General features: G+C 43.8%; 10 protein-coding genes and 1 long non-coding RNA gene across 16 annotated transcripts; 8 read left to right on the forward strand and 3 right to left on the reverse strand.

Annotated features, from left to right (window-relative positions):
* Nucleotides 1-3,142: 3,142 nt before the first annotated feature.
* On the reverse strand, nucleotides 3,143-4,003 carry LOC143135025 (B-type lectin plumieribetin-like). The gene is made up of 3 exons (XM_076295758.1): nucleotides 3,965-4,003; nucleotides 3,503-3,596; nucleotides 3,143-3,409 (listed from the first exon to the last, which is right to left on the reverse strand). Exons 2-3 carry the CDS (start codon nucleotides 3,590-3,592, stop codon nucleotides 3,143-3,145), a joined length of 357 nt encoding a protein of 118 aa, XP_076151873.1. The 5' UTR covers nucleotides 3,593-3,596; nucleotides 3,965-4,003.
* Nucleotides 4,004-7,792: 3,789 nt separating this feature from the next.
* Nucleotides 7,793-17,282, forward strand: klhl18 (kelch-like family member 18). Its single transcript, XM_076293603.1, has 10 exons — nucleotides 7,793-7,943; nucleotides 9,050-9,180; nucleotides 9,310-9,450; nucleotides 9,563-9,761; nucleotides 12,904-13,064; nucleotides 13,467-13,603; nucleotides 13,732-13,954; nucleotides 14,278-14,382; nucleotides 14,480-14,591; nucleotides 14,755-17,282. The coding sequence occupies exons 1-10, from the start codon at nucleotides 7,809-7,811 to the stop codon at nucleotides 15,139-15,141; spliced, it is 1,731 nt and encodes a 576-aa protein (XP_076149718.1). The 5' UTR covers nucleotides 7,793-7,808; the 3' UTR covers nucleotides 15,142-17,282.
* A 1,728-nt stretch (nucleotides 17,283-19,010) lies between these two features.
* bfsp2 (beaded filament structural protein 2, phakinin) lies at nucleotides 19,011-23,466 on the reverse strand. The gene is made up of 8 exons (XM_076293604.1): nucleotides 21,771-23,466; nucleotides 21,350-21,432; nucleotides 20,902-21,058; nucleotides 20,441-20,602; nucleotides 20,138-20,266; nucleotides 19,674-19,909; nucleotides 19,389-19,474; nucleotides 19,011-19,121 (listed from the first exon to the last, which is right to left on the reverse strand). Exons 1-8 carry the CDS (start codon nucleotides 22,197-22,199, stop codon nucleotides 19,075-19,077), a joined length of 1,329 nt encoding a protein of 442 aa, XP_076149719.1. The 5' UTR covers nucleotides 22,200-23,466; the 3' UTR covers nucleotides 19,011-19,074.
* A 915-nt stretch (nucleotides 23,467-24,381) lies between these two features.
* Nucleotides 24,382-34,122, forward strand: LOC143133750 (leucine zipper transcription factor-like protein 1). Its single transcript, XM_076293605.1, has 11 exons — nucleotides 24,382-24,545; nucleotides 24,671-24,716; nucleotides 25,133-25,257; nucleotides 25,380-25,574; nucleotides 30,489-30,549; nucleotides 31,772-31,843; nucleotides 32,026-32,091; nucleotides 32,290-32,367; nucleotides 32,725-32,901; nucleotides 33,137-33,240; nucleotides 33,392-34,122. The coding sequence occupies exons 2-11, from the start codon at nucleotides 24,714-24,716 to the stop codon at nucleotides 33,405-33,407; spliced, it is 897 nt and encodes a 298-aa protein (XP_076149720.1). The 5' UTR covers nucleotides 24,382-24,545; nucleotides 24,671-24,713; the 3' UTR covers nucleotides 33,408-34,122.
* A 1,110-nt stretch (nucleotides 34,123-35,232) lies between these two features.
* On the forward strand, nucleotides 35,233-40,589 carry LOC143135026 (thread biopolymer filament subunit gamma). The gene is made up of 9 exons (XM_076295759.1): nucleotides 35,233-36,259; nucleotides 36,725-36,785; nucleotides 36,894-36,989; nucleotides 37,113-37,292; nucleotides 37,428-37,553; nucleotides 38,593-38,813; nucleotides 38,989-39,026; nucleotides 40,159-40,200; nucleotides 40,444-40,589. Exons 1-9 carry the CDS (start codon nucleotides 35,613-35,615, stop codon nucleotides 40,494-40,496), a joined length of 1,464 nt encoding a protein of 487 aa, XP_076151874.1. The 5' UTR covers nucleotides 35,233-35,612; the 3' UTR covers nucleotides 40,497-40,589.
* Nucleotides 40,590-44,498: 3,909 nt separating this feature from the next.
* Nucleotides 44,499-46,677, forward strand: ccr9a (chemokine (C-C motif) receptor 9a). 2 transcript variants are annotated; one of them, XM_076293607.1, is made up of 3 exons: nucleotides 44,499-44,606; nucleotides 44,765-44,833; nucleotides 44,968-46,677. In XM_076293607.1, the coding sequence occupies exons 2-3, from the start codon at nucleotides 44,795-44,797 to the stop codon at nucleotides 46,042-46,044; spliced, it is 1,116 nt and encodes a 371-aa protein (XP_076149722.1). In that variant the 5' UTR covers nucleotides 44,499-44,606; nucleotides 44,765-44,794; the 3' UTR covers nucleotides 46,045-46,677. The 2 variants fall into 2 exon arrangements, with proteins under 2 accessions (XP_076149722.1, XP_076149723.1); XM_076293608.1 differs by lacking the exon at nucleotides 44,499-44,606 and having other exon boundaries at nucleotides 44,614-44,833.
* A 6,420-nt stretch (nucleotides 46,678-53,097) lies between these two features.
* LOC143133756 (uncharacterized) lies at nucleotides 53,098-57,209 on the forward strand. Its single transcript, XR_012988543.1, has 4 exons — nucleotides 53,098-53,702; nucleotides 55,936-56,007; nucleotides 56,115-56,191; nucleotides 56,698-57,209. It is a non-coding gene; the product is annotated as an uncharacterized LOC143133756 (long non-coding RNA).
* Nucleotides 57,210-57,897: 688 nt separating this feature from the next.
* Nucleotides 57,898-70,778, reverse strand: prpf4ba (pre-mRNA processing factor 4Ba). 3 transcript variants are annotated; one of them, XR_012988540.1, is made up of 16 exons: nucleotides 70,604-70,778; nucleotides 68,854-70,089; nucleotides 68,382-68,537; nucleotides 68,011-68,166; nucleotides 67,813-67,894; nucleotides 67,336-67,543; nucleotides 67,018-67,091; nucleotides 64,364-64,454; nucleotides 63,940-64,087; nucleotides 63,328-63,465; nucleotides 62,918-63,071; nucleotides 62,535-62,649; nucleotides 62,177-62,328; nucleotides 61,511-61,597; nucleotides 60,283-61,309; nucleotides 57,898-59,662 (listed from the first exon to the last, which is right to left on the reverse strand). XR_012988540.1 is itself a non-coding variant. In XM_076293609.1 (15 exons), exons 1-15 carry the CDS (start codon nucleotides 70,678-70,680, stop codon nucleotides 61,106-61,108), a joined length of 3,078 nt encoding a protein of 1,025 aa, XP_076149724.1. In that variant the 5' UTR covers nucleotides 70,681-70,778; the 3' UTR covers nucleotides 57,898-61,105. The 3 variants fall into 3 exon arrangements, 1 of the variants encoding a protein (XP_076149724.1); XR_012988541.1 differs by having other exon boundaries at nucleotides 57,898-58,131; nucleotides 58,446-61,309; XM_076293609.1 differs by having other exon boundaries at nucleotides 57,898-61,309.
* Nucleotides 70,779-70,893: 115 nt separating this feature from the next.
* Nucleotides 70,894-79,078, forward strand: LOC143133753 (uncharacterized). Of its 3 annotated transcripts, XM_076293611.1 has the most exons (12): nucleotides 70,992-71,091; nucleotides 71,384-71,891; nucleotides 72,249-72,969; nucleotides 73,329-73,428; nucleotides 73,589-73,774; nucleotides 73,933-74,066; nucleotides 74,627-74,750; nucleotides 74,927-76,577; nucleotides 76,785-76,876; nucleotides 76,960-77,074; nucleotides 77,191-77,296; nucleotides 77,621-79,078. In XM_076293611.1, exons 1-8 carry the CDS (start codon nucleotides 71,072-71,074, stop codon nucleotides 75,138-75,140), a joined length of 2,007 nt encoding a protein of 668 aa, XP_076149726.1. In that variant the 5' UTR covers nucleotides 70,992-71,071; the 3' UTR covers nucleotides 75,141-76,577; nucleotides 76,785-76,876; nucleotides 76,960-77,074; nucleotides 77,191-77,296; nucleotides 77,621-79,078. The 3 variants fall into 3 exon arrangements, with proteins under 3 accessions (XP_076149727.1, XP_076149726.1, XP_076149725.1); XM_076293612.1 differs by lacking the exon at nucleotides 70,992-71,091 and adding an exon at nucleotides 70,894-70,980 and having other exon boundaries at nucleotides 74,927-76,876; XM_076293610.1 differs by having other exon boundaries at nucleotides 74,927-76,876.
* A 134-nt stretch (nucleotides 79,079-79,212) lies between these two features.
* opn4.1 (opsin 4.1) lies at nucleotides 79,213-80,791 on the forward strand. Its single transcript, XM_076293613.1, has one exon. The coding sequence runs from the start codon at nucleotides 79,213-79,215 to the stop codon at nucleotides 80,722-80,724; it is 1,512 nt and encodes a 503-aa protein (XP_076149728.1). The 3' UTR covers nucleotides 80,725-80,791.
* Nucleotides 80,792-81,902: 1,111 nt separating this feature from the next.
* On the forward strand, nucleotides 81,903-83,731 carry tmem53 (transmembrane protein 53). The gene is made up of 3 exons (XM_076293614.1): nucleotides 81,903-82,070; nucleotides 82,592-82,695; nucleotides 82,801-83,731. Exons 1-3 carry the CDS (start codon nucleotides 82,016-82,018, stop codon nucleotides 83,497-83,499), a joined length of 858 nt encoding a protein of 285 aa, XP_076149729.1. The 5' UTR covers nucleotides 81,903-82,015; the 3' UTR covers nucleotides 83,500-83,731.
* The last annotated feature ends 58,477 nt before the right edge of the window (nucleotides 83,732-142,208 follow it).

Raw genomic sequence — 142,208 nt, forward strand, 5'->3', positions numbered from 1 at the left:
TTCTGAAATGTAATGTTCTAGTGGCATATGGTCAGTAATATCTTAGATAGACTGAAGTCTGTAAAACTTAGATAGACTGAAGTCTGTAAAAAGAGCCACGGATATTTGACATATCACATTTCATACAACCTCACCTGATGTGCTCCTGTATCTAGCCAATGCCATACACAGGGATGTAGCAAGTGCGGGGCCCTTTGCCCTCGCCAGTCATTATATATAGACCAGTGGTTCTCAAAATGGGGTCCGCAACCCATAGCCAAGGGGTCCGGAAAATAATTTGCTTTAAAATTCATTGCAGATGTAGGCCCCAGCCGTGGCGCAACTGGCTGGGGCACCTGCACCGTACGCCGGCAACCTGGGTTCGATTCCCGCCCCGTGGTCCTTTCCGGATCCCACCCTGACTCTCTCTCCCACTCACTTCCTGTCATTCTCTACTATCCTGTCAATTAAAGGCATAAAAGGTCATAAAAATATACTTTAAAAAAAATAAAATGCAGATGCAACCCTTTTCACACACACACCAAAACAAGCAAATTGCTCCCACCCACATGAACATTTTACTTGAATCACCTCACTCAGGTCACGAAGAACCATTATTCTGCTTAGCTTGGCTTATTTTGCCTGCTTGCTAGCTGATGAACATGGAAAAATCTGTCAGTCCACATCATCAAGTGATGCAAAATCCAAAGCAAAAGCCCAAGTTACACACCTGCCAGAAAACACAAGATGGCAACCCTAGAACCCTAGAACCTGCTGTTCATAACCAACCCCCTGAATCTTTTGACAGAGTTGCTTTACACTGAACCCAAAATGTAAATGCAACAGATTAGCTTTTCATGAGTTTAAGTTGAGTTGAAAAGATGTAAGACTTTTCTCATTCAAGACCTCTTAAAATGAGTCCCTGACTGTTATAAGTCTGCTGTCATAGTACCTGTGCCCAAAAAGACCAAAATTAGCTGCTTGAACGACTACTGATGAGTAGCCTTAACTCCGGTGGTGATGAAAATATTTGAATGCATTATGCACCAACCTGTCCAGGGTAGTGAGCCTAGACCCCTTCCAGTTTGCATACAGGGCAAACAGGTCCATTGAGGATGCTGTGTCCCTACAGCATGTATCCACTCTGTTCTACAGCACCCCAGGTAACTATGCCAAGATTCTTTTTAAAGATCATAGTTCTGCTTTTAACACAATTTTACCCACCAAACCTTTTAAACAACTTCAACAGATGAGTGTGCATGACTCTCTCTGTCATTGGATCCTGGACTTTCTGCTGCATAGGAAACAAGTGGTAAGAGTAAACAGCAAAACCTCCAGGGTCAAATATATCAGCACTGGCGCCCCTCAGGGATGTGTCTTATCCCCCCTGTACTCACTGTACACTAATTGTGTATCACATACAGACTCTGTCAAGATGTATAAATTTGCAGATGACACAACATTGGTAGGGCTTATCTCTAAAGACGATGATGTGGCTTACAGAAACGAGGTCCTCTGGAATGGTGTTCCCACCACAATTTAGAAATAAATGTTTTAAAGACCAAAGAAATGGTAGTGGATTTTCGATAGTGTCCCAGCCCCTGACCATCAACGGGGTAGAGGTGGAACGGGTGGGCAGCTTTAGGTTCTTAGGGACCATAGTCTCAGAGGCTCAGAGCCCAGAGGCTCTTTTTTCTCCGGCAGCTGAAAAATTTTGGGATGGCCTGCAAGGGGATGCTGCAATTCTATCGGGCCACTATTGAGAGTATTCTCTCCTTCTCTATTACTGTCTGGTATGGAAATGCCACTGCTCAGAACAGGCTACAGACAGAATAGTTCACACGGTCGAGAAGATCATGGGTTGCAAACTCACCCCCTTATCAGAAATCTACAAGGCCCACATGCAACGCAAGGGCATGAAAATCCTGCTGGATGCAACTCATCCCGCCAACCACCTCCTTAAGATCCTCCCATCAGGTAGAAGGCTGAGGGCTATTAACACAAAGACCTCCCGCTTTTTAAATAGCACATACTGTAGTGTAATCAGACTTTTAAATAACTCTCCATCCTTGCACCAATACCTCATGGAAGTAGATCAAGCCAACATAGATCTTGGATAGTGTGTTTTTGCTTTTTTTTAGCAATATGTTTTTAATTGTATTCATGCTATATGATACAGTACTATACTGTATATTTCTTTTATTTATTTCCATCATCATTCTGTGTACATTTGCACTTTTGGAAGTGAACTTAAAACCTGAACTTTAAGTAAACTTCCACTAAAATGTCACCTGCCACTTTCGACTCTTGCCTATGTAGGGACGAGCCATGAATGAATGTATCATGTATGTACTATGTCTGATGTCTGATGTCTATGTCTTTGGCTTCTTATTTTTGTTTGGTGTCGTCTTGTCTGTTGTATTGTAGAGCGCACTGCCGCAAATTCCTAACAACTTCTGTTGTATGGCAATTAAAGTATTGAATCTTGAATCTTGGTCAAATTGATATCAGTGAGCATTTCACCTCTACATTCAGCTCATAGGCAACAGCTCTGTTGGACATTCCTGCAGTCAGCATGCCAGTTTCACGTTCCCCCAAACTTGTGAATTCAGTTGTATTATATGATAAAACTATGTTTTAGAGTGGCTTTTTAATGTGACTGTGTAATCATGTATGATTTAGCATCTTTTGATATGGCACACGTCAGGTGCTGGATTATCTTACTAATCACTAACACAGATTTGAATAAAGGTGCACACAATTTAAAAGAAATAAACCTTTTGTGTGCATAATCTTTTACAATTATGGGGAATGGGAGCAAAAACGAAAGCAATTATATTTTTGTTCAGTGTACAATTATTCATTTTGTACAACATTTTATTTTAATACTTTTAATTAAATTTTGTATTAATTTCTTTAAGCTCGTATGGGTGATCATGTTTCACCTGCATAAAGACAATGAGTGTTTTGTATGATGACAATCATAATTTCATGGCCATGGTTTTGTTGTCAGGGAATTGAACAAGAAGTAAACTGAGACAAAATGCATTTTTATTTTGCTCTTTATTCAACTTCAGTTTGTCAACCAACCAACCCTTCGTCATACCACCCCCAGCTAGAGGCAGGGCGGCTGTGCAGTAGAGATGGAGGAATGCCCTTAGCTTCACTTCATCCCCCTGGACTGGGAGGAGTTCCACACCTCTTCACCGTCCTTCTCGATCACCAGGTTGCCATCGTCGTGCAGGTGCATACGACACATCTTAAAGCCATCCGTCCTGTGGGTGCCGGTGTGCCAGATGGCTTTGTCGTCGCGCTTGTACATAACAAAGTTACAGTCGTCCTGCATGCAGAGGCGGTAGGCGTCGCGCTGGCCGGCTGTGTCCGACGACCACATTGGTTTCCAACCAAAGATCACCCAGTTACCATCCTCCTGCATGATGATGAGAAGCAGAACACTTTTTAAGAGGAGCAATAACTTACGCATACACAGGAGTGAAAAATGTGTTGGAGCTGGGCGAAGTACCTGAAAGACTGCCTTGTACTCCCTGTTGTTGGACCAAAGGAAGTCTCCCTTGCGGAGCTCATCATACTTGGACATGTAGTTCCTGCTCATGGTTCTGCCAAAGAAATAAAATATGCCAGTGTAAACAGAAAGCTCAGAACTGCTCTTGTGTATTCAACTTCAATTAGTGTAAAACACAATAAGCCCATGTCATGAGGAAAAATATATTATATTATTAATAATATTTTTAAACTGTTAAAGGGTGGGATGCAGGTCTGGCGAATAATTATAACATGCATGCAGCTCCTCAACCAACTCTTTTTACAGAATTAAAAAAAGTTCTCATATTTCAGCCCTAAGTGTTCATTTTACCACTGTTCACTGCTCTGCAGAATATCTATCTTATAGAGAAAGAGACTGACTACCATCTTGCCTCAAAATGTTTGAAGTTAAAATAACGGCATTCTTCTCATGCATACTCACAGGCTGGGCGTGCTTCAGTGGATCAGACTGACGAGGCAGATGCTGTGGGTGAAGTGATGCTGGTGTGGAGACCTCCCATTTTATAAAGCCTGAGGTGAGGAGGAGGAGGAGGAGGGGGTCCGGTTGTGATGGTAAGAGGTGCGGAAAAGGAACAGAGGAAGCACTGTGTGGTGTTGAGAACAGAAACTTAAAAGATAACACTGTTTCATGTGTGCTGAATGTTTGTGAAATAATTGGATAGAAACCCACTCATGTGGATCTGAAAGGATGGTTTACAGGGAAAATACCAGACATCAAGAAAATAGAGGGCCCTGTGATTGGGTAAAAGGAGTGTCTAAATGTGGACAGTGCCACATGGCCTCATGACTGCAACTAATCTGACAACTCAGCATCTCTCACATAAGGGCTTACGCCCAGATGGAGAAGGCATTCAAGCATTTGAAATTGATTTACATTATGATGAAAAGCACATACTCTAATATGGCTTTGAAACGACCATATGTTGAGCAGTAGTAGCTTTATTAAGTTTGTCTTTAACTTTTCTGCCAGCACGGTGCCTTCAGAAGTCATTTTGGGTAATTGAATGAGCAGATGTGATGAAAAGTTACTGTTTTTATCAATCCCCATCTGGTCAACTATCTCCACAAGCTCGACCTGTGAATAACTAGGCATTTATTTCCAATTAAAAACCTTTGCACAAAAGATTTCTTTTAGAGACAACTAGTATAAACATTTTCAGGGCCAACTTTGCTCGAGATTAAATAAAGGTGCTAATTAAATAAGGCTGGAATGCAGTACTTTAAAATAGCAATGGTTTAAACTAGACACACAAAGAATATGAAATATCAGATTATGCACATGATTTAAGACAGCTATTGACGTTGGGTCAATAAGGTTTGTGATACAGACACACAATGTATAAACTCAATATGAATGATGAACTCTATCTTGCTCTTAGCTCTTACTGTGCTATTGCACAATAACATGCTTTTGTTATATTATATTATTGGCAATCAAGTTTTTTTTATATTATTTGTACAGTAATTATTATTTGTGCACTGGTAATCATTGTTATATGGTGATGACTTTCTACACTATCTCTATATCTCTATACACAGTATACTACTGCTCTTCCCCAACAATCAAACAAAACTGTGGAGATTTTCTTTTTAGGCCTACTAGTATTACTCACATACAAGATGCACATTACTTTTTGGTATTTTATACAGATTTTGGGTAGCTGATCCCCAAAATCACCTTAAATCTTCTGCATCACTGGTTTGTGATAATCTTTTTTTACGATTTCCCTTTTTTATTCTGATCTTCCTGTGCAACATGAGAGCAACAAAACAAATATGTTGCAAAACATTTAAGGTCAGATGAACTCAGGTGCATCTAAAAAAATTTAATACAATGAAAACGTTTATTTTTTTCCATAACTTGTTTCAAGAAGTGAAACTTTCATGTAATCTAGATTCATTACACATGAAGTGAAATATATAAACCTTTTTTGTTTTAATTATTTTAATCTTGATGATAACGTTTACAGCTCATGGAAATCAAAAAGTCAGTATCTCAGAATATTAGAATAAAGACTTTCTAATATAGAAATGATGACCTGAGAAGTGCTCTAATCAGCTAATTAGGTCAAAACACTGGCAGTTAATCTCAGTCTAGACAGGACAATGGACTTTTCCACGATCTCAATTTTTTGCAATGCACCTGTACTACGATGTGAATTATGCAATATAAACATACTGAATTCCAAGGTTATTTCAATGTTCCTCCCTATTCCTACTAATAAAGCAAATATCCCCCCCCCCCCCCCAAACCATACAACAAACCATATTAATTTACTATTAAAGCGATGGTTCGGAGTAATTTCACCCTAGGGTCCTTTGCACCATGACCCTGAGCCAAACACCCCCCCAGAACCATTTTTCCCTTGGTCGAACCCTGGTCGAGTAGCGCTGTCAGAAACTAATGACGTTCTGCAGTCGTGATGGAACCAATCTCGTAAATTACCCCACGAATAATGCCCTGAATGGTACAAAACTTCTGCAGTAGTACAACTATGACCTTTAGTCCAATAACGAGGCATTAGAAAGTTTGTAAGTGCACCAGGAGTTTATTTAAATAACACTTGCCTGATTATTTACTACTATACCGCTACCTCGACGTTTCTTCCGTGATTTGGGAAAAGCCCGTAAAAGTCCTGGCAGGAAGCATGCATAAGGATGTAGATCCAGGAATGCACTAATATTTTGTTCATAGTCCAGTTTGCAACAATTATTAGTTAACACTAAGTTGTAAACACTTTGGAAAAAAATATTTAAAACTGGATATACCAAAAAACGTTGACGTAATCGCTTCCTGCAAGGACTTTTACAGGCTTTTCCCAAATCACGGAAGAAACGTCGACGCAGCGGTATAGTAGCAGATAATCAGGCAAGTCTTATTTAAATAAACTCCTGGTGCACTTACAAACTTTCTAATGCCTCATTATTGGACTAAAGGTCATAGTTGTACTACTGCAGAAGTTTCGCACCATTCAGGGCATTATTAGTGGGGTAATTTACGAGATAAAAGTTGGTTCCATCACGACTGCAGAACGTCATTAGTTTCTGACAGCGCTACTCGACCAGGGCTCGACCAAGGGAAAAAAGGTTCTGGGAGGGTGTTTGGCTCGGGGTCATGGTGCAAAGGACCCTAGGGTGAAATTACTCCGAACCATCGCTTTAAGTTTAGGCTATAGTTAATTGACTTTAAAGCACTATTGCTTGTTTATAAATCAGTAAATGGAGCAGGACCTAAATACCTATCATGCTTCAGCAGTACACACCTTCTCGTCCTCTCAGGTCCCAGGTGAAAAACCTGTTAGTAAAACCTACTGTTAGAACTAAACATGGTGAAGCAGCTTTTAGCTGCTATACGGCTCAGCTCTGGAACCAACTTTCGGATGACATGAAAAAGTCCCCAACTGTAGCCAGTTTTAAATCTAGACTTAAGACCAAACTGTTCTCAGATGCTTTCTGCTAACTGCACTGAGTTACAAATTTTGAATCTGCATTGATAATTATTCTACCTTGTCTTTTATTATTTGCCTTTGTTACTAATTATTCTTTATTTTTAAATTATTTTACCTTGTGTTTTATGTTTTCTTTTTATTATGATCTTTACCTTTTGAACTATTCTTTGACTATATTGCCCTTCTATGCTTTTATTTGTTATTATTGTTTTGTTTTGTTTATGTAAAGCACATTGAATGACCTCTGTGTATGAAATGTGCTATATAAACTTGACTTGACTATAGTGCACTATCTATGTAGTGAAAGTTAGTTTGTTTTATTTCTTTCATTGATCGGGAGATTAGGCTATGGTAGGCCTATGGCGTGTCCTATGACTATGACATTGTAGCCTATCCTGAATACATTAGGCCTAACACGTTACTTTCCCAAACATGGCTGTTGCAGATGTGACCACATTCTATTCAAGTAATCCTCGAACACAAGTCTAATCGTTAATCCTGACAACTCTGCTCGGTCAGTCATGTGACATGTCATACAGAAAGATGGAACATAGAATGACAAGGATTAATGGATTCAACGACGATGCAGTGACCGCTAAGGTTACATCTCTGTAGGTATCACTGATGAACACCTGTAGGCCTACACACGTTCTTCTTGGTAAGAAACTAGACAGTTAAACAAACTGACTGCAGTGCAGAAAGTTCAGCTGCAGCCCGGGACCACAGACTGAGAAGGAAGAGTGACTACGGTGACCCGCGAAGCTCACGCTACCCTATCTTTTTGCGTTTCTATATTTCAGTCTTTCCTTTTCCTCAATGACGATGGGTGACATGACATTCGAAGAACTGGAAGATTTAGTACATTTTTCAGTCCACGATTTACCAGGTCGCGGGTATGCAGTCATGGAAGAAATCCGACGGCAAGGGAAACTCTGTGATGTGACCCTGAAGGTAAAGAAATTCCACCAATGCACACTGTGCAGCTAAATGGCAGCTGGCTAGCTGCTCTAGCTAGCTGAGCTCTTGCTACCACTAGCCATGAGTGCTTGTTGCTTGGAAGAGGTTGAAAGAAAGAGGGAGTGTTGAAATGGCAAGTCAAGTTAGATTTCCCTGTTGGATTAACGTTAAAAACAATGAACGTTGTATGACTTTACTCTTTAAAGAGTCATTGTAATAATATGTCTGACCGAACAATAATTTCACGAGGTTTTGAATGCTTGTTGAGGCAAAGGTTTGATTTTCTGCCATGAAATGTATAGTTCAGGCTAATAGGTAACTAACAATAAATTAACAGGGATCAGTCCTGCCAGCACCCATGAACGTCCATATCAGGAAGAACTAAAAGCGAGGTATAACGTTAAGCAGGTGCCAATGTATTGATCCCTTTTAGCTAACACAGAACACGTTCACTTGGCTAGCCAGCTAGCGTGAGGGACCGAACAATTTTGTCAGAAACAGGATCTCACCATGCTAGTCTGATGGCAGAATTGTTACCTCTGCTCTGCTATCATACATTTTAACTATTATTTTGAGCCATCTCCGTTTTGTCCGAATCGATGAAGGTAGTTGTACTGTTAAGACAAAGTGGATAGGAGACAGCAATGTACCGTGGACAAATGAGTTAAAAACAGTGTCTCATTTCGATATTAAACCAGTGTGACGTCGGCGTTTGTGCCCTTGCCATGCCGGTGTAGTCACTTCTTTGTATTAAGCAGCATTATGATTATCTGCAGATTAAACACTGAGAGCTTGTCTGTTGTGGCCTGCTGTTGCTGTGTCTTTGTTGTTGCTGCGGTTGCATAATCCTCTTCCAGTCCTTCCCTCTCACATACACCCCTGCCCATTTTGCTCCACTGCCCTACAATGTCATGATATGATTTGTTGTTGTGATTAGTTTTCACCTTGACATTACACATTCTGTGCTTACAGTAGCGTGCAGTGCTTATTTTGAAAAGAAGTGAATGGCACACTGGTGAAAGCTGACCTATGTTCTCTTCGTTTTGCGTTAATGTTGTTGACAAAAGTGTAAATAATATCAACTGTAATATTATTTACAGGTTGGTGAACACAAATTCAGCGCTCACAGGATAGTCCTGGCAGCTTCCATTCCATACTTCCACGCCATGTTCACCAATGATATGGTGGAATGTAAACAGGATGAGATTGTCATGCAGGGAATGGATCCTAGGTAGGCCTCCTAATCCTCACATTCCATACATAAATTAATTTTGGACCTGCTTTGCTGATGCAAGTATACCACTGAATTGTGTATCGTGCTCTCCAAGGTTTCTCTTATCTCCTCTGTCTCTCTTCCCAGTGCTCTTGAAGCTCTGATAAATTTTGCTTACAATGGCCATGTGGCAATAGACCAGCAGAACGTCCAGGCCCTCTTAATAGGGGCCAGTTTCCTACAGCTGCAGAATGTCAAGGATGCCTGTTGCTCTTTCCTTCAGGAAAGGTACACAGTATTCCCACAGCTCTTTTTTTATTTTCTGAGCACACAGCGAGGTTTAGGATTATGGTCTTCCTGATGTGGGACTGTGATGATGAGACTGGCTTTTCCTTCGCAGATTGCACCCAAAAAACTGTTTGGGTGTGCGTCAGTTCGCAGAGACCATGATGTGCACCACGCTTTACGACGCTGCCAACAGCTTTGTGCACCAGCACTTTGTGGAGGTGTCCATGTCAGAGGAGTTCCTGGGGCTCCGGCTGGAAGAGGTGCTGGAGCTGGTGGGCTGTGACGAGCTCAATGTCAAAGCAGAGGAGCAGGTCAGTGCCACTGACAGTCTCTCCACTGGCACATACCAGTACAGAGGATCTCATACTCACTACGCAGCAGTATACCAAGCCACTTTGTTTTTATTCAGTAGAATGGCAAGCAGACGTTGTATTGTGTCAAATAAATTGCACATTTATATGTATGCAGCCCTTGCCGCTAAATATAATAATAATAATAATAATAATAATAATAATAATAATAATGGAAAAAACATATGGCATGCTGTCCTGATCTGCAGATCTGACATTCCTGAGCACCGTGAATGATCTAGGGCAGGGGTCACCAAATGGCGGACCGCGGTCCGAGTCCGGACCCTGACGTGATCCTATCCGGACCCGGACCATAATAGACTAATTTAGATTTTCAAGTAAGATTTCAAAGCTGCGCTAAATGTTTCGTTGGTTAGGATAAATGCATTTACTTCAGGAGCTTGGAACCATCATTTCACTTGCTGCTACTCAGCCAGTGAAATCTGTGAATTCTGATAAAGTCGAGCCAGTGAGTAAAGAAGCCTACTATGGGGAAGAGACTCACTGATAGCCTGAAACGAGCGAGGACAGGAGACGAGAAACAATCAGATGGATATCTTAACGATAAGTTATTTTCAAATCATCAATTGCTCAAAGAGGAGAAAGCTACACAGCGAGAACAGAGCTTTATATAACGATACGGGGGCAATACCACGCAAAACTGTCACGTCTGTAACGCTGGATGTGACAGTTTTGCGCGGAATTGCCCTGGACCTCTTCTACATATTCTGAGACAGGCGATTTTTAAAAGCACCAATTTGAAGCACCTCTACTAGACAAAGCATATATTTTGAGCAAGCATAGGGTAGGCTAGGCCTACCCATTCAACAGTGAACTGAGACCACAGAATATTTTACGATTTAAGAAGGCAATATGATTGATCCACCACAATCTAGTTAAGCCTACATGCATTCACTGCCCAACAACGTGATGTTCCTGGTTTCCAGAATTTCGGGTCAACATAAAAAAAATCTCTCTTTCTTCTCATTTCGAATGTTGCCTATAGGCTACTTATTGTATTTCACATTATACATTACATATATATATACAGCGGGGAAAATAAATATTGAACACGTCGACATTTTTTTCATTAAGTATACTTCCAGTGAGGCTATTTGCATGAAATTTTCACCAGACATTAGTATTAACTTAGGTAATCCACACACAAAAAAAATCCAAACATTCATGTTCATAAGTAGAGTTATGAGTAAAAAAGTGTAATGCAACAGGAAAAAAGTATTGAACACGCCTACTGAAATTTGGTAAATACTTTGTGGAAAACCCTTTATTTGTAATGAGAGCTTGAAGGCATTTCCTCTATGACGAAACTAATCAGTCTCAGTATTCAGGTGTGATTTTGGCCCATTCTTTTAAACAGATAGTCTTTTAATATTTAAGATTCCAGGGGTCCCTCTTGTAAATCCTGATCTTTAGGTAACTTCCAAAACTGTTCAATTGGATTTAAGTCAGGGCCTGAATTTCCTTTCTCTGAAACCAATTGAGAGTTTCCTTTGCTGAATGCTTTGGATCATTGTCCTGCTGGAAGGTCTAGCCATGTCTCATCCTCATTGTTCTGGTGGATGGCAAGATTCTCCCAGAAAAAATGGCTCCATTCATCATTTCTTCAACTGTATGAAGTCTGCCAGTACCATGAGATGAAAAACAGCCCCACACCGTGATGCCCCCACCTCCAAACTTCACTGTTGGTATGGTATTTTTAGGGTTATGCACAGTGCCATTTCTCCTCCAAATATGGTATGTAGTATGACATCCAAAGAGTTACTCACCTCTCACGCTCTCACCTGACCAGAATACATTCTCTTAGTATTTAATAGGCTTGTCCAAATGTTGTGTAGCAAACTTTCAATGAGCTTCGACATGTTTTTCTTCAGTAATAGAGTCATGTGGGGTGAGCGTGCATAGAGGCCATGGCGGTGGAGTGCATTACTTATGATTTTCTCTGTAACAATTGAACCTGCTGCCTCCAAGTCTTTCTGGAGTGGTCCTTGGCTCTTAGGCTACACTTCTGACTATCCTTCTGACTTCCTGGTCAGAAATCTTGTGAGGAGATCCTGTGCATGGCCGATTGATGATTCAGTGATGTTCCTTCCACTTGCAGATAATGGCTCCAATACTGCTTACTGGATGATTCTGAAGTTACCTGTATCCAGTTCCATTGATATGTTTTGCAACAATAATGTTGCAAAGGTCTTGGAAGAGCTCTTTGCTTTTACCCATCATGACATGTTTCTTGTGTGACAACTTGGTAACGAAAAACCTTTTTATAGCTCATCAATATGTACTAACCCAGCTTACATTAATTTGCACAGATAGGAGGGATAATTACTCTCTAACTATGTATAGATTCCAGCTTGTTCCTTGCCATTCCTTGCCTTTGTGTACTGTTTTTTCTTAGTGTGTTCAATACTTTTTCCCTGTGCTATTACACTTTTTTTACTCATAACTCTACTTAGGGACATTAATGTTTGGATTTTTTAATATGTGTGGATTACCTAAGTTAATACTAATGTCTGTAGAAAATGTTATGCGAATAGCCTCTCTGGAAGTATACTTACTGAAAAAAATGTTGACGTGTTCAACACTTATTTTCTCCGCTGTATATACACACACATACATAGCCTAAACACGCACGTTAAACATTATGATGCTCCGGACCTTTGCTTGAGGAAATTTTCCGTAACTGGACCTCGCTGAAGATTAATTGAATGCCCCTGATCTAGGGCTTTGGGGAGAGTGGAAGGAGTGATCCCCGGCCACAATACACCCCACCCTTTTTTTTTTTTTTTAAATCAGTCTGGACACAGAATGTGCATCTCAGGGTGGAGAAGGGGACTCAATCAGGTCTTTGCTTTGCCCTAAAGCTGCGTATGAACTCTCAAAGCCCTCTCGCCAGCTGCAATATTCTGCCTGAGCTTTCTCAGGCTTGCGGCCCAGCTCAGAGTGAAGCCCTAGGCAGCCGGTGTAATTTCCTGGATACTAGGGCCATGTGGCTTTAAAGCCTGCAGTGAGTTCAGCAGTGGGCCTCACCCTCTTGCTGACGGCTGAGACTGTGTCTGTGCTGTCGCCTCCCCGTGTCCTTCAGGTGTTCGAGGCAGTACTGGCGTGGGTGCGGCACGACAGGGAGGACAGAGAGGCTTATCTCCCGGAGTTGCTGGCCAGGACGCGCCTGCCCCTGTGCCGGCCCCAGTTCCTGGCCGACCGCGTGCAACAGGATGAACTGGTCCGCTGCTGTCACAAGTGCAGGTACGACTTTTTGTAGAGCTGCGCGTTGTGTATGTGTGTGTATGTATATATAAGGAGAACATGGTCTGTGTACTATCTGGTTTTTTTATTTGTATATTTGACCTAATGGTCACTGCTTTTACGGTCGTCTTAAGAGGTAACCTAAATAACAGTGGTTCATGATGTAATGGCCTTCTAAAGCTTCTCAAATGTGAGGTGGCCATGCTCAAAAATTGGTCAAAAGCAGTATGCTGTCTAGTAGAACATTGCACTTTTTTTTAAAGTGTTTGCACTTTTTTTTTCAGCTGCATTAACAGATGTTAAGCTATGTTGTAGTAAAATTGCTCCTTGAATACAGCTGACTGCTTGCGTCCTGTACATTGTTGGTGGGTTGTGTTCAATGATTTTTCTTTCTCCTGACAGAGACCTAGTAGACGAAGCTAAAGATTACCACCTCATGCCCGAGCGTCGCCCACACCTCCCAGCCTTTAAGACCCGACAGCGATGCTGCACGTCCATCGCTGGGCTCATATATGCAGTGGGAGGGCTCAACAGTGCAGGTGCTGCTCCTGCTGCTCCTCCTTCTTTCATTGCTTCCTTTCGTAACTGGCTCTCCAGATCTTTCTCTCAAAGCTGTAAGTCCTGGCAGCTGAGGCTGTTTGACTCACATATGCTTTTCCACGTTTAGGAGACTCGTTAAATGTGGTCGAGATGTTTGACCCAATCGGAAACTGCTGGGGGCGCTGCCAGCCAATGGCCACAGCCCGAAGTCGAGTTGGAGTAGCCGTTGTAAATGGGCTGCTTTATGCCATTGGTGGATACGACGGCCAGTCACGGCTCAGCACAGTAGAAGTCTACAACCCAGAGACCGACACGTGGAGCCGAGTGTCTAGTATGAATAGTCAACGCAGGTGAGGATTTATGATTGTACGCAAATTCCTATTTGCAACTATGTGCTATTTTTACCATTTGTTTAAAACCAAACAAAGCAGTTCAGTATTTAGAACATTTCCACAACAGCATGAGTTTTCACATTCACACACTTAAAAAGCATACAAAAGTGATGTGAGATGATATGGGTATACATTTTTTTCAGATTTAGAAGTGGGTAATAGTTTCTTACAAGGGTTTTGTAGAAGGGCTAATAGTTATAGAGGTATTCTCATTGATACAGTTACAATTATGTGCTCCTTTGCTCACAAATCAGCTGTCTGTCTTGTTTGTCTGTCTGCAGTGCAATGGGAACAGTTGTGGTAGATGGACACATATATGTTTGTGGAGGCTATGATGGCAAATCCTCGTTAAATTCTGTAGAATGCTATGCACCTGAGAGTGACCGGTGAGTACTGCTACAGTTATTTATATTCCATTTCCTCAAACCGATCATATTTTAACCTATGAAAAATGAAATGGCTATTGCATGATCTTTCCCCCAGGTGGACACTGGTGACTGAGATGAGCGCGAGTCGCAGTGCTGCTGGAGTGACTGTTTTTGATGGGAGGATATTCGTATCCGGTGGCCATGATGGCCTACAGATCTTCAACACGGTCAGTGTCAATGGCACCTCACAGGTTTAGCAGGAACATTTTTCATATTCTTGACATTTTCAAATCTACCAGTGCTCAGACAGAATCAACAAAAGTGCTATTGTCTCTGTGTCAGTTCTGTGTTGAAAGTGCTGACAGTGTACATGCGCCTCTCCTCCACCAGGTGGAGTACTACAACCAGCACACAGCCCTGTGGCACCCTGTGGCGGCCATGATGAACAAACGATGTCGGCACGGTGCGGCGGCCCTGGGCAGCCAGCTCTACGTGGTGGGGGGCTACGACGGCTCCGGCTTCCTGATGGGCGCGGAGGTGTACAGCTCGGTGGCGGACCAGTGGAGCCATCTGGTGCCCATGAACACGCGCCGCAGCCGCGTCTCACTGGTGGCCAACTGCGGCCGGCTCTACGCCGTGGGCGGCTACGACGGCCAGTCCAACCTGAACTCGGTGGAGATGTACGACCCCGAGACCAACCGCTGGACGTTCATGGCACCCATGGTGTGCCACGAGGGCGGGGTGGGGGTCGGCTGTATACCTCTCAAGCCTGCTTAGCCCCGTCAAGTACCAATTCTCACATACAATTTGTATCGTTTTTGTTTTGTTATCATTCATTTTCTTTTTTTTTTTCTAATGGGTGATAGGACTTCCAAAAATGCATTCATGATTCATGTTTTGCATCTTAGGTACTACACTCTCGAGGCTTTACAACTGACGGTATAAGCCTGGCAAACTCACTGAGCCTCAGCCAGGAGAGCCCAGTGGCAACGTCCTGATGGGATCTTTCACAGAACATACACATGTACATGTTTTTAACCAGGACGTGGTACGCTTTCAGTGGGAAAGCATTTCATTATTTGTGTCCCTCCCGAGAGGGTCTCTTTGAAGAGAGAACAGAAGAGAAGAGATGAAAGGAGAAGAGGGAAAAAAGGGCCTATATTTGACTAGACTAAACCAGTGAGAGGGGTTTTGGGAGAGACAGCAGTCTGAGAATGTATATGGTCTAGTGGCTTGACAGTTGTCCACAATATCACGGGCATGTGAATTTGACACATTCGACATTCATAAGACGTGTAGGTGAGAGATCCCGGGCATTCCATAATGATTATCTACAGTGAACATTCAAAGCTGCTTAGCGTAGGCCAACCTGTCCACTGTGCCCTTAGCCAGAAATGGATCCCCACGTACTCTGTTTCAGTGAACACACTGTGTGTGTGTTTTTGTGTGTGTGTGTGTGTGTCAGTGTCAGTGTGTCAGTAAGTGAGTGAGTGAGTGAGTGAATGTGTTTGTTTGTTCGTGTCTACCTATCCTGTATTTGTGTGATTGGGAGAATGGGCGCTTAACTGGAAGCTTAATTGTGTTTTTAATAGGGAAGAGTAAAACCACTGAGGGTTGCTTTCATGCAAATCTATTATTTATTGTTGGGAGATCTGGATCATGTTTCAACGGTGTACAATCACCACAGTGACAGTCATGACAGTGTTCAATAACTTGTGTTATTGATATATCATTGGTGGTCTCATATCAATGCTATGGGACTGACTGCAGAAGTCAACCTATAAGAAAATGAGAAACAGTTGTCACGTCCATTTTACGTGCCATGTTCAAACTGTTGAAATATTTTTGGGGAAATGAGTCCACCACTGATATAAAATATTAATCATGAGTCATTTGCCCTGTTCATTAGTCGTGAAAAAAAAATCTATGACGGCCTTTCCACATCTCCTCTTCCATAGCAAGGGCCAATCCTAAATCCAGTATTGCGACCTGAAAGAAAGGTTTGCATGTCTCAAATGATTTACCTCACATGCGCTTGTTTGTCAGATGGTATGAGGGCTTAACGGATTCACTTGATACCAAAAAGAAGAGGAGTGTGGAGCAAGCCTGATGAGCTATTCTTGAAACATTACTGAACAGGCTGGCAGTGTTTCATATAACTTGTGCTTATAGTTGTGGCTCAAAGCGAGAGTTTTGAGAGCAACTGAATGAATGAAAACTGCTCTGCTTCGTAGATTCATTCCCCATACATTTTCTTTGTATACATTTTCTTGAGAGGAACAGCAACATGAAATTGTGGGATAATGTACTGTGAATTTTGAATACAGATCATTTTTTGCCATCTGTGTTTTTTCTGCTGATATTATTGTAAGATGATATTTTTTTTGTATTAACTTCCAGTCCTGGCGTAGTATTTGTACTACCCTAGGTTTTTGGTACTGGACTATAGATTTTATTTATTATTTGTTGTACTTTTCTTTATATGGTTTTGCACATAATGGTTTGAAAAAAGTAACTCTCTTTCATATTTTAATATTGCTTATAATTATTGCTTTTTCTAATCTTGAGGACTGTCTTGATCAGTGGAGTTGGTGATTCTCACCTTTTATTCCTTCTTTCTTTCTTACATCTGTCATGTTGTCTTAAGCTACCTCTGTTCTGAGATGGGAGGTCATGTTCGGGGAAATTTGCCTGCTAAAATCAAAACCGAAATTCCTCAGCCAGGTTTTACTGACACAATTAAGGCATCTTTCCTTGACGTCTGTTCTTAAATCATGGTGTGTTGAAGGAAAATTAAAATGTCACATTTTGTTCTCGGTTCCTCTACACTCAGATGGACTGTCCGTCATGTACAAAAAGAAAGAAAGAAAATGCCTTGTCAAAAAATAATAAACTAAATAGTTAATGTTTTTTGCCTATATCTTTCTCTGAAGTTGATAGTTTAGTAGATTCACACCTACTTCTAAAGTGCTGAATCAGAGAATTTGGATAATTTGGGATAATTTGGATCCCGCCCTTCAACATAATTATGGCCCTGCCGGCCCACTGTGGGCATATGCAGGTATTTCAAGAGCCGCTTCAGGAGAAACGCTCACATTCATCCCTGACACTACACTGACACCATGAGAGGGGCCTTGCCACTGCCTTTGATGATCGCTTTGGTCTTTATACTTACACAGTGTGCTCAAGTGCACAGGACTGCAAATGGCCAACCCATCATGTCTGAGGTACGTTTTGAGTGGATTTTGCAGCGTTGAAATGACCATGCTGAAAGCAAAGCTATCATTGCAGAGTGTGCTTTTGAGGAACTGTACTTTAACTCTGTTGCTACTCCGTTGATGTTTGAAAAAAAAAATGTATTACAACACAGCTTCTTAGTATAATGCATAAACTTCATGCACTGAGTTTAATAATGTGTGTATGGCTATGCATTCATTTTGAAGATTGATTAAAAAAAGCTTTGTGTGAAGCCGCAAAAGACTTGTATCATGATGCAAGACTGTGGTCACATGCAGTATTTGGTGCACTCATGTTCTTCTATTTCATCTTTATTCAGATGGCTTCTTTAGGGATTGTATCAAAGCTTGAGGAGAGAAGTACTGTCCTGGGTGCAACAGCAAAGGTCAATATTGTCTTATAGTTATTTATGGCAAAAAAGTCACTGTTTGACACTGTAAGAGGTGCTGTTGGACCTGAGCAGCCTGCCTTGGCCTTGATATGGAGTGGTATACTGTTCTGAAACTGGTCCAGTCAAAGTTGACATCACTCTTGTATTCCTTTGTTCCACAGGATTGGAAAACTCCCTTCATGAGCTTTATGTCTCGTAAGAGAAGATCTTCCATCTCCAGAAAGCCATTTTGTGCAGGTTGTTTCTCGGTCATCGGAGATCCAACAACAACGCGTCAGTAACCAAGGACCCTCATTAGTGTTTTGTGGTGGTTTTAGCTGAGGGAAGTGTTCAAACTTAACATGCGCCTTCATATGGTTAATGTCTGTTTTTTTTTTTATGATTTCTCCCTAATTCACCTAAAGACATTTTGAAACACATTCCCCATTCTCCCACTCATATAGTGAAACCAGTGCTGGGCTGTGCTGTTATTAAATTTCACCGCAGTTACCTCACCTGGCAGCCCTGATTCCGCTAGGCCATGTTTTAAGTGATGAGTATAGGCGTGAGGGGTGATTTTACAGCCAGGTGATTACAGCCCCACCATGTCATTAGCCTCTACTATAGAATTATCCTGTTACAGAGCCAACCGCGCTTACGTCACAGCCCTCCTACTGCGTCATGGTGACTGTGAGACACAGCTGGGCTGGTGGGTTGCTCTGTCAAGAAGAAACGGATCCTTTAGGAAATGGGCCCTTCAGCTCCTTCCATCATTATGAAGTTGTAACATAAATATGAACATACTCCTCACAGATTTTCAAATCCAAGGTTTGAGTCAGTCCGGGTCTGCCTAAGTAAAAGACATTACAAAAAAGCCCCAGTTGGGCTCTGAAAGTTTTTTGTAATGAGCATCTGTGAGTGTGATGTAAAAATGTGACGTCAATTAAAAAATGGATTTTCAGAATTTTATTTGGAATTTTCATTCACAATCGGTGGCTTGAAGAGTAGAGCCCTTGCTGGTAGGTGGAGATCAGGTTTGTACTCCTTGCACAGATGTAGGTAAGTAGGGAAGTAGAGAAAGCCACACAACGGGAATCTCAATCTCAGTTCTTTGGGTCTTTGACTGGGGTGCTGCTAGCAACATCTCTCCCTAAAGAGAAAATCATCTCTTTAGTCAGACATTCAGACAGTGATTCAGAAAAGGATTGACAAGCTTAAATATTCAGACTTGACCATTAACACTGAAAGTGATGATCTAGCAGAATCTATATTCTAGACTATACAAGTACTGTATGAAAAACAAATATATTGCTGTATTTGATCATCTAACAAACAAATAGGCCTATAACAAACATGGGTTTGAAATAGGGCAAATGTGGAACATCACAGAATGACTACAGGTACACTGAGAAATTACCATCAGGGCGGGGTTTGCTGGGGGGGTCTGATGATGAAGCTTGGGGAGCGGACCCACCCTCAGGATCAGCATAGCCTCCAAAACACCTTTGGAGCACAGGGACAGAGACATTTATTTGACTCAGTATGAAAAGCTGTTATTTCCACTGTTGAGAAATCCTGATGTTGAAATGCCAAGATGGTCTGAACATCAGGTCATCAGATTGTTGAGTGGAATTTAAATATTTAGGACTGGGATCACAATGCTTGGGGCTAGTTGGAGGTACTGAGGGTATAAACGACTCACATTCCTGGATGGAATCGACTCTCCTCCCCATCAAGAATTCCGTGATAGGTCCCGATCTCCTTCTCTAGTTTTATCTTGTTGCTAAGCAGCGTGTCGTAGTCACGCCGCTGCTGCTCGATGTCGGCCCTCACGTCGCCGAGCTCAGACTCCAGCTTCCCGATGACTGAGCCCAGGTTCTGCAGCTCGATGTCATGCCAGTGCTTGGCATCATTCAGGGAGTTCTCCAGGCCACGTTTCTGAGGGAGCAAACAGCAATCCCCCAAGACTTCAGTCTATGACCTTTCTGTTTACAGATATTCTTTCTGCATAGTTGCTCAGCATCTGGCCAACATCCAGATACCCTTGCCCTGCAATTACTCCTCAGAGCGCAGGTTGGGGAAATGTAATCAGGACCAGATGAGGGCCATATTCCAGGCCCACATTAGGCTGTTTTGAGATAGGAGCAGATAAAGAAGTGTTCATACCAGTGCTCTCATGGACTCAGTCTCAGCCTGCAGGCTCTGGATCTTACAGCCAGCGTCGTTGCACTCTGACTTTAGACCCTCCATCTCTTCCTCCTCCCTGCTCAGCTTGCTGTTTAAGCTGTCAGCCTGCTGCTTGCATTTATACGTGTACAAGGAGACACACACACATGAATACAAATGCATGACCACACATGCAGACATACACAGAAGAAATAGAATAGACAACAGGAAAGCATGAGTAAAGAGAAACTGTTCATAATTCAATATAGTGCCAAAATGGGCTAGAAGTGTAGAAGTGTGAACCTTGCATTCCACGTAAGCATCGGTCTCGGCCCGGTTCTTTTCAATGACCTTCTCCCAGTGGGTGCGGATGTAGCTGAGGATTTGGTCCAGATTGGTTTCTATGGGAGCATCGGGCTCATCCACCTCACGGCCAGCCATCTGATTGTACAACACCCTCACATCCTGCCAAGAGCACGTAAGAGGGGAGACGTCATTCACAGAACTGCTTTGTTGCTGATGAGCTGATGGTCTATTACAAGAGAGTAATCAACATAGTATGCATCATTTTAAGATGAAACTGAAAAAAAAAGAAAGGTTTCTTAGCAGATATTGATGATAGTGGATAGCTGCTGTTGACATATCTTGCCTTATCAGATCTCAAAATCTTCCAAATATACACACAAACTGAAACATGAAATGTGAAAACAAGCATTGGCCCAAAATAGTTTGGCTTGTGTCACTGAATGAGAATTTCAACCCACCTCCTCATGATTCCTGGCTAGATCTCTCATCTCAACCTTCATGCAGTCAATCTGGTTTTCCAGGTCCATCCTTGTCAGATTAGCATCGTCTATCACTTTATAGAGAGAGCCAATCTCCTCTTCCACGGCTTTACGGAAGGGCTGCTCATTTTCATATCTGCCAGGCCACAAAGCAAAACAAAATGTGGAGAGCCTTCCTCTTACATGTCAAGTAACATATCTCAGGAGCAAGATGCTTAGAGCACCAGGTTAGTGGATTGGACAAGAAAACACATAAAGTGTACATTCTTCGATTAGTGTGTAGGACAAGACAAAACATATTCCCCTCCTGTACACCATACTTTGTGATCAGCATCAGCTAAATACATCAGCTGGAAACATGTCAATTGGTAAAGGAAATGTGGATATGCTGCAAAGGCTGGCCCCACTCAACCAGCCCGAGACACACCTGTCTTTGAAGTCTTCGCCATTGGCCTGCACATTTTCGGTCTGAAGCATGAGCCGGGCGTTATCCAGGATGGCCTCGCTGACCTGAGGAGCACCTTTGGAGTGTTAGTGTGGTCATTTCAAAACATGGCTGATTTCCACAACAGCTCGGTGTGAAGGCAAGCAACACCACCACTTTGTGAAATGACATTCCATCTGAAGCACTATACCCACTATATTATGGGTTTTTCATTTAAATGCTTCAACATATGGGATTATAAACATTGTCATAGTATCATTATGGAGTTACAAAACGGATTTGGTGTATGAAGTATCAAACATTGATTTTCTCTGCAGCATATGATGTACCCTGCTTTATCTCTCATTACTATGTTTAGTATCCAATCCCACACTGAACCAGCTGATCCTCTCAGAGCCCCCACCTGCGTAGAGACATCCTCCCAGTCCTCCCGCAGGGTCGCCCAGGTCCCGGCGCTGGACGCCTTGCGGTCCAGGCAGTTCCTGATCTGCTCCTCCAGCTGCTGGTTGAGCTGCTCCAGGGCGCGGACCTTGTCGCGGTACTCCAGCAGGCACCCGTTGAGGGTGTCGAAGCAGGGCTGATGGCCTCGCTCGCCAGGCTGGGGCACCACGGGCACGCTGGTACTCCTCAGGCCCTGGAGGAAGACGCTGCTGATGCCCAGCGCCCGGCGGGAGACGCGCGCGCCCAGGCAGCTGGCGCTGCCAGTAGGGGCCATGCCCACGAACACACCCCGTGGTGCGCTGGTGCTCCCCACAGTCACTCGGCCTATGCCACCCGGCCGCTCGGTGGCTGACTGGCCCAGGAAGGAGGATCGGCGTCTCGGAAGAGGCATTGCTTTTGTGTGGCGGTGGCAGCAACGATGGAGATGGTGGTAGTGGTGGTGATGGCGGCAAGCTACTCACCCATGGACATTGCTTCAACAAAAACCTCTCTGCCCAGCACTCAGCGAAACGGCCTCGCCTCCCAGCACATGCCTCTTTATGGTGCGCTGGGCTTCTGGAAAGCAGAGCTCTTTGTTTGCACCCTGTTGTTTGCGGTGGCATTGTGACAGAGACCCTGTGGCCCTGGCCTTTGTGCATTGAGGCTGCGCTGTTTTCGGCTGCCTCAGCACTGTGGCCTTCTCAGGAAAGCTCTATGAAGCCAGATGGAAACCCAGAACCTGTTGGTGTCCACCCGCCCAGGTATGCACAGCACACACATGGCAGCCAAATGACAGGGCACAATAAGTGTGTGTCTGTGTGTGTGTGTGTGTGTGTGTGTGTGAAAAGTGTCATATCATCATGTCAAAGCAAGAGGAATCTCTATAGCCCTGTGGGTGTAAATGCTAGAATGAGAAAGATAGAAGTGTTTGTGAGGTTGTTCCCACTACATGGGGGGTAGTGACACGTTTGGGTGACACGCTGCATTTCCAAACATGTACTTGGCCATGATCTGGGAGATACAATTCCTGACCCACATACATTATCTGACAGCCAATTATGATATCCATAAACAGAGTTGTATTTACACTTTACTCACGACTAAGGCTGTGAGTCCTTCAGTGGCCATCATAGATACATGCATGCTGATAAAATTGTTGTTATATGTATGTATACACACAATTGTGACATATTCAAATAGTAGGCCTAATTGAATTCTGCATGTTGACAGCTCCATCTGTGTCAGACAGTGTGCGAGACAGGTGTGGGACTGTATCCATGAGACATCAGGCGAGGACTATTTGAACACACCTAACAATAGACATAATGAAGTGATGACATGAAAAGCTTGAAAGGCTATGCACAATACCCTTGATCAGAAGATTATTCCAGAACTTCTCCCTGGAATAACAAGGTGCTGCTAAATTTCAATGATCAATTTAAAGTCTGACCCAGATGTTTAGCCTACTATTTAAAGAAAATACATTAAGTTAGTGATCATAAAGCAAGAATTATCAATGTTTAATTTGATCATTGTTCATAAATCATGACTGCAAAATCATGGTGTAGTAGGCCTATCAACACAGTGGTGTATCTAGGGCCTCGGGTGTATCGCACATCTCCATAGAACTTTTTATTTATTATTTTGATTTCTCCTCCATCTACCCATGTCCTTGATTGCCTAGCCTTTCTGCTCCCCCCCCCCCCCATCCCAAAAAACACACACACTTACATCATCACTGTCATCACCTCACATACATACAGCACACTGTTTGCTACAGTAAGCCTCCTCTACATACTTGCTGCACACTGCCCCCCCCTTCCCTACATACACAGAACATTGTCTTCAGGATCTTCTCCAACAAACATCCTCTACATACTAACAGCACACTGCCCCCACCTACCCACACACACACTACACACACAGTCACTGCTCCACTCCCCTCCCGCCCACACACACATCTTCACTGTCATCACTCACATACATCATACATACAGTACTCTGCTTGCAATAGTAAGTCCCTTCACCATATTTGCAGTACACTGCCCCCCCCCCCCTCCCCTACATTCACAGCACATTATTTCATTAGGAAGCTTCTCCAACACACATCCCCAACATACTTACAGCACACTGCCCCCCCCCCCCCCCCATACACAGCACATTGTGTCATGAGGAAGCTTCTCCAACACACATATTGCACACTGCCCTCTCCCCACATACACAGCACACTATCCCATCTCCCCTGTCATCACCCCAACACACACACCAAGACCCCTGGCAGTTGGGTTAGCCCCTTGAGCCGTGGATCTGCCCAAGGTTTCTTCCTTGGCAAGGGAGTTTTTCCTTGCCCCTGTTGCTCTTGGGTGCTCCTTGTTGGTGACCCCCCCAATCCCAATCCTCCCCCACCTTTCTTATGCAGCCCTTGCCACTTAATCTACTAAACCCCTCTTCTACTGCACTTTTTACCCCCCCCCCCCCATAAATGCACAAATAGGCTGACACCAGACATAATTTCACTGCATTTCTTACTTCCAGTAACTATATGCATGTGACAATAAACTTCCTTGTATCCTTGTATCCAACAGGGGGAGATATCCGACAAGGGAGGATTCACCTACGTTATGGCTACGTCAAGATCAGTTGCATAGCAACTGGTGTTTGCAGGTGGCTTCCCCCTCTGCTTCTGTTAGCCTAGCTTGCCGCTAAGACGTGTTTGGTGGCTAATGGAGCAAGCCAGTTGGCTTACGAATGCTTCAAGGTGTATTTTAATCAATCTTCTGAGCATTTTATACATTCGTGACTGAGATATCCCAACTGTCAATGTGTGTATAAATAACTTAACGTTGCCTCGCATTTTCCCTCTGGTTGTTTGCCTCTGAACAGCCCCTTCTGTGATTCCATTCGTTCTCTCTGGCATTAATCTGACATGGTAAGTCATCTTAGCTGGCTAACGTTAACATGTTTGCCGAAAACATAGCTTCCACAAGCTAGCACAAGTTTGCTCTCAAGAGAAGGACCGAGTTGAATGGTTAAATGGCCAAATAGTGTTGTTCAGAACGAGTCGTTGCTAGTTTCATGCTAGCATGTCATACTTTATTGTGTCAGTCCAAAGTATGCCTGCCCTGTTGATGTACTGTAGAAGCTACCAGTGTGGTTTACATGTGTCAACCGTGGTAGGAGATAAGATCATTTTCAGTTAAATTAATATATCCTTACGTAATCATATTTAGTCTAAATTAACTAACCTTAGTTAGATCTAGTTAAGTAAATCGTAGTAGTGTCCCAGTTGTGAGCTGTGTGTAAATGTAACGTTGGGCCTGATTAATTTGTTGTGTTCATGCACAGGCGGAGCTTGGTTTCAATGAACATCATCAGAATGAAGTTATCAATTACATGCGTTTTGCAAGGTCCAAGAGGGTCCAGAGATTGAAAACTATTGATTCCTGCTTCGAGGACCTTAAAGAAAGCAGGTGACCAATGTGCCAACACTAAGCCTTCATAATAACCAAACACCTTCATATAAATCAAGGATCCTTCCATCTCACTCTGCCCACTTGTGCATGTTTTTGTGTTTGTTTTCTCTGTTTTCCAGGCTGGTGGAGGAGACCTTCACGGCGGATGAGGTGTCAGACATGCTGGAGGGCCTGCAGGCGGTAGTGCGCGGGGAGGTGGAGATGGAGCTCATCAACACGACACACACCAACGTTCTCCTCCTCAGGCAGCTCTTCTCACAGGCCGAGAAGTACTACCTGAAGCTGCAGACCGACGTGTCAGAACTGGAGAACAGGTGGGGCTGGGGCTGGGGCTGGGGCGGTGGGCTGGGGCTGGGGCTGGGGCGGGCGCGGTGGGGGGGAAGAGTTATAAGTGTCTCTTAGAAGTTATAATTGGGAAAAGATATGTCATAGGCATAGGGATGAAAGTCATAGGCATACATCTTGAAAGTTTTGAAGAACTTGTAGGGCAATTCCATGCAAAGGTCATCCTTAACATGGGAAAAAAAAGTTCTGCATGTAAATAGAACTGTTGTTAAAATCTTCATTTAGGTCTATATTTTATTGTTTGTAACTGATCTGATTGAATTTGATGGAGAATTACACTCTTTTTACATCATAAATATGGTGTGCAACCATACAGAAACAAAATTTTTTCACATGGTAATATTATACATATTTAAAAAGTGGATAAATGGACCCAAGGTTCAAACAAATTGTGTCATTTGACAAATTCCAGATTGGCAAGGGAATGGTAGAGTAATGTCTATGCTCAGCTTGCCTTTAAGAGCACAACTCCTTACATTTGTAAGGCTTTTGTTTTTAAGTCAGCAAGTTCCATGGCCATGTCACATCCATAACGTTTTATAGGAAAAGTTTATGCTACACATACAGTGTTGATGCGACAATGTCCATAGTGTCTGTGCAAAGCTGATTTATATCAATGTAAAGTGTGATGACCAAATTGTGCCCCTTTCTTACTTTTAAATCCTTTAATGGTGCGTTATGGATGTGACGTTATGGATGTTACATAATGTGAATTTACAAGACTGGAGACTTTGTTATACCTCAAAGCCGATAAAACGTCTGTTCTAGTGGCATGTCAGTTTCAACGCATTTCACCTTAGTGTTTAGGCCTACAATTGACATTTCAAAGATTATTAGGTTGATCAAAACCACAAGGAGGCCTTGCCTAACTATTAGCAAAACAAACATAATATTAAAATACCTCCAGTGATTAGCCTAGCCATAGCCTATTTTCAAGTGGCCTAATAACGAAAATCTGAGCGATTATCTTCCTGTAACTGTCATACTGTTGTTGTACAGTAACTGAATTATCGTGTTAGCTGGTGAAGATGGCCGACTTTGCAGCTGGAGTTAACATAGCAACCTTCTGTTGCAGATCTGTTCAGCCTGCTGCTCACGTCTGCTTAACACAGTTTCATTTTAAATGTGACGCAATATGCCAGCATTTGAAGTGTCAGGTCCTCTGTAGCTAATACCCACAGAGTAACATTAGTAACGGCAGCAATAAACTAGATGTACCGCATAGCGGTACAAAATAGGACAGCCTCTCAGTCCTGCATATTCTCTTCGCAAAAATAAATCATGCTTGTCAATTTGTCTCCATCTCTTACTCCTGCAACTCATGTGCATGTAAATGAGTGTGTGCATATGTGAGTTTGCTTTTGTTTATAAGAGTGTGTGTGTGTGTGTGTGTCTGTGTGTGCATGTGCGTATGCGTGCCTGTGTTTCCATGCGCACATGCGTATGCGTGCCTGTGTGTGTGCGTTTATGTGTCTGCATTCATGTGGGTGGGTGGGTGTTTGTGTGTGTATGTGCTTGCCTGTCTGTATGTGTGCGACTGTGCGTGCGTGCGTGTGTGTGTGTGCCTGTGTGGGTGTGCGTGTGTGCATGTGCGCGTGCATGTACTTTATGTGTGCAAATCACAAATGAGTGGGTATGGGTTAGGTTGATGTGGGCTCTTGAGACTAACATACCATAAATATTTTGTCATCTTGGGTGCAACGGTTCAGGTAGGGCTAGTTATAGGGCTAGGTATATACATGTTCCCTGGTGTTTCAGTTGATGACGGTAAAAAAATATATGTATATATATTTTATATTTTAAATGACTTATTGTCCTGATTCTTCCTGTGGATCTTAGTGGGCACTGAGGAAGCAATAATTTCATCGCTTTTTTTTCATGATTACTTGTTCAATTGTTTCATATCAAAATTCACTACTTAATTATGTGTTTTATGTAGTTTGTCGAGGACTGGTTCAGACACGTCACATCCATAACGTGAAACCGTCACATCCATAACGCCAGTTTTTCCTACATAATGCATTACAAAAATGACGCATAGTTTCAAAAACACACTTTTTGTGTTCATTCAAGTCTCCTTCATGCTACATATATCATAGTTTCGGCAGTTTCCTTCAAAATTCACAGAGTTTGTAGAATACCTGTAATCTCTCACAAAAGTGTGTCCATTTCATGTCACATCCATAACGCTGATATAATGCCTTGTATTCTTAGGATGAAATTGATTATATGAAATTTGAGTATTTCTCAGTATTCAGAGGACATAGGTTACATTAAAAGTTATGCAAATTAATTCACTGATACTAATTTTGCCCCCACTCTAAGGCATTTTGTTTACCAATATGAGTCCAATTGTCACATCCATAACGCTGGAACTGCCCTGTAGCAGTTTGAAAAGTTTAGCCTATATTATGTGAATTGTACGGAACCCTGGAGGGGTCATTGCAAGATATTTTTTTGTGTATATCCAGAAAACGTGCACTCATTTACTTAGATCTTTTGCAAGTTTGACTAAATAGTGTGTTCATTTTACTAAATTGTGTTCTCATTTTAATTTTTGTAAAAGGAGCACACGATGGGGGGCGCTGTGGCGCAACAGGCTACAGCGCCCGTACCATATACGGGTCCAAGTGCCCACGGGGACCCAGGTTCGGATCCGACCTGCGGTCATTTCCCGATCCCACCCCATCTCTCTCTCCCACTTGCTTCCTGTCTGTCTTCACTGTCCTATCATAATAAAATGCAAAAAAGCCCCAAAAAAATAAAAATAAAATAAAAGAGCACACGATTTACTAAAATGTGTGCATGATTTACTAAATTGAGCGCACAATGTAATTAAATGAGACCACAATTTAGTATAACGAGCACTTTGTAGTAAAGCGTGCACACAATATACTTGTGCACACAATCCAGTAAAATGAGAGGACAATCTAGTAAAATGAGAGGACAATATATATCTCAATATACAAAAATATCTTGTAATGACACCTCCTGGGCAATGACTGGAATTGAGAACAGTTGCTGTAAATTTTGTTTCCAAAGCAGATGAAAGTTCATATTTGGCCACAGCTCCTTCTCTTTTGCTGGTTGTTTACTCGAGTAAAGTGGCTTTGAAAACCACATCCTCCAATTTCCGGTTAGGGCTGTACAGTATGTGAAAATGTTTTGTTCATGGCACTGATGCTACAGAGGTTGATAGTTTTGTGGTATAATTCACAAAATCTCTAGGCATCGGTATGTAGTTGCAAACACCTCATCTGTAGAACTCATCTCACTCTAAAATACTAAACAGGTGTCACTGGTGCTAAGCTGGTAAATTATTCATAGCACAGCTATTTTTTTGTAGCATGTGCTATATGTCTGTAGTTGCAGAGATAGATCTTGTTATATCTTGTTCCCTTTGACTGCATGAATCTGTGCATGTCTTTTTTTATGGAAAATGTTGAGAAGTCAACAAGAATATCTATATTAACTATTTTGGTTGTTTACAGTACATTTGGGAACCTCATAGAGGGAAGTTTGTCCAGACAGTTAATAACTTGTGCAGTATCTGTTGTCTTATCACATTGCAACAGATGCGTGTCTGTAAAAAGCAAAAACTTTTTGTCTTGTGTAACTCGTATAAGTTTAACGATCACTTCTCCTCCACACCCAACACATAGTTCCATACAGATAACTTGTCTTTGTTGTATTGTTTTGTTTGTTTGTTATTGAGTTTCCCTGCCTTCCTACTATGTAAAGCGACCTTGGGTTTGAGAAAGGCGCTATATAAAATAAACTTATTATTATTATTAATATTATTATTAACTCTCCTGGCTAGGCCCAGTTAACGCATGATGCTTATCTGTGGTTTATTACATTTTCAACAGACCTGTGTTAGTGTTTTTCCTGCAAAAAGTACTGTTTGTCTTGTTTAACTCTCCTTACTAGGCCTACGCATTACAAAAAGGGCTTGTGCATTAGACTAACATACTGTATATGACCCCACAGTTCTGGATCTAGTGTTTACATTCCGCCTTAAGCATGTTATTTAACTTCTGCCATTATTTGAACAAAGTTCATAAGTATTGGTGTCTTGGTGACTGATTTTTTCCTCTTTTAGAGTGTTTTTTGGACGATTTGTTTGATAATGTGTAACATGAAACCTCACTTTGTACCTGCACCGCAATCAACTAGTTATATCACAGTTTAAAGAACTGCTGTGTTTTGAGACATGATTGATTAGTAAAGTGCCTGGGAGGATGGTGCAGGTTGTGACGCTGTTGCTAGCCTGTGGGATCTTCTTTTTCAGTCCAGAAGCCATAAACTTATCCTAGACAAGTCTCAGTAGTTCATCATTTAGATTATTTTGTAACATTAGTGTAACATGACTAGGAATGTTTTAGGGCTGCACGATTTGGGGAAAATATCTAATTGGGATTTTTTTTCTGACAGATATTGCTATTGCGATTTGCGATATGATTTTTGAATATCAATTAATTGATTCAGTTTAATATTCCAAATGTCTCTGTAATTTGTGCCACCTCTGATTGGTGACCACGCCCAGTGCACAAGAAGCACAGCATGCCCGACCAACTGTGAATCTTACCAATCAGAATTTCTGTGCCCCTCACACACTGTGCACACCCACCAAACAGAAGTTGCATAGTCAAGAAGGATGAAATGAATATAAAAGTCAGAAATGTGACTAAATTAACTGTGCATGATTATTTGTATCTTTTGCGATTAGGTAATTGCGGTGGTTCATAGTGCGATTTTGATAATTATGCAGCCCTAGAATGTATTTTTGTGTATGATTTCTGTGTGTGATTGCATATTTGCTGAATAGAGGGTGAAATAACTGATTGCATTCATCTGATAACTGGCGAATTCCGTTTCCTCAGAGAGCTCTTGGAGCAAGTGGCCGAGTTTGAGAAGACAGAATTTAAGACAACTAATAAAAAGGTGAACATCAGCTTGCAAGACTTCCCATGTAAAAGTAGATACAAGTACATGATGTACATATGACACATTTAAATGCATTACAATGCAAGAAATGAAATTACAATGTCAGGTGCATAATATATAAAATATTTCAGTAGTCTTTATAGGTGAAACTTTAAAGGTGCTCTAAGCGATGCTGGATAACGTCACTTCTGTTCAAACAAAACAGAGAGCTAGCTTGCTACTTCCTCCCCCTCCCGTGCAATTAAAACTCTCCTAAACGCGCATCTTGTCGGTAGGGTTGCAAAATTCCGGGAATTTTCAAAGTTGGAAACTTTCCATGGGAATTAACGGGAATATATGGGAATTATCAGGAATAAACGGGAATTAATGGGAATAAACTGGGAATTTTTAATATGGCAAGTTAGTCTATAACAGGGAACTTAAATGTAGTGGACAAAACCCCATCTTGAGCATAATATTAGTTAAAACAACCTGATTTAATGCAATTTCAGTCGAATTTCTACCCTGCACATCAGTCAATTACATGCACACAGCAATCAGCATAGGCTAGACATAAAGGAAACCTATGGTGCGTTCATGTGCATGGGAAAAAAAGGTTCCAACCAATCGGATTTTGTTGTTGAGTGGTGTGGTGTTCTTGGGCAGTTCAGTGTTGCTAGTTTAGCACGCTAGTAAATAATAGGCAGAGAATGGGATTCCCGCTAGCAAATACGAACATTCAAATCATATTGCTTATTACGAAACAAAATGTTAATGGTTATATATGAAACAGTTTGAATGAATTACCCAAAATTCCCAGTTAATTCCAGTAAATTCCAATTAATTCCCATAATTTCCTTTAATTCCATTAAAGTTTCCAATTTGGAATATTTCCAAAATTCCCCATCTTAACTTCCCATGGTAAGTTTCCGGAAAGTTTCCGGAAATTTACCGGAACTTTTCCGCCCCTTTGCAACCCTACTTGTCGGTGATGTTTTTGTTGCTGTTTTTGGAGCCTGGGCTGTCCAGAGTGATCACATTTTTTTTACAGTGTATTCAGGACACATGCGGCTAGCGGATGGTGAGGTGATGTTTGCTATAAGTGACAAAAAAACGTTTAGCCTAATGTAGCATCGCTTAGAGCACCTTTAATGTTAACTTTTTTTGTTTTCGGTGAAGTATGATTATTAACACGATTGAGTTATTAACCCATTAATGCCATTTTGCATGCCTGACACAGACAAGCCAAGATGTCAGCAAGCCCAAGCTGGCCCCATTGAATGAAGGGGGTGTATCTGAACTCCTTAACAAGGTGGGGTAAACTGATGGCTATATTATACAGAACTCTTGTTTGTTTTATAGCCTTTAAAATGACTCACCTCTCACATGAGTCAGTTGACTGTATAAATGCATGCTTCATAAAAAAAACAGAGAGCTACATTGCACCACATGTTAACTGCTTGTGTGTGTGTGTGTGTGTTCGTGTGTTCGTAGGAGATTGCCAGACTACAGGAGGAGAATGACAAATTAAAGGCAAGGCTCAAGACCCTGGAATCACAGGTAAATGTGTATTTGAAGTTTGGTAGACTCAGTGGTGTCCCCTATGTTCTGTCTGTTTTTCTGTTCAATTTCCTGTCCTGTTAATGGAAGCTCATGGTTGAGCTTAATTACCAGTCCCAGTGGGTATGATGACGCAGGACTTGGGCTTATTTTAGTCAGCTTCTTCCATTTGGTAACTTGTGAGTGGTGTTTTTCCAGGCCACCAGTGCTCTAGATGAGAAGTCCAAGGTGGAGCAGGCTCTGAAGGACCTCCAGAGGGTCCAGACTGACCAGCAGGTACAGTAGGAAGTGACCTCACACACACAGACATGAACCTGAAAAGATCAGGAGATGTAGTAGTAGAGGCCCCCTCTTTCACACATCCTCTTCACTCAGTTTCTCATAGTGATAGTAATTCTGTTTGTTTTTGCTGCATGGAATACTCATGGTGAGTATGTCAAAATCCAAGTACCACTATATGCTTTTTGCCTGTTAGGCATAGCTTAGTCTGGTATAGTATAGTATAGTATAGTATAGTATAGTATAGGAAAAGTGTAAGAAACTAGACTGAAATGTGAGGTCTTTTTTTTATTCACGTTGTAGTGTTAATTCACCAAAAATGTCTGTCCATCTCTTTGTCTTCTCCCCTCACAGTTCACCCGGCGATCTCAGGAGATCACAGACCTGGAGGGTACAGTGGAAACTCTGAGGGAGGACTTCCAGAAGAGCCTGAGCGCCACCACTGCGTCTCAGAAGGACCTGCAGGACAATCTGGTAGCTGCCAAACATGACCTGCTGCGCGTGCAGGAACAGCTGGCCTTAGCCGAGAAGGTGAAGACCCATCCCTATGTCTTTGGCATGCCCTGTGATACCACGTACCACTATGATTCAAAGATCAGCTCTTGCATTGGACTTAGAAATTTCTCCAAATGAATTGCCTGATTGGATTTTAATAGTTAGCACTTTGTTTGTTTAACAATGTTACTATATGTTCATACCTGGCATCTACTGTATCTCATACTATGAATATCTCATGTATTCATCTTTGTTCATATGTTTAATACAGGAACTAGAGAAGAAGTTCCAGCAGACTGCTGCATATCGCAACATGAAGGAGATCCTGGCCAAAAAGAATGAGCAGATCAAAGAAATCAGGAAGAGGTTACAGAAGTGAGTGGTAGAATTCACTCAATGCTGTGCTAATATTGGCCCAAAGTAACATTGGAGCTGTGTTCAGCCATAGATGAATTTTCTATGTAAGGTTAATAGCTGAGCCAGTTTCCTTGACAGACTTCCTGCCATCTTTTAATTTCCTTGACAGATATGAATCTGAGTGAAGAGAGCCAGTGGAGGCAGTGAAAGAGGAGCAGACGGGCCAAGCGCCGAGAGGTCACTGCAGCAACACTGACGCAGATATTTCACCTCATGACCCAATCACAGATAAATTGGTATTCTGTGTTCAGGGAAGTGGTCTTTCAACAATCATGTGATTTCACCACTGTTTATGTATCATCATGGAAATGACCAGAAAAAACTTTATCTCCCCCAGACTACCTTACAGACTGGAATTTTCTCTATCTGTTTGGACGTAGGTTATGGTGGTTGGAAAGTTCTTTAATCTGGAATGAAGGTTAGTTTAGATGTGTGAGTGGTTATGTGTATGTGTTTGTGGCTATCTCCAACCCTGTCATATGAGATATGAGTGTGGAGCTTACGTCAAGTCTGCCTGATTTGTCCACCACGGCCTAAATTATTTTATATATACTAATGTTTTTGACAATAGAATATACTCTAGTTGCTATAATGTATTTTATTACTATTTTCCCAGTCTGCACAGTGGCTTTTCACCATACTGGCCAGCTGCCGTACCTCTCTGTAATGCACTGTGTCTTCAGCTGTGTGTGTTACATATGTTGCCAGTATTACATAAAAGTTAACTTGCACATACACCTAAATGTGTTGAGAGGTTCACAACAAAACATGATCAGTGTTGTGCTGATCTAGATAATGAAATGTTCTGGTCAATAAATTGTGTAAAATTATGGATAAACATTGATTGTATTGATCCTTTTTTCAGTACTTTATGGATAAGTGACAGTGGTCAGATCTTAGCTATATATCATTTGGCCATGGTGTTGCCACATAAAACAAAACAAAAAAAGGACACCAAAAAGATAACCACCGTAACTAGATGAAATAACTAGCATCTAAAGTCACCATGGAAAATGTCTAATATAAGAGAGGAATTACAGGAGACGCTCATACATACATTGCTCACTCAGGTTGGTTGGCCCTCAGAATCAAATGTTTCAGTTAACAGGAATGACAATTTGGAAGGTTAAGTCCAAAAACTAAAAGCGACAGCTGTGTTTTCACCTATTTGATGTATGACATGTTTGAGTGATCAGGTCTTGGGGGGGAGTCTGTGGGCAGGCCTCCACAGGGTAGGCATTGGCAGGTATGCTTCACCTGCCAGGGAGCTGTACGCACCCAGCATCCCACCTCACCCCACCCCAAGATCTGCTGCTTGTCTCCCCAAGGCTTTCAAGACCAGGCAGTGCCTCCTCATTATATGAACACTCTATGACCTGAGTCTCTGTGATAGTCACTGTGGCTTTATCTAGCTTTGCATACAGGTTATTCTATGTTTTCACACTAATAGAATGAATAGGATGTTTGCCGGTGCTTTTGCCATGGCGCTACATTGGTTATTATCTAATGCTGATGTAACCTACAAGAAAAGACTACGTACCAGGGCCCAAAGTATTGTGAAGGACTCCTCACATCCTGACTATGGACTTTTCAAAAGACTGAGGTCAGGGAAGCGTCTCTGCTGCTAAGACCAGAATAGAGAGACTAAGGAGGAGCTTTTTTCCTCAAGCAATCCGTATCCTGAACACACAAGACTATATAAACTGCACTTACACTTTTTTTACACACTTGCACATGGACTGTACACACACTGCACTTTATACTCTCTCTTGCTATTTATTAAAAATATTTCTTGATCTTTCTTTCTTCACATTTGCACAGAAAAAGCTGAACACCAAACGAAATTTCACTTCATGCTTTACGTTAGTATTGCTATGTATGTGACAAATAAACCTCCTTGTATCCTTGTAACTTTATTAAGGTGATAGTACAAGAATGTAGGGGCAGAACTCCGCATAAGGAGCGCTTTTTAGCGTGGGTACTGCATACCAATCTGAGCTCCAACAAGCTGTCACAATGAGAAGCCCATAAAACTGATAGAGTCGGTGCCCTGGAGGTCAGCCAGGAGGGGCTCCAGGGAAGGCAAGGAGAAAGGGATGGAGCAGGGGTACAGCTAGAGAGGCAGGCAAGCCCCAGCCCATCTCTCTCTCTCTCTCTCCCCCCTCTCCCTCTATCTTTCTCTCTCTATCTCTCTGTGACACACCCTTGTTTCTCTCTCTGTCCTGTCCTTACCCACCTGTCTATATAAGCGGGAGGCTTCAGTCTGTGATCTCGTCTTCAATCCGCTGTGTGCTCTCTTTGTCTCCTGCTGTGATCACAGACTATCAGCCATGACCATGTCTCTGTCCTTATCCTCCTCGCGGCTGTCAGGCCTGGGCTTTGGGGGAGCCGGGGGTGGCCGACTGGGCTTAGGGCTTGGCGGAGGTGCTGGCTTGGGTATGGGGCTGGGTCTCGGAGGAGGCCTGGGTGGGGGAGCTGGGTCTGGGGCAGGATTCGGGATGGGGCTGGGCTTTGGTGGTGGTGCTGGAGCTGGGCTTGCCCTTGGGGGTGGTGGGGGTGGGGGTGGCGCAGGGGTGCTGGTTGCCAGCCCGGCCTTTGCCATGGGCCGCACCATGGCATCGGGAGGCCTCAGTGCCGGCGTTGCCCTGGCCGCTGGGTCCGGTGCCGGCCCCGCCCTGCCTGCTGTGCTTTCCCGGGCGGCCGAGAAGCACACGCTGGCTGGCCTGAATGACCGCTTCTCCTCCTATATGGCCAAGGTGCGGGGGCTGCAGCAGGAGAACGCCGCCCTAGAGGCCAAGCTTTCCCAGCTGACTGGTGGCGCGGACATGTCCCCCGAGTCCTCCGCCGCCTCCACCGTGGAGTACGAGGCCCAGCTGAGCGAGTACCGCAACACGCTGGAGACCCTCTCCCTCGACACCGTCAAGCTGGAGGTTGAGCTGGACAACGTTCGTGGCGCTGCCCATGAACTCAAGGCCAAGTGAGTGAATCTCGCCTCTCCCACTTACTACACAAATTGTGATTTCACTGTGACGACATGCCTCACATTCAAAAGCCTCGTACAAGATACAGAACTTGTGTACTTGGATAGGAGCAACACAAAGGTTTTATTGGATTTATTTGAGCACAAGATTTGATTCATTGCTGATTACAATGAGGTGAGGATTGTGTTAATGTAATAAAAAGTAGCATTTATTGTTACTTAAGGTCCCCTCTGCATAGGAATATTCTTCTTACCTTAGGGCTCCTCTGCATTGTAGCTTGAATTTTATTCCTCATTTTGTAAGTCGCTTTGGATAAAAGCGTCTCCTAAATGAATAAATGTAAATGTAAAAAAGTCTGTTCACCAATTTTTATAGTTGGCTGGCACTAGTAGGAAAAAAGTGTATTGAAATTCAAGAACCCAATGCACCTGATTGTGCATGCTCATCTGTGTTTTGCACAGGTATGATTTTGAACAGGGTGTGAAGTTCCAACTTGAGTCTGACATCGCTTCAATGAAAAAGGTGGGGAGAAAGAACAAGGTCACCCAGGATGAAGTCATTCAAATGAATACACACCTATTGATTTGTTGATTAATTGATTAGTTGAATTCTAATTGACTGTCTCGGCAGGACATTGAAATGGCGTCAGAAATCCGAATTGATTTGGATGCCAAATACAGTAGTCTGAAAAGTGAACAGGAATTCATCTCTAAGACCCAGGAGGAGGTGAGAAGGGTTTCAGCAACACCAGCGATAGATTCAAAGCATTATCTCCCTGTCTCTATCTCTCTCCAATATCGGTGCTTGGGCTTTGTCCTAACTCTGCCTGTCCTTGTGCCTGGTCCTCAGGAGCTGTCTTCTCTGCAGACCAAACTCGGCACAACTGCCATGGACACTTCTGTGTCTATGATCGAGGTGGACACGGTCAAGTCCTTCGACATCGCAACTGCCCTCAACAGCATGAGGATGGAGTACGAGAAGTCCGTACAGCAGCACAGAGAGGAGGCTGACGCCTATTACAAACTCAAGGTAACCCCCCCCCCCTCTCTCTCCCCCATTCATTTTAATGGCTCACTCCCACTTACATTTAAAATGAATGGTGTCTTTCTCTGTGTTGCGACCTGAGTTAAATCTCCATGCCCACTCTGATGATTTGTCCTGTAGATGGAAGAGATCCAGACACAAACGGCCAAGAGTTCAGAAGCCATCTCCTCAGCCAAGGTGGAGATAACATCGGCCAGAAAAGAGCTGCAGGCTCTGAGTCTTGAGCTGCAGAGCCTGGTTTCTGTGGTAAGCACCCTGCCACTACAACACATCAACATGCTGTAAACACTGCTCATTGGCTGGAACTTCATGGAGGTTCATGTGTTGTTTCATGTAATATATGATGTTACCAATCATCCAGACTTATTTTATTGCGCATGGTTTCCTATGTTTGATTTAACCTCTGTAGTCATTAGTTGTAAGAAAATGGCCATTGTGAATAAAATCTATTATTACCGATCACTAGTATTTACCATGGAGGTATTATATATAACTGGGTTGAGTTCAAGACGGACAAAACATTGCAAAGCGTATGATCGACACAAACATTGGTGCGTTGAACACTCTGTTGTTCATGCAAGTGCTCTGAGAGGACCAGTGTTTGCTTTCTTTTCGGAATTTATTCAGGGGCTGATAAAATCGATAACACCCCCCCCCCCCCGAAGTTTACCGGTGGACCCAATGATGATAATATGATCTCAAAATAAAATAAAATTGAAGGAGTTCTTCAGAAAACATTGTGGGCTAGACTAGCATAAGATAAAGACTTTAGGGATTTTAGGGGCTTTTGATAGGATGAAAGCAAAACTAAAAGTCCAGACTAAACTAAACCAGCTCTAGAAACCACTGTCTGTCATGGTGCCACCTGTGTCGAGGACATGCTTGAATCAGCACCAGTTCCCACCGATCAGTTAACAGCTTCACAACAAATCACTGTACCAAGACACAGGAAGTGGTTTTCTATGCACAGAATTCTGCCTCTCTGCTCAAGGGCTGAGAAAAAACTTTCCCCAGAGTAAACCGTCGCACAGTTCCCCTCAGTTCATGTGAATATCAGGGTTAAACAGCTGCACTGGCATAGATACGACTGCACAGATATTGGTCATAAAGTTTCTAATCGACCTGCAACTGTCAGCCCTGTCAGCAGTGTAGAGGTTGATTATACGAGAAGTTGCTTGATGATTCCTGGCATAGTTTGATGATGACATATAATCTTTTTCATCACATTGTACTTTACTGTCCTAATGCTTGTAATCTTCTCTACCTTTGGGCCTGTTTCCTGCAGAACATGTCTCTGGAGCAAAGCATAGCAGAGGCCCAAGCCCAGGTCAGTGTGGGTGTCTCTGAGTCCCAGGCTCAGATCGCTAGCCTCACCGCTGCCATCGAATCAGCAAAGGCAGACCTCCACAAGCAGATCCTGGCCTACCAGGAACTGCTGGATGTCAAGCTAGCCTTGGATGTTGAGATATCAACATACCGCAACTTGCTGGACGGAGACGACTTCAAGTGAGTTTGAAGAAAACAAATAGAGTAAATCTAAAAGGATTACATATTTACAATTCCTTGCCTCTACCAACATTCATATTACCACTATATTTACCCTCGTTATTCATTGTACCGATAATCCTGACTACTGCTGATGGCTTGAATATAAAAAGCTCTCTGTCCATATCTGTTTCAGGTTACCGGAGTTCACTGAAACATCCTATACTTTCACAGGTAAGCATGGCAAAAGGCCCTCTCGTGATAGCGTGCGTAGGAGTGACGTCTCTAATTCACAGGAATGATTAAGAGGTGCAGGCCTCAGAAGGCTAGATTGGTCATGGTGGTTTTAGGGAAATTCCTCAGTCACATGGAGAGGTAACCACATTGCAAATAGAAACAGGCCTCTGTACCACCTACAAACAACTTTGGTTTCAGAGACATGTAGCATCTTTGCTGTCAGATGTAATGTAGGCCCTTGGTAGAGTGAGTTCGGAGTTTATCCATTTTACTCTCCCAGGATCAGGTAAGTAAGTTTACATGCATTTTGGCCAAGAATTTCACAATTACCTCAGAGCCATGTTCTCTGTCTAAGCCAGAGTGTGTGCAGGGAGCACCTGGCTGTGCCACTATGAGGGTATTTATGAGGGGAACCCTGTAGCACTTTAGATCAAGTCTTAGCATGAGGAATCCATCAAACATCAGCAGCTGGTGAGCACTCCTCCAAGCGCTGTTTAAGCGCGTCTCCTCTCTCCCAATCTCTCTCCCAATCTCCTCCCTTTCTGCACTGCCTGGAGGAGCCCACATCCAATGGGGCGGGGGTGGGTGGGAGAGTCCTGTGGTGGCGTCAAGGGTGGAGCCCTGTCTCATCTGCGCTTTCTCGTCTCGCAGAGAGCGCCATGGCCCACACCAGCACCCCTCAGGACTCCCCCATCTCCTCCCCCCCTGCGGAACGGCCCTATAGGGTCACTCTTTCAGGCAAGTGGGACCTTGTTATCAGACAGATGCGGCTCAGGATCAGGCAAGTGGGACCTTGTTATCAGACAGATGCGGCTCAGGATCAGGCAAGTGGGACCTTGTTATCAGACAGATGCGGCTCAGGATCAGGCAAGTGGGACCTTGTTATCAGACAGATGCGGCTCAGGATCAGGCAAGTGGGACCTTGTTATCAGACAGATGCGGCTCAGGATCAGGCAAGTGGGACTTATCAGACAGATGCGGCTCAGGATCAGGCAAGTGGGACTTATCAGACAGATGCGGCTCAGGATCAGGCAAGTGGGACTTATCAGACAGGCGCAGCTCAGGCGGAGCGTGGCGCACATCAGATGCATGTCCCTGATTATCTGCTGTTTGTTTTTTCCTTTTTCAGCTGAAAGTGGCGGCACCATAGAGGTGAAAGAGATCATCACAGGTGAGGCAAACACTTTAGCCTCTTTACCCACAATGCACCAGCATCACACACATACATGACTGAAAAAAAATACCCTTCTGCGTCCTGCATACACACTCCAATTACATATTTTACTAACACACTCCTCCTGGGAGGATCTAGACCGCAGTTCACCCATGCACATATATTTATATCACATTCTTGCATAGGACATGTAGGACTCTTAGAACTAATTTGGTCTCTCCGTGCCCTTTTCATCCACAGAACACGTGGAGACATCGGTCATCTCTGATGCTGACGGATCAGAATCCTCTTGATCCTCCCAGTGATGAGCACATACATACCATGAGTGTGTGATGGCTGTTAAGTCTGTGGATGTCTGTGCTCATCCCACTCTGCACTCTTGTCCAATAAACACTCCATCCTGATGCCCCCCGGTGTGTCTGTGTCTTTCACATGTGATGTGATGTGATGTGATGTGATGTGATGTGTGCTTCAGCTGACAGCAACATGGCACACACGTTTCATGCACGTCTATGTTGTGAAATGTGTTCAAGGTAAGCACTGATGTCACGTTAGATGACACTGTAAATACGTAGCCAATCATTTGTGTCAGTACTCTAAACAAAAACATGGCAGACAAATCTATGGAAATATATTCAAACAGTTCATTTTCGGTGCAGGCCTTTATCTACATCTGGCTGAGAGGTAGTGCTGAGCTATCTCTTAGTCTCAGATTCTAAGATACTGTATTGAAAGCAGAGGAAGAAAACAGGTGCTGCTCTGCCAGTCATGTGGCCATCATTTCCCATGTAAACACATGCCTGGCTTCTTCTTTAAATATGCATCATGCTTCACTAGTCTTGTGTGTCACGCTCACATTGTTTTTGTCTCAAAATGGTGTCACAATGACGTGTGTTTTTTGTATCTTTTTTTATCTTGTGTCTGGTTGCGTGTGAGACAGGGGAAGTTATTGAAACTTCTGTTTTACACACTTGTTTTGATGCTTGTTGTTGAGGAATTTGCCAGTGACAACAACTAACTACAGTAGGTAAGATAGACAATGAAAAACATGGAATGCAACTTAGAAGGACTTGTTAGATTCCACAGACCATTGCACTGCACTGCACTGCACTCTGAGATACTGGAGTCTATCAGGCTATCTGGGCACTTGTGCTGTGATTACTGTGAGTGCACTGTGAGTACAACAGAGATGGGCAGGGGGATGAGTGTATACATGCAGCACTTGTTGCAACTTCCTTAAAATAGCCTCTGTTGTGGTTAGAGCTTGTCATGCAACCCCTTACACTCGCCCCCCCCCCAAGAAAAGTACACCGCACAATGTTCTCAAGCAACTCTATTGGCTGAGAGGCAAAGACCTGCGCAAAAACTCTCGCCTATAGCAGCATCACCTCTTGCTGCTTGTGGTGAGCTTTGGCACGCAAGCACACTGTTTTCAACTGCCACAGCACGCAGGCTCAGGGTGTCCCCGCTTGTTCAGAGCTTTCGATTTTTTTTGCACTGACTCACAAGTATACATTAGACTACATGTGAAACATCAGGACAACCGAGCAAATCACCATAGTGACAACATAATATTGACATGTCTATCTTGTCAGGATACATTTCTACCACAATTCATTTCTAATATATAATTCAAAATACTCCAAATTATTGTAAAAGAAGAACACACTGCAGAGGTGTTTGTTCCCATTGGTGTGTGTGGTGACCACAGACGTGTGTACTGACATGTGCGTTCCACGTGTAGCTGAACACATTTCTTTCTCTCTAGTTTTTTTTTTTGCATGTGGTCTCACATGTGGCTGTGACCCTCTCACTCTGGCTATTTGCCTATGTGTGTGTATTTGTAATGCGAGTGTTTTTATAATGCCTATTTATGATGTGTGTTTAACATACAGTTTAAACAACACTGACAGGATGGACAAACAAGCCAATTATAGTGTTAACCCTCCTGTTGTGTTTGTTTTATGTTTCCTAGTTTTGTGTTTGCGGTCAAAAATGGCCGCTGCATTATAACTTGTTAGAAATCCATAGCAACACACATATTATCATCTAATGTTGTGATAGACCTTTGTATCAACTTGTGTTCTATTGGATATAAGCAGTTTTGTACTTCCATTTGCTATTTATGGCCTCCATTCCTCACTGACCTGAGCTCATGCAAGTCAGAAAGGGGAAGACTCTATTGGGAAAAGGTTCCAGTGGGGGCTGGCAAAAATGATCAAAATGTGTTTTGTGTGTTAAAATGCCCTGTGTTATGAAAATGATCAAAATGTGTTTTGTGTGTTCCAAATGCCCTGTGTTAACAAAGTCAAGGAGCCTCATGGTAGTCATAATAAGTTAACAATATTTTTGAGAGACAAATTGTGAATTTCTACATTTGCCACTGTGCCATGAACTGACTTACTCCTCAGTCTTGATCACAAAGCCTTAGTCTCTTAGCTATGCCCTGTGTTTGGTAAGTATGAAGTGCAGTCATTGGCTGTTATACTCATTTTCATGAACTTTCCATTCACTTGTATAAATTCATCAAATCTAATTAAGCAAATGAAAAAAAGCAAATGACGCTAGGAAAAGCTGATGTGAGTCTAGACTGCTAAAGAAGCATTCCATATTCACTAAGGAAGACACTTGCTATAATATAAGAGCAATTATGCTTTAAAAAAAATTAGCAAATATTTTTTGTAAAACCTCATTTAGAGTTTAGAGTGCATGTATTCAGCATGGAAGGCTGAGATAGGCCTACTGATTTTAAGGTTCGGTGGTCTCACTGGTTGTTTGTTCACCGATGCTCTCCAGTGAAACTGTAACTCCATGTGCAATCACACCACAAAAACAAATGTATCTCAATCTGAAGTTGAGTAGGCTGCCCATACTTCCCTCTTCTCTTGTGTGAAAAACACACAACACAGAAACTACCATTGAAAATGTGGATGGGGATTTTGTATCTGCTGTGGTTTTTAGTGCATGACCTGTTCGAAAGGCCAACGCCAACAGTGATTATCCAGTGAAAGGAAGACTTACAGAGACAACTATAACTGAAAGTTCACAATTATGATCATAAAGAGTATGGTTTTAATTAACAGCTCTTTGACTGTTCAAAGGAAATGCAATTTGGCAGAGATTATTTCCCGCCACTGTACAGCATGGATTTGCAAACACAACTATTGTTCTTTTTTAGGGGAGTCTTAATAGATCTGAATGTAGAATTTATGAATCCCATTTTTAAACGGCTACAACACTATATTTCGATCCTTTCTTTAAAAAACAAAATCTGCTGTAGTCAAGGGAAACAGAATATCCCATTCAAATGAGCCCCTCACATTGGCACACTATGTTGGGTCCAGTGGCGATTGCTGCTCTTTGGAACAGGGGAAGCTCTGATAAAACTGGTCAATTATTAAATTAATATTATTAAGGTGCTATATTGTTCTTTGAGGGCAAAAATTATCCCAAAACCCAGAATAGGCCAAACAGTAGGCTATAGAGTTGGCATGGCATCATGTAGCCTACACCGTTATATAGCGTGCTACTTAACTTAGCCTAAATACTGTAGGCTAACTCCACATTACAGTTTTATTTACAGTATGCTATTTACAAAGACAAATAGAAACCGACTGTATTGCTCCCAAATTATGAGAATTTGAGCTGCAACTTGCCTTGCCTCTCGACTTCACCTGTCAACACTAACGTTAACGCATCCCTTGAACTTGAACCTCTTCCTGTCAGATCGCAACATATGCTGTCAATCAAAAGGAGTCCAGCCTCTATGACGGTTCCTCCAATCATCATACAGAAGCTCGGCGTCCAGGCCATCCCACTGTCCCATTCACTCCCAGAGACGCCGGGCTTCCCTGGAAATGACGATTTTGTGGCGCTTGTCCAATAAACGTGTAGCTTTTCTGCACTGAGATCAGCCCACTCTGTAAGTGCCATTGAAAGTCCAGTGAAGCCGAGCGTCTATGGGTTTTTTGCATGGTTTTTGATGGATTGTGTCGTCACAGCAATGTATTACGGGTGCGAAATCACGATAAATGACCGACAAAACCTTATTGCTGAACAAACTAGCCATGAAGATGAACATGTTTTCAGCATGTTCTAGTTGGAATAGTAGGCTAGAAGCTAATGTAATAGTGTTATTTGATGCGATTTTCTGTGATATTTTAGAGGAGCCTGAGCTTCCCCTGTAGTCTTAGAGCAATCGCCTCTGGTTGGGTCCTAATACTGTTATGAGTTATCAAGCAGTGGCAGTGACAAAAAAACATGACATCATCTTCCACGTCACTGTGGTTACAACAAACCCTTAAAAGCTCTGTTTAACAGACAGTTGCCAGACAGCATTCTGCGGTTCAGTTCTCTCAACGAATCCTGTAGTCTTCACAGACATCCTGCCTGTGCGGTAGTAGGTAAGTTAACGGTCGCTCGACACTGACTTACCTCACATTGACTTTGAATGCTATTGTGCTATTGTTCTGTATCTATGTAGTGAGGAACTGTATTTTTCTGTGTGCAAACAGATATTTTGTTTTAAAATTTTACTGACTGTCATCTGCTATCTTTACAGGAAATAAAGGAAAAAGGAAAGGTGCCAAGAATGGATGATTTTTTAACAACTCCGATGGAAACACCAAAGGTATGCAAAAGACATATGACATGCAGACAAAAATATATTGATATATATAAGTGTTTATACTCATTTTACACTTATTATGTTTTATATATCAAAAATGTGAAAAACTCACAAAATCCTGCATTCTTTTCTAACAGGGTGATGACTACTTAACAATAACAGATGACTACTCAACAGGAACAGATGACTACTCAGACTTCAGCTCCTGTGACAAGAGTTCTGTTAGGGAGTTTCGTAAATACTACGAACCCCCTCTATATGCGGTCATTGTCTTCCTGGGAGTAGTCGGTAACTTGCTGGTGCTCTGGATCTATGTGCATTTCAAGTCCCGCAAGAAGACCATGACAGATGTGTATCTCATGAACCTGGCCATTGCTGACTTGATGTTCCTGATGACTCTACCTCTCTGGGCATCGGATGCACTGCGAGGGTGGACCTTCGGTTCACTACTGTGCAAGATCACGTCGGCCTGCTACAAGATCAACTTCTTCAGCAGCATGCTACTGCTCACCTGCATCAGTGTTGACCGCTACATAGTCATCGTTCAGACCACCAAAGCACAGAACTCCAAGACCACAAGGCTCCTCTGCAGTAAGCTAGTCTGTTTGATTGTCTGGCTGCTCGCCGTGTTCCTGGCTGTACCAGAGTTCATATTTGCTGGCACAAAGGACAACCCGGAGGATCCAAGCTGGAAGTTTTGCACCTTGGTCTACTGGAGCAATGACCACAACCGTACCAAAATAATGGTCCTGGTTCTCCAGATCTTCATGGGCTTTTGCGTGCCTCTGGTGGTAATGTTCTTCTGCTACAGTTGCATCATCCTCACCTTAATGAAGACGCGGAACTTCGAGAAACACAAGGCCCTCCGTGTCATCTTGGCAGTGGTTGCAGTTTTTGTTCTCTCTCAGCTCCCTTACAATGCCATGCTGATAGTGGAAGCCACGCAGGCAGCTAACATCACAATCACAAGCTGTGACGTATCTCAAAACTTTGACATTGCCGCTCAAATCATGAAAGGCCTGGCCTACACTCACTGCTGCCTCAACCCCTTCTTGTACGTCTTCATTGGTGTGCGCTTCCGTAGGGACTTGCTGAAGATAATGCAGTACTATGGATGCGTGTCACCCAAGAGCAAACTCAGCAAGCTCTATGGCACTCCATTCCGGGCCTCCGTCATGTCTGACACAGATACAACCCAGGCTCTTTCGCTGTGACACCATCCACGCAACTATGTCAGTAGAGAACTGATTTCATTGTAAACAGGTCAGACTCAGATGCTCTCGAGCATGGGAAAGAAAGCATTGTCACTGACAGTGTAACTTCATATGTGTTGATAAACGGGAGCTATTGTTTGATAGACAAAGTCTAAGGTCTGTTAGAAGTCTGTCCATACCTACAGGGTGGCAAACTGCATGGAGCACGCCAAATCCTTGGTTAAAAAACAGACATAAGAGTTGTTCTAAAGCTATTATGGTGGTAGTGGACCATCTGATGGATCCATGTGTACTGAGCCCACTTTTGGGTGAACTTGTTCTAAAGAAATGTGATCTGTACATATCTTCAGGCATCTCACATCTCTTTTAGCATTAAGAGTGCTGTGTTACTGTAATTTTGTTGAGGTAGAACCATTCCAGAAACAACTGTTCTCTTTTGAAGGCTTCCTAACGGCCTCACTGCTGTGTGCTCAGTCACAGATATGTAAATATTTTTGTTTATCCGTTTGGAGCTGAAACTGTATTGCTGCTGGTCATGATGTATTTGCTGCGAGTCAAGATGTCTTTGCTGCTGGTCATTTGCTTATGTTTTGAATAAAATCTGTAAACAAATAAACTGATAATACCACCTTGCATTGTTGCTATCTGCAATCATTTGCCTCATAGGCTACCATTTACAGTATTACACATTCCATTATTCAAACTCTTACATAGTATACCTGACAGCAGATGATACATAACACTTTTGTCCCCCCTTCATGACTGATACAAAGCCACTGGAGCCACAGAGAAAGTGAAATATAACCTGTGGTCTGAAAACCGTTGTAAATGACGCATGTCCTCAGAGACCATGTGAGTGTTTTCACCATATAGACGGCACTATATTTTCACTTTCCTTCAGGCACACACTATTGCAATTCATCATTGCACTGTACAAGACTATCTGTTCATATGCATGGCATCTACAGTATGCTAGACCAATACTGACAGTAAGGGGGGAAATGGCTATAGAGGGAACTAGCCTGTCATGTGGGATACAGCTGGTGTAAGATGGTCATGCTGGTGACCAGGATACCAAGCTTGACATTGTTGGTGTAAGGTGGTCATGCTGGTTTGCTAGAATGACCAACATAAGCTGGCATGGCCAGTTAAACCAGCAATGTAAGACCAGCAAAATGGCCAGTAGTACAACAAGCAAAACCAGCTAGACCAGCAAAACTCTTGCGAAAACATACCTTCTATCTATCTATTTATCCCCTTGGGGATCAATAAAGTATCTATCTATCTATCTATCTATCTTCAGGTGGTCAACCATTATGGGGTGGTCAACAAGCAAACCACCTTAAGCTGGTCAGGCAGTTTTTTGGAATGGAACTTATGGAATGGGCAGCTACCGGTCGTGAGGGAGATGATTGCTGAATGTGACAAAAAATGTTATGGGCTTTTACAGTACATGTTTGGATTGACTCAGAGGCAAAAGTACCTTGGAGACGCTTTGGTGAAACCTCATATTATAGGATTTGCTTTTTGCTGGACTTGGTCGAGTCAACCAGAATTTAAGGTTGGGTTGTATAATTGCGCACTCCTTGAATATCTGGAAACAGGCAGGGAAATGCATGGATGTTCAACTCTTCACCAGCGCACAGACACCACTCTGGCACAACGTTAAACTCTTGACAGGTGGCAAGCCATTTCAAAATCAACTGTGGTCCTCTCAAGGCATAAATGTATTCAGTGATCTATATGATGATAATGACCTATGTTCATATCTGAATCTCCAAAACTCATTCAACTTACCTGCTTCGTCATATTTTGTCTTTCTTCAGTTACACTCTGCACTCAGAGTATATGGGGTACAGTGGGACCGACCACCAAGATCCCATCCAATGTTAGAATGGGTTAAACCTTCTAATTGCTTGAAATGCAGAGTCTCTTTTATCTACAATGCCTTATTAGATCATTCTGCCAAATGTCTATCCATAGAGGTATAGGGAACTCTCCACATTCAATCAGGACCTAGACTGGGAGACAATTTGGTTCAATTTATCTCAATGTACCAAAAATGTAGCTCACCAACTGATCCACAACAAAACTATACATAGAGCATATGCAACTCCACACAGAAGATTTCAAATGAAACGGGCTCCTAGCTCTAGCAGGGCAATTCCACAGAAAATTAAATTTACCTTTTGTCACATCCATAACGCCAGTGAAATGCCTTGTCATGTGTATGATGTGAATGATAACACATATTTTTTTTGTATTTTTTTCTTATGTACATTCTGCAGCCAAAAATAGCAAATGCTCAAATTTCATGTAATCATTCACATCATATCATGCCATTACATTTTATTGGCGTTATGGATGTTACAAAAAACGTAACTTTTCATGGAATTGCCCAGCAACATTTGTAATGTCTTACCCGGCACATTTTTAGTGAGTGCTGCTGTAGCAAGGCAGTTCACTGCTCCAGGTTAGTGTGTGCTTTACCTCACTGTGTGCTCTGTGTGTTCACTAATTCACGGATGGGATAAATGCAGAGACCCAATTCCTTGTATATGCAAGTATACTTGGCCAAAAAACCTGATTTACTTTACTTATTTACATTGCAGAGCTATGGACGTTTGTAGTGGAGGAACTGTCAAAACTCAGGAACTGCTTGGCTAAACAAGGGAAAAAGGCCAAGGTATCCACCCTACATAAATGGGAGGCATTAATATGCAGGGTCAAAGATTTCATATACCCCCTGTGCAATGAGTTAGCCTGGAAATATCCAGACTCTTGTACGTACATTTCATTTGTACAGAGAGTCTGGCAGTTCTCGATAGGGAAACGTTTGCAACACTGGCATCGTGACGGGCATTAACTTTAAAATCATTGGTCCAGCCTTACCAATCACATTGATCAGAGATCCCTAACGTTACTTCCTACTACGCCTACACTTTACAAACTGACAATAAACAGCATCAACAGTCAGTAAACAATGCATGTATACCTTTGCTATAAATACATTTCTGCATTTTTCCAACTGCATTTTTTGACGTTTGCAGGCATTGCTATTTCTGTTTATCACAATAAGTTTCGGTTTCGTCTTCACATGACCTCATCGTCATCGTTCTCAGACACGCTGAGTGGACAGGTAAAGATTGGCCGAGAGAAAACCCGCAAATATACCGCAGCAGGGCCGTGGGAAGTGAGTTTTGGTTGGGGGTGCTGTAGTCCGGGGCGGGGGGAGTTAAAAAAAGTTATTGTATTTTATTTAAACGCCTTTCTCTGTTAATGGACAACAGCATACTGGCATTGCATGACACACAGCACAGGCATACATCACTGTCAAGAACATTATGGCTACACTACAGAAAAAATGCGACAAAATGTCGCAAACCACAGATTGATACTAACGCAAACAAAGTAACCGTCTGCTATCTGACGCTACACTAGTAAGGTAACAAAGTTGCTGTAGCCTTGCACCGAAATCGACGGTGAACACGAAAAATATAAAACTGTTGAACACCAACATTAATAAAACGTAATAATTATTGACGCTTCTGACATGGGTGTCAAAACAGGCTAAAGACCCTATCGCACAGCATATTAGACAGAACACATTGACTCAAAACATAACATAGGCCTACACAACGCAATATGCATAGGCTAGCCTACATTAAATTGATCCACATATGACAAATATAGCCTACAACAAATGCTGACATCATAAACGCACAGTGTAGCCTTTAACCTACACTTTCAAAAAGAAGAGAAAGAACGCTCTGAGGAGGCCACTGAAACAGGCACGCAAAGACACAGATGAATAAGTTCATCTACCTCGCTGAAGAGAGCTCTTGTTTGTGGATGGAGCTTAGGGACTGTACGATATTTAGCGGGGGGGGGGAGGGCCGGTCGCCAGACGATCGGGTTAAAAATGTTCTGCCTGGCCCTCCCCCCTGGTCAATTTTTTTTTTCCAGGGGCCTCCCCCCGGCTCAAAAAAAATCTCCTAGGCCCTCCCCCCTACGTGAATCAAATAAAACTGGTCGAAAAATTACGTTTACAAGGTTAAAACGGCCAGCAAATGTCATAAGCACACATACACACACGGGGCTACAAACCAGTGTTGCGCGGGTTTGGTCACAAGCGGCCCACGGTCGCCCGATATTTTAATCAACCCGACCGCAACTCGGACGCGAATATTAATTAGGACAAAATTATACCCGACCCGCGATCCGACCCGCTTATTTACAAAATGTGTGCTTTTGGTTATAGCCTGCATGCAGTAATCCATTTCTGTAAAACAAACTAATTTATTTGCGAAACTTTATGCAGTAGAACTACACGCAGGCATGCAGGACATAGCCTAATGTTTGCGCAGGAGAGAGAATGAGAATAAGAGCGCAAGCACGCACGCAACCACCAAGGATTAGAACACTAGGATAAGATTTGGCCATGGACATACTTCTTTCGAAAATAGAAATGGGGAGGCAAGGTAGGCAAGAGAGATACATTGCTGGTCAAAACGTTAGCGTAAGAACTGGTTTAAAATGCTGATTGAAGCACAAAGCTTTACTAAAGCACACCCACTGTTTAAAGTCACAAACACAACGAACTAAGGTAACTTTTATGCATGCGCGAACCTATACATACCGGTAGATATGGCTGTGTAGTCTGTGTCATAAGATTTATTCCTGCAGGCTGCCCGTTTCAGCTGTCATACTTTTAAATGGCTTCGCAAGAAGTAGGCCTACATAGACCATAACTTGTACTACTGTCATCTTCTTTAAGAACTTTTCCCAATATTTCCCATAGCCTATATCGCTTTTCCTGAAGGGGTATCTTTATTATTTTAACTCGCGTCTTCAGCTTCTTTACTGTTGACTTACTGTATTGATGATTTACTGTATTGATGCTAGCCTTCTCGTGATATTTTAAGTAGGCCTATTTGTAGAAACTATATATTTAATTAATTTTAACTGACCCGCCCGCAAATGACCAGAATATCATTAAAATATTTGGTTTATGACTCATAACCGCGGGTGACCTGCAAGCTTACGAGGGGAGTTGTGGGAGATTCAGGCAGGGTTGCGACTTTTTGGACTCGCCCACTCTGTCAAAAAAACGTGAATCATGTTTTGGCCTAAACCTTTTAAAATATCGAAAACGGATCATTGATCAGGGGAAAAAAATATCATGGATCAGGAAAAAATAATTTTCCTCAGCCCTCCCCCCAGGCCAAAAAAATTCTCCTGGGCCTTCCCCTAAGGCTTAAAAAATTATCTTAGGCCCTCCCCCCCCTGACGACCGGCCCCCCCCCCGTAAATATCGTACAGTCCCTTACTTAATATCCATGCCACCTTTCACCGTGGTGCACCGAGACTCCCCGATAACACTATGCATCATTTTAAGCTGAAGATTGAGGCGGCCCGTGTTCAGCTCCTTGGGAAACTCACGGTAATATTCAGCTAGCCTACTTAATATGGCATATTGTCGTACCATAAAGCTAGCGTCATAGGATATATCCCTCAGGTTTGTTTTGTTAATTTGTTTAGTTTTTGTTTAGATCTCCCAGGTCTAATGTAGGCCTAAACATTTTTTGTGCATAATAGAATAATAGACAGGGGGACGGAGAGCTTCTTTTTTTCTGATCGTGAGTGGTATGACATATAAATACGCGTGCTTTCCTGCAGGGGGTGCTGCCGCACCCCCAGCACCCCTACTTCCCACGGCTATGTACCGCAGACCCAGACGGCGTACTGAAGGGAAATTAAAATTGAGCGGTAGTAGGAGGGCGGAGCCAGGCTAGCAATCAGTTGTTTGTTGTGTGAAGTATATGTTGTTGCTGAGTGCTCTATTTTTTCTCTTTTTCTGTAAAAATCTTTTTTTTTTATCATTTAGCCTTTTTTATCTTTTGGTTTCACCCCTTCTTTTTTACATGAAAAAGAAGACATGTATGCTTTTATATATAATTTATATATTATATATCATATCATAATATTATATATTATTTCATGCACCCCCCCTCCCCCGTGTTTATAACTCAATAAACAGTTAATCACAAATATATATATATATATGGGCTTGACATTGACAATATGGGCATTGACAAAATCCCTAGCTGCACCTTTAAATGGTTGCTGTCTGGTTACACGTACAAAATGTTCAAAGTTCTGGCTGTGGTTATTTTTTTCATGACATAGATGGCATAGGGGTCCCTGCAAACAAGGTTAAACCACACACATTTCAAAACAGGATGAGGTATTCACACCTAACAGAGGCCTCATATCATTCATCAACACAGATGAAATACATTTTAATGTCAACAAGTACCTTAAATAGTCTTGGTCTAAATAGCTTCTGTAACCCTCAAATGAAAAGAAAAACAAGCATCATCTTCATTGAGTGAGTTTGTGAAAATAAGTAAATGAATAGAACATGGTGTTTAAAGCCACCTGAGGTATGTTATAAAGTAGGATGGTTACATATCCAGTATGGTAATGCATGAATCCTATTTAGTGTCAGAAAGTTCAAATCCAGTGTAGGGAATGTCCTACACTGGACTATTTGAACTTTCTGACACTAAATAGGATTCATGCATTATCATACTGGATATGTAACCATCCTACCTCTTTGTAATATATCAGGTGGCTTCAAACACCGTGTTCTATTCTCTAAACCTAACTAACCTTTCATTTAGACCATACTGCCCTGTAACTGACCCCAGGCCCTTGAGTCGTCCCTCGCCCCTGTTACTCATGGGCTCTCTTTGAACGTTTTAACACTGTAAAGCGCCATGAGACATGTGTAGGCTAATGTTTTGGCGCTCTATAAGTTAAATTAAATTTAATTGAAATCAAATGGAAAGAACATTCACCTACGACTTCAACACAACACAAATGGACGCACTTGTTCTAATCACTGAGTGGCAGGCTTGTATGGTTGTTTGGCAGAATATCTATTCCTTCATGCCATAGGCCTAGCCTAGGCTACTTTTCTATGGTCAAAGCACCCTCCAGTGTTAAGTTCCCAAATTGCCGCCATGCCACAAAAGCCGTGGACGAAACCGATGGTAAAGGTTTTTTAGTATCCTACACGCACGCTGCTGTGCTAAATTCTTCTGACAAAACATTCCGCACTTTAAAGAAATTAACTATAGAAATATGACTTTTACATAGCAAATACATTTTGTGAAGCTCCAGCTGCCATATCTGCCGCAGGGAAATGGAAGGCTGTTACCATGGTTTTATGGCGCGCTACTCCCCCTGGACTGTTCATTTGTAGCTTCTGTTGTTTGCAAGCAAATTCTCATTGTGCAGTTGTCGATACAACTGTGGAATAGTTTACGTTCGCTGAGACTTTACGCCTGATTACCCGATTCATTAGAGTAGTTGAACATTTCTTGAATGACGCAGCTGAAACATGAGAGGTTTGATGTTATTAAGCGCGTAATCACGCACGCGAGGGTCTATTGGCAATGCTTTGAAAGATGATCGAGTCTCATTCAGTAGGCTACAGAACAACAAGCATAGACGGCTGCTTTACAACACTGACGTTATTTTATTTGGTTCAGCAGGAGAACAGAACTACTTTCTACCGAATGCATAGATCAGTTTTAACAGGAGACACAGGTGCCCTTCCGCTGCACCTCAATGGATTGCACAAATGTAATGTGAGTGGAAAGATTTATATTGAACAAATAGGTCTAAATTATGTTGACAATAGCCTATATAGACCATGTGATATATATATATATTATTATCATGTTTATATATATATATATATGTTTATATATATATATATATATATATATATATATAATATTATATATATATATTATTATTATTATATATTATTATCATGTTTTTATATATATATATATATATATATATAAACATGATAATAATAACTATATATATATATAGTTATTATTATCATGTTTATAGTTATTATCATGTTTATAGGCCCTACTTAAGATTTTACTGTCGAGATCTTAAAGTGGAAATGAAGCAGTGAGAACTGTGGCCATTTTTTGGTTGCTTTTTCATTTTTGAAGATACATGGATTTTCATTAAACCAGAAATTCAAGTAGTTTCACTGGAAAATGACATGTCAATAACGACTTTCGCCACTAGGGCGCGGCCATGTTTTAAAAATGCAGGCGCTACGTCATCAGAATGGTTAGCGTTTGTTTGGATGTTTTATCCATTAGCGGACGTTCACTTTATTTCAATATGACTACGCAAATTATGTTGATGTTTGTTTTTGTGTTTGTACAAGAACAAGGGCCGCTGTAATGTAGCCTGTAGGCCTATCAGAGACAGTACTTAATTAGATTTAACTTCAGTTGCAATAATGTGTTTGGATGTTCTCACACAAGTTGTGGATTACCGCGACCTGAAAATGCAGTTGCATCGTTGATGAATTGGTGAATAAACTCGGGGGAGCGAACTTCTCATGTGTGAGTAAGAGGTTTCTTTTTGTGATTGAGTAGTATCGATGATTGCATTTGTTTCGCTCAAGTAGTAGTGGAAACTATTTGCAGAGACTTGCGAACCTGGTGAGAACCTGTTGTGGGTTCGCTAGCCTACGTCTGACTTGTGTAGGCTACTCTGTAGTAGCCTAGGTCTGTGATTCTGACAGGCATGGTTTTGTGGGTAGACGTTGTTTATGGACTGTAGGCTAGGCGTCTGAGTTTTTATTTGTTTATGTAAGCTGACATAAAATAACAAGCTGTTCACTTTAAGTAAATAAATGCACGGATGTGCCGCTTGTAGCAACCATAGATTTTAGGGTTCATGCTATGCTAGTTACAGTATGTGCTTGTTATGTTATGCTAGTACGGTATCGCAGCTTCTACCATGATAATACATTGCAGAACAACTGAGTATGGGTGTAAAAATTAGTGTAGTCTCAGGTGATCAGTGTAGTCCCCTAGCCTACCCCCTCCGCACAACCTATCAAGAGTGTGTTAGTTGGTTAACTGCTGTTTATTGGGCGTTCCAGTGTTTCGGCTCGGATGTCCCTCAGCGACCGCATTGCAACCTCCAACGTCTCGCTTTAATGATAGCATTTGGCACGTAGGATTGGACGTGATATATCTGTTATTTTGGATGAGATGTCCCATTTCCTGGCAGCAGACACTCTCCATGTGTGCCATGTCAGTGAACATAGGGAAACAACCCCCACATAAGCACCACCGATTGTTTTCTGTGTGCTCAGATACACCTCTCTCTCGATCATCTATTTTTCCTCCATAGTCAGGCTCTGTGGGGGGCACTAAAACTCCCACTGCTCTTACTGGCTCAAAAGCCTAGGCAATTGGATGCCTGTCCTCATTGGTGGGTCTATCCCATTCATCCATATCCATTTTGTTGAGGCAGTAAGCTAACTGTGAGGCTATGACAGCCGCTGTGTAAACAGCATAGAATGTTGTACCAACCATTCTTGTGATGTCATAATTTTCTGAAAACAAAGATGGCGGCGCACAGCTGAAATTAATGCAACTTGTTTGTGCTTTATTCTGAATAATGGGTCATATTTCTGACTTTATTTGTATTTATGGTATATTTAAATATTTAACTAGTGCTATAGACATCTGTTTTATTTGACTGCTTCATTTCCACTTTAAGTGCAGGCTACCTAACAGGATAGATCAGTTAATCATTCCTTTTTAGAACTACCTGCTACTAATTAACTTTCATGTAGGCTAGGTTGTTAGACTCAGACTACCAGTTTTATTGTCATAGAAGATTGTATCCTACCTAAGTGAACTTGGGTCTTAACAGACTTAACATTTGTTAATGGCTTACAGCTGCTATTTGAATTATTTGTATGGGCTACCCTGTCTGCATTTATTGAGTTTTATTTGGATATTTCTGATTTTTTATTAAACATAATTTTAGGATGACTACATTTCCCAGTTAGTACGTCGCCTTGAGGAACTTGACATCTCAAGAGGAAAACCAAACCATCTGGTAGGACATCTGTGCTGTTGCCAGGATTGAATGATGAAGGAAGATGCATTTCTTTAAAGGTTCAACCATATCTGTAGGGAGTTGTAATAAACACATTTTCATCATAGGCCCAGGTGCACAACTGCAATGGAAGTCTGGAAAGGGAGGACTATCGCTGCAGTAGCAATCTAGAATCGCCCTTGGTGTAAGTGCACATCAACTCCTCTGTCCTGCAGCTTTGCAACTGTGACAGCCCACTCATTCAGGGATCATTTAAATGTGTGGATGAGGCTTGTGGTAATTAATTCCCTGTGTAACATGCATCTGTAACTTTATTGCTGGTTTCATTGTCGAGAGACAACAATAGTTTAGTCCTCTTCTATGTCAATAGTATGCTCTCTGTGTCAAGGCCTTTACATGTGGTGAATAAATCAGAAATGTACACCACCTCTCTGACAGCATCTGATGGCTGCACTGTCTACCTTGCCAGTTTGTAACCTGTATTTGAACTCTGTGCACCTTTCCAAGGCCGTGCAACACAAAACCACTTATTCTGGGGAAATAGTTCTACTGAGCACTTAATTAGTGACCCTCTAATTAAATACATTTTCTCCAGGAGTGATGCTGCGCAGAGGCAGACTAGCTGATTGACTGGTTACATTCCCTCTCTAATTCTAAAAGTGTTTTGTGTTTTTGTTTCAATAAAATCAGTCTAGAAAAGCTCTCCGGCACAAGACCAGGAATGCTGACACAGAGGTTGCGTGATCATCTGAAGCCACAGTTTGTCACTGGTGGGAATCTCCATCAGCAGACACAAGGACAACGGCAGCAGAATGCAGTTGAGAGTGCTGATTTGCTGAGAATCACACCCATCCAGGTCTCAAACAGCCAGTGGGTCAAGACCAGGTGGTGGGTTAAAAGGGAGTGGACGAGCATTTCTGACCTTTGGGGTGCAGACATTAATGAGAGCAGCAGGGAATTGATGGGCTACCACTCAAACGACAGCGACATCTCTGACCAAGAGAAGGGAAACGCATTTTCCCGCTGGGCCAATCCTATTGAGATGGACCTGAGACCTGAGCCCTTTGACAGGGATCCAGACGTCTTGACCAGAGAGGCTGCAGAGGCCCAGCAGGTTTATCCTGAGGTTCTGCCAGGACCCCTGAAGTGGTTGCATATGACTCGGAGCCTGTCGGCCCTCCCTGGCGAGGGGGAAGAGGAGAGAGCATGGCATGGTTTGTACACGCAGGACGCCTCTGTCTCTGCTATCGTCTCACGCTTAATCGAGCTGGAGAGGCTTCAAGCTGCCACAGTGTTGAAAGAACGGGTCAGGACAGGCAGATCACGACCTGCCACGGCTGTCCCCATCACAAGGTGCTGCTCGCGTCAGAGGAAACTGGACCCTTGTGACCCCCGGTCAGCAGTCTCAGGAAGAGGAGAGTGCAGGTCTGCGGTGTCTGTTTTCACAGATATGGCTACTTCAGACAAGGCTTCCATGACCCACAAGATGACGACGTCAGGAGTTCAAACTAAACAGCGGCAGTCAAAGATGGGCTCCAAGCACAAAGCTGGTCCCTCGAACAGGCCTAGTTCATGCTCTGAACTTAGAGCTGAAAAGCTTGTGCCAGGCCTTTCTTCAGGTTCATCAACCTCACCAAAACCAACTTCGCTCAATAAAACCAAACGTTTAAAAGCTACCAAGAAAGAAATATCAAAGAGGGGTCGCACTGGTTTTACAAAAGGACACAAAAGTAAGGTTTAATATATCAATGTAATGATGTGAGATCTGTAAATATTTAAGTGATGGGGGATGTTATTTTTGAAGTCTCCATTGTAGTTAGCAAACAGACATGTAGTTTTAGGGAATTAAGTCAATACAGTGGTTGTGTCTGATTAATTGACAAGACTGGATAAAGGTTACAATCATTCCAATTTATTTTGAAGTTGTAAGACATGATGTACTCCACAGTTTCTATGCATGTTCATGTTTGCACCAAAGAGTTGGGATGTAAGAGTAGACATCAACATTCTTAAAGATGAATAAAACAACACACTCCACAGAGAACAATCACTAGGCGGTAGATGGGAAATCGGGACTTGATGTCTTGTATGGCCAAACAAGGAAATGGAGGAAGATGACTTACCCTGAAAAACACAAATATTTAAGGTCACCAGAGTGATCATACTTGTATCTGTACAGATTGGTCAGTAACAAAGAAGAAAGGCATTACCTCAATGTTGATCACTTGGCATAGATATGCCAATTAATTATTAATAGCTCAAGTGTGGTAATGTCACCATGTAAATCTTTCTCAAGTCAGTACTACATGTAAAATATATATTTACAAATGCACTATAATGTATTATTTCTTAAAAACAGCTGTTCTATTCTTTAAGGGGACAAAAGCAAACTGCAGCCATGTTTAAACTTTAAAAAGTACGCTCTCTAGAACAGAAACCTTTGTCCAGTAGAGGTTCCTTGTGAGACTTCTCTAAGGGGCTGCACCTAAAACAGAGAATACGTAAACCAGCATCTTGCTGCACACTTGAAAGGACAATACAGATTGAAGCATCTGAAAACGCAGCTCATGTGTATGAGGATTTCCCCCGTATTGGCTAGCTGTAAAGAAGTATGAGAGGCACTAGATTAACCCAATCACACGGTTCTACAGACAGATACAAGGTCAAGAACATTAGCCTACATAAAAAACTTGGATACACTTGGATCTCCACAGTCTTTTGTTAAATTAGGAAGTTGCTGCTTCATGCACACCCGTGTAAGATCTACCCAAGCATAACTTCACATAGGTCTCTGCTCCTGCAGTATAGTCTCCTAAAATGTGGCTCAGCAGACATTTTACCCTTTTACAATCACCTCTAAGCCCTCGTAATTGTAAACTATGCAATTGAAAACCATGAAAGTGCCCTACAGGGCTATCTTTCATCTTGACCAGACAGTAAATGTAGCTTATAATCCGTCCCACCCCCTTGTTCAGATGTACATCTTAACATGGCTTTGGCACTCAGCTACACATGCCATTAGAAATGACCTGGGTGAGCAGCCTTGTGGAGGTGTCGTCTCAGTGAAAGCAGAGGCAGGCTCTGGAGGGAGGGGGCTCAAGGCAGAGCCCCGCTGGGCTGGTGGGGGCATACTGGGTCTCTGCCTCTCTCTCAGCAACCAGGGGGGATGGAGGAGGGTGGGGGGGGGACAGCAGGAAAAACATCACAAACAACAGTTAGTCGCGGGAAATACACAACTGGATGCTCTACTGCTTCCTGCAATGCACACAGAGTCTATTCAATAAACCCTGACATGGAAGAATCACTGCGGAAACTGACTGACGGCCTTGTTTCAAAATGAGAGACCGGAGGTCTTAATACTTGCTTAGTCATTACTCTCTTCACAAAACATTTTTATTTTTTGTTCTTTAACAGATCACATTTACTGTGAATGTACAATAAATTCAAACTGTCAAGTCAGCATGCAGGAGAGAAAAAAAAAGAAAAGGAGAAAATAGTTAAACATTTACTACTTTATCGTATACTGGCTGCTATTTTGTTTTCTGTAAATGTATACAGAACTTCCAAAGGTGGCCTTGACATTATTCAGGAAATAAAGTAAAGAAGCAATTACCGCTCATAACAAGCAGATTCAAAGACCAGATCAGGAATACCCCTGTATCAAAAGACAACATGATCACAAACACACATAAGAACAGAGGATACAACACAAGAAAAGCATTTTAAACAGCCTTTGGAAAGTGCACATTCAAACTGAAAGAAACACAGGGGGTAGTGCAGGCGACACAACTGGAGTTTAAACATGTCAATGTGCAGTTTCAGCCATTTCAAGGGTGAAATCAGGAAACTGGGAGAGCACACTGCACAACGGCTCTGCACGAACAGAAGCAACAGTACACTGAAGGTGCTGCAGCCCCCCTTCCCACCCGTACCCTGAATACCTCTCTCTGGACACGTCATATGCTCAATGTGTTCTCTTCTAATTCTGTTCTGCTGTTTTTTTTTTGCATTTAGATTGGCCATATCATCAACAGGAAAACAGATGAGAAACACCAAAACTACAAACTCTGGAGGTTCTTGTTTAAAGTTTGCAACATGCAGGCGATACCCCGCAAAAAAACCCCAGACCAAACAGTAAAAAAAAGAAACAACCAAACAGAAAAATCAATTTAGAGTCAGAGGATGTTCACACGACACGTATATTAACATGTGATAAGAACACCAGGAGAAGCTAACCGAGGGGGCCTTTGGGAGGGGAGGGCGGAGTATGCTTACCTTCAGTGTACTGAAAGTGGTACCCAACCTGCCTGAAAAAGAGGCGGCCTTCCCCTGCAGGTGAGCCACCAGTTGGACCCCCGAGATGCCAAATTGGGCAGAGACACACCTACAGCGAGGGCATGCGGACGAGGGCCTGCACACCGTTGGAGGTGGGGAAGGGGTGGGCGCACTCTCGCTCTCACACCTGAGGGAGACGTGGACACGCACAGCATTTATGCTGGTCTTAAACCACACTACCAAGACCACACTGTATACCTTATCTATATACAGGTGGCTGTACTTCGCTCTAAACTGAAACTGGAAACCTAAACACAGTCCCTTGTAAGGCCCACTGACATTTTGTGTCGTAGCATTGCCGACTTCAAATGATACCCCCCCAAAAAAACCCTTCTTCCTTCTACTCAGGATCTGAATAGCTTAGTGAAACATATTTACAGTTCTGAGGAAGTCTGCTACAACAGCTAAAAAGCTAAGCTTATTTTACACTTGTGGCAAATCTGAGACTTACATGTAGAACAGACATGTTATTCTCTGAAATATCATTTTTAAGTAGAATTCAGCGCAGTTCTTCTTGATATTTTACAACAACCCTTTCAAGAACAAACTTAACAGATACTCTACACCCCTGATTTGATATATTACTGCACACAAACAAAGGAACGAGAAGCCTAAAAATGCGTGTTGCTAAAAAAAAAAAAAAAAAAAAAAAAAAAAGTCAAGAATGTGGGATACAAATGTACTGTTTGCAGCAGGTTTTGGGCAGGATTTGGAGTACTTAAGTGTGAGAGTCCTCATGAGTCCGGAGGGGTGCTGTGAGATCTCAGATCTTCTCCTGGATGAAGGGGTGCTGCAGGGCCTGGTTGATGCTGATCCTCTTGGCTGGGTCCAGCATGATAATCTGGTCCATTAAGTCTCTGAGCTGCATGACCTTTTTACGCTGGTCCTCCGGAAGTCTCTGGCGGCCAATCATATCGACCAGCAGGTCCTTGGTGGGGTTAATGGTACTCATGATGGTGACCTTCTCCTGTGATCGGATGGATAGAAGAGACAGAAGAGGAAAAACAGCAAAATTGGAAGGGGGTGGGGGTTGGAAAGAAATCCGGTTAAGGGTTGGGCTTAACAAAGTATGAAGCATGCAACTGGTTATGATTATGGCAAAGTTGAGTGCATTACTTTTCCATTGAGCATGTCAGAGCAGAGGGAAGTGAATAAATGATGTACTTACTCTCTCAGTAACCTTATCTACTTCTATGTAAAGGAAGTTTAAATTTTGATCAAAGTGCTGGTCCTTGAACAAGCCTTTTCTAATCATCTGTAGAGAGACATGAACACATTTGTTAAAAACAAAAAAGTGTTTAAAAATGAGACAGTCAATGAACTTGAAATGAGTGCTGTGGATAAATATGCCCTGAGATGCTATCAGTCTGAGCTTTCACAAGCAAAAATAAATCACCACATTAGAATAGTCATGGTCATTAAAGTATCTGACTGCCAATCTCTGATCCTGTAAAAAACAAGGACTTTCAAAGTTAACAAACGAGTATCAGGTTTTTCTTCCAAAAACGACATCTAAGAACTTGCCTACTAAGCACCCGGACAGCCACCACAAAAATATAAATACTGGGAAATGCAACCGCCTCTGGGGTTTTGCAATCTCTTCCAGAAATTTCAACATGAAGCAATCAGCAATCTTTCACAAAAAAACTAAACTGGGGAAGTTTAAGGCCAAAAAAAATTGTTGTTAGTGTCAGTGTCACTTTTTGCTAGATATTTGCTACATTTGGTATTGAGCCTTCTGGCAGCGCCATACATATTACAAATTTGAGTTGAGTCTAAGAGAGTCTGAGGAGCTGGCATAGTTATCCGAACAGTCTCTCATATCAAACCTCACCTTGTTAGGCATCTTGCCCTTTAGGTCCATTGCAAGCTTAATCATGTGGTTGTTGGTTTTCCCAGGAAAGAGGATTTTCCCTGTGTACAACTCATAGAGAGTGCATCCCACTGACCACATGTCGAGTCCATAATCATACGGCTTCCCAATGACTGTGGAGAGAGCATGAGCAACGTTTTTTCACACAACTTGTAACCGTAGAAGCGAAGTGTGTAACGTGTCCCAACAGAACAGGGACCACACACTCATTCACACACATGTCCACACTTGATGCTCAAAACTGAAAACTAAGCTGGCAAAAATAAATCAAATGAAATCCCAGAGGCATGCTGAATCTTAAGTCCAAGTTAAAGCTTACTGATTTCTGGTGCCCGGTAGAAACGGCTGACCAGGTATGGAGTGATGTCGTTGTCGGCCACATGTGAGGCTGATCCGAAGTCACACAGCTTGAGGATGGTCTTGGACTCGTTCACCTGTGTAGGAGGAGATGTGTGACGTTAACCAGGTATGCCTTGTGTGGGTCTTGGTGACACCATATAGTCAGAGTAACCCATAGATATGGTACGTGCCGTTAGTGATCCTTTTCGTTCCCCTGGATAGTGTTTCATTTCACCATGAATCAATTTGTGAATATGACAGACAGTTATCTTGCATCCGTAAACCACTTCTCTAAATGGGTAAAATAGCAGTTAATGTGATGACTAGTGCTGTGTGTCTGGCCGTGTGTGTAAGGTGGCTCACCAGAATGTTGTCTGGCTTGATGTCAGCATGGAGGATGTTGCAGCGCTTGAGCAGTTTGAGGGCCAGGAAGAGCTGCTGGCTGTAGGACCGCACAGCCTTGATATGCAGCCCCACATCTTTGCCATACTTTTTCAGCACCTCACGGAGGTTCATACTGTAGTCAAAATGTCACACACACACGCACATTATTATTATTATCTGCTGTCAGAGTGAGAGCAGACTCTAAGCTGATAAATTGCGAGCTAATTACGTAATCAAAGCCCTTGGGAGACGAATACAGAAACAAAGCTAAGTCCTTAATGCTCTCTTGTTCTTTGTTTCATGATAGGACAATCATGGGAAACTACTTGTCTCATGAAGACAGTACTTATGAGCACTGGCTGACATGGAGCTGGTCCATGTGCACTAACCTGAGCGGCTCGAACACTAGGCACAGGTGCTGCTTGTGGTAGAAGTGCCTGAAGAGCCGGAGACAGTGGAACTTGTCGTCAGGGTCAGCATCATTCAGCTTCTTTAGGAATTCCAGCTCTTTAAGGCCCGTTTTCTGCCTGGAGGGTAGACACACAAGTTAGATCAACAATATGCAGGTTTTGTACCCTTCTTTTTTCTTTAAAAAAAAAGAGAGAGAAGGTCCAACCCAACCCAAAATGCATGTATAACTCCAAATACCAGTAATGGACATGTTTGCTGAAGCCTGCCTAGTGCCTACATGCAGAGTGGGTTTTAAAGGAGAAAGCAATGGAGACATGAAGTTCTTCATCTGTTCTCAAGACAGCTGCAAACTAGTGGGAAAGGGGGACAAAACACATCTCACATCTCTTCAGCCAGCATGTGCGACTATCTGTTTTGTACCGAGTGAATCGACTAAAAGGAGCACATCTCTCCTTACTCACAAATAGTTAGCCAGCTAGCAGTTAGCTTTCATGAGTTCCAGTGTGCTGTGAACTAGTTAGTTGCTATCTTTGGATAAAATCCTTGCTACTGCTAACTGTGCAGTGGTGAGACTGGTCAGACAGACTCACATGAGCTCATTGTTACGGATGATCTTCACGGCCACCTCCTGGTTGGCTCTGGCCATGTCTCTGGCACGGATCACGTTGCTGAACACACCTTGTCCAGTGTATCCATACACACTGTACCTCTTGTCCAACATCTCCCCAATATTTACTCCTAGGAAGGGAAACAGACGGCACAGCTTGTTCCTCTGAGTAACAACACGGCTGTATTTGGCTCTCAGAACCAAAACTGGCCCAAGTAGGTATAAATAAATGATGATGTAGTGACATTGAAATTTAACTAGAAACATGAAAAATCTTAGTAATTCCATGGAACCTAACACTACTAAATGTGACTGCACATTTGTTGATGGCAGAAAAATGGCAAGTACTTTAACTACAAATATTATCCTCCACAATTCTTTTGAGTGGCTTAGGGATTCAAACGTACGGTAGTAACCCTCTGCATCCGTCCAGTTGTCCTTGAGGTTGGGGTTCTCCTTGAAGTCTTTCCCAATGCCAGCTGCTCGTAGCCTTGCACTCTGCAGAGAGAACATGGACACTGTTTTCATTACATTACATTACATTTGGCTGACACATTTTTAACCAAAGCGACTTACAACATGGTACACTGTTTAAAGCTTTTTTAAAAACAATTCTAGAAAAATGTAAAACAATTTAAAAGGTACAGTACAATAAGAGCAAGTTAGTGCATCAGTGAGTGCTGTTTTTATACAGTGAGGTGTCAGTTAGTGCTAGAATTAGCAAGGCTAGTTGTAAGTAGTGCTATGAGAGGAGATATTTTCCGAAGAGCTGGGTCTTCAGGAGTTCTTTGAAGATAAAGAGAGATGTCCCTGCCCTAGTAGGAACTGGTAGCGTGTTCCACCAGCGAGGAACAACAGATGAGAAAGTTTGGATTGGCCTGAGCGTACCGGTGGCAGAGCTAGACGTCGTTCGCTTGAGAAGCGCAACGGTCGAGAGGTAGCATATGCCTGTATGAGGGCATTCAAGTAGGTGGGAGCAGAACCGGAGACTACTTTGTAGGCAAGCGTTAGAGACTTGAATTAGATGCGGGCCGCCATAGGTAGCCAGTGTAGCTGGATGAGCAGCGGGATAACATGTGCCATTTTGGGTTGGTTGTAGTCTGGCTTTCACCAGACCAAGCTCAATCTTTTAGGATTGAACATTAGTCTAGGGAGTCCGCTATGTATTTTTTACTGCACAAGAGGCGTGATCAACGTGCATAGTTAAAATGACTCTGTACGCAATTGGATAGCCATTCACCAATCTGACCAACAAACCGGGTGACGTTTGCAGAGCGACGCGAAAACTCCAGGCTCTCCCGCTATCGTCATCGTGTTTTAAACCTGCCAATAGCGCGCCAGGTGGATAAGCCAGTTTGTGATTGGCCCCCGCAAAAGTGTAACGGAAGCAGGAGAAAGAGATGTACAGGTTTTCAGCCTGAGCTGCAGGGCGGAAAAGAAACCGCCGTCAGATCAGGCTAAGTTCACCCAGCCTAGGTTGGTTGTAGACCAGGCACGCCGCCGCATTCTGGATCATCTGAAGGGGTTTCCCTGTGCAGGCTGAGAGACCAGTCAGGAGGGGCGTTACAGTAGTCAAGTCGAGCATGACTCCTAAATTTCTTGCATCCCTGGTATGTGCAACAGACATGGAGTCAATTTTGATGTGATAATTTATTGTAAATTTATCTGGGAGGACCAGCAGTTCAGTTTTTGAGAGGTTTAGCTTGATGTGGTGTGCCTTCATCCATTTGGATATGCCTGAGAGGCAATCAGAGATCCGTGCCGCGACCAAGGGGTCATCAGGTGGAAAAGACAGATAGAGCTGTGTGTCGTCTGCATAGCCGTGGTATGAGAAGCCATGCAAATGGATAATCTGTCCCAGAGAGGTGGTGTAGATAGCAAAGAGAAGGGGGGCCCAGCACTGAGCCCTGTGGGACCCATGTGGTGAGATAGTGAGGTGCAGACAGCTGTCCAAGCCAGGATACGTTAAACGAGTGTCCTGTGAGGTAGGATTCAAACCAGGAGAGAGCAGGGCCAGATATGCCCATGTTTGAGAGTATAGAGAGAAGGATATGGTGATTAACCATGTCAAAGACAGCCGATAAGTCAAGCAGAATGAGTACTGATGACCCGTGCGGTCGCCCTGGCTTTCTTTAAGGCTTCTGTTACGGACAGCGGAGCTGTTTCGGTTGAGTGGCCAGATTGGTTTGGATCAAGAAGGTTGTTCTGTGAAAGGATTTCAGAGACCTGTTTGTAGACTACTCGTTCGATACCTTTGGATAGGAAAGGTAGGAGTGAGACAGGATGGTAGTTCTCAACTTGAGCAGGGTTGAGAGAAGTTTTATTTAAGTAACGGTGTTACCCAGGCTGTTTTGAAGAGGTTAGCGAAGCATTGATCACATGTGTAATAGCTGGTGTGATGGTCGGGCTGATGGACTGAAGTAGGCTCGTAGGTATAGGGTCCAACGAGTGTGTGGTAGGACGGCTACATGTCAGAAATCTAGATACCTCACTCTCGGAGAGAGGCATGAATGCAGAAAAAGATGTGCCAGCAACAGCCAGAGGTTGAAGGAGTGCAATATCTTATTCGGTCGTGTCCTGTGGACATGTAGATAATTGACTGCTGATTGCCGCCACTTTGCTTGTAAAAAATGAGGCAAGGGTATCAGCAGTATTATCTTAGCAGCAGTGATGCTGGCTGAGTGTGTTTTTGAGGTCATCAGTTAGTTTAGATTTGTGCCATTTTCTCTCTGCGGGTCAGAGACTTTCTAATGAGGAGACACAGCACTAAAAAAATCCTCCTTAGAAATTGCTTTTTAATACAAAGCAATGTGATACTAAGAATCATAACTGTTACATTCTGTCAGAGGCAAGCAGGTGACATGGAACCTGATGGCACCATGGAATTTGATAAGTCCATATAATGAATTGTTTGGACATGGACAGCGGTGATGACAAAAAGACAAAACCTCATACAGGTTGCATGTAACCAAACCCGTGCAGATCCGCTTTCACAAACGCGCGCATTTAAACCTGGAAGGTCAAAGACCTGTGCAATGGAAATCGGTTACTGAGCACTCACATCAAAGTAGGCTGCAAACATGTCATCGGACTCCGTAAACATATCCGGCGCTGATGGCTTTCTCGCACCGGATCCTGCAATGGGAGAGGACAAGTGTCACTAATTGCCATTCTCAATGTAAACATTTACAATGGCAATATAGTACATGCGGTTTTGGCTTCCAAAAGGCAAACCACACTGGCACATATTCCATTTGTAATGTATGAGCTTCCTATTATTTAACCATATTAAAGTGAGAACATCCCTTCACACTCACAATGTAACTTAAAATGTAACAACACACGACTGTGTACCATGTAATCACATGTGTCGTCGTACCTTCTTTCTCTTGGGCTAGCAAATTCTGCTTGGCCATGACATTGGCCTCGAAGGTGTCCAGGTTCTCGCGCTCGTACTCCTTGACGTCGGCGGCCACACGCTCCAGGATGTCGTCGGGGGAGGGCGAGCGGCTGCGGGGGGTGCTCTGGGGGCTGCTGGGCTCCGAGGGGGCCGACATGTTGCTGTCCTCATTCCCCCCCTTGTACTTCTGCCAGTGACAACACACACACACACACACACACACACACACATACACACACACACAAAGCAGCATATTGGAGATGGCCACAGGGAGCATTACAGAGCAAAACAACAGCCCGGTAAGATCGTTTTGCACCTCACACAGCGATTTCACACAGCGAGCAAAGCTAAGACGAGCAGAGCTAACTGAACTGATGTTTGTTATAATGGTTTCAGGAAAACTAACAAGCTTGGTAAGGACTGTTTGAAATCATATGATATCATATTGTAACATACCTGCACAATGGCCAAACGCTGAAGTCTTCTCTGCTCAATGAGAGCCTCCTCATCCTCTTCGTCCACCTCAAAATCCACCAGCCTGCACATGTACACAAGCCAAAGCACACATATAGTTAATCTTCCAGCGGTCCTCACTAGTCTCCTGTGTCCACTGACACTTGCATAAGATTACAAACTCGCATAAGAATAGCTTACACTTCATCGTCAGAATCGTCCTGCTCTGCCTTCATGCCTTCGGACAAGCTGCCCTTAAACTTGTCCTCTCGGTCCCGGCTCCGTCTCCCTGGACGCCCCTCTCGTGAACCAGAGCGCCGACGCAGTCTCCGACCCAGTCTGTCCCTGTCCATAGACCTGCATGATAAAAGGCTCCATTTCAACACTCAAAGGCATTACAAAAGGAGAAACACATCCAATATTTTGCTACTTTGCTACTATGAAACAAAATAAAAGCAAAGCTAAATAAAAAGTGGCTGAAGAATGACATGGAGAGTGGGGGCTGCTGGGATAGTGAATGTGTCTCTACCTATTTTCCACACATCTAGCTTCTTGTCACTGTGTCTGCCCACCTGCGTCTAAGAGGTGACCTGCTGATTCGTCTCCTGGGAGAGCGTGATCTGCGTCTCTGGGGTGACCGACTTGGTCTTCGTCTACCACCTGATGTGGGGCTCATCTCCCTTGTCCCCTCTCGGCCTCTAGCTGACAATTCTTCCCGTGGACGTGTTCTGTGAAATAATAATGCCAAAACTAATGACTGGACAGTGCACTGACAGCATAAGCCTGTCAGAGAGGGTATGTGCACAAATCACTAAAGGCTGTGTACGTGTTAAAAGTGAGCATTTATTTGAAAAAAAATAATAAACACCCCCCCCCCCCAAAAAAAAAAAAAAATAACATTTTGAAGAATAGGGAGCAGTAGTAGAGCTGCATAGCATCACACGTTCACTGTATTTACCAAGAGTACACCAACTTTAAACAGCAGCTAAAAATTCATGAAATCAACATGCAGGAAATGACCATAAAATTAAAACATGCTGGTACCTGACAGGTGAAGGCCTTGGACGATCTCCCTCCCTTCTCCTCCTCTCCTGAGACCGTGAGTGCCCCCTTCTGCCAGGAGATCTGTAGCGGGATGTGGAGGAGCCTGGGGCGGACCTCCTGTCGGCACGCTGAGGGGAGTGGTGCTCCCTTCGCCTGGGGGAGGCGCTGTGCTGCTGGGGGCTGGGTCCCCGCTTGCGGCTGGGCGATCGGTTCTCTTTCCCTGATGATGTCTCTTTGGTAGGGGACTTGCCTGGCCTCTTGTCTTTGTCCTTCTCCTTCTCAGCCTCTGGCAACTTGGTCCTCCACTCTCTGGAGCGAGAGCGCCTCTCCCTGGACCGGCTCCTCCTCTCGTCTGATTTGGACCGTGTGGGATTCTGTTCTCCTGGTGGCGCCATCGTGGAGGGTGAGGGGGCTCTTTTCACTGTGCTGCCCATCAGCGGGGCCTCGGGTGACTGAGAGTGCTGGCCGACTTTCTCTACCGACGTTCTTCTCTCTTTGGACTGGTCCGCACTTCTGGAGCTCCTTTCTGGAGACCGCCTGCGGGGAGCTTTCTCCTGATGCCTGGTGTCCGACTCCGCTTCACTCCTGCTCTTTCTTCTCTCGTCCTTGTGCTGCTTTACCTCACGCTCCTTGGACCTGCTTCGGCTGCGACGTCTGGAGCCAAAAGCTGCCTCTTCTGTGAAGTCCCATCGGCTTCTCCCGGCCTCCCTGCCTGAGTGTGCACCGCCTTGTCCCCTCGGCTGCTCTCCGTTGCGTACCCTCTCCTGGAACTCACCGCCGTCTTCCTCTGAGCCCGAGTTGTAACCCTGCAGGATGAGGCCCATGCCGGAGTGCACCCGGCCCTCCATCAGTTCGTTGTCCAGCTCAGCCTGAATCATGGCCCTTTGCTTCTCCAGGTCCTCCAAAACAGCCAGGTCATCCAGCCTGGGTCTCTTCAGTGAGGAGGGGGAGAGATCATCCTCTCCCTCTAGGAAATTATCCACAGCATCATCCCCTTTAGCTGAATCTTTGCGTTTACGCTTCTTATGTTTGTGCCTGTGCTTGTGTCTGCGGTCCTTGTCTTCTGGAGACGGGTGCTTGTGTTTCCGGTGTTTGCTGCGGTGTTTGTGTTTCTTTCTCTTGTGTTTAGCGTCATGCTTCGTGAGTTCGTCTTTTCCATCTCCTGTCAACTCCTCTCCTGTGCAATCACCATTATCCTCATTCCCACTCTTCTCTGAACTCTCCAGTTCCTCTCCCCTGAAAAAAAGAGTATTGGCCAATTTACATCTTGAACGTTAGTCACATATAAAGTATGACGACTACATATTTAGGTACCATAAAGATACAAGGCATCTCTACTCAGGCAACTAGCTCCAACTCCGACTGAATCCATCCATCTAAATGTAACGTTAATGTATTTCAACTGCCGGGGACTAACTTACACAGCTGACGAGAAGAACCAACAACCTCTAACTAACATTGTCCATACTCTGCTGTTCACCATCTGCCGTTGACAATAATAACACATATCAAGAAAATCATACCTAGCTAGCAAGCTAAAATACATCAGCATTAGCATAACAACGTTAACGTTGATGTTAATTGTTAAGTAACTTAGATGACTAGCATTAGCATACGGTTCATTTGTGACGATCGTGAAATCAAACTCCTCCGTGTACAGCTGATGGTAACACATTTCGTTTAATAAGTTGTTAACTAACTTATTTTACTGCGTAACGTCAATGCACAAGGGACAGTACATGTTTCTTACCCATGTTCTCTGCTACTGTCAAACACAAACGTCTCCATGTCAGCCATTTTCATTGTCTCTTCATCATCTTTGCTCATGCGCAGGAGAGGAAGGTCGAATGGTAAACACAGCAAGGCACCGCACGTCAGTTTCAAATACTAAAAGAAACGAAAAATCTAAGTCTCAAAATGTTGTTTTAATTTGGCAATATATGTGCAATTTTGTTACAGACGTTATTGAGCCGAAAAAAAAGCCTTTTACATAAACTATCAACATGAGATATAAACGACACGCAGCTCAGATCCGCACTACCAGCAATCAAATGAAACAACGTAGTCGTGGTCCCTAAACTCACTTCCTGAAATTCTGCGCCGTGTGTTGTTGTAAAGATGGTCTGGGTAAGGATAATCTTATGTGACATTATTCGTTACAAATAACTTTCTTCTTTCTTTATCGTCGAACTTTTAAAAAAGAAGCACAACATGTTACATGACGAGCCCTCAAATGAGGTAAACCTAATTTACACTATAGATGAAGTCTAGCATCCTCACATGGCGACACTAGTCTATTCCGCCGCCACAACACAATGCAGTCTCACACAATGAATGAACGTGGTTCCCTTAGCTAGTTTTCCCTTCCCTGGCTCATCTTATAGTGTGTGGTAATGAGTGATTTCATAAACCACTGTGTAATTCCACTGTTGTATATGCAAAGTAGATAACAGTTAGTTATTTCAGTTGTATAACTTGTAGTTTTGTTGTCAGTGTGGTAATTGTCTGCTTTTCTACTTATCCATTACAGAATGAATGGGCTCAAAGATATTTACCTAGACATACCGCCGGTGACCCTGCGTCTGGCAGAAGACAGGGTCACATCCCACCTTTACTGCAGCTCAACAGAGGGGATGGAGGCCAGGGTATCAAGCCTTGTGGAGGCCTTCCTAGTAGAGGTGTATCGTTGTAGGGTATGCAAATTTACCAGCAGCATTAAAGCCAGTATCAGCACCCATGTGGCTGAAACACATGATTTAAGTTCCCTGACGTGTCTGGAGAAAGACAATAGTGAAAGCGCAGATGTTGGGTTAGAGGTTGAAGAGAGTGAGGTTTTGAATCAAAACGATACCCCTTATGACCTGGATGGTGAGCTGCACTCCAAAGATGGCGAAGACCACATGGACCATATCGGACTAGAGCGCATGTCCTTCTTGCTGCCTATGTATGGGATGCTTCAGAACATAAGTCCTCAGTCCTGTGAAATGGGCCTCAGCTCTAACTCAGAGAGCAGTCTCCACGTGGAGGAGACTTGTGAGGTGAGCACTCTGTAGTTTTGTGATACAGAGGACTATGAGTTCTAACACTGAAAATATTGTAAAATAATGTATATTTTTTATGTTTTACTTATAGCAGGTCTATCTGTCTTTCACCCTTTTTCAGTGGAAGGTCTATTTGAAATGTAATTGTCTCATAATGTGTCATCATGTCATAACAGTGTCATAAAACAGCTGTTAAGCCAAATACACATAGCTCTTGAAAGTTCTTCTGTCATCTTATATTATTAGTGTAATGGTTATGATATAACTAATACTAAGACTGTAGAATTTAAAAATTTGGCTACACACATTCTTTTGTAATTGTTTACTATTGTTTTTGCATCCTCGCTCTCATAGGTAAGTACTTTATTCGCAGAGAATGGAAACGGTGAGGACAGTGAAGAAGAGTCTGTGTTCCAGCTCCGTGACTCCAGGACGGACTTGCCAAATGCTCTGTCCTGTCGATTGGACTCGGACGTTGATGACGAGGAGATGGCCCAGTCAGCACACTTGATGACCCTGGGCTTATGCCGCATCTCCAGCAACAAGGTCCACCAACAGTCCAGCGTTCCTGACAGTAAGCCTGCCTCTGGCACACAGGACCCTGGGGACTTCATAGAGGACAAACAAACTAGCCTGTCCGTTCCAGAGACGCTTCAGCAAATTGAGGAGGACGGAAGCATGTCCTGTATTCTCTGTCACGTGGTGGTGTCGAACCGGAGTCTGCTGGACGTGCATCTCAAGTGCCACAATGGACCACAGGAGTTCAGGTGTCCTCGCTGCGGTGTGGAGGCCCAGGAGTGGACGGACATGGAGCGCCACTGGCGGGGTCACAGTAAGAGGAGGGGTGCCAAGCCGCACAGGTGCACGGTGTGCCATAAGACGTTTCAGTGCAAGGATGCACGGCGTGCTCATGAGCAGAAGCATAAACGCCGGAAGCAAGCACAAACTCAGCCTCGGACAGTGTTGTTACAGTGCCCCTCCTGTGACGAATGGTGCCAGTCTACGTCGGAGTTTGAGTTACACAAACGCTCTCATTGCCAGGGAGGGTTCAAATGTCCACAGTGTGATTTCCTCGGTAGGAGTTTTACTTCAAATCATGTGAACTATTTCTATGAACTGAATGGTTGTATTTTAAAATAAATTTGGTTTACTGTGCAAACTTACATTCCTGAGAAATACAATGGAAAATTGCATAGCAAATAGAACCATTGCAAAATCCACTTGAAGCTCTTAAACTAAAACAAACACCCTGAAATATTCTTGTCTTGACTAGTACCTCCAGTGTTGGAATGTGTTCATATTACTTCATGACTACAATAATGATGAACAACAATGAGTTGTACGGAGACATATTCAACATTTGTGCAGACGAGTGAATTGTAATTTAATTGTTAAAGTATTCTGTATACTGTTGTTTGTATCTTCCCACTTTAGAAAACTCTTGGAAAAAGGTTCACCGACATATTCGGACAAAACACAAAAATCTGGAAAAAAGGAAGAAAAAATGCCAAGAACTCCACAACCACTTGAATGAGTATGTTTTTTTTTTTTACTAGGCACACAACAGTTATTATATTCATGCTCTGCAGAGACCATTGATTTGTGTACCATATTATGTGAAGCCGTCTGGAAACATTTGTTTGCCATTTCACTATAGTCAGTAAGTAACCATGTTTGTCCTCTATATTGCACAGGAATTCACCAAAGCCAAAGATGTTTGAGCCAGACACATGGTATCAGCCAGTGAAGAAGAGAACAAAGCAAATAACTACTGAGAAGGAGAGGGAAGGCCAGAGTAATGGGCATCCGCAGGAGCAGACTGTACGCCTTAAGAAGAACACAGGAGGGAGGAAGGAATTCTGCTGCACCCTTTGTGACAGGTGAAGTCTATAACAGCAGCTAAGTAAGCCTGCTGCTGTCTGCTGCAGTAATTCTAGTGTAGTATTCCAGTGTGCGCCACCTTTATTTCAAGGGCAACCTGGCAGAGTGCATGTGAGTAAATGACTGGATGATCACAGGCCATGCTTTGCAATAACAGGAAGTTCTCCACGAAGATGACCATGCGTCGCCACATGGGCATCCACCAAGGAGACAAGCCCTTTGAGTGCCCGCACTGTGATTACTGCACCCGACTTAAAGCCTCCCTTGAACAGCACCTCCGGGTTCACACAGGTGAGGCATTACCCATATGGCACTGTTGTGACACCTTGACTTATCAAGGTCTATTCTTAAACAGACTGTCAGATTCAGGTGTCTAACCTGCTTGTAGTAGTGCTAAATTATTTCCTGAATGATTCATTTTCAGGTTAGAATGAGTCAGGGAAATTACTTTGCCAAATATAAAAAAACAACAGTTGTGTAACTCACTGAAATCTATATATTTAACAAACACATGATGCCGCCTGGCCTAGCCAACCTCTGCAGTTTGCCCAGCGGATAATAATGTGTCCCCAGTGAGGGGTAGCCTATTAACAGAAATTTCCCACCACCATCTATTATCCAATTGTCCGTTAGTGCTTTGGAAACTCAACGACGTGAAGGCATGCAGTCATATATCTTTTTCAGACGTGACCAGTGTACTGCATCTGCACCATGGCAGGGTTGCAGACCTTTAAAGCTGTCATGAGCCTCTTACTGAGCCATTGTTCCCTAGTTGGGGGTTGCCATGACATTGCACTGCAATGAGGGAAACCTTTTTTTTCTTACAAGAGGCCGCTGTTTTCTGACTGTAGGTGAGAAGCCCTTCAAATGCACCCAGTGTTCATACGCGTCTATCGACCGAAGCTCCCTCCGCAGACATTTGCGCACACACACTCAGGAGAAACCCTACTGCTGCCAGTACTGCTCATACAGCAGGTAAATGTTATGTGCATTGATTCATGGTTCTACAGTATTTGCATGCATGTTTATGTGCATGCATGTTTATGTACATATACACACAAACACTTGCTTTGGTGTGCTCACAGAGAGCGCATGTGTGTTTGTGGAGTGGTGTGTTCACTCATCCCTCACTGCTCTTGTCCACTCCACAGCATCCAAAAGAAAAGCCTGGACCTGCACCTGCGGCGCCACCACACAGGAGAGTCCTTCCCTTGTCACCTGTGCAAATACACCACTCCGGACAGGCAGCTGCTGGTCCGCCACGTACGCAAGCACCACAGCTCCGAGAACTCTCCTCTGCTAAGCCAGAAGACTGCCTCCGCGTGCCCAGTGCCCAGCCGCAGTGCAACAAAGCCCACTGACTGAGTAGACCCCGGCAACCACAGAAATAGCCTCTGTAATCTATTTCTGTGGTATGAGTAATGAAACAAGACTGTTAGTGACATGATATACCACAGCTAAACATATGACAGGAGACCGTCTGATTTCTTTTAATTAAATCTTGAACTTACACGTTATACCTATACGTTTTCCAAAAGTCACACAGATTAAGCTCACTTTGGGGACGTTTTCCTTTTAACTGTTTTATAATGGATCATTGTAACAATGATAATGGACCCATTCAAAGGTCCTTATCTGTTTCAGACATAAAAAAACACCCACTTGTGGCTTTCCTGTAAACACAGAATAAAACAAACAACTTTATTAAAGCCGCATTTTTATTTATCTAATTGTCAATTCAACAAAACACCAGTGAAGGAAGGTGTCTGCTTGATGACCCTAATCAAATGCTCTCGAAGGCTGCCTGGTTTTTGATTGGCTGATTGGCTGCTATTCACAAGGAATTTAACAGCTCTCCCGTGTATATCCAGAAAAAAAAACACTGTCAGATTATCATATTGCGGTCACAAAAGTATGATAAAGGTTTGAATAAGTTGATGTTGATGTTTGGTGGGTGGATGGGTTTTCATGTTGTGGCTTTCAAAATAGGAAGAGATTACAGGATTGACTAGAGCCATTTGACCTATGGGGCAAACAAGGGAAATCCCATAATGTCAACTGGATTATCCCACCTGTATTTCAAAGTATCCGTAGCCTTGGAAATGCATCTGCAATTAGAGCCAACTGAGTTTTCAAGGAGTAGCCTTTTTAGTGTGGTAAACTTCAGAATTGCAGCAGGGTTTACTTGTGTCACTAACAGCTATAGTATTCAACTTCATTAAGTTCCACCGACTGTTACACAGCCTTGCTTAATGAACTTAGTCACACCGAGTGCCACAGACGGCATAGCCTATATCACCGTCTATATCTTATCTACCCGAACCTGAAGAGGAGCTTTGTTTTTCATTAGAGGGGGACAGGATGGCATGGAAGCACCGCAAGATTCAAATGGATATTTAACTCGAAATAACTATATCGTGCGACAAAATTAGGCTATTTCTCTGTAGGCACAAGCCAGGGTATTCAATATTTTTTATATATATATAAAAGTAGTTTTTGTGTATTACTTTTGTGGATTTGCGCGTATTTCAGTCAGTCAGACGTTACTTTGTGGAATGGCGAAGGAAGCGACCCAGGCGCAAAATCCGCATGTTCGAAATTGTTGGGTTTTGGGTATTGAACGGCTGATTGTAGACCATCATGGTGGCGTAGATGATTTCTTTGAAATAAGAGCCGAGTGGGCTGACAACACTGTTCTAGTATTGCGTCGAAGCTGGTTCGATTTGACAAGAATTTTGAAGAAATTGAGAGATTCCTTTCCAGAGGAAATTGAACCTTCCGCGGAATCACTTTTACTTGAGGGTGTGTAACCAAGACTTTTTTGAGTTGACCAATTGACTAAAAAGCCACTTTCTCTGTCGACTTGGTAAAACATAATTTAAACTGTATCCATACAATACAATTGGCACTTTATTTTGTGTAAACACCTTTTACAAAGCTGTGTGAATAGACCGCTTAATTGATGATGAAATAACGAAAAAGTGCAATGATGATCAATGCTTTGGTTAGGTCTTTACGGAATAAAAGAAGCGGAGGACAATGAAGCCAAATTGGAACGTGTAGAGGGATTCCTGAGAACTGTGGTCACTCTGCCAATCAAGGTGATATTATTAACTTAAAATATATTAGGGTATGCAATTGATAATTGCATGTTTGTTTACTGAAAACGAAAATGTCTCCACAGTACTCCCAATCAGAAGCAGTCCTAAGCTTCTTTGAGGCATCCCATTTGGACTTGATGATCGGGAACAACCTGGACCCCACCCAGCTGCTACTCTACTCTCCTATCACCATTTCAGGTTAGATGTTATGAATGAAAACATTACGCAGTACACCATTTCTTGCCATGGATTTTTTTTGTCAATAGTCTGTTTTGCTGGTGCCAGTTTTTTCAATATATGTTTGACTTTTTCAGAAATCAGGAGGTCAAATGGGTTTTGTTTGGCTAATACAGAAACCATAATCTGTGATGCCTGCTCACCAGCTGAACAATCTCTTCCCATAGGCTCTATGGGGCATGTGTAAGTATTGACACTCACCTTTGATGGACATTTAATGGGGCACGAGTGTACTTGGGAATTTGCCTGTTTTTGTTGCATGTTATCATGGCCCTCTGCTGGTATAGCATGATATTGCCTTTGCTCTCACAATCAACTTGAAGTTTGATCCACATTCACAATAACCCCGACCACTAAATTTGACTGGCACCCAGTCCAACTAGAGTATTGTCAATGCACCTGAAGCTTTGAGTTGTCCTTTCCATTGCCGTCACCATATAGCTTCTCTCTCACTTCAATATACATTAAAACCCGATTTACTGTGGTTTTAAATGTGCTCCTATGCAGATATGAAAAGACGTCCGAAGCTGAGGGAAACAGAGAGCTTCACACATTCGCTGGTGATCACAAAAAGGGAGCAAATCCTGACAGCGACATCGGTCATATTAAGAAGACAGAAGCAAATCCGATTATGAAGCCACCCCGCCAAGGCATTGCCCCTGAAGTGTATATGCAAAAAAGCAAAATGACATACCTCCACATGGAGGCCCATGAGACAGACATATTGGAGTAACTGGACCGACATGAACACTGACATAGGAAGATCTACAGCAGCTCTGTATGCAGCTACTCCATTATTAATCATCACCATCACCCTCTAAAAGAACACTTTTCTACTTCATCTTAACCTTCTTGTAATTCAGCTCATCAGTTTTCATCAGTTATGGTCATTTTTTCTGTTTCACTACTTTTCATTATATTTCATACTTGAATTGAATTTTGAATATGTTACTAACTATGAATTGTTGAATCTTATGTCAGTGGTTGGGAGTATAGACCTCAGGTTCAGATCTAGTTATAATCAAAATTACAGCTTCAGTATGTTTATGTAATGTGATTCATATGCATCACACAATGTGTGCCATGCCATGTTAGATAGAGTAAAACATTCAATATTGCATATATTGATGAATATGACATTAATGATCTTTGTACAGATACTGGGTATTTTATAAAGACATTTGTACCACAATCAATGCCAGACAGGAACTTGTCACTTCTGAACATCTGCATATGTGCAAGAGGTGTTAACTGTTAGTGAGCTTTCAGTGAACTCCTGGTCACCAAGTTAGGTTAAAAGCAGGCGATTTCTGTAAAAAGCCCTGTTGTTGTGCAGACTGTGTGTGACTCCTGTAGGTGGGGAAGTGCAGGGTTAGTGTCCAGGTCAGTGAGCAGTTCTCAGGACCGGCAACACTAATCAGCCCCTAATGGAACAAACGCCCTGCCCCACATTTTCACACACTGGACAATTGATTTGGCCCTCTGCAGTCACTCTGATGCTCCATTTCCCGTATTTTTGGAACAAAATGTGTTTAATTTATCAATGGATTGTCTGACCTCTGGATGTTTTTTTTTTACAGCGAAAGGGATGACCAACATTTAAAACATTACGTTGAACCATTTAATGATCTCCTGTCTTGAAATGCATATAGAGAGAGTTGTCCTTTTTTCTGTTGGTGTTATTTATGAAATTATAGATCTGTGTATAAACTGGGTCAGTAAAATGTATGTATGGATTGGTGCACCTCTTAGTCAGTCAATGATATTATGACGAAATGTCCAGTGTCACCGCATGAGATCCATCCAACGGCTATGTGCCCAGAGGAGCAAACCAGACCACGTGCAGGTACAATCAATACTCTGCTGGACTGACATTGATCAGCATATATAGAGCTGATGCAAAGGCCAGTGGCATGCAGACTCACAAAGAACACATTGGACTGTGCGTGCAGAAAGGGGATGCTCAGCCACTTTTAGCAACAACTAATACATTTTATTTCTATGTAGTTTGAATTGAAGTAAAACAAAACTAATTCTCACTCTCTCTGTCTCCATTCACTTGGTTTTACCTGCGGCCTTTGTATAGTAACAGTTGTGCCATGAACTATCACCCTTCAAGGAAAGGCCCTCTCTGTGGCCAAGGGGACCCAAACTGCACTGAGGCCTTCAGCGAGTCTCTGGCTGTTCGGACCTACAAGATGAACGACATGCCTCACCATGGGCCCATGCAAAGCCACCATACCGTGCTGGGGCACCCGTTCCCCACTGTGGACGTGCCGGACCACGCGCACTACATCATCGGCACAGTCATCCTGATGGTGGGCATCACAGGGGTACTGGGCAACTCGCTTGTCATCTTTGTGTTCTGCCGGAGTCGGAGCCTGCGGACGCCGGGGAACATGTTCGTGGTGAACCTGGCAGTGGCTGACCTCCTCATGTCGATGACGCAGTCGCCCGTCTTCTTCGCTGCCAGCATGCACCGGCGCTGGGTGTTTGGAGAACGTGCTTGCGAGCTGTATGCGTTCTGTGGGGCGCTCTTTGGCATCTGCTCCATGATGACTCTGACCGCCATCGCCGCAGACCGTTGCCTGGCCATAACGCAGCCGCTGGTGTTGCTGGGTCAGGTCAGTCGCAGGCGCGTGGGCATGGTGCTGCTTTTCGTGTGGCTTTATTCCCTCGGCTGGAGTTTGCCCCCCTTTTTTGGCTGGAGTGCATACGTCCCCGAGGGCCTTCAGACGTCCTGCTCCTGGGACTACATGACCTTTACTAACTCTGTGAGAGCCTACACCATCTTCCTCTTCACGTTTGTCTTCTTCATCCCATTGGGCATCATAGGTGGCTGCTACTTGTCTATTTTTCGGGCGATCCGAGTCGCAGGAAAGGAAATGAAGGAGATCAACTGTGGCCAATCGCAAAAAGTCCTTGATCGCATGAAGTGTGAATGGAAGATGGCCAAGGTGGCTCTGCTGGTCATCTTGCTCTTTGTCATCTCCTGGTCGCCATACTCGGTGGTCGCCCTGACCGCCACTGCTGGCTACTCTCACCTGCTCACCCCCTACATGAACTCTGTGCCCGCGGTGATCGCCAAAGCCTCGGCCATCCACAACCCCATCATCTATGCCATCACGCACCCCAAGTACCGTGCGGCCATTGCCCGTCACATCCCAGTTCTCAGGGTGATCCTGTGCGTGGGGGAGAAGGACATCCGCTCGTCCTTCAGCTCCAGCAGCGGCATCTCCTCGCGCCGGCCCACTCTCAGCAGCCAGTGCTCTCTGGGCGTGGGTGTGGGCCCCGGTGCCCGGGCCAGCGGCCGCTGGGGGAAGACCCGCCTCTCCTCAGCCTCCGACACCGACTCCTGCTGGACGGAGAGCGAGGCCGATGCATCCAGTGTCAGCTCCCTCCCCGTTGCACGGCGCGTCTCTACGGAGATATCCCTGGATACTGCGGTCCTGCCTCAGCAGCTGGGTGCAGACACAGTCTTGGGGCAGAAAGCCATGGTAACTGACAGAGTAAATAACCTGTCTGTGAATGCGGCCGGAGCTGGCATGCCAGATAGTATAGAGAGTACTGCTGCATCTGATGGCAAAGCTTTCCTGCTTTCTGGTGACTAAATGTGCAACAACAGGCAAATGTGTAAAGGCACTGTACTTCCTAGGTCCTCATTTTGTATTTTGTTTTTCATTTGATATGACATGCATTATATAGATATGTTATTTTGTATGTACAAGAGTGGTGCAGATAGGCAGATGTGTTATTATATATATAAAAATCATCCATACAGGTTTACATACAGGTCTACTCCTTTTTTGTCTGCAGTCATACATTTCAATTGCTACTTGCAATTTACAGTGTCCGCTTTTTCTGTAAGCTATAGTGTTGTCAGCATTGGTTTATCTTGTTTTTATCCACTGAAGACTTGGTTTGTAAGTATAGAATGAAAGTTTTATTTTGTATATTTATATAGCCTACAGCTCTGGAAAAATTAAGAGACCACTGCACTGACCACTTCTGAAGTCATCCTATAGTTGCTGAGTGACATTCAAATGAGTTGATGGTCATATTTAAATTTGCAGTGGTCTCTTAATTTTGAATATGACCGTCAACTCATTCGAATGTCACTCAGCAACTGTAGAATGACAGAAAAATGATCAGAAAAATGTGCAGTGGTCTCTTAATTTTTTCCATAGCAGTGTTTTTCATTCTTAGCTGGCTAAGGAAGGCTCCCAAAAGTTTGTGCAGATGACACAATTGAAAAAGCTGATGAATCCATTCTAATAAACATCTACAACCATCAAGTGCTCCAGTGAATTATTAAGGTATCTACATTTCCCTGCACCTCTCATTTTTTGACCCTCAATTATTTTAATATTTATTTTATTGTCATGGAGTAGTTAATCATCAAGATATTTACGCATGGGATAGACCTATTAATGGGTTTCATCAGGTCCCTTTACACAGGTGTATTAATCAAGCACCATGCAGTCTGCATTCATAATCAAGGTGCATGATTGTATGCACCTGTGGAAAGGGACCTGATGAAACCCATGAATAAGGTTGGCTGCCTGGTGAAATTAAAGGATGGAAACTCTGTTCCCAGGTGAAATCATTCCAAAATGTCAAAAGGACATTCATCAGTGACATGACAAAACAAACAAATAAATACATAAATAAAATGCAATTATGTCACTAGGCTATGTGTGTAAGAACACCAAGAAAAAACGAATACGTTTTAATTGAGCGAACAACCGGAACTGACAAACATCTTTCGTTGCCTCTTGTCGGACCTGATTTGATACTCATGCGCTGGATAGACTGGCCAAGTGTCATTTTCAAAGAAAAAGAAAGACGCGTCCAGTTGTGATAAATGGCACAGAGGAATCTGTGATTGCTGAAGACTTGAATATGGGAGATGACGACATAGACTACAACATAGTTTTCCCAGAGACGTTGATTTCAGGTGAGCATGGTGAAAATGGTTACATGCCGTTGCAGTTAGCTAGTTAGCAAGCTAACGTTACCTGACATGTTATGGGAGATGGCGCATTAGCCAGCCAGCCAGCTAACTGTCATTGACAACTGAACCTGCCGGTTATGTCGGGTTACCTTGTTAGCATGATGTTTTTTTTTTATGTTCATGGTCTACATTCTTTGAGAAGAGAGAAATGACAATTGGCAAATGCAATTTGTGTCTCCGTTACTTCTGGCATCCTCTGCTTCTGGCAAACAGAGAACGTCAACCTTTGGTTATATTCCCCATCTCATGATAGGTGTGATTTTGTATCGTGCATGTTGTAAACTAATAATATTAACGTTGGGCCAATAGTAGCCATTTGCATTATGAAAATAACCTGCCCTGTGTCTATCTTCGAGTCAATGAGAATGACATGACAAGTTTCTAGTGTACTGTAGCCTACGTACCAGTCACTTTGTCACCCATTGTCTCTTTGGTCTGATAGGCTTATGTTATTTTTGTCCTAGAGAGGCACTGGCGTGGAACAAAGGAACCAATTGTAATATTGCTGGGATGGGCTGGTTGCAGAGATAAACATCTAGTTAAATACAGTTCAGTCTACACACAACAGGTAGGCCTAACACGGACACATTATGGTGCATGTTGTTATAGGTAATGTTTCTGTAAGTCTTCATGTAGGCTACACTGAAGTCAACTTTGTTCAACATTTTTCCAGGGATGCATCACCCTCCGCTATACAGCCCCTTTGAAAACCGTCTTCATCTCAGAGTCATTTGGTTACAAGGAACTGAAGCACACTGCTTTTAAACTGCTAGAGACACTATATGATTATGAGGTGGAGAACAACCCAATCATTTTCCATGTGTTTAGTAATGGGGGGTTCATGCTGTACAGGTATATTGTGGAGCTTTTACAGAGGGACCAGCAGTTCAGCAATCTCTGTGTACTTGGTGCAGTGGTGGACAGTGCTCCAGGGAGTGCCAATGTGAAGGGGGCCCTTCGTGCGCTCAGAACCACCCTGGGACCCAACATTAATGTGTTCCTGCGCTACCTCCTCATGGCTCTGTTTGCCGTGACGGTGGTCCTCATTCGAATTGTCCTGTATCCCATAACCAAGTACTTCCACAAGAACCACTATGATGCCCTGATGGACCGACCAGCTCCATGGCCTCAGCTTTACCTGTATTCTCGAGCTGACCCGGTGATTCGGTATACAGATGTGGAACGGATGGTCAGTGTGCTCCAGGGGAAGAACCTGTCTGTCCAGAGTTTCGACTTTGTCACACCAGGCCACGTGAGTCTTTTCAGAGACTTCCCTGAGGATTATTCTAGACGATGCCTTGATTTTCTTAACAGCTGCATGACCAACTCAGAAGGGACAAAATTGAAAAAGCGCCTTGTTATACAGAACTGAAAAATAATTGATCTTGAAAATAAAATGAAGCTGTGTGTGTTTTGAACTGCTGTATTTACCATTTGTTGTTAGACTTTACACTTCAGTAGTGTAAGATATGAATTTTATATGACTTTGACTTTTGACTAATAATGTTCTTTTTGTGAAATTCAAATGTAATCTGCTTATTTTGATTTCTTTATGCTGTCTGAAGCTGTGAATAAAAAAAACATTGACCATTAATATGTATGAAGATTTTGAAAGAATGTGTTTATGTACTTGACACTAATGTGCCTTCTAGAAAATAAAAGCCTTTTTGTTATAATTTAATTTAATTTAATTTTACCAGGGAAATTCCTCATTTAACATTGTCCAAAAATGACATAATATATATGACATAATATAATGACATATATAGCCTAAAATAATTTCCTCACAAGTATACATACACGTACATGTGAGAGTGGTTTGTGAAGCCGTGGCCTACTGGTTAGCGCTTCGGACTTGTAACCGGAGGGTTGCCGGTTCGTACCCCGACCAGGCACGGCTGAAGTGCCCTTGAGTAAGGTACCTAACCCCTCACTGCTCCTCAAACGCCGCTGTTGTTGCAGGCAGCTCACTGCTCCGGGATTAGTGTGTGCTTCACCTCACTGTGTGTTCACTGTGTGCTGAGTGTGTTTCACTAATTCACGGATTTGGATAAATGCAGAGACCAAATTTCCCTCACAGGATAAAAAAGAGTATATATATATATATATATATAAGCCACTTCACACACCACTGAAGTGAATTCTCTCCCAGCATTATGAGTTTGAAAGAGCTTTGAAGGACAGTGACACGTGTGAACACCATATTGACACACTGTACATTTTCCATGTAGGCAGGAATTAGGAGGGAGAGTCCTTGTTGAGTCAGGTTGGCATGGTAACCCTGACTGAGGGTCAAAGCAGCCACATTTCAGGAAAAAAAAAACCCTCCACGTCTGAAAATCCGTAAAGGAAATGTGAAAAGATGTTTTGTGGCATGTGTTTTCTGAAAAGTTGTGTTTTGACCCTTACAGCCTTTCACAGACTAGACCAAAAACTAGAGACATTAGAGATGTTACTTCAGTAGAAAGGCCTAGTATGGTTTGTCCAGAGTAACAAGATACTCTCAGTATGGAACTAATGCACGCACACACACACCAGTGCCAATGACGAGTAGGACAGGGTGTGCCTGGCCGGACCGTCATTATCAGAATAACAACAGGAAGACAAAACTTAACAGAGAACTCAAATAACACTGAATTTCTCCTGGGGTCTTTCATCCCACCTCAGTTCGCACACTGTGCGCGTGTTTGGGATTGAAGGGGGCCTGCTAAATATCTAAACCGAGTTCGGGCAGGACGTGAATGTGGGAGGCGGAGTTCAGGTTGTCTCTAGCCCAATTTAAGCCCTGCATTTAGGCCATATTGACATGCTGAATGCTCTAACAATATATGCTTATCTGTTAATGATAACTCACACCGTTCTACTTTTGTGTCTCAATATAGTTTTTTGTTTGACTTGATATAGGTGTAGGGATGTATAGGCCTATATTGTTCATTAATGAGAACATACCTGAAGCACAATTCACAAGGGTTGCTCGCTGACATGCCATTTAGGGCCGTGTCCCAGATGTTCTGACTCTTTGCATTATATTCCAGGAGGGAAGACCTTTGCCATTTCTGACATTAACCCTGATGTGTGTGGATTGTAAACAAACTTCCAATGAGTTGTCTCAGATGCACTCCGCCTTGAGGCAGGTGAAATCTGTCTCCGTTTGCTCCAACCTGGCCATGGTGAAGAGCAGTAGGGCTTCAAATTGGTCCGACAGATGCTTATTAACATGTAACTGTCATGGTTGACATTTGGTGGGGAATCATTGGCATTTGTCTCCTTAGAAAACTTGCCTCAGCACTTTCTGTATAATTTAGAACCTCCAAAGAGAAACGAGACAGAGAGAAGTTTATACATCTGTCGAGACAGATGAATAATGGCTCAGTGGATGGCACAGTGACTGGCTGCTTTTGCTATTGGGCTGCGGCTGCCTATGTGTCTGAGTGATTTGGATGGACATCAAGAGGATGTAGAAATTCCCTGAGTGGTACTGATAAAAAAAAGAATGTAAGAGACTGGGTAAATATCTTATATTAATTTTGTTGATCAAATATATAAATATATTTTGAAACTGAGAGATATTCAGTAAGAGGTCCATGCCAACTATGGCTTATTTTGGTTGTGTATCCACTGTGCTGGTCCAATTGGAGCTGGTCTCTCAACATAGTAGACTAGTCTTTCTGCAGCTGAGCCATAATGTTTCGTGTAATGCTGATGATTTGTATGTGTCTACAGTGAAGTTATTTCAGATGCATTTTAGATTTAGTAAATACACTGTAATACAGATCAAATTTCAGTTGAATTTCAGCATATGAATTGACACAGGATATAATTGTACTGCAGAAATACTCCTGTAAAAGCAGTAGGGGGCAGCAATTGCTTTCATACACAGCTTCTTTGTGCACCACATTGTGTCTGTACAGTAGATGTGTTAATGTTAAAAAGCACATCTTTCCACACTATCATCTTCTCCACTCTCATACTCATCCTATAAAATAGCATATATTGCTTTATTGATAAGAGACTGACATATAAGGAAATTTGGAGCAAATTGTATTAGAGAAATTAGTTTGCACAGATAAAAGAAAAAAAAACCTAAGTTTTCACAAAACAAACATCATAGAGAAATGCTGTTTTAGATTAGCAATGCCGTTAAACACAAATGTGCGGTTAAACCTGGGAAAGGGTTGAAACAATCGCATGGCCTTCAAAGAACCTCCATGCTAAACACTTTATTATTGGATTCCATTTCTGTGGCAGCAGCACTGTGTAATTGACAGCTCGCTGCATAATGGCCAAGCCTCTGAAAAGTCCCAAAATTACCCTGGAAGTTAATGAAGTCTCACAGTGTGATGAAGGAAAATTGTGGTGGAGAGGGGTCAACAGGCCTCTTCAGCCCCCTCGTCCATGGAAAATGGCCGCTGTCAAGCTCCGCGCATTAGAGGAAGCTGAATGCTCATGCCGACAAAGCAGGCCCAAAGATGAATGATACTGAGTGCTGCCACTTGGCAGATGACTAACATTTCCTGCCTCTGTGTTTTAGGGTGAGATTCGCTGACATTTTTTTTCCTCAGAAAAAAATGGAATGCTTCTTTTCACGTTCAATATATGACCGTGAAATGGTTGGAATGTGGATTAATAAAAAAAGAATACTTCAGTGATTTCATGTTGGCAAGGTTCAATTTGAACATAGTGTTCACCTCTACTGTCACATTCTACCTCTGCGTCAACTTTTCGTGCCAGTCCTCTCTTGTTGTCAATAGGTGGCAGTGCTGGGCAACACCTTACTGAGACTGAACAACTAAAATGGGGATATTCAGTTGAGGAGAAACTGACCATATCCAAATACAGTACAGTTATACAGTGGCCTGAGGTTGAAGACAAAGACTTACAGCCAAACCTCTATTAAAATGCACAATAGAGACAGAAACATCGGTACCTTTTATTTCACTTCCCCGAGACACTAACAGGTGTATTGGCCTAATATTGTATTAAAGCTAAGTTAAGGGTTTTCTCGTGAAGGAAAGGTCCCTTTATAGATGTCACAAGATTCATACAGTACATATATATTTCTGATACAGTTTTCATCTTAGGAGCACCATGTGCTATCGCATTATCGATTTTATCTTTCCTGCAGCTTTGAGGATTATTCTATCTGACTTCTGTAAATGTCATATATTTTGTCCACAATGCCTCTTTATATGTTTTGAGTTGACAGGAAAACCTCTTTTTTAGGTTAAGTCAAAGGCCTTTTGAACTTCAAACAACATAAATGCAGGATTTTCCGAACTGGTCTCGTTTTATTTCTAATTCCTTCTAGAGGTAGATAAAAAAACATTTAGTAGAATCATTAATGTCAACTTCATAGATCACTTGCCAAAATAACCTAAAAATTCCAGAAATGAATTTATCAAATTATTTATGAAAATCTCTAGATGTAAATGATAGCATTGTCTAAAGTTACCATATTTTTTTTAGCTTCAGACAGACTTTCAAAGTCCTTAATGTCTACTCCAAAAAAAATCTGTTAGTGTTTAATTAAAGGATAGGCTGTGCGGTCTTGCTAAAAATAAAATCCTATAGTAATTTAAAATTGAATCATTTCACTTTGACTACATATCCAGTCTACACACCCAATAACTAGTTCTCTATTAGAAGAGCTCTTTAAAAAATGCTTCTGCCAATACTTCACAATGTGTTCAGATAAGTCTGTTGAAAAAAGACAGAATGCAAAGCTAAGTTAACATAACTAAAAGGGAAAATATTTTTTTATAGTGTAGTGTAAGTTGGCGGCACATTCTTTAATTTGTTTATTGCTCTTAGCATGAATATTGAGCATTTTGCAGGACCACTTTCTTTCTTGTAACTGCACAGTGGCAGATCAGTTCAGTTCCCTTAATTCTTCCATCTTCCTCGTGTCTGTGACACCTTCTCCCCTCACCGCCTTGTTTGTTTGGTGTCAGGAGACAGACAGAGCCCTACACCCCCTTGTTTGTCCTCCCCTCTCCTCCTCCATTACTCCTCTGGCACGTAAACCCTGATGGCTGCCCTGACTCTGAGCTCAACACAGCCACTCTCTGGCCCTGCTGCTCTCTGTCTTTCTCAGTCTCTTCTCTCTTCTCCCTTCTCTCTCTTTCTCTCTCGCTCTCTCTCTCTCTTCTCTCTTCTCTCTCTCTCTCTCTCTCTTCTCCCTTCTCTCTCTTTCTCTCTCGCTCTCTCTTTGGCTGAGGTGATGTGTGTTGTAACACAGCAGTCTTGTGGCCTGTCTTCCCCTAATGAGCAACGCGTCCCACCGAACCAGTCGAGGACAGAAGTGGCCCCCCTCCCAGCTGGCATGAAAGGTGGGGGTGGTTAGGGGGGTGGGGGGTTTGAGGGATTGGGGGGGGTGGGGGGTGGGTGTGAGACCAAAGTCGTCTCTGCTTTGACAAACTTGAAAAGGTTCCCTGGTGTTTAGACGATGGATTGAAGACTCCACTGAGGAGGGGGCGAGGGAGTGAGTGGGATTTTAGTTGGACTAGGCATGACACCAAACTCCCAGCACCACGCGTACAAGTCCTCCCACCTCACACACACACATACACACACACACACACACACACACACACACACACACACACACACACACACACACAAGCAAAACCCCACCTCGCCTCACCGCTCAACCCCTCCTCCACATCAGTTCTGCACTTATGAGACGGAGGGAGGGAGTAAAGAAAAGACAGGAGAGGAGAGGCGAGAGAAAGCCCACATCGCTCGGAGTGCGGGGCGAGTGGGGCGGGTTCAAAGTGCCTCTCTACTTTGCGCGCGCGTCTCCTTCAAGAGAACACCTCCAGCTCATCCAGGACCCATCTGACAAGCCACGGGGCCTTGTTAAAGTGCTGTCAAATTAAACAAAACAAACCACGTGAAGTCAAACACACACACACACACACACACACACACACACACACACACACACACACACACACACACACACACACACACACACACACACACACACACACACACACACACACACACACACACACACACACACACACACACACACAACAACAACTGTGTGCTATACCATGTCAGGCAAAAACATCCTGTGTGTGGATGTGTCTTTGTGTTCTGCAATGTACAACAATGTTCATGATGGATGCACAATCATGTATTCCATGTCTTCAAGAAATTGCTACATTTGAGAGGAAAACAAAGAATGAATGTGTGTGTGTGTAGGTGTCTGTCTGTGAGATAGGAAGAGTATGTGTGTTTGTGTTTAATGTGAGTCAGAGGGAGTGAGTCACACACACACACACACACACACACACACACACACACACACACACACACACAGGCGGGGAGTGATGGGGGAAGCATAGCTAATGAAGGGAAGAGAAGCTCTCCTGCCTTGACAGGCTGCTACTCAGCAGCTCACAAAAGCCTCGCACAGACACCACGCACGCACGCACGCACGCACGCACACATGAAACACATCACAACCACTCACACACACATACATGAACACACACACACACACACATTCACGTATGCAAACACATGACAACCACGCAAACACGCTCACACAAACATGCACACACATGCACACACACATGCACGCATGCACGAATGCACACACACACGCACACACATGCACACACAAACCAGATGCCTTTTGATTCTGCACCCAGACTTGTCATTTCAGCTCCTCATTGGTTGGTTAACTTCTGAGACGGATACCTTTGATACTGCGGTTGTGCTGTTGTGTCATGTTTTATTTTCTTCTGTGGTAAGATTACTTTAATTCAGTCCGATGGCAAAGTAATTTCCTCCTGTGATCATTTTTGCACACCCGAATGTGAAATTACTTGGTGTCAGTTAGGTCAGTGTGGACACACTGTGTACACACATAAAAAAACCTTTGTGTAAAACTGTGTTTAGATAACATATTTTCATATCCCCTTTAGAAAAGAATTCAATTTAAGTAAACCCTGTCTTACCAATTGTGTAACATTTCAACAGTTCAAATAATCATTTTTGGACATGTTTCTTTGTGCTTCAAATTATTGATACCACATCCTGCCATATCTTCTTCCTTTTTTAGTCGTCCGGACAAATTGGCCTGAGGTTGGTTGAGGCATAATAGATTATGTTAATATGAAGGACCTTTGTGCTGAAAACCACTGGGCTTGACATCATAATAATCCTCCTTGTGTGTCTAAAAGGGAGGGAGTGTTTAACTTTGGTCCCATTAGTAAAAACCTTATGATTTATGCAGTTGCCGCTAGACTAATATCTTTAGAATTTTGCCTGGGAAGCCGATTCATCTTTAAGAGTGATGAGGGGAGGTTGCTCTCTATGCAAAACGCATTAAGGCTAAATGAGGAGTGTATTACTCAAATCGGGATGATAATCCGTTAGCCAGACCTCACTAACTAAGCAGATTTAAATATGTCACCAAGATGATAGCTCCCACTTCGAATGAACTTTACTTTTTATAAAAGATAAAAACAAACCTCAAGCCATGAAAGCCACGAAACAATGGTCCTTGTTTAAAATAACATACACATATTCAAATTATGCATCAAAAATTGCCACTCCAAATGCTGCTGCACTAATTTCATTGATACATTACACCAGTCATACATGGGTTCTATAAATCAATCAATCTATCTATCTATCTATCTAGCTAGCTAGCTATCTAGCTAGCTATCTAGCTATCAAATTATGTGATTACATCATAGGAACACTTTGCTAACAAGAAAGTTTTCCTTTGCCTTTTCTTTTGAACGTCGTCTTTGGTGGTAGTATTTTTTTTAAATTTCACCATGTGGCATGAAATGCAAAACTAATTATTGCCCATTGCCACGTGTCAATTACCCATTGCCCACACACTATTTTAATTATTTTTTCTCTTTATGTACAGTTTTTCTCATTCCATTTGGTGCTTTTCTCACATCACTATTAACATTGCACAGCAGTTAGTGCATTTCTCAAAACAATTAGTGCAAACTGCAAAACCTAGTGGATAACCTGCAAAAGCACGTCACTTGCTCAACATGGATAGTCCATTCCTCAAAAGCAAGTATTCATGTCAATGAAACTGCCAGTGTCATCAAAATGAGAAGTCTTGACACCATTGTTTATGAACAAGATAGTCAAATGGCTTTGTCATGTTTTCATTGTGACAGTTTATTCTCTCAGTGTTTTCCAATGCAAAAAACCTGAACATGCTCAAGACAGCACTATACACTACTTGTACAGCCATTTGAAAACTACAGTAAAGTTAGACATTGCTGTAGTTAGGGGAGTGAGTACAAGACACTGAACGTATGTTTCACATTTTTACTGTATATGCTCTTTGCAATTCTACAGCATTATGACAGAATTTGATAACTAGTTCAACAATTTTGTATGTATTGACTCAAGCGACTCAAGCAATGAAATGAAGACTATTAGTTTTATTAGGAATGACTATTCAGGATCCATAAGTATAGTTCATTTTGACTGACATGACATAAGCAAATGATAATATAAAACAGCAGAGAATTGTATGAAAGCAACTGAAAGCAAATGTCCAAAAGCATTTGCAATTTGTTTAGAGGAAGGAGAAATTGCTACTATGATGTGCACAAATTACTAAATGTTGTGGAGGTTGAACTAATAGTTATGAGAATTTTCATTCTGATCTGAGAAAAGCACCAAATAAGCGACTGAGAAAAACTGTAAATATATGAAATAGATATCCTGTATGATTTTTGATGTTCTCTCTTATTTATGTACATCACAAAATCATAAAAACAACAATAAAGTCATCAAAAAATAGTTTGCAGTGGAGAGGAAACACACACACACACACACACACACACACACACACACACACACACACACACACACACACACAAGAAACTATAGCACAGATGGAGCTGTGTGATGTAAAGACTTGCAATGTTTTACCAGACGTCATTAGACCAACAGACTTGTGTGTGTACTTTGATCATACAGATGATATGTAACAGTGGATATACACTGAATGTGAAGCTCAGCTCAGTCTACTGTACATGACTGAGTTGAGGTTCCAGCACTTGTGTGCACTCATATTCTCCACCATTCATATTGTCCACCATTCTGATTTTTTTTTTCCTTCTGAAAAGGAACCTCACACATACAGTACGTGGTTAACATGCTGTATTGACTCTGTAAAATATTTAGTGTGTCATGTTTTGTAGTTGGTTCTCTGAGGCCTACAGAGCAACACACCTCGGACTAGCAAAATGGGCGACCCTTACAAGGCAGATCTTGTTTTGAATGGCCATTTGGTACTAATTAATGGACTGCGGCCCATTCCTGGCCCTGAATTAAACACAAATGGCATGAATTAAACATGGGCATTCTTCATCCTGGCACAGCCCGAACTCCGGAAGACAAGACAAAAAAAAAAAACATGCTGGAATGGCCGTGACCGTGGATGCCATGGAGGAGCTAAATGCGCGTTGGAGTGCACTCCACTTCACCTTACCCCCTGCGTACAAATTGCTACCTTCAGTGGCTGCCAGTGGCATTAGCTCCCAACAAGATCACCTCAGCTGACAAAAGTTAATTTGTGCTAACGATGCTTTATTCCTGCCATTACATTAAATCATCTTGTACCGACGCTCACTGTTTGTGTGCGTGCCAGCAGGATTCCATCCCCCTGCACCAATGTCGTTTAAATAATAGAAACCTGATTTGCTAAATATTACAGGGACATTACCTGATTTGAGCACTATTTGCCCAACCTCTGGCCAAGCCTAAGTGTTCCGCCCATTAAAACTCCTTGGTGTGGTCATTTAAAGGGCTGGAATCCATCCTGAACACAACCCATGAAGACCTCATTACAGGAAGTGTTAGCACAGCAGTTTCTGAAAACATTGTCTAACTGCTCTTGTCTTACAGGGGAGTCGGCGCAGCCTGAGCTGGGCTATAATGAGGGATGGATGAGGCCTTGTCATTATTATGCATTGTGATCTGGACACCTGATAGGAAGCCTTGTCCTTCATTTGTGTGTGAGTCTCTCAGAGTGCAGGGGCATTAAAAGAATGCTAAAAAAAGTTTTGAAATTGCATTTGAAGGAAGTTTATGCTTGTGTGAACAAAGGCCTAAATGTGTTGAAATGCAGTTTCTGCATCACAGCAGTCTCAACCATTGTTAATGCACTCTGGTATTCTGGAATGCTCTCAGCAACAGTCTTAAAATGAAGATAAATAAATATGGTTAAAATACAGGCTCCATAAGTATTTTAACAATAGGTGTGAATTATCCTGCAGTTGATATTTTTTTCTATGCAACATGTAGTAAATTGGATTTATTGGTTTGCATGAAGCAGAAAATTATTGTACAATTTTTACTACTTAAATTAGATAATGCAGGTTTTTTAGATGCCCTTAGTATATTTCTGAGGTAATTTTGTAAATTACAATGTGGACCTGCAAAACAAATACTACATAGTGCACAGTATACATATTACACACATTAGTAAATGAACAACAGAAATTCATTTTTATTACCAGTTTGCTATTATTGTTCATTATACACCACTTGCCTTACATGAATGTTACCAATTTAAGTTTATTACATCTGGGTCCGATATCATATCTTTGTTGTTGCCAATTAGTTTCATATGCTGTTGAAAATATTGTGCAAATGCAACCTCAAGAAAAGTGTGTTAGCAAGTAGCTTCATCTGAGGCAGCAAATACATGTGAATGCCCCGGTGCTCAGGCCAAGTGATGTAGTGCTGATTTACAAGACCATCCCTCTGGAAAAGCACTTACAATGAGAGATTCCTGCAAGAAAAACTGTTGACTTTTCACATTCTGGGAAAGCGCAACTCACCAAAGATCAACGCTTAGGCTTCAATCTCATTAGTGCTTGATTAATGAAAGGGTCTGAAACATTATATTAAACTCTGCCGCACATCCGCGAAGAAGCAATTTTACAATTGGTTTAGAATTATGGCTGCATGTACCGGTGGTTCTGTTTGAATAGGATAATGTTCATTTGTTATCTTTAATTGTTCCTGGGGAGGCTTTTAGTAGGGGTGAAATATGATTCGATTAGAAAATGATGCCTTCCCATTTGGACCAAACAGACATGAATTATTCCATTTGGACTGTTTTCAGAGCTGTGCTGGATCATGCTGTGAGGGGGGCTACAGAGAGCCTTGTCTCATGGTAACATCTGAGGACATGGTGCCGGAGTGTGAAACTATGCAGAATTCATTTTTACTAAGTAGTTATACTTGGAATTAATTATATTTGTTAAAAAGGAAGAACAACAGGGTTGCCACTCTCCTTGACACAAAAGGTTTTTAAAGCAAAGGATACAGTTAAAAATCTTGGTGTCTGAATTGACATTGTTCTAAATTTCAACGGCCAGCTAAACAACAGTTAAATTGTAACAATAAATAATACTATATTATTATTTAGTATAAATTAATAATTAAATTAATAATTGATAAATAAATAATAACGAAATAAGCTTTTTACCTCCTCAAAAACATTGCCATTGTTCTTATGTCAGAACACGATTTAGACAAACTCAATCATTCATTTATCTCCAGCAGGGTTCATTAGCCTACTGCATGAGCTTTTTACAGGCCTCCTTAAAAAGACCATCAAACACCATCAGGTGAAGAAAAAAGCTTCACTCTCCAGCGCATGTTTATCCCCTCTGATCTGTGCCAGTGGGTCGAGGGGTCCTAGACGAGCAACTCATCTCATGCTCATATATTCACATCCTCTTCATCTCGCGCCACCCAGTATCTTTAAAAGCACTTTCCCCCGAATACATTTCGAACCCTCGTCACAAGACTGCCTCTCTAGTCTCTGAGGAGTCAAGTCGTGCAGTACTCCATATATGACTGAATGACACTGGAGATGCTGGCCTGGCGACGGGGGCTTGACCCCACAGGCAGACTCTGATGCTCCTGGTGGCCGACTCCACAAGTCAAATGACAAGCTCATCATTAGTCTGCTGTTCACATCAGTCATGGGTTAACCTGATACCACGCTGAGCTTGACATTTAGCTCTTTTTGCTTCTCAGACAGTTGGCTTTGTATAGATTTGATATTTGCAGAGATGTGTTCCAACCAGACACTGATGTTATTAGTGGCAGTAAAAAAGGTTGGGTTTGGACTCCGGCAGACCTCTTTACTCAGTCCGGGAGACTGTCCTCAAACATGCCTGAGCCGAGAACAAAGAATAATAATATCCAAGAATGTTGAAGAGAAACTGCTGCTCCATAATACACTAGATATCCATGAGGGACACTCTCTTTCTCTTTCTTTCTCTCTTTGTGCTTCTCTCTATCTCTCTTTCTCTGTGTCAATATAGGACCAACCCCCTGCAACCAGGCCCCCGTCACTCCATTCCTCCGTCTATACATCAGATGATTTACCCTCAAACGGGACAGAGTTACATTAACGATTAACCATTAACATTATCGCTTGTAGGACTCTTGACACCCAAGGAGTTAAGTAGCTTTCTGCATGGGCGACATGTGAGTTAAACATAATAAAGGTAATTTACTGCAAGGCAAATTCCATAGCTAAAGGGTTCCCATGTTAAATAGCTCGGTGACCTTTAGCGGCTGATTACATAAAGGAGGCACAATCAGATTAGGCCAGGGAGGGAAAGGTCAAGCGCGTTCCCAGCAGTGGCCATTTGAGTCTACCTGGAGAGAGATCGTCTCGGAGCGGCAGCCCGAAAAGTGCCTGGCGGCCCCCCGACGGGAGGAGGCAGTTAGCCTCTGTGCCCCAAGAGCCATTTGCTCAAAGGGCAACATCGGATGTGCTTGTGTATTTGGTTCATCCTTAGAAAAAATAATATATATATATTTTTTTTTTTTCCAACATCTCCCGGTGGACCAGTATAGCCTATATGAGCATCTTCAAGATCACTGGTTTCTTGTAGAACTACGCGTGAGGGGAGTTGGATTCTTTGTTTCACTGCTACGTGGATGCTCAAATGTCACATTTGATATTTGGATATATGATGACAGCGGATGTCTTTGATGCCCAAACTTTTTTTTTGGTTCTCTTCGCTTAAGGTCTCAGATGCCTTCTCAGATGGCCTTTGTTTTGTCATGAATGAAAGAATCCCCCTATGAAAGAACCACGCTAGCATGTGCTATCAGGGCAGTCTTGTATGGATGTTATGACAGGCATCACATTGTGTGTAATTTCAAATTGATTTGAATACCACTGCCAAGACCTTAGCTACCTGCTGCAAACCCATGCTCGTGATTGACATTTGAATTTATCGTGCCCTTTCCACTGTCTGTCTCTGTCTCTGGTTTGCCTCTCTACGCCTTGCACCTATTCCATTTCTGCTGGGCTCTGATGGAGACCACTGCGAGAAAACACACTACTGTTTACCTCAAATGAAGTACAGACTCACACAGTCGACGTGCACTGGAGAGGGGTGTCACTGCTCCGTGAGACCTGTTTAGTCTTGTCTGGTCGTCTCTTTTCTCTCTCGCGCTATCTCCATTTTTCTCTTCTTTGTATTTCCCATTTTCACTCCGTCTGTCTTTGTCTCTCACTCTCTCTACCCGCACCTCCTCCACTCACTGGGAGAAATCCCACTCACAGGTAACCGTTAGGCCAGACTGCCAGAGTAGGTTAATATATAATATGCAGAAGAATGCTCATAAGGACTCAGGCTCTGTTGCCTCATGCCCCAGTGGGATAGCTGTGTCCTTGTGGAAGGCACTTTGACTGGATTGCCTCAACAAACAACCTAGTTTGTTTTTTTTTTCAAATGAGCAATATGCCAAATACAGGTCACCTTGGATAATAAGCTTCTACTGAACATGAAATGCTACTCTCAATAATAACAATTTAGTTTATTCCATTTTGGATGGGTGGTGGGGTATTTGATTTTTTCCCCTTGTAAGCATATTGCCACTTGTGATACTTTGGAGAAAATGTGACATGCACATAAACACGAATACAAATGCCTTGTTATATAGAGAAAAGCATCATTCCTGAGATATGCTGCAACTATTCGGAAGTGGAATACTATATTCCAATACATGCAAATTCGGTCATTATTGTTTATTGCTTGAAAATCGCAGTGGCTAACATTTCAGTTGTTTTTGTGGCAAACATTATGTTTATGTTTATAGTTCTTAGCAGAGGCTTTTGTCCAAAGCAACTTACAATGACATCAATAAACATTAAATCAACATTAAAATTAATATTTTAATGTGAGGTCATATAGCCTTAATAAATACCAAAATTAGTAATACACTTTAACAAAATTTTACATAAACCATTTAATATATAAAGGCTGCGACTTTGTAATAATGAATTAGTTAGGTATATTGACTCTCCCAAGAAAACAGCAAAGGCTATAGTTTTTATTTTGCAATGCATTTTTGCTATCAAGCAAACAACACACAAACAATCCCTACTGAGCTCCTATCTCTACCCAAACTGCCTTTTACCCTCATACACTGACACACAGATTAATGGACAATTTTCCAGAGGGCCAACACGGACCAGTACAGAGGTACCAAATGAGAGAAAAATCACAGCTTAGAGAGCGGTGTTGTTATCAAGTGGTTGTTTTCCACTTGTTGACAGCAAAATGTATCTGTGAGGCCCTGTTATTGTTATTATAATTTCATTCCACAACCTCCTGTGCACCGTTGAGTCTGGCAGGCAGGCAGGCAGAGAAGCGGAGTGATGAGATGGGAGGGTGTGTGTGTGTGTGTGTGTGTGTGTGTGTGTATGTGTGTATGTGTGTATTCATATGAATCTGTGTGTGTGTGTGTGTGTGTGTGTGTGTGTGTGTGTGTGTGTGTGTGTGTGTGTGTATTCATATGAATCTGTGTGTGTGTGTGTGTGTGTGTGTGTGAGGTGTCTGTGTCTACAGTATGTGATAATGTGTGTGTGTGTGTGCAGAGGCACGGGGGAAGGCCGTTTGTCTCTGCCGGCGCTTGTGGCGGGCTGGCCTGTCAGCCGGTTTTACGGCCTCCCCATTAAGGGCCTGACATGGTTAATGCTGATTGCGCACGGCGCAGCGAGGACCTGACAGTAACGGTGTGCTGAGTGACGCAGATGATGTTAACAAGCGGGGGGGAGGTGGCTGGGGCCTGTGTTTACAATGTGGGGGTGCTAAACCTGTCTGCGCGATAACCACCTTATCCCCCCACCCCCAATTCCCTCCCACTCCCACACACACACACACACACACACACACAAATACAAACACACACATGCACGCCTCCACCCTTACCCAGCTAGCACCATGCTGCCAAGAGCATCCAGGGAAACAGTACAGCATTGTGGATAATTAGGGGCCCTACCAAACAAACACAAACCGATCTCCAGCCTGTTCCTCAGAGAGGGAGAGATGATATCACACACAAAGAGCCGTGTGCCCATCCATTTTCACAAAAGCACACAGGCCCTAGTGATAAGTGAATAAGTGAAATTGTTCTCTTTTATAGCATGCCTACAGCTTTGTTTTCTGAGGTTTTTCTGAGCTTTGTTAGGCCGATATGTGTTGCCACTGCTGCTTTTTTTGAAAGATGATTATTATTGTTATTATCATGTAGCTAATGATTCGATTAGACAAATGAAGCAATAGGCTTTTAAATTCTATTTTTGAGCGGTTGCTCTCAGCCCCGTCGCCTGCTCGTGCCGTTTGCTTTGCCGAGGCGCACAATTTGTGTGACAATCAAGTGAAAACATGCTCAAAAACAATTAGCACAGAGAGCCACACAGCCAAATTAAGCCGTGAGGCCATTGCATATATAAGTCCTCTTGTCAGCCCAGTGAAGTGACAGCTAATGAGCTTCATTAATATGCTAAACAGCCCTTTTTCCCCTCATTTCGCACTCGCTCTGTCCACTGCGGAGTGACCAGCTCCCGAATATTTCTAATTGCAAGTCAATTATGTCATTGAGCCCATTTAGAACTTCATTTGTATGCAAATTTGGGGTTGCGGGGACAGAAGAGGGGTTCACCACTCCACAACATTAAGTGTATAAATAGTACATGATCTTAGCCTGGGCAGTGGAGTTGTCGTGTGACGATGCAAAGAGACTGCATTTAATTTGCTGTGAGACTTTACAAATATTTCTTAGAAAACAAGGTGTAATTTCTCTCTCTTGCACAAACTGTCTCCCTTTCTGTAGGTGTCTGTCTCTCTCCCTGTCTTACTCTTTCTTTAGGTGTCTGTCTCTCTCCCTGTCCTACTCTTGTGCTTCTGTCTTCCTTCCTTTCCTAGAGCTCCTCTACAGTCAGAGACAGTTCCCCGGTCTTTGCTGGAGCTCATCAACTCATTGAATGCTCATTAATTGTGGATACCAGAGAGAGGGTTGTCCCAGTAAATGATTTCTCGATGCATCATCCTTCTTTGATTTGTTTTTAGTCGATGGCTGGTTTACTGGGGTGTAAAACATCCACGTCAATGAGATGCTGATGAAGATGCAGACACAGGGCTAGGCACGGGGCCCTCTAGTGGTTAGATGAGGGACAGCTACAGATACCTATGCTGTGGTTATATTAGGAAATCAGATCGATAGAGGATGTGCAAGCAGTGCTAGGATATGGAGCTGAGTAGGAAAGAGTTTTTAAGATATTTCATTAAGCTATTAGCTTATCTCTGCTGGCACCCTAGAACTTTGCTGTGTTTGAAGAATCACAGCTGTGTGTTGTGGTCAGTCAGATGGCTCTGTCCCAAATACACCCAGGTGCACCCTGACGACATCACAGGTACATACATACCTTACTACAGGAATAAAAATCAGTATAAATGCGTATCTAAATATTCCTGCAGAATTTAGGCTGAGAGGACATGTTGAGAGGACATGTTCTGTGTAGGGAGATGAGGTTGTGTTTCCTGTCGGCTACCCTCTTAACGAATATCAAGCTCCTTTTTATTAGTGCCGAGTCCAGCTCTGGCCAGGCAGCAGGGTTGTAAATTAGCTGCCAGCCTTGACGTCAATAGCAGAGAAAATCCGGTGACATTGTGAAGTCTGCCAGCCATCAGCAGTTAATGAATGGATGAAGTTAAGACCATTTTTAGTAAATTCATTACTGTATTGGACTTGACAGGGCAGATTAATAATTGGTTTGTCACTTTTTTTTTCTCTGCAAATGATTAATATGCCTATTGATTAGGGCTAGGAAGCATGTGGATGATATTGAGAAAAATGCATGCACAAGCGTTGAGATACAAAAATCCACTGGCCACTTAAATAGTGACCAAGACTCACACTCATCCAGATATATTACCAGCTATGGGCTTTACAATATGTATGACATAAATCCAGCATACTCCACGGGAGCTGGAAGTAGAATCTCTCAATTTAACACAGGGGGATTATTCTCGATCAGTAAGGAACATAGCTGTATTGGTTGTAATCAATCACTACAGTGGTCACAGATGTTGTATACAAGATAATTGATTTTATAAGATAAATTATTTAATTTCTAAATATTACATTGAAAAAAAGTCAATTTTACATTTGAAGTGGTTGTTGTTATACACTTTGATGTTTTACCTTTTTCTTTATGTGAAACTATGGTATATGTCTGACCAAAAGATAAATGTCACTTATATTTCCATAGACAGCAGTGCTTGTGATGCCCCTGGTGCTGCACGGGTTCTTTCTTTTGTCATTTGGCTCAACCACTGAACAGCGTACTCACAGATTGAGTTATCACACCTACAGTAGTTAAGGATTAGGACACACACACACACACACACACACACACACACACACACACACACACACACACACACACACACACACACACACACACACACACACAGACACACAGATACAAAATAATACTATACACATAGAGGAAAGAAATATGTATTCTACTGAATGTGTCAAGTTCACTGTGTGCGTTGCATTATCGCATCTCCAACTGCATCATCAAGCAAGGTGTGTGATAAAAAGCGGTCTGCTCAATTTCAGCACAACCCAAGATTAAGAAAGCCACGCAGTCCCTCTGACAATGGCACATTACCATATGAATATGGCCATCACATCCTGCTCCCTTTAGCCCATCAATCTCTCTCGCCTAACGGAGGAAAGCCAGATAACCTCCAGGAGATCCCCTCTTAACCTCAATTCTCTGGGATGGATTAAGAAATAGCCGAGAGACGCGTGTTTGAGTGGGACAGGGGCCCGGCCATTATTCTTCGCCGGAACGAGTTATAATACAATTAATCTTGTCCGGGAGGAAAAATATGGCACCTAAGTGAATTTTACATGAAGATCCTCCCACTGCTTAGCGGCGGTGCCCTGCGTTACTGGATCTGTGGTAATTGCTTGCGGAGACAATGACTGCAGGTGAACCTCAGTGGGGCCTGTGTTTCAGACAGACGGTAGGAGGAGGAGGAGGGGGTGGGGGTGGGTGAGTGAGGTGATGAGATCGTTTCTCCAGAACGTTTCTGGAGTTTTCTTGTCAAAAGATAAATAGGTGGAATAAGCACCACCGCCCCAGTCCTGGTCTATGACAACCACCATTTAACAAAGTCGTAGAGTTGCCTTTGTGAGTGTACGGAAACTATGAGTTCTTAATCTGGCCCGTATGGGAGCGAGGCAGCCTTACTCTAATCAGCAATTCATCTGATGGCTCAATAACAGATACATTTGTAAATTACACAATCTCCCCTGTGAGAGGGAGTGCCTTCAACTACCTTGAAAGATATAGTATACACTACGTTCAGTCTTTTAGCTCCAACATTTCTTCACTCTTAATCACACTGACCATGCAGCTCCACACACTTTCTCTCTTTCATAATTTGCTTATGTGGACAGAGCGGAACTGCTCGGTGGGCTCATCCTGTCAGCGCCAAACAATGAATCTCTAATGTTTTCTTTGTCTGAGTCTTTGGTTTATGTTTAGTCTGTGCGACACCCTCTCTTTCTCTCTTTCATTTGAAGTGTGAAGTCTTTCAAGCTGGAAAGCCGTCTTTTCTGGACAGTTCTTCCCACCGGGAGAGACTCTGCCACTCCCACATCCGTTCTGTGTGTCTGCAGAGTAGACAGGAAGTAGAGCATTGGGTCACTTCCTGTTCCCCCAGGTGCAGAGGGCACCAGCTGTGAGACGCCCCTGTCCAGCCACTGACAGCTCTGCAGAAGCAGTCAGCATTAAAAACATTACATCACCGCCATTCACACCTAACCAAAACAAGAGCCGTGAGCCCACTCAACAATGCTGGTGATTTCAGGTGCATGTTAGACTGCAACAATACCTTCACATATGTAGTGATTTAAATGGGGTCAAATTATGTCAGATTGCCAGATTGCTGTAAATATTGTATGACCTCTGCAGGAGATACAGCAACAATTGCTTATCAATTCCAGTCTGCCATTAGGCATTTGAAATTGCATCATATGAAAGTGTGTCAAGTGTGGAGGATAGAGTGAGATAATGTTCCACGTACAGTATCACTATAATCATTACAGGTATTCTGCAAATAAAGGGACCAGTTGGAGTGGGTCCTCCTGTATCTCCTACAGCCCCCTCAATGCATATTTAAAAATGCCTTTCCTCTAAAAGAGAGTCTTCAATTATAGACTAGGTGTGAGTGATTTATTTAAATAAGTCTTTTTAATATACTTATATCTTGCATGCGCTGGACATTTGTAATAACGGTATATGGGGTAGTATATGTGTAAGGGGAAGACATAAAACATGGCCTGATACATCCCTTTAAAAGGACAGGGCTCACATCGGGCACTGAAGGAGGGGAGAGAACACAGGTGAAATTGATTCCTGGTGTCTATATTTCATGTTGAAAATTGGCTCGTACATCCAGTGGTTTGATCTATGGGGGCCGTCGTCTTAAGAAAAAACCTTGGTAAATGTGTAATTTCTCCCTTGATGGAACACAGGCGAAAGGCGATCCTTCTTACTCCTCAGCTCCCCCTCTCCCTCTCCATCTCTCTCTCTCTCTCTCTCTCCTGCACACATTCTTTTCTCTTTTTGTAGACAGCTCTGCTCCTGCTGGATTAGGGCCCCCTCCCCTCCTCTCTCCATCCCCTCCTTCCTCTGCTGTTCTCCTCCTTTTCATGCTCCTTGATGTCTCCATTTCATTACTGCCCGTCCATTTATCAACCTGCTTCTGTAAAGACTGACTTTCCTCACTGCACCGTGTTTTTGGGGGGGCCTCAGTGATTGTGTTGGTGTCCCTCTGTTGCATGTGTCTTGTGTGTACCTGTGTGTGTGTGTGTGTGTGTGTGTGTGTGTGTGTGTGTGAGTGTGTGTGTGTGTGTGTATGTGTTTAGTGTGTGGCTGATGCTGGTGATTTTGTGGGTTCGGTGGGGGCTTCTCGAAGCTTTGCCTCTCTCAGTAATATTCTCGGCAGAGCCGGTGTTTGTTTGGCGCGGTTTGGTGAGTGAGGCCCGTCAGGCGGCCGTGGTCCCTGCGCGTGCCGAGTCCCATGGATAAAGATAGAGTGGCGCGGGCACACATGAAAAGAGGAGTCAAGGCAAATGGAGCAGAGCAATGCCCAGCCGCTGATGTGTAAATGATAAAGAAGCCTCTGCCAGTGGCACAGAGAGAGGGAGAGAGAGAAAGAAAAAGAGAGAGAGAGAAGCCCAGAGAGAGAAATAGGGAGATCAGGGACAGAACATGGGGGAGAAAACACCAGCAGGTCAGAGGAAGAGGAGGAAAGAAAGGAGAACAAATGGGTGAGTGCATTATAATCAAGGAGCGGGTAATAATAATAATAATAATGTGAAATTAGTTCTCTCTATCAATGAGCGAGTGGGCAGGCTTTTTAATCATGGTCTAAAAGGTGCGACTGCTCTTTATCATCATTGAACTGTGTCCGAGGCTAATTGTGGCCATATTTCACTGTCCGGGAGCTGGAGGTGGCCAACGATCCCGCCTGCTGGGGCCGCGCTGTGATTGAACGCAGATAAAGTCGCAGTCACGGGGGGCTCAGCTGGAGGTGGTGGGGTGTGTGTGTGTGTGTGTGTGCGCGGGGGGTTAGACAGTAAGTGAAACAGAGGGGCCCCCATCCGCCCCTCTCCTACTCTGGTCCAGCACTGCACTGCTGTGGCAGAGCAGATGCCTCTAGGGACGGGGGACAGGGAACTGGGAGTGTGTGTGTGTGTGAGAGAGAGAGAGAGGGAGAGAGAGAGAGAGAGAGAGAGAGAGGGAGAGAGGGAGAGAGGGAGAGAGAGAGAGAGAGAGGGAGATAGAGAGGTCTCTGACAGTGTTTATGTGTTTTTGTGTGAGAAAGGTTGCATTTGTGTGTGTGTGTGTGTGTGACTGTGTGTGTGTGTGTGTGTGTGTGTGTGTGTGTGAGAGAGAAGAATGTGTACAGTATGTGTGTGTGGTGGTGGTGACAGGGGGGGGGGGGTGATGGTTGATGCTGAATAAAGATGGGTTGGCAGTTTGACTGCAGTCCCTTCAGCCCAAATGCAACGTTATATTTGCACAAGAATAAACTTTCTTCAACATTACACGCGAGGTAAAACACAACCAGTAAAATTGACCATCTTTCCACTGTTTTCTGTACTTGCATTTTCTAGCTGTGATCTGTCAGAATTTTTTTATTTTTAAAAAAATCTTATTTTTCAGGCAAAATCTGATATTCAAATTAGAATAGAACAAGAAATAAAGCTCTATTTATTCTGATGAAATCTGAAGAGGCCTGAATGGATCACTGGTCAAACGTCTACTGTGGCATGAAAAGGGAAGTGATAGAATGGATATGGAAGCAAACAATGCCATTGTGCCAAAGGATTTAGATAATTGTAAACTGCAATCCGAAAAGCTGGTGGCTGTGGACTTAAAACAGATAACTATCAAACACCTAGTAAAATGAGCTACATTCTTCAAGCCATCAGATAAGGTGATTTGGCACATTTAAAGTGAATACTCCTTCGATTCCGGCGACACATTGAGGGAGCTCTCTCTTTCCTCTAGAATTAAATCCATGCCTTATAAGTTATAACCAATTCAGTTGGACCTGTTCCACAGAACTTAACAGAAGTAGATCTTATACCATTTAAATGAACAGTAAGAGCAGAGTTCAGTTTGCCAGCCTAATTTCCAGAATGGAGAGAGAGAGAGAGATAGAGAGAGAGCGCAGACTATCGTACCATCCCACCAATTCCCTGCAGAGTGGCGCCCTCTGAGCTTTCTTTTCGTTTCTTTTCCCCTCATTTCCTCATCCTCCCCCCACCCCTTCTTCTTGCAATCAGTTCTTGTGCTCTTTCTCTGGCTGACACTCACTCACCTTGGTGAGGGATGTAGGTCACCTACAGGGAAGAAACTTTTAATTAAAGTTAGAGCTTCACCGGCCGACTGGATCGAGAGGAGCTGGGGTGGAGAAGCTGTTGAAGGCGTACGTTCCTACACCCGCTCTGCGCTTGCACACACACACACACACTCACACACACACACACACACACACACACACACACACACACACACACACACACACACACACACACACACACTCCCCATCATCCAGTGTTCTCCCCCTCAATGAGCTCAATGCAGGCTTCAGCGTCAGTGGGAGCAAGGAGGTAATTTCCATGAATTTTACCTAATGGACAGGGTTATGTCCTTAATAACCAAAAATGGATTGGCAGTGAAAGTGAAAGTGCTTTTGTCAGCCCAAAGCCCCACCCCCCCCTGATGTGTCCTCTCTCATTCACTAAACATACGACCAGTCCTGGCTCCATACCCTGTAGGTCTCACTTGATGTATTGGGTGCATGACTGGATATTGTGCAATAACAACATTCGCAAAAAGCTGTGATTTTTTTCCCACAATGAAAAAAAATGTTTTGTAAACATAATTTTGGATATTAAAGGTGCAATTAGCGATTGTACTTGATTTCAAGCCCATAACATTTTTTGTCACATTCTGCAATCATCTCCTCACGGCCTTGCTGCCCTGTGCGTCTGTCTCTGTAGGCAGCCCAGGCTCCGAAAACTGGAACAGTCTGTCCCCCAAACAAAAATTAAACCCTGCATGGAGTTTCTCCATGGTCCTTGGTTAAAATATAATGTACGATATGTTGGACAAAAGCGCCTGCTAATCATGTAACTCCCCAAGACAAATAACTTGTATGTACATTGCATTAGCCACACCCAACAGGAACATAAACAAATGTGACTTCCTGCACAATCGCTGACTGTACCTTTAAGGTAAACATCTTTAGAATAGTCAAATGGTTCTGGCGAATGAAGTTGTTGTACTTACTGTCAGTCTCAGAGTTTATTGGGTAAATTTGTACATATGTGTGTGCAAATTTATATGTGTGCATGTTAGTATGTATGCGTGTGCTCATGCCAGGGCCCATCTTATGATGTTGGACTGCGTTTTGTTTCCCAAAGGTAGATTTGGTTACACTCACTCCCAATGAGAGAGGCACCTGATATGGGGAACATGCAGCAAACATGGGCCTCCAAAGTAAAACACATCACCCAAAGAGCCCCATAACACAATTAGGAAAAAGGGCCCGTCATAGAGGCTGAGCACCAGCAGGACTGGAGCGGAGTGTCTGGTGTAAAGTGACACAGCTATTTAGGGGAAAAACAATTCGTAAGGGAGCATGCATCCCAAACATAAGCCCAATTTCATTTTGGTGATGGGAGTGTCCATGGACCAAGCGGGGAAGAAAGTACCAAATCTCCACTGTAATACAATAGAGAAGTCCACTGAGATGCCCAGAGGAGGAGGGAGACAATCACAAGATTAAAAATGCATATCTCTCTCTTTAAAAAAAAAAAAAAAAAAAAATGCAGCACTCTTGTAAAATTATAAAGTGTGGATTAGATTTGAGGTATCTGTGTCTGAAGACTGGGAGAAAGTGTGGTGAAACGTCCTTGAAAAGCCTTGAAATGTTACAATGTTGGACATGGCTGGCCTGGAGAAATCCTGGCAGAGTTTTTAAGTTAGGTAAACATTGTTAATGGAATTCAATCTTTAGATATCAGGTTGTATAGGTTAGAAAAGGAAGGACACTTTAAGTAATGTAATGTAAAGTAATGTACACTTTATGAAACCTAGATGAATAACTATAGACTAGCAAAGATGTAGAAATTCAGTGGCGAGGAGGGAGAGAGAGAGAGAGAGAGAGAGAGAAAAGAGAGAAAGAGAGAGAGGGTGTTCCTCAGTCAGAAATGAAGGTTACTCAGGACTGAGATCTTCCTTCCTTGACCTGGAAATGTTCTTTATGGTAATAGATGAAGGCAATCCATGTCTTTGACAATCAACTACTTGATTAACCATGCTCCATAAATATGCCTCATCAAGGGGACCTGTCGTAACTCACTTTACACCATTGATTTTAATCATATGAAATGTAAACATACATATTATCAATACCATCACAGAAATTACTTTGTAATATGCAATTATAGGTTGCCATTGATTTTTTATCTGGTGTAATCATGCCCAATTGATTTAATAAAGCTATTATAGAGTGAACATGAGGAATATTAGAAATTTAATTTTAATATATTTTAATACACAAGGAAACTATTTTCTTTTGCAGTGGGTAGAAAAAAAAAGAAGAGGCTCTTCTGGTCTTGTTTACGGGCAATATCAGTGACTCTGTGTGTACTGAATCAAACTCAAGGCACTTGTCTCTGCTCACTGTTTGTGTGTGTCTGTACAAGTGGACAGAGGCCTGTATGTTTCGGAATGTGTGTGAGCATGCATGTGTGTGTGTGTGTGTGTGTGTGTGTGTGTGTGTGTGTGTGTGTGTGTGTGTGAGAGAGTATGTGTGTGTGTGTGTGTGTGTGTGTGTGTGTGTGTGTGTGTGCTCACGTGACCCCTGTCAGGTGTATTGAAGAAAAGGTCCACATTGCAGATAATAGCCGCTTGGGGACGATTCTCAGAGGCAAGAGTCTGATTGTGTCCTGTCTATAGATCATATCTGGCACACAAAGACAGCAATATGAGCGAGGGAGAGAGGGAGAGGGACAGAGGAGGGGGGTAAGAGAGGAGTGAGGAATAGATAGATAGTGGCTTCCCAAAAGAGCCCCACCACTGTCGGCCATCAATACAAATCAACAAAGAGCTTTTGCCAGAATATTTCAACAGAGACCAGAAACCAGAGAGGAATTTAAAACCAGGCACGTTACAAACAAATCACAACATATCCACATTTCTGTGCACTGAACACCAAAAAAAAACTACCAGGTAGAAACTCACATATTATTACACGTATATTTATAACAGCAGCTATGAAAACGACTTTGAGCAAGTGGCAGGCCGGTGATCAGGGCGCTCACTCTTGTTGTAAAATCGCTCGGACCTTTTTGCAGCGGGGAATCTGATCTGAAGGGACATCCTGACAAAAAGTGAGCGTGTCTGGCTCACTCATTGCGTGGCAGAGATAGCAATGGCGCTGCTCTGCGACTCTCTCCCCCTGTCCATACCACGACAGACGATTGATTTTACAACACCCCTCAGCTGTCTTATCAGATTGTGTCCGACACACTCGCTCTCTCACAAGCACACACACACAAGCATGCGCACACTCACTCTCTCTCTCTCTCTCTCTCTCTCTCTCTCTCACACACACACACATACACACCATACACACACACACACACACACACCTCCTATGCTGAGCTGGCCCTTAATGAGGACAAACTACCCCCTGAGCCACTATGGATCCCCCTGCATGAAACAAAATGGCCGCATTGAAATGAGAGGACCGAGGGGGTCAGGCCGCTGCATCCATTCTCATATTACGCACGCCTCTCCAAATGACTGGAGGTGCACTAATGGCGCATAGGGCCTCATTGGCACATAAATGTGGCTGACAGTCTCTCCCAGCCTCTCGGCCCTAATGCCATCACTTTAATAGCCCTGGCTGATGGGGAAGAGCTCCGCATTTGGCCATATTACGTACAGCAACATTTATTTGCTGGCGGAAATAACGGAGTCCTAAACCGATGCAGATGTCGAGACGTTTGTCCACGGGTGGGCCACGCATTTATGGGGGTGTCAGACAAGTTGTGATTAGCATTAGTATTTTCCATTATGGTTAACAAGCTGATGTTTACTAATGTTCCAATACACACATTTTTATTGGTATGCCAAAACACGTAATTGATTATATCCATAGAGTAAAAACAAAATATACAACGGAATTTTAACTATTATCTATGATTATCTATATTTGACATGCTTGTTACAGTCCATCGTGAAGCATGATGTACAAGTAAGTAAGCATATTAAAACTGCCAATATACAGGAAACAACTAAATAAAAAATACATTTAAAAAAAATGATCATTGTTGCTTTAATCGCCATTATAAATGTGACTGTGTAATAATTACCGGTAATATATGGTAAAAAATGACCAAACAACAAAAGTAGTGTAGTGTGATACCAAAACACATATTTATGAATTGAATCTGCTTTTCTTTTATGTCTCAACTCTGCCTCAACAAATCATGATTGTTAAATTGGATTGTAGAACAAAAGCAACAGCACCATGTTCCATTCCATTTCTTTGTATGTCTTTATCTGTTAAAGCGCTCATCCCTCCTGATAGATGGAGAAGCCCCTGAGCACCTCAGGAGCTGAATGGTAATTTGGAGCAGCTGAGCTGCTGGATGCTGCGGCCACTCTGCCGGCCCCCGCTCCTGACCACGGGGCTCCTGTCCTCACCCTGCTGCTGCCCGCTGTTGACCTGTCAGGAGCCATGGAGTTATCACAGGCCCCGGTCACTGGAAATGTGTTCATTTGCAGAGCAATGGTGTGGCACCTGCACACCAGCGGGGATCGCCGAGGCTTGGGGTACAGCGGGGTGAGGCATGGGGGGGGGGGGGTGGGTGGACGGTGCGGTGGGAGGAGGGGGAGACGGATAGCCAGTCACGCCGGGCCCAGCAGGTCCATATTTAAACTGTCCCCGTGTTTTATAGCCGGGGATGTGAACCAGTGGCTCCGCGTTTAGGGGCCATACATCAGTGTTAAAATGGCAGATTACTGTTAATGAATGATATTTGTGTTCAGGCTGTATGTCAGGGAAGCAGAGTGACCAAAAAAAACAAAACAATCCTTTTCAACCCCCTCTCCGTCTCTGTATTGGCCTTTTGTTATTCCTTTCTTTCTTTCTTTCTTTCTTCATTTCTCTCATCTTCGGGTGCTTCAGTGTGGTGCCTCTGCCTCCCTCCCCCTCCATACCACCTGCACACTCCTCCTCCCCATTATCCCCTGTTCTCATCACTTTCCATATGGCCATTTAGAGGGTGGATTTCATTTGGTCAGTGATATTTAACTGTACTTAATACTGCCAGGCTTGTCTGTCTACCTAGAAAGGACTGGGAGGGAATGGCTCAGTGCACTCTTAGAGGCTGGCTTGGCTTTTAAGGAGTCTGCACAGATGTGAATTTACATTACGATGGGTACAGAGACACATGAACAAAAGGCATTTATGTCTATTGTGAGAAATAAGGATGCAATTTTGATTAAGTCGGATCTGGCAGCTTAGAAAACAAAGACATTATACATTGTTAATGTATCCTGGACAGTAATCATAAGAATATAGTATTGTCTAGCACTTGATTTGCACCCACTTGTTTTTTCAGAGAGTGTTTTCTCAGATTTCATTTCCTCCTCCAGAAGGTAGTGAGAGACTATGGGAAAGAGTCCAGCACAGACGTGCTGAGCTGAGGTGATTTGGTCTGGGCTCCTCAAGGAGTGTCTGGAAGACAGCGTGTTCCTCCATGATTAAGCCTGCCACCAGCAGATGTCACTCACCCATAAGTAAATGTGCAACTCAATCAGCCAGCTCATCTGCTGCTGACAACACCAGTGCTCCTTCAGCTCCTCGGCTGACAGCAGACCTCAGACAGAAGGAGAATAGCTCCCAATGCCCACAGAGAGATATTGAAAACAAGTATATGTTGGTTTTCACAGTTTTGAAGGTATTTTTGTATATATACACTATTTTTTATTTTATTTTCAAATTTATCTTGAGGTCATAAATACCTGTGTTTCTTACCACCAGGCATTCCGATTACTCCATTTCCTATGTAGATTATCAGATTAATCCATTTCCTGTGTCGATTTTCAGATTACTCCAATTCCTATTTGGATTTTCAGATTACTCCAATTACTATGTAGATTTGTTTTGTAACAAAAATTTGAAAATGTAAAACCCCCAGAATTTCATCACCAATTGACCTGTCGCTAAGCCCCGCCCCCCATTGTTACCGTGTGAAAACTCGGACAAACAAAAACAGACTTGATTAGAAATACATTGTGGACAATGGCAACTGACAGTATATGAAAGCAGGCTTTGAGGACGTTTTGTTCGATAAAGGATTTACTTTCCTCCAGAAGCTATCAAAAGGGACTTAATTATGCTATGGAGGGGTGTATTCAAAACTTTAGAATACATACAAGGTGACAAGCAGTTGTGGCGAGTAGCCGTGCAAATCACCGTGCAAAAACCACTGACGTTAATGCTAGCTAGCTAGCTAGCGGAAGACTGAATTGATACTAAGATATGTTAGGTTACGTTAATATTTGATGTAGTAAGAATATAGTAGTTGGTTAATGAGCATTTTCAACTTGGGATTTAACAGGGAACCTGTGCCCACATTGTTGGCTTAGTAGCCTACATTACGTCGAGCTGTTGCAAACGCGAGAGACGTCCTGTAGGGTACTGTTGATGAAAATATACCCCGTTTTCTAGCCTCTCGGGGTACCGGCTATCAGTATTACACATGCCCCATGCAAAACGTTTGACCATGGTTATCCGTCGGGGTTTTTTGAGTTAAAGGAATTATCCGGAGTAAAATGCACTTTAGATCAATTTACGGAAGATTGGGAGTACATACGTTGAGTTGACATCAAAATCATGTCATTCGGATGTGTTTTGAGAAAGTTCGATTTTACCGTTTTTAGTTAAAAACTCGTTAGCCTGGAAGTGACCCGGGCATGTCATTTCGCCGCTACAAAACGCTATTTTTATACCTCTTCTACAGTTCCAAACAACATTACACTTACGTGGTAGTGAGTAGAGGGTCCCTAAAGCCAAACTGAAGTATCCCGAGGTCTTTATGTGGTCGGATAGAGAGTCCAGAATGAATTTCATCAAGCCAGTACCTTTCCGGAAATGTTGCTGCTGCAGCTGCCATCTTTATGGGAAAGTCCGTAGGAGTCGATTGCCGTCAACAGCAGGCTACCTCACGCGAGACATCACGTCACGTGACATTTCAAAATTCCAACCTGGAATTACTATGGCCAGATGTACTAACGCTTTTGCGCCCACTTCAGGCGTATTTGTTTCGCAATGTGCGTGTAGAATCATAGTAGAATCAAACACGCCGCAATGATGTAAAAGCGCAAACTGCCTGTCGCGGAAGCTGAAAGTGGCAGATTGCGTTTGTCATGTCATGCATGTTGTCATCAGTTAACTTCATTCAACTGCACTTGTATGTAGGCGCTGCCATTCAGTTGTGGACGTTCGTAAATTGCGTTTATGGGCGGAGAAAGGCAGAGAAAGGCGCAGTTTACACTAAGGATTGAACGATTGATAAATACGACGGAAACTTGGGTCTGACAGCGTTCGCAATCTGCGGTGTGTCCATGACGCTGATAACGCTACGTTCGCAAATATACGTACATCTGGCCCTGATACTGATGCCTGCTCTGTTGTTTACATTTGTCTTAGACTCAACTCTCTGAACAGAGTCAGTCAGTCTAAAAACATATTTGATGTTTGTGTACTGTATCATCAGCAGTCTGAAGGGATGATGATCACAGTCATCTTGACCATCACTCCCTGTCTTCTAGGGGAAGTGGCATGAGCTCAATGCGATGGTATTTCCTGCAAACAGACGCTTTTTTTTAATGAGTCAGACAGTCACAGGGAGAACAACATCAGTGACCTCTCTTCAGTCACAAACATCCTCTGGGTTTTTCATCAGAGATCCAGACAATGCCGCGTCGCACGCCGGGAGCTCGCACTAGCTGCGTCCCCACCTCCAGGCCCCCTTTCAGTGGCCTGCGGAGCAAGAGGGCTGTTATTGTGGGCATGGTTCCACACGGGCCGCGTTGGGGGTGGGAACCTAAAGCAGGACGCACCGGGGTGGACAGGAAGAGGAAGTCGTTACCTGTCAGGGATTCTCCTCGCTGCACTTTCACCTCACGACACTGCACCATGCCCTGTTCCCCAGCCTTCACCTGTGGACCTGATGAAGTCACTACTGACAGGAGACGAGGAGTGAGTCAACAAATGAAGGGCCAGTGTTCCACCTGACAACAATTTTGAATTTGACAGTTTTAGCTTGGCTCCAAATCCTCTTCTAACTGTCAACTGTCGGTAACATCCAATGATGTGTGCCCTAATTTCAGTGGTTGCAGGCCCTTCTGCAGTGTATACGTGCAAATATACAGAAACAAGTTCTCAGCTGTCTAAGAATGGAGCAAGAATACTTATACTTATACTTACTTATACTTATGTTATGTCAAAATCCCATCCATATAAACATTGGCAGTGGACACACTCCTGTAAACACACTGGCTGAAGATGTCCTGTGACAGGACTGACCCGATTGAATGTGTGTGTCAGTGGACGGGCTGCTTAGCTGCGTGAGCACACCCTCTCCTCCACACACACACACACCCACACAGGCTTTTGGCGGCGGCCGCCGGACACATCTGCCTGATGAGCAGCTGATTGGAAGACGGAGAGGATCCTCTGAGTCACGGGCTAAAAGCTGCCCCGGCACCTGCTTCCTCTGGAACGGGGCTGTTTGTGTCCCTGCTCGGCTTCCTGTGGTCACGTGTGGGGGGATGTCACGCCACTAGCTGCTCCCCCCCCCCCACGCAACTCTGTAGTGGTATAGCGTGCGGAGAGGTAGGACTGCTTCACTCATACCTTCTCTTCTCTCCTCTGCCTACCTCCAGCCTGCACCCCTGTATCATGCCCCCACACACACACACACACTCACACACACTCCTGATCCGATAAGCTTGATCGTTTTAATTGAAAGTCAGAGGAGGGCACTCCTGTGGTTTCATTATTAATTTAAACACTCAGGGTAACTTAAAGTGCAATTTTCACCCACATGTGAAACAGGAAAATCAATGGAAACAACAGCACTAAGCATCAAGGTTAATTACAGATGCTGGAGTGTGGGTGTCGTGAGGTATTTTTTCACCCCTTTTCCCCACCCGTCTCCCTGCGGTTCCTGAGGGGTGGGGTGGGGTGGGGTGGGGTGGTGTTGGGTTGGGTGGGACGTTCCTGACGTCAGTCCACTCTACGTTCTCAGGACACCGAGTAAACAGCCAGCAGTTTGAGGGGCTGCAGATTAAAAATGGCATTTGATTACTACATCCCCCTTCAACTGGACTCAGCTCTCCCCTACTGCAGGTGTGAGGTGACGTGCTGTATGACATAGCGTACTACACTCTGTCCAGCATAGAGATGACAGCCCTACCCTTCAGTCAGGCTCAGACAAAGATGGCTAACATGCAACCAGAGACAAATTTGCACTTGGTTTACCCTTACCAAACGTTGCAAATGCATCACATTAACGAGACAGTGTGCAACAATTTGTGCACTTTTTGACATGCTTAGGCAAGTAGTCTTCAAATTATTTTTATGGTATATTTTAATGCAAAAGACAGAAAAACTCTGACCAACCTGCAACAATGCAAAAAACCTGCATTATGCTAGCAAGCCTGCTATCAGTGTCTGCTGTGCTGTTGCTGATGTATACAAGGTTTTTACTAATCTTTTCAGTTGTTAGGTTGATACTTTTACAACAAAAACTGCTGACAAATGCTTTCTCAGTGAGAGTCTCAAGCTTTTGTTTTAAACCCTTTCAACAACAATCAAGGAGAGATCTTTCTTGCCAGTTAAATGTTTCAGAAAGATTGTCCTTACAAAAAATGTCTCCCTGGAAGTTTATTGCTTCACACCTTTATTGCTTCACATTGACAAACAGTTGCTTGACTCTGTGTTAAGTAGTGCATTTGTGTTCAGTTCTATGTGGATGCCAGTTGACACTCTAAGTCAAGGCTCATCAGTTGAAATGCAGTCACACCACAGATTGTACTTTGTAGTTCAATATCCACAACATGTCAGACTTACCATTCTCATGCACCCTCATACCTGCAGCCAGTGAAGGGATTGCTTGTGTATGTGCCAAGTGGCAGTCGGGGAAATGTGGTGTGTGTGTGCAGCCCTTGGCCTGGGCCAGCAGGACCAGCTGCACTCTGTGAGCAAAAACAATCTTCTGTGCCGCACAGACAGCACTTGAGAGGAAGGATGTCAACAGCATTCCACTGCTGACAGCAATAAGGGGGAGAAGCATGCTCAGAGAGAGAGAGATAGAGAGAGAGAGAGAGAGAGAGATGAGAAGAAAAAACAACTGAAATATTGTATCAGTGCTGAAGAAGGACACAGCTCAATCATCAAAACAAGCACAGCACTTGATTTGAGAACTCTATAGCTAAACAATGCATAGGAAACACATACTGCATGTGTCCATAGTGGTGTAGGAGTGATGTGTATGGAACGGACCCACCCTGTGCGGTGATGGTTATTGGTATGGGTCACATAGTCAATTGCTAAAGGTGCTGGAGCTCAAGAAACATCTCTGAACTCAGGGGCCCAATGTGTGCACTTGCCCTGGGCATGCAGTTTACCAGAACCGCCACTGCACTGGACACATTGGCTCTTTTCAACAGCAGAAGGCAAAAACAAGCTCTATCATGTAATCTATCTTATCATATGTATATTACTTCCCATTGACAATGCCTGCCTGTGACCACTCTCATTGCAATTAATGTGGCACTCTTGTCTGCAATGCCCACACTCTCAACCAATTAGTGTGCTTTATGTGATAATTAAATTATAGAAATGCAGGACACTTAGTCAAACAGGTCTGCATTACCATATTTTGAAATATTTGACTTAATTACACGTGGGGACCAAATAAGAGATAAGTGAGACAAAAAATATTTTTAAAACAACCTCATAACGTCGTTATTAAGAGGCCTGGGATAGACCTTATGATGTGTTTGGAAATTAGGGCGATCAAACATTTAATGCAGCATCCTCCTGTTGGCAAAAGCCTTTAAATGAGTCAATTAGGCATCCATTATTGTCGCTGCCAGGCCACAAGTGGAGGCTGATATGCATAAAGTGTTTATCAAGACAGACGTCCACTTAGAAGCATCCAATAAAGTACAAAGCTAGTTAGTTGCAAAGACTAGGAGTGCCCTGTGGAGGATGTGGATTCTTTTTTTTGCTAGGTGGTGTGTGTGTGTGTGTGTGTGTGTGTGTGTGTGTGTGTGTGTGTGTGTGCATGTGTGTGTGCATGTGAGTGTGTGTGTGTGTGTGTGTGCATGTGTGTGTGTGCGTGCGCGTATATTTGTGTGTGTTGGGTGGGAGAGTGTGTGTGTGTGTGTGTGTGTGGGCGGGGGGGTTGCTTGTACAAGGTCCTCAATCAAGAAGTAATTCGGTATTATCTGCATAATGTTGTATCATAAATTAGAATAACCCCATTAACATGCAAAGCTCTCAAAATTACCTAAAATAATGCACATGCATACATTAGGAATTCACTGCAAATGAGAGGAATTATATGACCACAGAGCAGGATGTGCCAACACCAGATTCAGAAGATACTTTAATTATGCTGGGTAGTGTTTGTTCTCTAGTGGGCTAAGGACAACAATGCATTCTTTTGGTGAAATGTTTAAAGCTAGCATTAATTACATTAACGATGCACAAATGTTTACTTCGGAGCATTGTGCACTGCAGTCTGTGTGTAGTGAGCACTGTTCTCATTTCTAATGGAGTTTTTCACAAACAGGTAATACTGCTAAAGAAGGGTTTTGTTGTGTAATTGCATTAAGAGAGTGAACCTGCCTATGTTAGTGGTATGTTCTATTGGTTTGGTGGCAGCGCCTCTCTCCCACTCTCCCTTTGCCTTCCCATCATCCGTCTCCCATGACAGGATGCCGTCTGTGAGCGGGAGGGTCCGCGTCGGACAGCATGCCCACCCCCCGCCAGCCGCACGACAGCAGGCCGTTAGGAGTCTGCCATTTGCAAATGGTTATTAATTGTGTTGCAGGATTAGGAGCAGGGGTATGCACTTGTCTAAGGGGGTGAAAGAGGATGAGGGTGGAGGATTTGAGGTGAGGGTGGTAGGTGAGATTGGGGTGGGGTGGGGGTGGGGTTGGGGTGGTTAGGGGGAGCCACGGTGATACCGGGGCGATGGGGCTGGCCAGTCTTGGCGGCCGGCACTCCAGTGCACATAGCTCTTCATCAAGCCGCAGCCGTCACTGCTCCACAGACAATTACAGTCCTCTGATTGCTATCAGACAGGGAGGGGATTTTTACAAATTAGGGGATAAATAGAATTTTCCACATGCCTAATGGCAGGGGCTGGGGAGCAGTAATGAAAAACTATACATCACAATCAGCCAGACAATCCTATTCATGGCAATGCATTATGCTCACTATTCATAATAATGCTATGCTGACAGACACACCGCAGGCCAGGAGACCACAATAGGCTAACAGGGAGGATGATGCCAGCCCTGGGCATTAGAACAGGGGCCATTTCAGCATTATCCACGCCCCCCCCCCCCCCCCCCACACACACACACTTATACCCACCCAGCGCCAAATCTATTCCTGATCCCACGGATCCATGTAAGTATTAAATTTGTGTTTATAATTTGCCTGTTTTTTGAGTGATATTCAATTAAGTGTGATTTGTCATTTTACAGCTCGGTAAAATGCTTGGCATATGCAGGCTGTTCAATTAATGAGGGACTGCATGTGAGTCCGTGCAAACCTGATGCACACTGCTGTCCTGGCTATACAGGTTTAGGGGGGGGGGGTGCTCTTCAATGGCATTTGGGTTGTTTTCTCTGCTCCATTAATTGAATGAACTGCAAGCCAACGGGCCGTCCACTTCAGAGTTAAGCCAGGTTAAGTCACACACAAGACTGGCCATTGCTTCACTATCTCATGAAATTTTAAGTAGGATTAAAGAAGAGGAGGGGGAAAAAGACCGCGTAAGGTGCTCCGTCTCAATTCTTAAAGTTTTAATGGAAAATGGAGACATTAATTGAATTGTGGTTACAGCCAAAAAGAAACAAAACATTGGAAAATCAGCTTATCAAATAACAGCCAACAGGCAAACAAGCATTCACAGACACACACACACACACATTCATTTATCCCACAATCAAGTCAGTGAGATCCAATTTTCTTGTGCTTTACACACACAGCAGATCTGTAGCCATCCACTCAGATGCCACAGGCTGTTCCCCACTGGCCACAATCCTTCAATTACAACTCCCAGAATCCCACTGTAAACCAAGCTCACCCTCTCCCCCACACTGCTGCCCTCAAACACACACACACACAGAACACATACCTACACCCCCCCCCCCCCCCACACACACACACACAGACACACACACACACACACACACGAGACCACACTGGTACTTGTCTCGTTCAGTCTTCTCTCATCACAGTTCCCCTCCCTTCACACCATGAGCTGGGGGTCAGGGAGAGAGGGGTCAGAGACTGCTGATGGTGCTGCTGGTGGTGGACTGTGCTGCATCTCCACTAGCTGGGGGTTGGTGATCAAAGTCAGGAAACGCTGGGCTGGAGGAGCAACACTGAGGCACTCTTGTGTGTGTGTGTGTGTGTGTGTGTGAGGGGCTCTCATTAGAAGGAGCTAAACAGCCTGCCATCGTAATCACTCTCACTGGGGACCTGGAACATGCCACTGGGAGGTACTAACCACGGTGACACACACACACACACACACATGCTCAGGGAACAGAAAAATACATAAACATACATTTATATACAAACATCCACACACACAAACACAAAGTAAGCTATACATATAAAGACCCAAGCCAACTCTCATCCTGAGAACTCCTTTTCTCTCTCTCTTTCTCTCTGGTTTGTCTTCCCCCCATCTCACTCGTATGCACACACACACCTGCCTGCACCGCTCACGCACTCCTGGTCTGGCCTCATTAGACCAGCTGCAGCAGGATTAACAACAGCAATGACATTTGGTGGCTTGTAAGGGACAAGTCTATAAAAACAGCCAAACGAGAGGCATGGTGTGTGTGTGTGTGTGTGAAGTGAAACGGTGGGTGTGGGAGAAATAACCATTTTAGTTCTACACCAGGAAAAGAGTAAGGAAGGGACAAGGATGGAAATGTGTATTGGTATGTGTGTGTAAGGGTGATGTTGGTGTGTAGGTGTCAATGTGTGTGTGTGTGTGTAGGGGTGGTTTTGGTGTATGCAGGTATCGGTGTATGTGTGTGTAGGTGTCGGAGAGAGGTGTGTGTGTGTGTGTGGATGTCAGGGGGAGGTTGAGGTGTGTGTGTGTAGGTATCAGTGTATGTGGGGGTGTTGGTGTGTGTGTAGGGGTGGTGTTGGTGCAGGTATCGGTGTGTGTGTAGGTGACGGAGAGAGTGTGTGTGCGTGTGTGTGTGGATGTCAGGGGGAGGTGGAGGTGGTGTTCCAGTGCTGTTCATCCTCCATCCTTGGCAGCTCCACGCCCACGTCTCATTCCCCCTCATTAAATATGCATATCTCATCAGCGGCCTCCCTCCGCGTGGCGTGCGCGGCACGCTCATTTGCATGCTGTAAATTCCTGCCAGCGACAGGAGCCGGAGCGACAGCAGTCAGGGACGAGGGGGGAGAACAGGAGCGGCCTGCTAATGTAGCCAGACGCTGGCCGCCGGACAGCAGAGGGCTCCACCGGAGTGGGACTAAACATGGACGTGGAGGGGGCCTGATGTTTTGTCTGTGGCTGTGTGTGTGTGTGTGTGTGTGTTTATGTGTGTGGTGTTAGGTTACATCTATGTATGTCAAGGAATTTGCATGTATGCATTTTTGTGTGTGAATGTGTGTTACTGTGTGTTTTATGTTTGCATGTATGTGAATGTGAAGTAAAACAAATATATTTGTATCTATGAGTGTGTTTGTGTTTTGTTTGTAACCTACATATGTGAAGATACAGCATTTTCATGAATGCTCCTATGATGTCACAGAAATGGATGCCTCTTTGTATCTGTGTGTGCATGTGCCTATATTTGCATGTGTGCATATAGGAGTTGACACATCCACACAGAGGTCAATGTGCGTGTGAGTTTGTGTGTGAATGTGAGTGTGTAAGCTCCGTATGTGTGCATAAAGGGACGACGTGTGTCCTCCACCAGAAGACCAGTGGGGGGTCTATAGGTCCTGTCAAGCCAAAGGCCACACATCTGTCTCTATGTCAATACCCTTCACTGCAGCACAACACAGGGACACGCAGGTCATCAAATCCTTGTCAGGTCTCGCCTTTAGAAGTGACATGCTCTACTGCTGACCTAAAAGCCTTTGGTGTCAGTCACTGTGGCCATGCAAATGATATACCTGTTTGCATCTAAAGATGTGTCTTCCAAAAGCATTGTTGAACAATCGCTACCCTCATTACCCTCTCTTTGTTGCCATGTTGGTTGTTCTAAAAAACCCTTACAGGAAAAAACGCCCCTTATGATCAGTCATCAGTGTAGCCAATGAAGCTGATCATCAGCTATGGCTGTTGGACAGGGCTTGTACTGGAATCTGCTATCTGATGGGTAATGGGTGCAGCTTCTGCCTTTCCCCATTTAGCATAGCAATCCACAGTGACAGCCAAATAACCGGAGACCTGTCTGTCCAAGGTTAACATTGAATCACATTGTTGTTAGACAGGGGGTAGTAGAATGTAAACCTGCTGGTTAAGATAATGAGTCCACACTCTGTGTGCCTTACTCCAATTCTGTATGCAAATCCACAATAGCAGGCACACAATCATAGTCTGGCCCACGTGTGGCAGGGATCTGGGCCGGAACTGCTCCAGTCAGTGCCCATCTGTGGAGTGTTGATATACACACGCCCGTCCTGCATGGGGCAGTGAGCCGTGCGAGGGGAGGATGCGGGCAGTGCTGTCTCACCTGCTGGCCTGCCTGGGCGGCTGTAATTGAGCTTCTGTGGCGGTGTGGCAGAAGGGCATTGTTGTCTGTCTGTGAGGCCCCCTCTCTGTCTGCCTTTGTTCTGTGGACCCGGAGATCAATCACTTTGGATCAAGTGTAAAGGAAGGAGTGGGAGGTGAGCGCCAAGACTCACAGGCACACACACACATGCGTGCACACACACACACACACACACACACACACATACACACACACATTTACTCAAGAGCACACGCAGATGCACTCTCTTGCTCTCTCTCTCTGTCTCTCTCACACACACACACATACATACAGAGAGAGAGAGAGAGACCCCCACACACATAGACACACACCAAGGTGACGAGCAGCCGGGTGAGGTGACGATCGATGGCGGAGCCGGGAATCAGCAACAGGGAAAGGAAAAAAAAACAATCACCTATCAGATTGAAACTGACTTCTCCTTGTATCTTTAGGGTCCTGCTACAATAGATTGGACAGGAAATCCAATGGCAAGCAGAGACAAAAAAAATGGAGAAGAAAAAAAAACAGATTGCTAATACGCTTCAACCAGGGCCATTTTAATCTGTGACAGTGGAGGGATCTGGTGAAAACCATTATCACGTACTCCCTGTCCTCGATAAGAGCGCTCTAATCTGTTTGCTGGAGGTATTGAACAAATGCATTTGTGGGGGCTGTGAGAAAGGATGTGTGTGTGTGTGTGTGTGTGTGTGTGTGTGTGTGTGTGTGTGTGTGCGCGTGCTTGTTTGGGTGAGTGGGTGTGTGTGCTTGTCTTGAGACTGATGAAAAACGCGAGGATGAGGATGTTGGAAAACATCACTTGAACTAGTGGACCAACGTTTCATGAGAAAAATACAGAGGAAGAAGAAGGACAAACTTCACCAGCGTCAAATAAAAACAACTAAAATCGCTGAAAAAAATGACAGTTATATCTTTATATATTTTGCTTTAGAAAATGATGATTTAACACTGAAGGTCAAACATACAGGGCACTGATTTGAATCCGCAACATGCACTATGTAAGGCTACCGTGCTGCTGAAACCAGGCAATTAGATCACGCTGTGATTCACTAATTTACTGACATGTCATAGGGTGAAATGAAACAGAAGTCAGTCGAGTAACTAGTAGCATTTTTTAACATCTACAGGAAAATGAGAATTTGTTGTGTATGGTGATGATAATTTTTTTTATGGAAATTATTTGCCTGTGTGAATCCAGATGAATGAGTGATGCATTGAATTTCCTCTGTAGATCTGTCTGGCCTTTACAGATATTTCCAAATTCACTGCAAACACAGGAACCAATCACAACCACTTATTCAGTATGGGGCGGGCTGTGTGGTCAGCAGTGTGGTTGAAACTGGCTGCACTGATTGAATCAGTATTAAATAACACAAGTATGCATCTTCAGAATTGAGCAAACAACTGCATTGAAAACATTAATTTACAAGACAGATGTGTTTGCTGTACATAGGAAAAGATTTGGCAAGAATTTAACATACCAATTTAAATTCAATTTCACTGCTGGTTATGCCCCTTGGAAATCCGAAGTGAATGAAGGGTACCCTGACCAATTCTACTTTGAGAATTGGTGTGGTGTCAGCTAGGCTAAGAAATGGTGTGACTAAAGGAATTCAAGCATTGCATTGAGAACTTCCTTACTTGGTGCTGAGTGGTATTAAATTAGCAACTTGACTTTGCCCAGTAATTACATAAACATTCATTTATGTGGAATGGTATAAACGCATTGCGTGACATTTTTCGTCCAACGCATTGCATGACATTTTGCATTAGAGCCCCTTGACAGGATCTGTTTTATGTTTTGAGCGAACCATTTCCCATGCTTTTGGGGACCATCTCTCACGGCCCTCTTGTGTCATTTGTGCGTGCGTAAACAGACGGTGATTGACAGCTCAGTGTCCCCTCTGCTGTGGAGGTGCCGCAGTCTGTAGCACTGGAGTCAGTAAGTACAGTCTTCCAGGGGGCAGTGGGGCCCATAAACGACTCATTCCCATGATGGCCTCTAAGATCTGCGGCGCTTGACCTCTGACCTCTAACACCAGCTCCCTGCTGTACCTGGATCAACCCGTCACAGCTCCAACCAGGGAGAGATTTATTTGACTCTTTCAACCCCTCCGCCACCCCATCTCCCTCTCTCTCCATCCCTCCCACCCCTTTCTTGTCCTGTCCTCCACTGATCAGACCCTTCCATTTCCCTCTGAACCCCCTCCAGCCTTGCTTCACTAGCCTCCCCCACCCATCCACCCCTGCCCACTCACAACCCCCCCGCACCCCTTCGCCCCCTCCATTCCCCCATTCCAATTGACTGTCCCATTTGTCACACAGAATTCTTTTAGCCCCTGGCTACTAGTTAACCTGCACTCCCAGACCCTTCTGTGAAATGCTAAAGATTGCGGAACCGTAAAAGAGGGGCGACATGATGTGCAATATGTCAAACAGAAGGACATTTTCACTCTTTCCCACACCACTGCCAGCGTACAGCCGGGGCCCAAGGGCATCATCCACCTCCAATCGCTAACCCTTGTATAAGTTTCCAATTCCGGCTGGCCTGGATTATGGTGCTTTTTTATTATTTATTTGATTTTATCGTCAAATTATTACAACGCTGATAAGATGGAGATGATGATGTCCCAGTATGTCGGACCTTGACCTCTCTTCTGGTAATGGAGATCTCCCTGGCTACCCTGCCTCACACACACACACACACACATACACACACTCATGGGTTCAAGCACAACAGGAATTGAATGTTTGATTGACCCATGTAATTACCGTATGTGTTGGCCTCAAATGCTAACACGGGTATATGCTAATATGCCGAGGATGATCCCACATGTTAATATGCACACACACACACAAACACACACACCTTTGCATGCACACACATAAAAACACAAACACACACACACAAACTCTCGCAGCAGCCCTGGGGTGTGAGGCAGCACTCACGGACATGGAGATTGGTTTTTAGTTAAATGTCACTGGGGGTGAGCGGATGGCCCAGGGCCACTCTCCCCTCTGCTGCCTGTCACACTGACTGCAGCTGTGTCAATACGAGGGCCCCGCATCAGTCTGATGGGAGTTAATTGGGGGGTGGGGGGGCTTACGCAAGCCCCGCAGTTCACCAAAGGCTCATGACCTCGCCACCAAACCCCAACTGTAAACCTGCAGCCTTTACTGCTGTTACAGGACAGTTTGATCTAGTGTGAGTATCTGACATGTCACTAGTTAGTGTCTAATCTCTCTATCTTTTCAGATTAAATGGTTGTCTGTACTCAAAAATGTTTGCAGACTTTGCACGGAAGATGCATCAAAATATTCTAATGTGATTAATCCATTGTAAGCACACATTCTGTCATGTGTTCTTTAAACAATGGCACCTTGTGACTTTTTCTGTTGGAATCGCAGTGCTCTTATACATCACTTTGCGTAACCTTTTGGGAAAAAAAAAAAAAAAAAAAAAAAACAGTACAATACTTCACTACTCTCCCCAGTATGTGCACTGTGTCTGTGAGTGTGTATTTCTATGAGCCAGTGTAAGTGTGCTCTATGCATTTGTGTGTATGTGTGTGTGTGTGTGTGTGTCTGTGTGTTTAAGTGTTCATGCCAGTGCCTGTGCGTGTGTGTGTTGACGCGTGTATAGCTCTGTGTGTAAAACATCCTGACATATTCCGCCTGTCCACGTGCAGACGTCCGGCTGTCAGTCAGCCCAGGGCGGCATCACTCGGGGGTCGGTGGTAGGAGCCACGCGTCCCCAGGTCCTGGCATCGGCCTGGCGCGTGCCATTAGATCACACGGCCCACTTAATTCAGCACTTCTGACAGATCAGGCCGCACTGAAAAGCTCCAGTTAGGGTAGGTGTGTGTGTGTGTGTGTGTGTGTGTGTGTGTGTGTCTGAGAGAGAGATGGGGGAGAGGGCCGAGATGTGTGGTGGTGGCAGGTGCCGGCGAGCGAGTGAGCAACTGCTGACCCAGGGCTGGCCCGCCGGATGGTCGGCGGAAAGGTCAGCGTTTCTAACCGCTCCCCTGCAGATCGCTGATTCATGCGTAGCACAGGCACTGCAGCTGGCCACAGGGGGCGGAGAGGGGTGTGGCAAGGGGCTGGTTGTGTGGCTTAATGGGTGAGGTGGCTGCTGGTGGCGGTTTGTGGTTGTATTGGTGTGTGTGTTTGTTTGTTTGTTTATTTGTTTGAGAAGCAGAGTGCTGGGATCTGATGGGTCTGCTGATTTTTTGTTTTGGTCTGATTAGTTTTCTCTCTCTCTCTCTCTCCTGTGCTTACCTCTGTGCCACCACCAAAATCCATGAGATCCCCATAACAACAGGTTTGATCTCTCTTTCTGCTTCTTTCTCCCTCTCTCACACACATATACACCCACCCACATATATGACACACACACACACAGACACACAGACACACACACACACACACAGACACACACACACACACACACACACAGACACACACACACACACACACACACACACACAGACACACACACACACACACACACAGAGTGCAACCCGACCGCCATACTGCAGGGCTGCGCCACATGGCAGCAAACAGTGGGAGAGATAAATGAACATCCGCGTACACATAAACAACATCACACAGGGCTTGAGTCCGCTCTCGCCACTAATTCCTATTCATTTAAGCGCCACATGGGCAGGCCACGCGGCCAAACACACATTCATTATTTAGCTGCTTTTGTTTATGAATAGCTTACTAGTGCAGGCCCCAGCCCGCACGCAACGAGGCTCGTAAATCACGGATACACACTCACTTTTCCGGCGACTCAGGGGTGTAAGCCTAGGTGTGTGTCTGTGTGTGTGTGTGTGTGTGTGTGTGAGACAGAGAGAGGGAGTAAGAGATAGAGGGAGAAAGAGAGCGATAGCATGCACGTGCTTGTGTGTTTGTGTATGCATGTGGGTATTTGTGTGCTTAGGGCTGCTCAAAGGTTTGTCGTCAATTTACCTTTGTGCTCTTCCTCTCACTGTTTAATTAGTAATGAGGACAAATATTTGTTTGTTCCAGAGGGCACGAGTGAACAAGAGAGAGAGAGAGAGAGAGAGAGAGAGAGGAGAGGAGGTAGAGAGACACAATCTCCCCCTGGACAAAATTAAAGTCAGCACTCTTTGTCAGTGTTGGGCCCACGCGCTCCCCTCCTGCCCGCCCCCCACCTCCAGACAACCGCGTCCACCACCGCTCTCTCCTCCGCAGCCGCCGCTTCCACCGTCACCACCGCTGCAGGGCCCTGGGGGGCAGGGGAGGAGTGATGGAGCAGCCTCAGGTCGGAGGTAAACACCAGCCAGCATCAACAACAACCCGGACAGCCACCCCAAACAGCCCCGGCTCCTCCTCGAGCCTTATTTATCACTGCCTGCAGTGGAGAAGATTTACCCCCAGCTAGCCCCCCCCCCACCACCACCACCACCACCACCACACAGAAAGCAAGTAGACAGAGCAAACCTCGGCTGTTTAACATAGTCTCGGCGATAAATAATATCGCAGAGTGTGCATTTGTCAACGTGACACTTTCTCCTTTATTGAGTTACACTCCAGGGATTTGTCTTCCCCAACCCTCTCTCTCTCTATCGTTTTCTTCTCGTCCCTCCACTGAGGTGCTCTCATCTTGAACAATGGTATGGGGATAGTGACAGACTGGTCAGCCAAACTCTCAGACTGGTGCACATCAATAAGGGTTGCGACTTTTTGCAGGACATTTCAACGGACTTAAGCACTGTCATTCCTTACAGTGACAAGGTTTCAGTGAGTGCCTTTGATTCAAAATGGACTCACTAGAGTAAAAAAAATAAATATATAATTTATATTTTATATATAAAATATAATTTAAATATAATGTATATATCTTTGTCCTGATGTCTCATGTTGTGAGAAGAATATTTAAAAGATCTAACTAGAGACATTTGATTCAAATAATGAAACCTATTTGTCCAGGGCATCAAATTCAAGACATCTTTAGCCCCAAGTTGCTATCCAGGGTGCTGAACCCAGCTCACTCATGTCTCTCTGGTAACTTTGGTCGGTGGTGTATCAGATAACTTTAATCACACCTTGTGTGCAGCGTATTATGCAAAAAGCCCATGGCATGATTCACAGCCCTGCAGCGAACCGTTTGACATGCAGCAGAATATAAAACAACAACTCTCGGCCGCCTTTTATTCCTTTCGATTTGTCTTGCTTAAAAAACAAACAGGGCGGTGAGCAGATGAATAAATAAAGGCGTGAGAATGGATGGCGGCGTCCGGGGGCCGTCTGAGAGATGCCGGGGCCCCCCGACAGGGCCTGGTGCGGCGGAGCTTTCTGCTCGGCCGTCACAGGGCCGTCTCCAGGCGAGGCGTTCATCATGGTGTCTGCCCTGGAAGAGGCTCCATCCATCAGTTCCCTACGCATCACGGATCACAAGGGGGTGGAGAGGGTCGTTGTTCATGGCACCCAACACCACCAACACATCACCCAGAGTAGGCCCACCGCATGACTGGGCCATGGAGGATGCCTGAACAGACAGCTCCAGGGGTCAGGGAGTTCTACGAGGGCACAGACAGACTCCTTCTTTGGGAAAGAATAGATATTGGAGAGTGACTCAACGACACTTAGCTCCACTCTAGGTCTCTGTGCATAAAAGTGCCTGCTAAATGAGTAAACACAAAGGTGTCATTTACTTTACCTCAAGTCACGAGGTACACCCTCTCTCGTTCTACCCAGTGTGTTACTGAAACACACGTTAGAGGACAAAAGGGGTTTTAGATGGCAGATTAAAAGGTTAAACGGTCAATAATCGCGATGCATCTGAAGGTTCAGAGGACAGCGAGGGATAAAGGATGCCGATGCAGACGATCAATTTGAAACATTAATTGAGAACCTCTGGGATTTAATAAGATATCTCCTTACTATTCATGAGGATTGCACCATAGATAATGCATTTTTTAACCAAAATATCATTATTGCAGTCACTCTCCCCAGGTAATTTCCATTATGTATCGCCTCCAGTGTACTGTGCTGTTGTTTCCCTGGCAGAGATTTCACAGCATTTGTGTAATCCTTTATTAAAGAGTATATTTTACGGCTGCACCAGTCTTGGGAATGCATTAACTGAAGTTGAAATATCCTCATGCCTGTGTCACGTATGGAGTGTAATTGTAGGCATAAGGAGGTGAATCACTTCCAGGAACAGAGGGAATCCAAAAGCAGCTGGCCAAGAGGAGCACGGGGAGAGATAAACTACACACACGCGTTCTTCCTCTCTTCATGGGATCGCTCTGTCAGTGACGCCTCAATCCATCATGCCTGTATTCATGTGCTTCAGGCATTTACAGGGCCCTCCCAGTGACTGATCACGGTGAATAAACACAAAAGTGCAGAAAAAACGGCAAAGCCCTCACCATCTCACCACAGGTGCGATGAATGAGGAGGTCATGAACAGTGCTCCCCGTAAGGAACCAGAATCAGTGCGTCTGGGTGTCTTCTAAACCAGTGTGGCTCCCAGTTTTGTCACTTGCAGTCTGCTTGTCCATTTCTTGTAAGTGCCTAGACACCAGTCTTTTGAGTAAATATGAATGCTTTTATAACTAATGACATGTTTAAAATAATCAGTGTTGGGAATGTTACTTTAAAAAAGTAACTAGTTATAGTTACTCACTACTTGTTCCAAAAAGTAACTGAGTAAGTAACTGAATTACTCTCTGATAAGAGTAACTCGTTACCAGGGAAAGTAACTGTTTGCGTTACTGTTAAAAAAAAAAAGTTGCTATATGTCAAAGAATTTGGATTTTTTGTGCAGTTTTGAGCAGCCAGTTGAAATGAGTAGAACAGACAGGTGTTTGTAGGCTACATAACTTTCGATATTATTAGGTAGATAGATAGATACTTTATTGATCCCCAAGGGGAAATTCAAGATACTGCACATCGACAGACCCACGGTTGACTTCAGCCTGTGTCATTGGTTTTTGTTGTGAGGCAGAATGATCTAGCTTTTGCTGCTAGGAGGAATTTGCTCCGAGTCCTTCTTTGCTAGTGGATGGCGAGCTGTCCTCTGTGGTGGAGGTATCGGTGTTTTGGCCACTAGCTTTAGATGCGTGTGTGAGATGCTTCATTAAATTAGAGTTGCTTACAACGGATGTCGACAAAGTCTTCGCTCCTGGACATAATGTACACATTACATGCACATTCTTGCCTTTGACCACAATGAATTTGAAGTAGTGCTTATATCTCCACCTTAAAAATGCCAACTTTTTATCGGATTGCTCCAGACCTCTGCTGTTTTGTCGATTGTTAACTGTTGCGTGTGTGTGTGTCGCGCGTGTGCTGGCAAGTGTGTAAAAACACTGGCTCTGATTGGCTACCATGAAACATGACTTTGCCTTAGCCAATCATAATCGCTTACATCGTTATTAAGCCACCTCCTCACTAGCTGTGAGCCAGGGGTGCGTTCGGATTACACAGTTTATTCAATCAATGCATAGTAACGCACCGCATTTAACGTTTAGTAACGCTAACGGCGTTGTAACAACTGGAAAAGTAATTAGTTACATTACCCCATTACTGAAAAAATAACATTGTTACCTAACGCTGTTCTTTTAAATGGCGTTATTCCAAACACTGAAAATAATTCATGTCATGGGCTCACTTGGTCCATTTAATTTGTGCTTCATTGTCACGCAGACACTGGAAACAGCACTCGCCATGTTGGATAAACGCTCTGAGCGACACATCTTATTTGGAACATTTACGCTGTTTCCTCATTACGACTTAAAAGAACACAAACACGAACAACTTTGAAAGACAACTAAAAAATTCAGACCTTCTGAGAAGCACATCATGGCAGCATTTGTCTCTTTTTGGTTTTCAAAATGGATTTAAAGTGAATAAACCGAATCTCAGTTTCAACTGTTGTTTCTACATTATTACATTACCTTTGTAACGTTTAGCTCAGCTGATAACACACTAATCAACAATGCACCTAGACAGCTAGGTAGGGAATGTTAGCTAGTCAGGTCCAATATCATAAAATTACTCAATTCATAATAATATGTTAACGTAAAATTACAACCAAAAATCCAATGCATCACTCAAAAGTCATGTGGTGATATTTTTTTGTGTGTGATAAATAATCTAGCATTAGCTATGTAACCTTATGTTAGTTAATCTCGCTAGTTAGCAAACTGGGATTAAAGGCTAAAGCTAAAGTTAACTGGCTGCATTATCCCAACATTTCCCAACCAATAATAGTTTTTACTTTTGAAATTTGAACCAAGAGACCCTTAATGTTATAGTCACTGGTAATATTACACCGTTTATAATAAGAAGCAATGTCACCCCTTGGCATGGACTGCACACAAGAGGTGAAAGCAAAAAGATGAAGCTCATCCTAGACATATCATGTGGTTTTTATCTACTCATCTCTAGTAATTATTCCTTACTGGGGACATCTCTTTTTCCATCTAACTGTTTCACTGTCCCAAGACTTTGACAGTGTTGTCACACATGGGCACATACAATGCATACACAAAGTGTCCTTTTCTGGCCTGCACTGTTAGTCCCCCTTCAATTTCCTTTTTATCTGTGCCTGTAGAGCACTTCTCCCTGCCCTGTCATAACACTCAAACATTAACAGCTCACGCTGACTCAACCCCCAACGGCAATCAGCTACCCAATCAATATATACAGTGCACCGCCAGCCTCTGAAAATAAGCAATACACCAGCCACACAAAGACAAGCAGCTGTCTTGAACCCAAGTGACTAGATCCTGACTTGGCCTGAGGAGAAGGCCTCGCCCGAGTCCCTCAGCACCTTGTACTTTAAATACACACCTTCCTGTCAGGCATTGATCAGGAAACTGTTTATGGTGGCAGTGGTGAAAGAGTATGGCTGGGCCCAGGAGGATGCTCTTAGTACTGGATTAAAAGACCACTGGACACAGGCCGAGCATGGAGACACACACGCACACAAACACACAAACACAAACACAAACACAAACACACACAAACACACACACACACAGAGGCAAGCGAGTGGGCCAATAAAGAGGACATGCTTTATGATGGGTGAAACATGCTATCGGCTCAATTTTACAGCTCAATACTTCATCTTGCGCAAATTGCTCTGTGTTGACAAGCAAAAGGGGATAGTAACAATCAGCCTGGAGACACACACTTTTTATGTAGAAAATATCCAGTGTGAGGGGCGATGAGCAAGAGGCAAAGCAAAAATCGCCCTGAATGCACTTTGTTGAAAACAGTAAGCTGCAATATGAGAGAGAGGGAGAGAGAGAAACGGGAGAAATTCTGAAACTCTTTCTAGTGTAACCGTATTCTGCTGTGTGCTTCGCTTTCACTACTGCGAATCCTGATCATGAGTCATGATGCACCACAATGGAGCGTTGCCAGTGATGACGCGGCCACAGACCACATGAAGATGTATCTGCGTGTGCAGCTCGTACTGTACTGTGTCATACATAGTGGATGCTCCTGTAAGCGGAGGCGACGGCTTCATTAACAGACCCCTCCCTCCCCATACTTTGGCAGGCCAGACCCTGTCGGCAGGCCCATTGTACAGCGACATGCCTGTGTGGTCTGTAATTAAGCATTACAATGACCAGCGGCCTGGGAGACAGCCTGCCTAATTGCAGGCAGAATGAGGTTGTCTGCTCGCCTCGCCTCTCCCTTTCTGTCTTCTGCGAGCCTTGAAAGGCAAAGTGGGAGGGAGCGAGAGAGGGTGGGGGGCATGGAGGCCCTTCAGATCTTAAGTGTTTTTGTTGTCTTTGTCATGAGAGGCATGGGGTGTTTATTTTTACACCTGTTTTCGGGTTTGGCTTGACGGCATGTTTAGCGAGCCATAGAGTACACTGGAAGCCTGAGTCATTTTGCAAGAAGTTTACTTTCCTGAGTACTGCTGCAGGGGAGAGTGTGAGCGAGCGAGAGAGAGAGTGTGCGTGTGAGAGAGGAAGAGGAAGAGCCCTTACCAGGAGAGGACATGAAGGCCTTTGGCTCGGTAATTAGACCGGTGGCGTTGTAGCGCCATGACCCGGCTGCCCATGCGTTATATGAAAAAGAGGAAAAAAACACGCTCCAATTAACACCCCTTAATGCCTTGTTGGCGGACCCGGTGCAACCCGCTGGCCCTTTAGAACCGGCAAATCAAAGAGCCGGGAGGCGCTCGCGCCGGGGACGTAATTGGGCTGGCCTCTGACCCGGCGTACCTTAAATCAGCCGCTCGGCTCGGCCCCAGCACTCCCCCACGCTAACTAGCGCTCGCTCCAGACCTCTCATTAGCCACAAACAGGGCCAAACACGCGAGGCAATAAGGCCAGGAGGACGCACCGCCAACCGACGCCGGGGCCTCATCATCGCTTCCCGGATGCACGCGGCACAAATATCAGATGGGCCGCAACTCGACCCGGCACCCTGATAATCACGCCATTTGCATCTTGGAAATATTTTTTCGTCAAATTACTTAAAAACCCGATAACAGATGTGCCCCAATTAACACTGGAGGCAAGCGGGGGCCAAACGCCTCAACAATCGCCAGGAAACAGTCACTGTGAGGACTAGGCGTTGAATTAGCATGACAGTAGAAATTGGCATTCATTATTTCATCACTTGCACCGAGCGAAAGGGAAGCTGCAGTCACCCCTGTTGTCAGACCCCACATGTTTGAGTGGATCTGACAGAAGAGATGCTACCCCATCATTAAAACCCATAGGTACCAGAACTGTTTATGGTAAGCTGACCTGGTATAAACTGTTTATATTATATATAGTGATAATGAGTAGCTGCTTGCATGAAAGATGGCTGTCTGTATATAAGCCCTACAGGGATGGCTGCAGAGCGTATGTCAGGCATGTGGGGAACAACAAGCTTAATTTATATTTATCATGCATGGCAATGACTCTTGATTTTATGAGAGCGAAGATCATAAAAAGCCTGTCTCTCCCACGGGGGGATGCATAACACATGTACAAGATCACCATTGTGCATCTGCAAGGCGGGAATTTATGGCCCTCAGCACTGTGTGTTAGACTGTCTTATAGCCATTTAAATTATGTTAATAACCCCGTGTTTCAAAAACAAACTTCAGACTGTGGAAGAATAAAGAGAGAAGGAGAGACATGTTGGCGTAATTTTTGGAGGGCTGTGGGATGAAGTTCCTTGTTCACGGGGTTGAGCCTGACCTTCTCCGATAAGCCACTCATCACTTGATTCGACACCAGCGCTGTTAGCATGGAGAGGAGCCAGAGCAAAGTCCCACAGGCACAACCTGCTCACCAGGCCGGGGGGCCACTATTTATAGTGACATTTACTTTTCCTGGCTGGGAGTTTTCTTTAAATCATGCAAGAGAAAGTCTCGCCATGGGTGCGGCAAGAGAAAGGAGCAAGGCTGGCGTGAGCGGTTTTATGTCTGGCGCAAGACGATGGGCTGGGTCGGGTTGGGTTGGAGGGGCTGGGTGGGGCAGCGGCGGCGACGGAATTAGCGCAAATAAATTATTTCCGAGGCCAGCGAAGTTATCCAAAGTGTAATGGAGCCACGGCCCTGGCGGCCGGCCTGCGGGGGCCACGCGCTGGTGCTCCATCAAACCTGCATGGCAGCCACTTGATTGTGGCAGGCATGCAGATGAAGAGGAAGGGCCCTTCTTCAGCCCGGGGACGGCCAGTTGCCTCGCCTGCTCGAGTGGCTCTTCGTGGCCCCGGCCAACTCCACGGGGCTAACAGGCACACACTCGCCCAGAGAGCATTGGTTGGGGGACGGGGGGAGGGGGGGGGAATTAGCCTAAATGGGCTCGGCCTCTTGACACTGAAGTAGGGCCACGGCACGAGCCCCTCCAAAGGGCTACTCCTCGGCACCCCGGAGCCCTCTCTACCGGCACACTTCACCGCGAGGGGGGCACGGGAGCGGGGCATGGCATGGGGGGAGTGGGAGTGTGTGTGTGTGTGTGGGGTAGGGGGGGCTGATCATCATCTCCAGCTCGCTGCTGCCAAGGCTAAATTTAACCACCACTGTCACCACTGGCTGCCGGCAGAACGGCCAGGTTATTGACACGGCTTTGTCCCCGCGGCTTGTCTAGTGTTGGCAGTGTACACATGAGTCATATCTGTATTATTCGGAGGCATTCGGACCATGCATGGTTAGGACCGCCCCCCCCCCCCACACACACACACACACACCAATGAAATGGATTCGGGGTGTGCTTGCAGCTTTATGGATCCACTCTCATTTCCCTTTAATAAGGGATGCATGCTTCAGCATCTCTCACCCTCCTCCACAGCCACAGCCACCCTGAGCAAATGACAGATTGACATGGAAAGGGCATAAAGGAATAAAACTTCTCCCTCTTAAATGGACCACGCTCATAAGCGGCGGGGCGATGTCAGGCCATTTGCACAGGGCTTCGTCACATGAGTGGCGCGCTGGAGAGATGGCTCTGGCTTCATCAGCCTCGCTGGAGCTACCTCCCCTCCACACACACCCCCAGTTAAGTGCAAATCCACACAAATCGGGCTTCCTCTCGCTTGAGACGTGACCTCCCGGTGCTTCCACTAAAGCTTTCATCTCCGGAGCGTCCACCACGGCGATGCATAGGTTTCAAAAGGAGTGATCCGGAAAAATAAATTCAAGGAAAAAAAAAAAAAACTGACGCGCTCTCACAAAACTCTGGGCCATATTGCTCTCATTAATGGAACCATCGTCCTCATTTCTCGCCCAGAACCAACTTAGCTGTGATTTTAATTTGCCTTTTCCATTATTGTGTTATTGGCCCAGCCTTTATCTTCTCCCACTGACTTTCCCTCTAACCTTGAACTGGCCACCCTCGCGCTAATGACTTGAGCCCGTTGAGGAGAGGGAGAGGGGTGGGAAGAAGGACATGACACATGTACAAATTAAAAGAGAGAGAGGGGGGCAGTGGGAGAGGACAGGCCAAAAAAAACATTTACATGGAGTTCAATTGTCTTCTATCTCCTGCCTCTGTCCTCTTAATCCCTATGCCCAGGCACAAATGAATCCCGGGAACGTCACCTTATCTGGCATGCCTTTGAGATACCCCCAGCATCGACTCATTCACACAAAAACAAACAAACACACACAAACACACAGGCACACATGCACGTCCACAAGACACACAAACACACAAGAACCTTCAGAGACACTCACCTGCATACACTGGATGTGGACACTAGTACACAAACAACTACATACAAACACAACAACACATACTTACATAGGAAAAAAATAACATAATACACACATGGCAACACACACACACACACACAAACACACATGCCAATGGAAAGACCCAAACAGACACACACCATTACCCCATCTGTCTGTGCCACTGTGCGTTCGGTGATTAGCATAATGCGGCCAGAACCCTTCCTGCGGATCAGACAGGGTCAGGCTAGCAGCAGCCATGGCTGCGTGTGCTCATTCGAGCCCTGCTCAGCTCACCTCTTGATCCTGCTGTCATTATGTCAGCTGAGCTTCTGATTGCAGCGAGAGAGGGTGCCACGGGCTGCAGAGTGTGGGAGAGGGGGAACAGGCTGCTCTACAACAGGAGCAGTGGGGCACTGCTTACAGAGGGACATGGATAAAGATGTATGGCTCCTGGAGCTAAAACACAAGAGAGCACAGTGGTCTAAAGTCAAACTGTATATGTATAGCATGGTATATTTCTTTCTCTGTGTGTGTACTGTATGTGTGTGTTATTAGAGGAACTGACAGTACCATTGTTAACATAAGAATGACCTCAGTAATCCCATCAGGCAAACTGCCACTGACTTCACCAGATACCACCTAGTGTGTGCTGTTTACTTCACACAGCAGAGTATATAAATAAATCTGTCAGTGGTGACAAACTAGAGATCATTATAGCTCTAAGAGAGTGGCTGATTACTGTCCACAAAGGAGGGAGAGAGTGAGTGAGTGTGTGTGTGTGAGAGAGAGTGCTAGGGAGAGAAACAGAGAGAGAGAGAGAGCAAGGGAAAAGCAGAGACTTAAGAGACAGAACGAGTCCTTAGCTTTCGGTGTCCCTGCTGTGCCTTGCCCTGTGTATGTGTGGTGTGTGTGTGTCTTGCCCTGTATATGTGTGTGTATGCAGTTCTCTGTGTGTGTGTGTGTGAGTGTGTGTGTACTGTATGTGTGTGTGTGTGCACTGACACAGCAGAGGCTGCTTAATTAGACTTGTGTCACTGAGTAAATGGCCCGTGACCCGGCACCCCAGCAGACGCCATCTCCAGCGCCACAGACAAGCCTTTCAGCAGCACCACACCACACCTCTGACCAGCCTCCTGTGTGTGTGTGTGTGTGTGTGTGTGAGTTAGGTTGGCTTGTGTGTGTTCATCCATGTATATGTGTATGATAGAATTTATGTGTGTGTGTGTGTGTGTGTAAGAAAACACATATTTTATTGTTGTTTGTGTTGGTGGTTTGGTCTGAGAATGATTGTTTTTTATGCATGTGTGTGTGCATGTGTGAAAATATTGGGATGGACATCAGAGCTGAAGAGAGAGCGAGAGAGAGAGAGGCCAACAGAAACAGTGAGAGTTCAGCAGCAAGACAGAAAAGAGAGGGGAGCTAGAGAGAGGGATAAATCGGCTAGTAGAGAGAGAGGAGAGAGACAGAGAGAGAGAGAGACAGAGAGAGAGGGCTCTCGTCAGCTCTCTCCTGGAGGACCCTTCAGCCCAGCTCCAGGGGCTCGGGCGCTCCCGGTCCCGCCACCCCACTCCTGATGAACGGTAATGGTGCCTGGATGAACTCTTCAAGAGGCTTAAAAGCCTCTCGGCCAGCCGGACGGCTCTCGCAGGCCCCCGCAGGCACAGACCGGCTTGTCCACGGCTGGAGGGGAGGGAGAGGGGTGTCGCGGCGGTGTCCCGGCCGGCCGCGCTCTTAAACCCGGCCAGTTATTACGGGCTCCCTCAAGGTCCCCGCTGATTGCCGTGTCGAGTGGACACTACAGTCCTCTGTTCTTATTCAGCCACTTAGAGGCTGCCCGTTTTCAGGAGAGAATCACGCAGTGTGCCACACTTGAAGAGGCACTGCGGCTCACTACTGACTCTTTCTTTCACGTGGAAAAAAACGAAATTGCAAAGCACTCTCAGTATTCCTCAACTTGAAATAGGATCATACCCCAGTGCATTGAATGCTTAATTCTGTACACTGCATTTAAGAGGAATTGTGTTGTAATTCCACATTAGCCCTGTGATCAGAGAGAACTAGCAGTGGTGTGGGCCCAGTAAATGTCTGGAGACAGTGAAACAGCCCAGTAACCCAGACCAAGTGATCCTCTTGATACCATTTCGGTGTGTTCTTGGTAGTTCTACACCCCAAGGTCCAAATACTCCCTCTTCATCAGCCTCTCCCACTCCCTCCCTCTCTGTCTATCTCTCTTTCTCCCTCCCTCTCTCCCTCCCTCCCTCTCTCTGTCTCTCTCCCTCCCTCCCTCTGTCTCTCTCCCTGCTTCTCATTCAGCTGACACCAACACCACAACTAATTAGAATTCTGTCACTAAGTAAATGCATTGTGACCAGTAGGTGACAGCTGTGCCTTCTGCCTTCCCGCCACTGAGTCTGAAGAGAGAGAGAGAGAGGGAGAGAGTGAGAAAGAGAGAGAGGGAGAGAGAGACAATCAACAGCGTGGCAGGCTGGGCGTGATGACGGTGGCAGCCTCCCTTTTAACAGGAGAGGTGCTGCACTCGCCGCTGACCTGACAGTCATTTAAATTACACCAAGTGAAGGGGGAGGCCAGCCCGGCGCCGGCAAATAATGCACTGACTGACTGACTGACTGACTGACTGACTGACTGTTTGCCCTGACAATGGGCCACACTCTCTTCCTTTTCAATTAAGAGAGAGAGAGAGAGAGAGAGAGAGAGGATGAGGTGAGGCCATCAACGCCCCTGAATCTGCACCCACTGCCCCTCCCACCACCACAACACCCCAGTCTAGGATCCCCCATCCCAACACACACACACACCCACACAAGCCTCCACCACCAGAACACCCACCCATCTCCACCTTCACTTACAAGTGCCGGAGGAGGTGTCTCCTTCTTTCCTCCCTCCCTCCCTTTTCTCAGTCTCTCCATCCCAGCTCCACTCCTCCTCCTCCCTGCCTCTCATCGTCAACCCTCGCCTTGCTTTGTTGCCACTGTCTGAAATGTCTCTTTCCACCCTAAACAGGAAGCTGAGTGTGCCGTTCTCGTCTGAGTGTCAGCCTGACGAGCCTATGAGGCGCTGCCTCCCACCCCACCCCCGCACGGGGACTTGTCGTTGTCACACTTGTCGTGGTGTCACATTATTCCAGGTCTGTACAGTATATCGCCACAAAAGTGGTGCATACCATCAAAACACCATAGTTACACAATAGTACACAAAATAGCAATCAAAACAATACTGCTTTTCTGCAATGCGCACAAAGATTCACATAGCCTTTTTTTGTAATAATCAGGAACACAAACATAAACACGTTTAAACATGTCTCCCATGGCCTCAGCTGCATCTGACCACAGCAGTCTGTGACGCTGCTCTACTGGGTTATTTTTATGCGGTCTGTGCTCGTTGGGCGCTGGGTTGTCTTGGCGGCGGCCTTGGCTATTGTTTTGGCGGTGGCCTAATTCTGAGTGATGTGAGGTCTGGGGGCCCTTGCCAGGCCCTGGCACGGGAGATGGCTGCTGACATGGGAGTGGATTAATGTGTGTCAGTGGCATGTGTGAGCTGACATGCAGATGTCCCCCGCTAAAGCCTGTCATTAGGATGGAGGGACTCGTGCAGGGAGAGGCAGGGGGGTCCTCTCACTCACTCACACACACACAGACACACACACACACACTCAAATACACACGTACACACAGATACACACACATGAGCATGGTCACACTCACCCATAACATACGCTAACACGCACATCCTTATGCAAACACATCCGTATTCTCATACAGTCAAGCACACACACATACACACACAGACATACGCAGAGAGTGAGAGCCATCTCTGCCAAGTGCTAGAGCCAGTATCTGTGTATTCCTCCCCTGAGACTTCCCACAGTGACAGTGTGCCTTTCTTTAGAGCTTCCACAATCTCACTCATGCCTCTTGATCTGAATAATCAGCCGTTCTTCATGTCGAATGAATTAATTCACTTTACTCACCTCGTATATTGCTACACCTGTATTCTAACTTGCACATTGTCTGTGTGTGTTTGTATGACAGACAGAAAGAGAAAAAATATTGAAATAGACAAAAAATATCAAAGAATAAGAAAGATGGCAAGGAGCAGTAAGGCAGAAAGAGGGAGAGAGATGCATTAAGGTAGATATATGGAGAGAAAGAGAATTAGAGAAGTGTAGAAGGAGAGAAAGAGAATTAGAAAGGTGTATAAACTAGGAGAGAGGGGGAGAACAAAGAGACATAGAGAAATTTAGAAACTAGAAGAGAGGGAGAAAGAGAGGGAGAGAAAGAGAGGGAGAGTCAGATAAATAACAGTGATAAGTGCTGCTGTGGCGTGGAAGTGAGTGACATACGGAGTGGCTCTTCCCCCTGAAATATTCATGGCTTTTTCTGGGCCCAGGGAAGTTAATTTAGCCCTTTCACTATGCTGGGGGTAATTAAAAGAGATGATCAATAGTCTCACCCCCCTGTGCCTGATAACAACTCCCTCTCTCACACACACACACAGACCAGAGGGGTGTGTGTGTGTGTGCGCGACACAGAAAGAGGACACAGAGAGAGAGGGGGAGACTGGGTGTTGGTCACCCTTCATACAACAGTATCCTAAATACAGTCAGTTTTGCTGCATCACATCCAAGTGTTTTTTTTTTTTGTTATACAATTTACCATAACCTCATGCAACCACCATGTGTACAGGTGCAGATCTCAACTAAAATGTTCTGTAATGTCATACTGCTATATTGAATTCACTTTTTTGTAATCAATGAATTTGAAACAATGATCCCTTGAAATTAACCAATGCGTTCAAATAATGCAATATCTCATCTTATCTTTTGCTAGCATTAAATTACAATCCATAAATTGCGCATCAGAGCTGGATTTGTTGGACCAGTCTAGCACATGAAGTTCAGAGTGCAAGATTTGTGACTTACTCTGAGATGAAGAGAGTTCCAATGAAGTTCCTGTGAAGTGAAGAAGACTGAAGCTTTCCTTCCATAAACTAGGCTCCGTCATCAATATTGTAGAGGGATCTATAGGTGGGAAATAGCTAACTAATTAGAGACTGCCTTAAATTATTCATCTCCTTAACTTTTATTGATTTGTCCATTCTGTGGAAGGACTTGAGCTGTAAAATTGACTATCCTCAAACAGACATGGTCATTTGTGTCTTTACAGGGGCATATCCCTCATTCGCTTTTCCTCTGCCTCTCCCTCTCTCTCCTTTTCTCTATCTCCCTGCTGAAATTCACATGTTCAAGACCACACTACTGCAGTAGTGGAAGCAGCTGAGTATATATATATATATATATATATATATATATGTGTGTGTGTGTGTGTGTGTGTGTGTGTGTGTGTGATAACAACTGATGTATGAGTGCAGTGCAGTACAGTGCAGTTCAGGGTAAAGTGGATGAATGCCTTGATAATCCCTATATATAATTATATTATATTATATAAATAATTGCAGTTGTGGGGCAAACAAATGCAGTTATACAATGCAAGATAATGCAGTCCCATGTCCAAAATACTGCATTTCTGCAGTAACTTGCAGTGCAATACATTTTTTATGGCCAAAATACTGTATTTCTGAACTCCAAAAAATTCATTAAAAATAAGTTTTGACACCCACAAAAAATAAAAAACAAAACTGCAATTATTTTTTGTAAGGCCTGATATAATATTCCCTTCTCGAAAGCTACATTTCAGAGACCATCATGCCAATGAATCTCTGCTGTGTGAGCAATTGACTGGTTAATTTGATATTTGGTTTAAAGGGAATTGTTTAATTGCTTAATTGTTGCTGAATTATTTTCAGCTCACTGAAAATCAATCAGCCAGCCAAGCAAGGTTTACATCAGCTGACTGGCCAGTGGAGAGATACTAGCAGGGTGGAGTCATGCTGTGATCTGTGATTCAGCTCCCTGTTTAGTTCCCTACTTCATAATAGCAACAGCATTCTATGACACATTGGTTATATACTAGTAAATGCTCAATTCATAATTTATAATGTATTGTTCCTACATCAATACACATTAGTAAGTTGTTCATAAACACATTTATAAATGTTTTAGGTTTCATGAAGGCTCATGCTTGGTTAAAGGAGAACTCAAGGGGAATTTTTCAACCATTGGTAACACTTTACCTGGATAGTCTGCCCACAGAGACTTAAAGGGATATTCCACCATTTGTGTCATTTTCCACCTCCCCTTGAGTTAAACAATTGATTTTTACCTTTCTCCAGTTCATCCAGCCGTTCTCTGAGTCTGGCGATACCACTTTTAGCTCCAGCCTAGCATTGAATCGGATTAGACCATTAGCGTCTCGCATGTTAGCATCACGTTTAAGATTTCCAGTAATTTTTCTATTTAAAACTTAGAAAGTGTAATAAGACCAACGGAAAATGAAACGTGGCAATTTTCTAGGCTGATTTGGAACTATACTCTCATTCAGGCGTAATAATCCAGTCACTAACCAATTCGTCTGCTGCAGCTCAACCTTGTTGCTGGAAGTTAGCCTACGGGGACTATTTTCAGGTGCTGCATGATATCATTGTGCTGCTGCACCCATAGTGTTCCTTGATTATTACGCAGGAATGAGAGTATAGTTCCATGTCATCAGCCTGAAAATCGCCACGTTTCATTTTCCGTTGGTCTTATTACACTTTCTAACTTGATAGAAGACAAGTTTTAAATAGAAAAATTACCGGAAATCTTAGTCACTTTTAATCGTGATGCTAGCAGGCGAGATGCTAATGGTCTAATCCGATTCAATGATCTATGCTAGGCTGGAGCTAAAAGTGGTATCGCCAGACTCACAATTTGGTACAATTCATGATTTTAAGTTTATAATACGATTTTCTAACTGTTTCTAACTCATTTGTAAACACAGAGTAGCCAAAATTCTGCCAC

This window comes from Alosa pseudoharengus, unplaced genomic scaffold (genome assembly GCF_046254945.1).
Source record: "Alosa pseudoharengus isolate Yale_2024_CS ecotype anadromous, Long Island Sound unplaced genomic scaffold, YU_APseudo_1.1 YU_APseudo_1.1_scf_2, whole genome shotgun sequence".
NCBI lineage: Eukaryota > Metazoa > Chordata > Actinopteri > Clupeiformes > Clupeidae > Alosa > Alosa pseudoharengus.

Coding starts and splice junctions, on each gene's coding strand:
- klhl18 (XM_076293603.1), top strand. CDS start 7,809: ATGACGATGGGTGACATGACATTCGAAGAACTGGAAGATTTAGTACAT. Junction 13,065..13,466: donor CGCTGCTGTCACAAGTGCAG/GTACGACTTTTT, acceptor TTCTCCTGACAG/AGACCTAGTAGACGAAGCTA. Junction 13,604..13,731: donor GGGAGGGCTCAACAGTGCAG/GTGCTGCTCCTG, acceptor TTCCACGTTTAG/GAGACTCGTTAAATGTGGTC.
- LOC143135026 (XM_076295759.1), top strand. CDS start 35,613: ATGACCATGTCTCTGTCCTTATCCTCCTCGCGGCTGTCAGGCCTGGGC. Junction 37,554..38,592: donor TGCAGAGCCTGGTTTCTGTG/GTAAGCACCCTG, acceptor TGTTTCCTGCAG/AACATGTCTCTGGAGCAAAG. Junction 39,027..40,158: donor AACATCCTATACTTTCACAG/GTAAGCATGGCA, acceptor TTCCTTTTTCAG/CTGAAAGTGGCGGCACCATA.
- LOC143135025 (XM_076295758.1), bottom strand. CDS start 3,592: ATGAGCAGGAACTACATGTCCAAGTATGATGAGCTCCGCAAGGGAGAC. Junction 3,410..3,502: donor AGTACAAGGCAGTCTTTCAG/GTACTTCGCCCA, acceptor ATCATCATGCAG/GAGGATGGTAACTGGGTGAT.
- tmem53 (XM_076293614.1), top strand. CDS start 82,016: ATGGGAGATGACGACATAGACTACAACATAGTTTTCCCAGAGACGTTG. Junction 82,071..82,591: donor CCCAGAGACGTTGATTTCAG/GTGAGCATGGTG, acceptor TTTTTGTCCTAG/AGAGGCACTGGCGTGGAACA. Junction 82,696..82,800: donor GTTCAGTCTACACACAACAG/GTAGGCCTAACA, acceptor ACATTTTTCCAG/GGATGCATCACCCTCCGCTA.
- ccr9a (XM_076293607.1), top strand. CDS start 44,795: ATGGATGATTTTTTAACAACTCCGATGGAAACACCAAAG. Junction 44,834..44,967: donor CTCCGATGGAAACACCAAAG/GTATGCAAAAGA, acceptor CTTTTCTAACAG/GGTGATGACTACTTAACAAT.
- LOC143133750 (XM_076293605.1), top strand. Junction 25,258..25,379: donor GAGGACCTTAAAGAAAGCAG/GTGACCAATGTG, acceptor TCTGTTTTCCAG/GCTGGTGGAGGAGACCTTCA. Junction 32,902..33,136: donor AGCTGGCCTTAGCCGAGAAG/GTGAAGACCCAT, acceptor TGTTTAATACAG/GAACTAGAGAAGAAGTTCCA.
- opn4.1 (XM_076293613.1), top strand. CDS start 79,213: ATGAACTATCACCCTTCAAGGAAAGGCCCTCTCTGTGGCCAAGGGGAC.
- bfsp2 (XM_076293604.1), bottom strand. CDS start 22,199: ATGCCTCTTCCGAGACGCCGATCCTCCTTCCTGGGCCAGTCAGCCACC. Junction 20,267..20,440: donor ATGCTTACGTGGAATGCAAG/GTTCACACTTCT, acceptor AAATGCAAGCAG/CAGGCTGACAGCTTAAACAG. Junction 19,910..20,137: donor CTGAGTCCATGAGAGCACTG/GTATGAACACTT, acceptor TTGCTCCCTCAG/AAACGTGGCCTGGAGAACTC.
- LOC143133753 (XM_076293610.1), top strand. CDS start 71,072: ATGACGAGCCCTCAAATGAG. Junction 73,775..73,932: donor TGCTGCACCCTTTGTGACAG/GTGAAGTCTATA, acceptor TTGCAATAACAG/GAAGTTCTCCACGAAGATGA. Junction 74,751..74,926: donor CAGTACTGCTCATACAGCAG/GTAAATGTTATG, acceptor TCCACTCCACAG/CATCCAAAAGAAAAGCCTGG.
- prpf4ba (XM_076293609.1), bottom strand. CDS start 70,680: ATGAGCAAAGATGATGAAGAGACAATGAAAATGGCTGACATGGAGACG. Junction 67,544..67,812: donor AGCGTTTGGCCATTGTGCAG/GTATGTTACAAT, acceptor TGTCACTGGCAG/AAGTACAAGGGGGGGAATGA. Junction 61,310..61,510: donor TAGATAAGGTTACTGAGAGA/GTAAGTACATCA, acceptor ATCCGATCACAG/GAGAAGGTCACCATCATGAG.